The sequence below is a fragment of the Dermacentor albipictus genome, chromosome 3, assembly GCF_038994185.2.
Source record: "Dermacentor albipictus isolate Rhodes 1998 colony chromosome 3, USDA_Dalb.pri_finalv2, whole genome shotgun sequence".
Lineage (NCBI taxonomy): Eukaryota > Metazoa > Arthropoda > Arachnida > Ixodida > Ixodidae > Dermacentor > Dermacentor albipictus.
In genome coordinates this window covers 100,851,031-100,995,209 of record NC_091823.1, presented here as the reverse complement: position 1 = coordinate 100,995,209, position 144,179 = coordinate 100,851,031, and the positions used below count along the sequence as shown (strand labels likewise).

At 43.8% G+C, this 144,179-nt stretch overlaps 4 protein-coding genes across 7 annotated transcripts; 1 reads left to right on the top strand and 3 right to left on the bottom strand.

Annotated features, from left to right (window-relative positions):
• Positions 1–22,785: 22,785 nt before the first annotated feature.
• On the bottom strand, positions 22,786–46,202 carry NUCB1 (Nucleobindin 1). 4 transcript variants are annotated; one of them, XM_070535825.1, is made up of 13 exons: positions 46,034–46,202; positions 45,254–45,386; positions 45,016–45,117; positions 40,912–41,038; positions 39,351–39,448; positions 36,262–36,447; positions 35,808–35,898; positions 31,097–31,155; positions 30,929–31,021; positions 30,564–30,653; positions 28,723–28,897; positions 26,386–26,951; positions 22,786–24,241 (listed from the first exon to the last, which is right to left on the bottom strand). In XM_070535825.1, exons 2-13 carry the CDS (start codon positions 45,383–45,385, stop codon positions 24,152–24,154), a joined length of 1,809 nt encoding a protein of 602 aa, XP_070391926.1. In that variant the 5' UTR covers position 45,386; positions 46,034–46,202; the 3' UTR covers positions 22,786–24,151. The 4 variants fall into 4 exon arrangements, with proteins under 4 accessions (XP_070391926.1, XP_070391929.1, XP_070391928.1 ...); XM_070535828.1 differs by having other exon boundaries at positions 39,351–39,445; positions 46,034–46,201; XM_070535827.1 differs by lacking the exon at positions 46,034–46,202 and adding an exon at positions 45,827–45,958.
• A 2,394-nt stretch (positions 46,203–48,596) lies between these two features.
• On the bottom strand, positions 48,597–118,612 carry LOC139057489 (NPC intracellular cholesterol transporter 1-like). The gene is made up of 25 exons (XM_070535823.1): positions 118,356–118,612; positions 106,263–106,431; positions 103,593–103,756; positions 102,047–102,272; positions 100,658–100,948; positions 99,234–99,513; positions 96,902–97,034; positions 91,121–91,326; positions 88,801–89,001; positions 88,196–88,256; positions 84,465–84,593; positions 82,413–82,595; positions 76,598–76,712; positions 75,805–75,932; positions 73,985–74,128; positions 72,791–72,880; positions 70,481–70,671; positions 67,175–67,293; positions 66,203–66,326; positions 63,637–63,698; positions 57,862–58,009; positions 56,450–56,681; positions 55,197–55,310; positions 53,196–53,358; positions 48,597–49,190 (listed from the first exon to the last, which is right to left on the bottom strand). Exons 1-25 carry the CDS (start codon positions 118,398–118,400, stop codon positions 49,150–49,152), a joined length of 3,759 nt encoding a protein of 1,252 aa, XP_070391924.1. The 5' UTR covers positions 118,401–118,612; the 3' UTR covers positions 48,597–49,149.
• Positions 118,613–119,609: 997 nt separating this feature from the next.
• LOC139057487 (elongation factor 1-alpha 2) lies at positions 119,610–122,206 on the bottom strand. Its single transcript, XM_070535821.1, has 5 exons — positions 122,091–122,206; positions 121,405–121,573; positions 121,071–121,250; positions 120,138–120,978; positions 119,610–120,069 (listed from the first exon to the last, which is right to left on the bottom strand). The coding sequence occupies exons 2-5, from the start codon at positions 121,546–121,548 to the stop codon at positions 119,846–119,848; spliced, it is 1,389 nt and encodes a 462-aa protein (XP_070391922.1). The 5' UTR covers positions 121,549–121,573; positions 122,091–122,206; the 3' UTR covers positions 119,610–119,845.
• A 68-nt stretch (positions 122,207–122,274) lies between these two features.
• Positions 122,275–142,894, top strand: mRpS14 (mitochondrial ribosomal protein S14). The gene is made up of 3 exons (XM_070535822.1): positions 122,275–122,431; positions 122,741–122,902; positions 142,446–142,894. The coding sequence occupies exons 1-3, from the start codon at positions 122,369–122,371 to the stop codon at positions 142,626–142,628; spliced, it is 408 nt and encodes a 135-aa protein (XP_070391923.1). The 5' UTR covers positions 122,275–122,368; the 3' UTR covers positions 142,629–142,894.
• The last annotated feature ends 1,285 nt before the right edge of the window (positions 142,895–144,179 follow it).

Sequence of the window (144,179 nt, the reverse complement as noted above, 5' to 3'; positions counted from 1 at the left end):
CCATCAAAGTGGGTGAAGTCCGTCTATAATGCAATAAATAAATTAGTGGCCGATGGTGAGATGTAACCCCTGTCTTTTAGCGCAGCAGTCCAATGTGCTATTATTTCCACTAAGCCATGATCACATGCATTCTTTTCTCGTGAAAAAAACATTTAAACCTTGTGAAAAAAGTATCTTTTTTCACAAGGTTTCACAACATCTGGTGCCTGCATCACGCGCCATTTTCTCGCATTCTTCTTTTGTCAGAGCTAGCGTTCTAGTGCTAATAGCATTCTTTGCCTATTTCAAGCGTTTTGGGCCTATCGGTCTACCTGTCCATCCATCTAGCACTCTTACGCAGGCCCAGTGACCCGAGTTGTCTAGCAGTTTGGGTCACTATAGGTATGTGCTTGTCGTCAGGATGTCGTCGCGGCCGTTCCATTGTCCTAACGCCAACTTCATCATCCGACTCTCGTCTTGCCATCGTCGTCACACAGGCATTGTCACAGCGCTCTTTGGCCATAACTGGCCCTTGCGTCATTATAAAACCACATATCATCATCATCATCATCAACGCTGTCGTTTTATCATCGTGATCACTTCAGAAACGTCATCCCCTTGTCGTCATGCCGTCCTTCGTCACACTGCGTTCGTCGTTCTTACGGCGTAGTTCCTTCTTCTCCATTTTATCGTAATCATGCTTTGGTCACTCAGTCATAGTTATGTCGCCGTTGTCATGCCATCTTCCTCATTGCGTCCTCGTCAGACAGTCACTGTCATGCGTCTGTTGCCGACATGCCATTGTCTTCATTCCACCTTCGTCACCCGCTTCTCATACTGTCGTCGTCCCGCTGTTTTGCGATCGTCATCGCTTCAGAATCGTCATGTCATTGTCTTCACGCGGTCCTCATCGTACCGCTTTTATCTTTCTGTCGCCGTCATTCCTCTGCCATTTCATCGTCGTCACTGCGCCATAGCCATGCCATCGTGCTCATGGTCGACCTTTTCAAGCGAGGGACGTAGCAAAGTGGAGCCGGTACCGGAGACAGTGCGGGTCGCACGTAGCCGAAGTAGCGGAAGTCTCAGAACTGCCAATACATATTTTTTTATAAACGTAGCTTCATCAATTAACTGTGTCGCTACATTGCACGAATAATAATCGCATTACCATTGACAGTCATCGTGATATGGGTTCTGCCTTAATTTTTTAAGCCGTTGGTGTTAGACTGCACTACCTTCTGAACCTGCCCACATTTTTCGTCAGACTGTAGTCTGAAGTTTGTGAGATCTGCCAATAACGCTATTGATTTCAAACATTTCTTTGGTAAAACTTATTCGATTTCAGCCCCCCCATCCGAGGCTACTGGGTGTTGGGGAGATGGTAAGAGCAGGCGGGAAACGGGGCTGAGAGTGACGTTCATGGCGTCGACGCACGATTGGGCTTGATCCGTCAGCTCCTTCAGGTATGACAAGCATAAGGACTGCGGTACGGATTAAGCGATGTTTAACAGACTGGTAACGGGAGATATCAAAATAACAAAGGTCAACGATCAGTGACAATGACGTGACCGGAAACGTGAAAGTAGAGTCCTCAAAAGCTACAACAGAAATGCCCATACGCCAAAATGTCCATGTCACTTGTTAACGAAATTTTAAAATAAAGTCCAGGGACAGATGCCAGTGGCACACACAGAACTTTCAAGGACAATCAACAAAAAAAGACACTCGCGGACAATAAATAACGTTATTACTGCAGCATGGGCAACGACACGCTATTTTGCGTAACTACAACAAAGCGCATGGGCCCAACAAGCTATTCTTCCTCGAGAACCACAAGTTTGCTAGGAAAGTTTATGTTATTCTTGCAATGTATCCCAGAACGCACAAACACGAAATGCAAAATATGCAAACAGAACATTCATGGTCCTCACTTACATTGTTTGGTACAATAGTCATCGCTCAACCCAACTGCGAACATCTATTCGAGCAACAAACAAAATGAAACACGTACATTGGGTCATTCCGGACTTAAGGGGCATTATCACTCAATCAAGGAACACAATTCTTGCTGAACCCATCTCAGGGTGACTGTCGACATTAATCCTATTAGCATTAAAGCAATTTAGCGATACTCCATATTGCCACTGCGGAAATCCATCACGTATGAGCCGTGTACTGCAGCTGGCCTCCTCCCTCGTGCTTCCCTCTGGACACACTGCTTCATCTAGCGGCGCGCCCGCGAAGTCCGCGCATGGCCTCTGGAATGCATGGAGCGCCGGCGAGTGCTAACGCTGAGAATTATTACCTCGCTGCCCGCGGGCATTCGTGGTGCAGCGCTGAAGCGTCGGGCTGCTGTGCTTGAGGATCCCGTGTGACAAAGGATCCCGTGTGATTCCGCGCCCCTCCTCAAATGGCTATGGTCCGGCTTAACTTTGAAAACATCACTTCCACTCCAGACACATATCTTTTTCAAACCTCCTTGGCCACTAACCACCAGAAAGTTCGCGAGACGGTACATTCAAAGAGCGCGCTTGATCATTTCTTTAAGGCCCCACTGTAGGGATGAGAACAGCAGTTTACGGAGAGAACAGCAGTTTACGATAGGTAGCGATGCACTGGAAGTGTCAAGGGAATACATCTACTTAGGACAGGTAGTGACCGCGGATCCGGATCATGAGACTGAAATAATCAGAAGAATAAGAATGGGCTGGGGTGCGTTTGGCAGGCATTCTCAGATCATGAACAGCAAGTTGCCATTATCCCTCAAGAGAAAAGTGCATAACAGCTGTGTCTTACCAGTACTCACGTCCGGGGCAGAAACCTGGAGACTTACGAAAAGGGTTCTACTTAAATTGAGGACGACGCAACGAGCTATGGAAAGAAGAATGATGGGTGTAACGTTAAGCGATAAGAGCAGATTGCGTGAGGGAACAAACGCGAGTTAATGACATCTTAGTTGAAATCAAGAAAAATAAATGGGCATGGGCAGGACGTGTAATGAGGAGGGAAGACGACCGATGGTCATTAAGGGCTACGGACTGGATTCCAAGGGAAGGGAAGCGTAGCAGGGGGCGGCAGAAAGTTAGGGTGGGCGGATGACATTAAGAAGTTTGCAGGGACAACATGGCCACAATTAGTACATGACCAAGGTAGTTGGAGAAGTATGGGAGAGGCCTTTGCCCTGCAGTGGGTGTAACCAGGATGATTATGATGATGATGATGATGATGATGATGATGATGATTAGACTACGGTTGAGCAGACCGAGCAGCGTGGTGCTCCCTACAGTCGAAGTGCAAACTAACGAAAAGTAGGCTGAGGGTGTTGTGGACGAACTAGATATTAGGGAGGCGCACGCTGCAGCGGGTCCAGCGGGTGGGCGTCTCTGACCCCAGGGCTGGTGTAACACAAACTATTCCAACCTGTTTTTATGCACATATGGGCGCGGCCGGAGCCACTTTGACCTTTGACCGAAGGTCAGTTCGCTCGCTGCTGCGAGCGAACTGACCTTCGTGCTGTATATCGCTTCAACGCAAACTGAGGGGCGAGAACACAGCACACGCAAATATACGAGCCGTCGGTCCACCTAAACTCTGCCCCCAAAGCAGATCGCTTTCACGATTAAGCCCGTGCGACCGAGCGTTGCTGCTGAGTACAACGCCCCCCCATACATCCCCTGCCCCCTAATTCCGTGCGCGCGACGGAAGACGGCGCGCTTCCTTCCCGCTTTCCTCCCACCCTTGAGCGCGCGAGATTGAGCCGCAACCGTCGGCCCTTGCGCGTGGTCGCGAAATACGGAGCTGTTGCCAGAGGACAACCCCGCACCCGCTTTCGCCCTCCCTCCCATCCCCCACGGCCTTTCGCGCGCCGGGTTGAGCCGTGATCGCCGGCTCCCGTCGCGCGCTTTCACGGGCACATACAACATACTACGCGCGGCGACGATGTTATCGCCCTTGGGGTTTTGCACGTAACATCACGGCGACGGTGATGCCAACGGCAATTGAAAATGCACCTGAAGGGTCCATATAGTTGCTATCGCAATAAAATATCGAGATCATGAAAATAAGCGTTATAAAGTCAGTATTCTGTGGACGGTGAAGTGATGGCGATGACAGGCAGGAGCACGGAGAAGTTCACGTTCTCTGGTGACCTTGCGCGGAATGCAAAACATGATGCAACTGCGGAGTTCGGGGCCGGTGAGGATACTGTGAAGGAGTTTCGAAAAAAACAGAAGGTAAGCGCGATTACTTCAGCAGCGAAGTAAGGGAAATAACAAAAGTTGACAGTCACTTCAGCATACGTTAAAGATGATGAAGGTGAAAGCCTGCGCGCTCACGAGACATTAATTACATTACTTGACATTCTCATTAGAATGTGTTGTTGCTTTCTATTACTTATTTTCTCCCACCAAAGGTCGTGGGTTTGAGTGCCTTAATTAACTGTATGTTAATTAAGTGTAATTTAATTAACTTCGCCCTAATAACATCAAAGGTCGTGGGTTCGACTCCCACCAAAGATCGTGGATTCGAGCGAATTCATTAACTATGTATTAATTAACTGTACCTTAATTAATTTCGCCCTACTTTACACGAAAGGTCGTGGATTCGACCATCAATAGTAGCACCATCAGTTTTGGTGCCATCATAACGCCAGCTGTCGTAGGTCCGACTCCCATCAAGGCTCTTTGGTTAAAGTGCCCTAATTAACTTTATCTTAGCTAACTGTGATTTAATCAACTTTGCCTTAATTAACACCAAAGTTCGTGGGTTCGACCATCAATGGCGGCACCACCAATTTTAGTGCCATTGAATTTTGGCGCCATAACACCGGACGGTCAAATTTTCAAGCCATGAGCCACCTAAGGCTTTCGCCTTGATAATCCAATAGTGATTACAGACTCTTTTGTCGCGAGCCTGCTTTCACCAACGGGCACCAGGGACACGTAGAGACGGGCACGATTTCCCAGCACTCGAGCCTGTCCTGAGTAGGGAATGGCCGATTCCATTGCACTATAGGGGACGCTGGTCTGTCGGAACCAAAGTTTGCGACGCGAGAGTCTTATCTCACTTTCGCCTACGAGACGACTGTGTGATATCGTTCGTACGCTCTGTTCATCGCTGTCGGAACTCAGCTTCCCTACGCGACGCTGGTCATATCATATTCTACAAACCCTTCGTCGTGGTTTTCGCACACTGAGGGTTATTTGTCAAAGCACGTTCACCGAGTTCGCAAAGACCGAGGCGCACAAGGTATTACAACGCCGAATTTCGCTCGGAACGCGAGGCTGCTAACGTGGCAGCAATATCTTGGACGCCAAACATCTTAGAGCACAAGATTTACGTTGAAAATTACAAACTGCAACATGAATTTCGGCGACATTATTCCCATATGAGCAAAGGCCTTCTAGGCGCGGACATACAGATATTTACGTAGATAGATACAGACATACCATAAATTCGGAGAAGATCCAAATAATGTTGATAGTATTACGGAATAAAGCAAGATGAGCGAACGGCTTCTTTTGTATGTCGTTCTATATGTTGTGGCATCTCTTCACAAAAGTCCGAACCCTGTTAGACTCTTACTCACCCCACTGAGAAAAAAAAAGAGAGGAGATCTTGTGGCCCGAAAAGGGGCTGAAAAATTTCTCTAAAGCTTTCTTTCTTTCTTTGCTTTTCTTTCTTTCTGGATACAGGGACAGAAACTGGAGAAATAAAATTGCAATGGTCGACCAGTTACTCAATTTGACAGAAATGCGTTAACACTAACCCTTTGTTCGACACTTCAGCCGCCTTCTCTTACCGTTCTCTCACCGTAATGACCACCGATCAAAACAATAAATGTGCGTGCGTACCTTTAGTCACGATGACCACCCATCAAGGCAATTGATGTCAGTTGTTGCCCTTTTTGCATTAGAAATTATCTTGGTGAATTTTTTATACAATACTGAAAGTAAGCTAATAGGCCTGCAATTTGTCAATTCTCTAACGTCTCTCTTTTTGTGGATTAGTATAATGTTAGTATTCCAGTTCTCTGGAAGACTTGAAGTCGTGAGACAGCGTACAAAGGGCCGCGAGCTTTTCAAGCATGATATCTCCTCCATCTTTGAATAAATCGACTGTTATTCCATCTTCTCCTGCCGCTTTTCCCTAGACCATGCATTGCAAGGCCTTTCTAACTTCATCGTGAGTCATAGAAGGAACCTCTGCATCCCATTCATTACTACTTTGAATGAAGGTAGCGTGGCTGCTCTGGGTACTGTACAGGTCAGTACAGAATTCCTTCCGCTGCTTTTACTGTATCTTCTAAATTGCTGATCATGTTATTTTGCTTATCTTTCAGTGCATACATCTTGGCTTGTCCTATGCCAAGTTTTTTTCTCACTCATTTCATGCTGCGACCATTTTTTTACTGCTTCCTCAGTCTTTCTAGCGTTATAATTTCGGATATCCCTTACTTTCTCCTTGTTGGTCAGTTTAGACAGTTCTGCTAATTTTATCTGACCTCTTCAGTTGGACACTTTCATGCTTTGTCGTTTCTTTATCAGGTCCTTTGTTACTTGGGAGAGCTTACCTACTGTTTGCCTTGGTGCCGTACCGCCCACTTCAAATGCTGCTTCTGAGGCCAGCCTAGTTGCGGTTTCGTTCATTACCTCTATGTCATCTTCATCTCCCTGTTCTAAAGCTGCATATTTGTTTGCATGCGCCAGCCTGAATTGGTCTGCTTACTGCGTCTAGGTTTGCACGTTTCTTCTTGACCAATTTTGCTTTCTCCCTTCATATGGAGGGAAATCCTAGACCTCACTGGCCTATGATCACTGCATTCTTCTACATCCTGCACTATGTTGGTATCGGAAGGGAGTATGAAATCTATTTAATTTCTTGCTTCTCCATGAGGGATTTTCCAGGTCCACTTCCAGTACTACGCTTCCTGAAGAAGTTTTACATTATTCGGAGCTTATTCCTTGCCGCGAAATCTACCAACATCCCTCCTCGAGTGTTCCTAGAAGCGATGCCATAGTTGCCAATTGTTTGTTCACCAGCCTGCTTTTTCCGCAATTTTGCATTGAAGTCTCCCAGGACTACAGTACACTGAGTTTGCACTTTTCTCTTTGCTAATTCAACATCTTCATAAAGCTGTTCTATTTCTCCATCATCGTGACTGGAGGTTAGGGCGCAGGCTTGTACTACCTTTATTCTGCACCTGCTATTCAGCTTTATTACGACTACTACTACCTTCTCATTAATGCAGTAGAGTTCTTCAATGTATTTATGGATTAGGGGTCCTACCCCGTATTGTCTCATATCTGGAGGTCCTCTGTAGCAGAGGACGTGGCCGTTATTCAGCACTGTATAAGCCTCCCCAGTTCTTTAAACCTCAGTAAGGTCAATAATATCCCATGCCATGCCTGATAATTCCTCAAGGAGTTCTCCTAGGCCAGCTTCACTCGAGAGGGTTCGTGTGGTGAACGTTGCCAGGTTCAGGTTCCAGTGGCGGCCTGTCCGGATTCAGAGGTTCTTACCACCCTCTGCCGCGTCGCAGGTCTGACCGCCGCCTTGGTCAGGTGCTCCGCAGCCGCTGGGGTCTGAGTGCCATGGGTTAAATGTAGGAGTCATTACGGAGGTAGTGGCCGAATACTGCACCAGGGAGGCCAATTTCTGTTCTGGTGAGGGAGCGTCTTTTGTTGAAGCTTAGTGGACCTTGCTAATTTGGTTGCCCCTGGACTAGTATAGCCCCACTTGCACTCGCCATTTTCTTCACTCCAAGCCTGGAGATGTAGTGTACTGGAGGAGTATTCGAACTTACCACCTTCAGATTAGAGGGCCGATATTCTACCTCTGCTCCACGCTACCGCCTCAGTCAGATAGCTACAAATGAAACGCTTCCAGAATACATAGCTACAAAAAAAAGGGGGGATTTGAACTTCTGACCATAGCAACGGAGCATCCGAGATAGCTCACTCAGATAACTTTGTAGGTGGCGAGGCCACCTTAAGGCGCAGAGGACCAGCCCAGAGGATCCTACATGCCTAAAAACTTACTTTAATTATCCTCTAGCGGCCTGTCGCACACCAATTTTTTGTGTATTCGCGGGCTTCTTTCACGCTCGGAAAAACACTTTTATGTAGCACATGTTGAGCAACAGAAAGCAGTGTCGGGAATTTTTCATGTTGCTCTACAATTTTCTCATTGACAGTTTTAATCTAATTATCATAATTATAGAAGTCTGTACACTAATTAAGGCCAATTGTCTAATTAGGCGGAATGCAACAAATAATCTGAGTATCTCCAAGCGACGGCAAACGCTATTACCTTGGTTCGGTCCAGCTACGTGGCATTTGCATACATTTAATGTTTGGCTCTAGTTACGTGGAACACCCTGCATAGGGAGAGAGAGAGAGAGAAGTGGTTCTTTTGGGGGAAAAGGAGGAAAGGCTGGCATACACAGCAATCATATACGGAAATTCACATCGAAACGCGAGAGGGGAGAAGCCGGCCGTATGCGCGCTGCGTGTGCAGCTTTTCCAGTACGGCGAATAGCCTTGACGTCATGCCGATCCGCGAGCAATTAAAATGGCGGCTTCGCTTGAAAGCACGAGGGGGGAAGGCGGTGCGGGCCCCATCAAAAGGATCCCGCGCAAACAGCTGCACGGTGAACAGCCGTGGAGTGAGTTGCCCCGCAACAATAATAATAAAAAAAAACATAACTAACTAGCCCCGCGTTCCCATCCTTCTTGTTTTTACCTTGCCAACATCTATCACCGCATGCCCAAAGAGAAATAATAATAACAAATGTAAATAACTATAGCAGCCCACGTTCCCACTTTCTTGTTTTTACTTTACTAACATTTCTGGCGTTACCGAAAGATTCCTTCTACGACACCATAGTACGCGATAAACGGCTTCAATAGCAAGTAAGCTTCAATTTTAGGAATATAAACATGAAGTGCTAATTGGCAAATTTAATTGTTTGTAATGCGTAATCTTCGTCAGGTCTGGCCATTTCGAGCTGACAAGCGCCGTGTGTACAGTGCGCGCTAACAATCGTGTCTGCTAAGTATTGCGTCGCTAGCGTCGCGGGAAGAGCCGTTTGCCCTCCTCCTCGCGGGCGCCGCGCTCTCCGCCGGAGTCGACGCATATCGCACAAGTGCGCCTACGTACATGGCAGTGCTGTGACGTCGCTCTTATTGGCACGTGATTTGGATAATTATTCCAGGCAAGATCTGCTATTGATGTAATCTGTGGCTTCAATAGACGACTTAAAGTTTAGAGAAATAATAAAATCAATCAACGTTATTTCACGTTTGTTCCTCTTACACAAAAAAACAGGGGGGGGGGGGGGGGGGGAGGAGGGAATGTTTGGACAGGAACAAAAAGCTACAGCAAAGTAGCTTGACGAGGTTCCTGCCCATGTCTTGGCATAGAGGATAACAAGCAAATCGCCACAAAAGAAAACAAACACACACACACAAACCGACTGTTAGTATGTTTTCTGTTTTAATTCCCACCGCAGCAAAATAGATGTACTTCCGTTTTGCCTGCTTGTTTCCACGTCGTGCGGTCGCGCGCGCAGTCAACGAAACTATGTTCCTATGTTCCAACTATGTTCCAGTCAACGAAACCGTGTTCCAGCGCGCGACCATGTTCTGTGATCCGCTTGTGTCTGCCCCAGTGTTCGTATAGCAGTGACTCGTACCGCTAGTCAAGCGCTTCCGTGCACAGAGCGCAAAATCGTGCGCTGCGCGAAGCGAGAGGAACGCGACAGCTCGCGCGCGACACCGCGAGCGGAAGTGCGCTGCGCAGCAAAAAAGCGCGGGAAAGAAAACGAAGGCGGGGCCCGTGGCTTACGCGACACGCGACCCTCGGGTATGGGAGAACATACGGAAGGAATTATTCAGGCCAACACATTTCCAAACCTACACAGATACAGTAAAATGTTCCCACGTACATACCGCGGCGTCTGCCCCTGGTGCGGCGACACACGCCCTACACCCTTCACATCTCGTGGGGGTGCGGGGGCAAACCTCAACAATTCACTACGTCTACTACGTCTGGGAAATCAATCACTACGTCTGGGAAACACACGCAAATCATTTGAAAGGTTCAGTATCGTTCGGGTTGACAATATTTACTCATACCGCATGTTGAACACACTCTACTTTTCAAACAGAGAAGTCTCAGACTATATTACAGCCTTATCATGTCTAGAGCGTCGTGTTATTACAGTACCTACAAGAAACACCCATATATGGTCTATACCGCGATTTCGTACAACTTATAAATATCAAACTTTGGCATACAACGTCCCAACAACACTAAACACGTATGAAAACACAACCAGTTGCAGTAAAAAACAGTTACGTTCTTTCTTTTGTTCTATTGTTTGCTAGTAAAAGATTCAGTATCTTAAAATATCTTCTATATATAACATATATGCTGCTTGCAAATCGGTTATTAAAAACATTAATTTTTTGCAGCATTTTTAGAGTGTTTGTGTGAGTGTAAATATGCGGTACTATGTGTCGAAATTTGCATATGCATTTTCATGTGCATCGTATTTCAAATGTATTTGTGTGATTTATGAATGTTATATTATGCATTGTGATCTGCATTTTTTTTCATTTTTTGTAACAGTGTATCTTAGTACTTTTCCTCTGCACTTTGTATAGCCGCTGCCATGTAACGGTTACCTGGGCCCCGTCAAGCCGTTTTTACGGCTTTTAGCCCAGCGGACCTTCCAGCATATTGCCTGGTAAATAAACTTGAATTTGAATTTGAATTTGAATTAAAGACGCCTAGCACGTCATTTGAGCTGTGGGAGGTACAGCTGACCGGCAATACCCTGGCGGGACAAGAAGCTCTCGTCCAGCAAGTACGTCGAGCAGCCATGGCCAGTGGAGTCCTGGAATGAGGACCCACTCGACCTCAAGAGCAACCACCCCGATGGTCCGAATAAATGTTTTCTCTCTCTCTCTCTCTCTCTCTCTCTCTCTCTCTCTCTCTCTCTCTCTATCCCTATCTCTCTCTCTCGCTTGCGGAGGCAAGAAGGGGCAAGTGGAGAGGGCATCTCTCTTGGCAGTGGCGCTCGCCTCCTGAAATCATAACATAAGAGTTCGCAGCACTGAAATACGGCTATTGATCAACCAATTGGAACAATTCTTGCGGCAGGGCGCTCCCTACAGAGCACGTAACAACTTGCAGCGTATAACCGATATTTCCTATGTGGCCTAGTGAGGGGCCCTTTAATGCGTTAGCATTCTTAGGGTACTTCGCGCGCTTTCCGGAGGCTAGCTGTCTATGTCTATCTGAGTCACTGGGTAGTCCATGGTCGAATGGGTAACGCATCGAGTTGATTTGCTGAGGGAACTGGGTTCTAGGCCAACCATCGGACCAAATTGGATGGCTGAGTATGTGACAATGTGTACATATGCGCGGCTCTTCAACGAACCTCTTTCACACTGGCATGGGTCACTTTAGACGCGGGACTGGGTGGGTTCAAGGAAACTCGGACTCCAACTTGGACCCACTTGGTATGTGCGACTCGGTCTGTGCTGGTCTTCAACGAACCTGTTTGATGCCAACTTAGGTGACTAGGCATGTGCCACAAGGAAAGTGCCACTCCACATTGAAAAAAAAGATCACTTAAATTTCTCCGATACTTTGTGGAATTGAACCTACGTCACAAGGATTCCTAAAGGACAGCAACCCGACGCATTAGCAAGCTGTGCCACAAATGGAGAGCGTACGGGCCGATGATTTTCAATGGACGCCTTTCACGACAAAGCTTTAGCGAGCTGCGCCATAAAAGCATTGGGTATGTGCCACTCTTCAATGAACCTCTCGCCAACTTTGGTCACCGAGTATGCGTTACTGGGTGCTCGGTAAGCGAGGGAACATTCATCAGCGTTCTCAGGCACCGGCATCCTACGCCACTCGTCTCGAAGGCCACGCGCAGACTTCCCGGCAGCTCCACTAGATGGTGCAACGAGTCCAGAAATAAGCGCGAGAGAGGAGTCCGGTTGCCGCATTAACGCGCTTCTCAGCGTTCGCACACACCGGCTCACCGTGCAATTTGGAGGCCAAGCGCAGGCTTCGCAGCGGCAGCGCTAGATGGCGCCGAGTGTTCTTAGAGAAGCGCGAAAGAGGAGTCCCACTGCAGTACACACCTCATACATAACTCGTTTCGACGGTGGCAATACGTTGCGCTGCTATATTGATTCAGTGCTAAACGCATTATCGTCGGCAGTCATCTTGAGATGGATCCTGCCGAATTCTGTTTCGTAAAAAATTTGACATACACATTACATATACATAGTGTTACTAAGGCTATTTATGTATACTAGTTTTATGTCACTATGTAACGTTTATTAAGAACGGTACGCGAATGCGTTTGCATGTTTATATGATGTTTACATTTAGTGCTGTAATAACTTATGCTAGGAATCCAGCCAACGATATGCTAACGGATTGTTATATCGATGCTTGCTATGAAACAAAGAGAAATGTATGATGTCACTGATTTTTGTATGTGCATGTTCTCCTTTTAGCATTTTAGAAATGATAAATATGGAAAGTTGGGCGATTTGGTGAAACTGCCTAATGCATGACGTAGATAATTCAGCTGTGTAGTCTTCTTTTCAGTTACAGGGTATGTATAGTATATTCATATTTAAATGTAACACAATGTCTTGTCATGAGCAGCCATTGTTTTATGCAGTTGCAAATGTTATTCGTTATATTTTGTGTAGTGTCATATAACGATTTTATTTCTACTTATTTTGATCGCATGCTGCTTTATTAATCTACAGCCTGTAGATTATCAAGGAGTTGCGGCCTCGTCATGTATAGAAAGAAATTTAAAAAACCTTCATTCATTCGTTCATTCATTCATTTGCACCGAAATACCTATATTCAGTGAACTATCTATCCTTAGACGTATTTAGAGCATTCAATTTCATGCCTGGACTGCTCTGCAATGAACTGCAGAGCAGTCCAGGCAGCTGAAACACGCGGTCTGGAGTAAACGCCTCTTTTATCCTATGCAGTGACAACCGCTTCGTTCAGCCACAAACGTTGAAGGTACGAGGCCTTTTCGTCGCAGGTATATCTGCTGAACTATCGGCGCCATGGTCTACCCTGGAAACGCCCAATTCGGTGCCTGCGCAGGAGCTACTGACGTCACGATCCTCCAGCTGTAAAAGACAGCAGCTTCGGTTCACCGTCATTCATTGCAAAGCAGGCCAGGCAGCTGAAACACGGGGCTGGAGTAAACGTCTTTTTTAGCCTATGCAGATATGTGTGCGCAACCCTTAAATACTAAGTTTCTTAGGTTTTATGTAGCTCCTGGACTGCTCCGTACTGCAGTTGTACTAACCTTGCGCATACGTGTAAACAGTTGAAATGTGGGTGAAAAGGCACCGACGACCATAAAAGAGGTAGCTAAATTGCTTGCCGACCTTTCAGCTAAGGTTGATGCACACAACAACAACCTGAAGAATGAGATGCAAGAGATCAATCAAGCGGTTCAGCTCATGAATAGCCACTTTGAGGCACTAAAGAATACCCTTGAGACGCTAAGAAAAGATAATGCAACCCTAAAGAAAGGCAACGCAGCACTGCGTGAAGACCTTGAGGCAGCACGCAGTGAAATAATAGACTTCAACAGCTCAACAGACAGCAAAATCTTGAAATCAAGGCACTCCCACTAAAGAAAGATGAAGATCTGACTGACAGCATTATAAAATTTGCTCAAAAATTCGGAGTACCAATATCTCCGGATGAACTTGATGTCGTTCATGGAGTGCCTTCGAAAGAGAAAACAAAATCAAATATTGTTGTGAAATGTCGCTTGCGCTCAACCCGCAACCGTATTCTTCAAGTAGTGAAAAAGAAGAAAATAACCCCTGCAGATTTTGGATATGAGCGCGACGGAACTGTGTCTATAAACGAGCATATATGTCCAGAAAATAAAGTTTTGTTGGGAAAAGCAATCTCGAAGATGCGCGAAAAAAAATTTAAGATTTGTCTGGTTCTCCAATAGCAAAATTCTTGTCACAAAAGCTGAAAACTCCAGCGTCATTCCCATTCGCTGTGAAAACAACCTATCTCTCATTTGCTGAATCAAGAAAATTTGTCTCAAATGAATGCCCTCATACAGCCTGCAAGTCGCTTTATAGAAGCTAATTCTTGTCATAGCCTCATCCATTGTAATCTTCGCGGCATCCATAAAGATATGGACCGTTTCTGTGCTCTGCTATCCTCGCACCCTTTGGTGTTTAACTACATGGAAGTTTCAGAAACTTGGCTGAAAGAGGATGAAAATTATAGTACTCCCGGTTACAATTTCTTTTCCACTACAAGATACGCCACCAGTAGAAGTGGTGGTGCAGACTTATTTGTAAAATCTGGTGTGCCTTGTACCATTCTATCTGATTATTCAAAATCATGTTCGTCCGAGCTTGAGATTATTCTTGTCAAATGTCAACATGAAGTTATTGTAGTGGTTAATCGCGCCTCCAATCAAAACATAGCAGCCTTCATGCATCATTTTGAACGGTTATTAGAGCATGTAGACGCGCTCAACCAAAAAGCCGTGATTTGCGGGGACTTGAACGTAGATACCTTAACAGACTATCATTCAGACTACTATGGCATGATGTAATCACATGGCTTTCATAATGTTATTTCTGCACCTATGCGTGTTACATCAAAATCGTTTCCTTGTATCGATCATATTTTATGCAACTTTGACACTGAAGGCAGTTGGTGTGCTATTTACGACGCAGCCATAAGTGATCACTCCCCTACTGCAATTTTATTCCCAGTCACAGAGGTTCAACACATTAAGTCTCGGGGCACTCACATTATCTTTTCAGCTCTTCGGGAAGATCTACAATGCAATGAATTCATTCATACATTAGAGCCTTCACATTCCGATGAATTATCTGTCCCAGATGTGAATGTCATTTTATTCTAATCTGAACAACACCTTAAGCGAGGCAATAATGCTGTCCACAGCAATTCATTATCAAAATATTATAGAACACAATTTTCCCATGGACGAATAAACACATCTTAGAACAAATTAAGAAGAAAGACTTGGCATTCAAAAAGAAAAAAACACAAAAACAATTACTATTACCTGCAACAATTTAGATTGGCTCGTAATAAGGTAACAGCACTCATTCGAATAAGAAACAAAGAATACTGCACAAACTTAAATAAAAATTCGGGTAACTCACAAATAACATGACGTATTATAAACTCTTCTCTTAAACCCCCTGCAAACGTTTACACCAAACCAGACATCGAGGCTTTCGGAGTATCACTAAACACCCTCGTTTTTGACGTTTAAAACCTATTTTCAAACATAGGTTCTCGGCCAATGGCTACGGCTGTCAACGAACAATACATTACATACCCTCCCCGCAATCCTCGTATTTTTAAATTTACCAATATAACAACTAGTGAAATTGTAACTCTAGTTAGCGCTGTGCCAGTCAAATTTTCAGTCGATTGTGACAATATACCTTCTTTGGCGCTCAAGGAATGCATCGATAACTTATCATTTTACACATATAAGTATCCGGACCTTTTAAATTATCAAAGATAATTCCGATTCACAAGGCTGGTGATAAAAACAAATCAGAAAACTACCATCCTATCTCCATCCTAAGTAATATAAATATCGTATTCGAAAAACTAATAGTCTAACGAATTATGTCTTTCCTAGAACACCAAAATATTCTAACACCCTGTCAGCATCCGTTTAGAAAGGGTAGGTCAACTGACACAGCCGTCTTGTCCTTATCCGAACTTATTAACTACCACTTAAATGACAGTAGAACCGTTGTGGGCATATTTCTTGACATAAAAAAGCTTTCGATACTGTCAACCACAGCATACTATTAAACAGTACTGAGCCCGAAGGCGCTCAGTACTTCGACCAGTATTTTCGTTTTCTTTTGTTGTTGTTGTTGTTTTCTTCCTTTTCCTTTCTTTGTGCGTCTTTTTTTTTTCTTTGTGCATCTGATTGCTGGGTTCATCTGATCAGCTTCCTTAATGGGTAATGGTCAAAGTTCAAAGTTCGTGGGTAATTAAGGCTGTGGTAATAAATTACCAACGTAAGTGCTCTAGCGTTACGAGTATGTCTGAGGGGCAGAATTTAACCCGTTGCGCTGGCAGAACTAAATGCCACAGAGACCAAATTTAGCACAAGTGGGCGGAAGGCTATGAAAAATCTCTCTACAAAGTTAAATGAGTTGAATCAAAGACAGCTTTTGTAAAACAAAATGTCTTAATCAAGTTATATAGAACATGAGATATGGCCCCTATCAGCTACGCTTCTCATTGGCCTGACATAGGTGGAAGTTACAACATGTTCATATTTCGTGGAAATTAGTGGTGTGGTCATGATAAGTGTCATGTCTGACAAAATTTTTACGTTTCTGGTCCATTTGGAACCATCGCAAATAATTACTAAACATACGTGTTCTTTTTTTTTTTCCTATCTTCAAGTGACACAGTACGTTCGCAGTTGGTTTCTGCGAGGTCTTCGGTGAACTAATCGAGGTACCTTGGTTATAGTTGGCGAAAATAAGGGGCGCGGTATGGGTAATCTGTAGGCTAAGTTCGAAGTGAGGGGACAAATTACGAAATTTGCAGTAAATTACGGATGCAAGCTTTATCAATGTGTTTTACGAACAAAGCAAAATTTATCTCCCTGCTCTTGAACGTCTGGGAACTTAACCGAGATAAAAGTTAGAAAAAATGAAGGGCGGGGGGATGTATGCCATCGGCTATGGTTATTGTCCTGGTGAAGTGAAATATGTGTTGGTGGATTGCTGGCTTCCAATATTCCTAACAGTAAGTGCTTGAAAGGGTTACATGCGGGCGAGGTTTCAGACGGAAGCGAGAAACCTTTTAAAATGCAATTACAGCAAACTAAAACTTACATCAACAGCTCTAAAGAAACAGCTTCGCTGGAAATTAGTTAGTAGTTATGCAAGGTCGCAAGCACCTGCTGGCGTTTTCGTTTTCTTTTTTTAATGGATATTGCGAGTCTCATATGTTCACTACTTCGATATGTATAACCAGCAATACAATTGCCTTAACTAGCGATAAATTTGTACTGTAGACTTATACACCAAAATATGTAGTATCATTAGTTGAAATATTGAAATTGTAGCACACGTCTATTTCTATAAGTGCGGTACTGCTGCTACTATGTGTGGTGAGGGACTTCGGTCACGTACTGATTGGCTTTTGTCACTGCATCATCTGGAGATTTCACACAATTTCAGGGAATATACAAAATTTTTTGGCCCACCATGGTTCACCATGTGCGATCGATAATTGCGCATATTACTGGTAAATATAAAATTAACTGACAGACGCATTTACTGGCTTTATCTTAATGCAACTACATCAGAGAAATCATCTCGTCCCAAGCGCACCGCATTCTCACCTGCACACACCCATCCCGCCACCACAGCGTCCACTTGATCCCCACAGCGTCCCCGAGCCACGCAGGTCTTACCGGAAACGAAGCCGCGAACGACGGCGCCCGAGCTAAGCGTCCACCGGGTATGTCACTCCTCTTCAGGCCAGCGGTTTTCCGAACGGCCTCCCCATCCGCAAGCTCATCACGAAGCCGTAACCTCCTGGCGCAGCCACGCGTGCGAGCATATGATCACCTATGGGGGGATTCTCACGTACTACCGTAAAGCCCGCCTCAAATACCCCCCTCCCGACAAATCTCTCAACAGGCATCAATCGACCACATGGTGGCTCTTAGACACGCGCACCTGTCCTACACCATCCCTGTATCATCACATCTACCCCGATGCCTTCACGCCGAGCTGCAAAACATGCCCTGCGCCACGCACAGACCTCGACCACATTATCTGGACATGCCCCGCAGCACCTCAAACACAGTACCAATCCTACGTCGTAGTACTCGCAGCAGCTGCCTCTCGTTTCAACGTGAACTAAGCGGCGAGAATGCAGCACACACCGAGGCTTCAGCCCTAGGCACACCTATACTCAGTACCCACAGCAGATAGCTTTCAAGATTTGGCCCACGTGGCCTCCCCATACGCAGCCGCCGCGAGAGTAGAACAGCCCCTGCTGTCTCCCGCGATAGAAGACGGTGCGCTACGTCCCCGCCTTCCTCCCTTGCGCACGCGAGATCGAGCAAACTTCCTTTCCGGCTCACGCTCGCACGCTTTCACTCGCACCCACTGCACACGGCCGCGATGTTATCGCACTCGGACTTTATACAGAACATAGCGGCGACGGCAGAAATGCGCCTGGAGTGTCCATGGAATTGCTATAGCAACAAGGTGCTCCGATTGTATTCGATTGGGAGTTTCAGATGGCTGAAATCCAACTAGGAGCGCCCAGAAATGCTTTCACCAACGACGTCGGATCCGGCCGGTTTCCGTTCGCGCGAGCGCTAAGCAGCTTCCGTCAGCGCACTTTTGCCAGTATCGGCACGGCCGTTTAAAGGGACACTAAAGGTTAATATTAAGTCAACGTGGACTGTTGAAATAGCATCCCAGAAACCCCAAAACGCTTGTTTCATACGAAGAAGAGGCTTACTTTAAGGGAAAATGCGTTCTGAAGCGTCCGCGTACCTCTGGCGCAGTTCAAATCGCCCGCCCTCCGATCGAGGAGTGGTGACGTCATGGTCTCATAGTAACGTTGCGCCGTCGGTGAGTAAAAGTACACTGTAGTAAAACGGCGCCCGCAGACGGCGCTACAGCTTTTCTGCGCAAAACGCAAACGTGCGGCCAGAAACAGAGCCAAGACAGAGCCGACGGCAGCGCGAAAGCGGAACCGTGGTGGAACTATGGTGGCTAGCGGAAGGGAAAGCGCGCGACGATAAGCTGGTTATTTCATGACGCCAACTTTGACGCTCGCTGCAATGAGCGACCCTGACAACGACACATTGGCTCGCGATGCTGGGCTCGACTGCTGAGGGCTCGCACTGCCGGCGTGGTTGCGTACTACTACGACGGCAACTGTATGTCATGGCTGTACATATTCGCACATTTGTAGCTTTTCCTTCGTGAAAACCAAATGCCGCACTCACCGCCGACCTGCAGTTTTTGAGCTTCGGAGAATGCAGGCAGGACCGACGGAACAGCGCTACGGGAAAGCATTGCTTTGAAAGGTACTCCACATGACTTCAATAAGTCGGCGTTGAACTCGTAATCCTCTGGACGAAAGTGCAGCGAGCACTGGCAGAGGTACGTGCTCCAAGAATACGGTACGGCAGGAACGTGCTGTGGCAGAGGTACGGCACTTAACCACATCGAACGGAGAGGTTCACTCGTTGGCACACAGTGATAAGTAACGTTGGATTCGCCGCTGCAACTGCCCTTGGCCAAGTTCCGCGGACCGTTCGCGCAACACACGACATCACATGGACGTGGCATTCTCGCTGCTTGTTCCAAATGCAAGTTTCGCAAGCCACCACAACCAGCGCAGCACGACGCGATAACGAAACAACTGAAACTCCAAAGCGCACGCGGCGCAGAGTCGAGCGAAAACGAAACCTTTAGACCACCCATACTACTTAAGGGTAACGTCAAAATGTTTTTTCTTAGAATCGAACAGAAGTAGACAAGTAGCATTTTCTTCCGTCTGATAACCTAATGAAATGATCTTTTTAATACGAGTAGTTGAGTACTAGTGACATAAATTATGGTGACCAGTGCCTTCATCATGCTAGTACCGGAATGTCGCTGGGGGGGTCTCAAATCGTGTCACGCATTTACCTTAATTTCTTGGTTACTAAAGCTCTATTCGCGATTATATTGACGCCTTAGACGTTCTAGAGCATTGCTTTATCGCTTAAACTTGACTTCATAGTAACCTTTAGTGTCCCTTTAAGCAGTTCCGATGTCGGCAACGCTGCAACGTTTGCATTTGTAAGCAATTTCAGTTCTACTTTTGAGTGGTGAGGCAAACAGTGACAGCATCATAGTGCTCAAAACTTGTTGTGCTGACTGGCATGTGACCGTCTTGCAAGCGATGGTCACTGAAGCGGTCGCTTTCGTAGCCTACCGATTCCTACAGTTCCTGCGGCGGGCGTCGGCGTAACCGGGCAAACGAGCACATTGAAGGATGAAAGGGCGAACGCGGATCGCAGCGGGTGATGAAAGACGACGAGGAAAGCGGAGTAGGAGGGTTCAGCGGCACCGCGAGGCGGAAAGCGGAGCTAGGAGGAGGGTATGGAGAAAGCGTGAGAAGCATATGCTGCGGCTATGGCTACGAGATGGCGCCAGAGTAGCGCGTGTCTCTGAGAAGTGTCTGCGGCGGCTGCTGTGAATCGCGCCCACGCGTCACCCACGCGCTGCCTCTCGCAATCTCCAGATTAGCGATGCAGTTGCACCACACTTAGCTCCGTTTTCAACGTGTTGCACGAGACAACTTTTCCGCGCCAGTCAATATACCGCGCGAGAGAGAGAGTAAAAACTTTATATGAATATAAAAAAATCGCGAAATGTAAACCCGTATAGGCTGCACTCAAGTTTTGCATTTGGGAGTATCGTAATCGTTGCTGAATTTTCCGTATGACTTGCACTCTCGCTCGCCGTGATGCTATAAGGTTTCGTGATGCGGCAGCGTTCAGTCGAGCATCACCAAAAGTTTGCCTCAGCCCTCGCTTCGTCCTCTTTCACTGATCCAGAAAGTGACCTGATAGTGTAGTTCGGGTGGCGCAGGTTTTCTCCGACTCTTAACTGGAGTGTCTTGCAATCCGATTCAGAGAAACGGATTGACCACCAGAATTTAAACCGCAATGCAAGTTATTGTACCAAGTGTTACAAAATGACGTAGACCCTAAAATGCAATCTTTCTGCGAAATGTGAGCAGAAAGAGAGCATTCATAAGCACAAAATCCTTTTTCTGGAATTTTAAGCAAAATATGCATGTCCCTGAAGTAAAAGCACCCTCACAGCTACCAGGCGACTCACAACGCTGGCTTAATGAGGAGCATCGCCAGTAGCATTGCAGGTGTCGCACCTGGATGGAGTGTGATACGAGACCGACGGGAAACCGTTGGCGTTAGTCAGCACCAGGTGAAATATTAGGCAATGTTAGCTGCGCGTTTACTGCCCGTTCCACTCAAAGCACTGCATACACACAGCAGTAACGCTAATGTGCTTATTACAGTGACGTGCGCACAATGCTCATGCCACTGATCAGTGGCCCAGGCCAACAGTGGGAAGCAGAACCCAGGCGCTCAAACTTCCCATACTGCTTTGCGACCACCGCTGAAGGTGTGTGCGCATTTCTGGAAAGGTCCATTGCCGCGAGTCTACCAGCGAGCCGATTGGGCATAGCGTTGACGGTACATCGACTTTGCTTTGTCTTTGCAGCCAAACGCACTCCGTAGAAAGGCCACCTAGCATGCGAGCTTCGCCAATGGAAAAGCTGGCGCCACCGTCGGCGTGACATGCATGAGGGATCACGCGGACACAGCGGCCGCGTCGGCTGCTTCAGGAGCACTGAAGCGAGCTGAAAACGAAAGTTTGAAGTCCCACCTGCGCTGCGGTTCTGATTAAGTGGCGAGGCTTTCCCGCCTTTGGTGCCTGCTTGACATTTGAAAGCACTATAATAGGTAGTGGCTGCCTTTGGAGGCGTGCAGCATGGTAGGCTACTACTCGGCGCTGCAGTGCCGGACGTATACAACGGAGCCCGGTGTCAGCCTTATTCAATACACGTAGCCGCAGAGCAAGGAGCTGCATGAAGCTTGGCTGGCGAAACTTAGAACCGGCAGACAGCCATCGGCTACAATTCGGGTATGCAGCAACCACAGACGCGAGAAAGATTTCTGCTACAGTAGCAGAAAACGCGCACCGAGATGCTCGCCCGCGCCTGCTGCCCGGCTAATGTCAGGACGATTTGGTCTATGAACTTGTTTATGCTAGATACTGGCAAGTTCACTGGAACGGAAAGGGAACGGTAAGACGCACATTTTAAAAAAAGGCATGGCATTGGTCATGTTTGTGTCATGAATTAATGCATTTGATTACGAAAAAGAAGCAGAGGGAAATTGCACACCAAGGAGACCACTGAACATAAAGTGCGACGCAACTTTACAAATAATATTGAAATGTCCAAGAATTTAGAAGACAAAAAAAAAAAAGATTGAATCGTCGCGACGGCACATCACAGTCGCCGTAGGCGTCGAAGTCTATATTAACGAAGTTATTTTTGAACAGTTTTGATAGCGTCCATGCAACAATGGTTGCTAGTGTGCGGTCAGATGCTCATATGTTGCGGCCTAAAGCTCACGGCACAGTGCAAAAACGCGCTCACAGCGAAAGCAAAACATTGTGCGCGGACATGCATGCAGACGCGCAGTCGGTCGCCGCGAATTCCTGCGATTGCTGCATTGAGGCTTCATTCTGTTAGTCCTCATTTGGTTATACAGACAGCCCACTATAAGACCATATTTCACATAGCTCAGCGTTTGCCTACCTTTCACGCAAGAAGCCGCTTCGGGAGACTCCATCGCGGCGACCGCGCACAGTGGCGTTCACTGTACGTGTTCGGTAAAGAGATAGCATCTGTAAACGATTCTGTGCTTTCAGTTTGCCCAAGATTATTATATCGACAGTCAAAAACTTCCCTCATTCCCCCTTTCATTATTCGTGGGTTATGCAAACAAACATAAACCGGTCACTTTTTCGCTCTGAGTTAACAGGAAACTGAACCATTTTCGCTGAACCGTAACAAAAAAAATTTCAGTGTGACACTCTGCTCATAACAGAGACAAAGTAATGGAACCAGAGCTGTGAGAACACATTTATTAAAAATTTAGACTTTAAAACAAACTTGAGAATTGGCATACAAACTTCAGCAGCAATGTTTGACTGCACAGTTCTAATTTTGATCTTGCTGGCCTCATACCCTGCTGTGTTAGGAAGAACAAGAATGGGAATATTAAAATGCCTAACTAATGCTGCATTTCCAGCAAAGCTCGTTATGACCAGACAATAATGTAATTACACTATGGCAAAGTATTCGCCCCCTCGAACAAAGTGAAAAGATTTATTTTCGGCAATAAGTTACTATGGCATCTCGTCGCATATTCCTTTCAGCCACTTAAACAAATATGTTTCTTCTCGCTCACTAGAACTATCGGACAACACTGTGTGCATGACTATTGTGATCTTACAAATCAGCATACGAGGCTTTTACAGGTCGTGTGTAAAATTTAAGGAGGAGAGACATTGCTGTTGGCAGTGCCAAGTCAATTCGTCACAACACTAATGAAGTTTATCTTACACACCTAAAAAGTTGCACCACAGTCACAAGACTGAGGTTTACAATGCAAAAACCATTGTGAGCGTCATGCAAATGTGAAAAGAATACTTTCCCATTTCTATTTACAGTATCTCGCGCAATATGTGTGCATTAGGACTTCGCCCTCCTTAGATTAGCATCAAAGCCACTGCCATCACAACAGTCGTCGAAGTGCATTAATAACATGTCATAAGTAGAAATATATACAATCGGCGTCTCCTTTTATAATTAGAGGAAGCAGAAGAGTTGAAGCTATTGCATGAACTGTAATCACATTAGTACTGTAGCTAGGGGAAGTTCAGAGCCTTTATGCACATATCTGCGAGCTTGCATCGTAAGAGAGCCCCATAAAATCACTACGCGTTTGTTACTGTGACGCCACAGCAAAACAAATGTATACAACCCTGCCGCCAAGTAATAAAATGTGCAGCAGTGCCTCCCCTCCATTTCAGATGTAAAAAGAGTGCTGCAAGAACGTTACTTTTCGTTCACACCACATTTACCACATTGTGAAGACACCGGGCAGAACGCAGGCAAAAGCACACTCCTTGTGTCACAAGTTCAGACTCCCAAATCCATATGTGGCTGACTGAAGCACTCGCCAGCCCATGTCACAATTCATCTCCCCGACACGGATGCAGGAAGATATGCAGTGCGGTCCCAATGCTGCAGTGAAAACCTCACAACCCAATGCCAAGTTGTGTGTTGTTGTAATGACCCCATGTCACGGAAAGTAAAGCCCCGAAACACCCCCTACCTGCATACCGTGTCTGAGGGTGCCTGCACGCACAACAACAGCAACGAGTGATGTGTTCACAAGTTGGCAGTCCTTGAGTTTCTATCCACATGGAGCTCAGTGGTGAATCACAGTCGGAGCTGCAGCTGCTTGTGCAGAACCTGCTGGAGCGTGCACTTGCTGATGCTGCTGCTGCTGACTTGAGTCCTGTCGACAAAAACACAGTCAACCATGAGAGGTCTCGAAAGCAAAAATCTTGCCACTACAGAGCAGTTTTTCAAAGCATCAACAGTAAACTGCTAGGCATGTATAACACATGTCACCTGCAACAGATGTTAACCCTAACTGCTGATTGTTTAACCTACAACTTGTACAGTAGAACCTCACTGATACGTTCCCATTTAGTACGATTTCCCAGGGCCAACGTCTGCAATCGGAATGCTACAATTGACTCGCATCATTCTGCTTCGTTCTTACCAGTTATGTAATATGTTACCGAAGAATGTGACTTTTTAGCACTGATCAATACGTCGGCAGACTGCAATCGAACAATACGTTTTTCGTACCAAATACCATGTAAACAAGAAGAGGCACGAGACAAGGCACTTGCAACCAAGAGCAGTAGCCACACACCGTGGCAGCTTCCCCGCAGTGCTTGCTTGCCCATGTCAGGCAAAAATTCCAGTGCACACTCAGCGGTGTCAGCAAATCTTCTTGCGAGACGTCGCACATAACTTTCACTGCAGTTGCTATGCTTGTGTTTGTCTCTTCGACAGCTGTGGTGACAGCGTTGAGGAAGTGCAAGCCTCTGTACCTCAAGGAAACTGTAGCCAATATACTATCAGTTGTCAAGAAATTGAAAAGAAATCCCACAGACATAGTCAGTGAGTTTGGACAGCCAGCATCAATTGTCAACATGTGCAGCCCACATGCAGCATTGGTGGTCACGTGATCTCCTACGAGTGAGAGGCCAAGCACGCAACATCATGCTGGGAAGGGTGGTGGCTTGATGTGGGGCCATCTTTCTGTGTGCTAATTGTTGGACTTCATGCAATCAAGCCCGCACATCCAGGCATGCATGCAGCTTCCGTGGTGTATGCCGGATGTCAAGCTGCAAGTGTCAGGGCAGAAAGCTGCTAGAGAAAGCTGGCGGCTTCACGTGAGCATTGGACCTGCCGAGTTTAGTAAACACCTCACAGAAATGATGAAGTCAGCACGGTACATAATCTTTAGGACAGGTATGCACAGACTCTATCATTGTGATAGCAAGTGCTCGCAGTCATCGAGTGAACTCGGTTTATGTTATCCCTTGGCTTTGTAACACCATGCTTATTTAGTTAGTGAGTGAATGTTTACTGCAATTTATACTTGTCATAAAACTATAAGTCTTGCTTTGAGTGAAAGTCCAGTACTTTGCTATTGCTATCAATGCTCCGACTTTCAGGCAGAACTGCAACATTTCTTTAATGACTTTTGATTGTATCTTCTTTTTGTCACTTTTTTCCCCCAGAACATATGAACGAGGCTCTACTGTAATTTGTGGTATGTAATACCTCACAAACTATATTTTACAAGTAGAGGCACATGTAATAAACACAATGTTTAGCAAGATTTGGTGATGCACAAAAGATAGCAGACCATTACACACATTGCCCACACACACTTATGACACTTCTGTAAGTGAAGAAGAATCAATTTATGCAAGTGCAACTTGCAAAGAGAGACAAGCACCTTAAGGTCTCATTGGGGGAGTCAACAGTTCTCACTGATAAATATAAACACTAAGGACCCTTTGTGTTACCCAAAAAAAAAAAAAATTTGCAGCAATTTGTGAGGGGTGAGAAGGCTGGCAGAAAGGAATCTTTGAAGACTCATGTCCCATCAAAAACAAAACTTCGGACAGTTTTGATTTCTTTAACTGAACCTCTGTGTTGACAGTCTCAAGTTCATTTTATCCATCAGATGAAAGTGCCATGCAGTTAACAAGTTAAGATCCCTTCCAAGGGCTGTCCTCAGCTTCAGTGTGGTGACAGTGCATGCATGTAATGTTTTACCATGGTGACGTTCAAAAGCACAAAGTTGCTACAGGTTAACTCTTGCAAGGAGAGAGAGAGAGGGGGATATTATTGATAGAAAAGTGAATATTTTGGCATGAGTGATGTGGCTCTAGCCTGCTACTCCACGCTGGGAAAGGGCTTTGTGGGAATGAAAGACTAGGTAGGAAGATGATGGAGGGTGGCATGGCAAAGATGATGAGAGCCACACGGCCTACAGCAAGGAAGCTGCAACATGCTTCAGGAGCAGATGACTGCCTGTTGACTCCCCGGACTATATGAAACTGCTGGTCGTACCTGAGGAATAACAACGCCAGGAGCCACCTGGGCCGCTTGGTGCACACCAGCCGGCGGTACCACATGAGGCTGCACAACCTGCTGCTGAACCACCTGTGCATGCTGGCCTGTCGCAACGTGCTGAGGCTGTGCAGCCTGTGGCTGCGCCACATGCTGCTGAGTGCCAAGGTGCTGCTGCTGCTGCTGCTGGGCTAGGTGCTGTTGTTGGGCCAGGTGCTGTTGTTGGGCCAGGTGCTGTTGCTGGGCCAGATGCTGCTGCTGTTGCTGCTGTTGAGCCATCTGCTGCTGGGCTGCGTACTGCTGTGCTGCGGCATGGTCATTTAGGTGCGGAGAAGGCTGGGGCACACCACCACTGGCTGGATGCAGCTGCTGCTGCTGCTGCTGCTGCTGCTGCAGGTGTCCCTGTTGTGGCTGGAATTGACCCTGCTGAGGTTGGAACTGGACTTGGTGTGGTTGGAACTGGCCTTGGTGTGGTTGGAACTGACCCTGCTGATGCTGGAATTGGCCTTGCTGAGGCTGGAACTGTCCCTGGTGCTGCTGTGGCATTCCTTGGTGGTTAGGAACACCTGAAACAAGGAACAAAATCATCGGATTCAGGATGTCTTCAGAAAGCTCAGGTGCGAATGAGATGGTGTCAGGACCAACACAAACAGAACTGTTAGAACTTCAAACTAAAGTGCTGTAAGGCTATGTCTATATTTGTGGTGTGCATGCATAACATGTCGGTATGCTCAGGTTCAATACACAGACAATAAGAAATGCATGGCAACCACATGGTGCAAGCAGAGGCGAGTGCAGTGCAAGATACATAATGAGGATTGTCTGAGACACGCAAAGCAGCCAGAGCATGTGCACAGCAACTGCACTAGGTGCAGACAAGAACTAAAGCAGCCGTTAAAAGAAACTTACTGGCGAAACTCTGCCAATATTTTTTCCTCCTAATAAGTTGAAGTTTTCAGTGGTCAAAGAACACTAAGAGAGAATTTTAAACACGTGCCTGAAACTTTTCCTTCTCTACACCTTCGTGGCAGCCATTACAGTGGTTCCAGCCAATTATATCAACAAAGCACATGGGTCTACCTAAATTAACTGGAAGACAGAATTCTTGACATTCAGTACAGATTGCCCCCAAACCTATTTTTTTCCTCCAGGAAAATGCAATTGCAAAAAAAAAAAAACGGGAATGGTAGCTCATCACAAGGTGTTGTGTTAGTTTTAACCAACAAAGGAGTGTTCAAAGCCAATTTTATATCAACTGAGAGCATGGCAAATATTTAAATTAAGAACCCATAGTAACACCCAGGACAAATTCTTTAATTTTTTGAATATTTCTGTAGCATTATTTGCTTATATTATAGTCTTATTGCACTCTATAATTGTCTACTTTTTTCACAAAAAATATCATTATTGTGATAGGATAAGTAGAAGCAGAGATATCATCACTCTAGAACTGTGCCACCATCAAAAATGCCGTTTTGAGAAAATGAGAAAGAACATTTCACAATATGTTCATAGTGGTTGTGGCAAAGGCCAAATCAATCAAGGATGATACAGAAACCCAATCAAGCAAAAACAAATGCTCTACATCAGTCTGGAGAAGAGAAACACAGAAAGATATTTAGGCCAATTTCCGGCTCCAAAGAGCATTCTCCTCCCTTAATAGGGCCCTGAATTACTTTTTATCGAAGTCAAGAAATGCATTTGAAGCTAAATTGAACTAGAGTAAAACCTCATGATTTCAGATTTCACGGGACTGAAAGAAATGTTCAAATTAACCAAATGTAGAATTATCGAGGTTATCAAGAAAACAATAAACAAACGTCCACATGCTTCTGTTTACTGGATGAATAAGCCAATCATGCTTCTATTTTGCACAAAAGCAGTGCGGAAGCTGTAATTATCATCATCTCGTGGTTGATTAGTGCTCGCAGCAGCGAAGGCCTCGCTCCTTCCTTCACAGCACGGCTGCAGTGCGTAATCATCTGAGACAGGCTTTTCACTACCGCGCGCACATCTCGATTATTTGTTTGCCATTGAGCTGGTTGCTGTCCATCACAATGTAGCCGGTGCTCTTCATCTTCAAAAGCTTGTCAAAACGTAACTACTGTTTGCCACAACCGCTACGGACCAAGCTGCGGCCGCTGTCGACGCGACCTAGTAGTGCTGAAGGCGTGTGGCCGAAGCACGCACGAAACTACTCAACTTATACAAGGCATATTCGAGAAGGCTTTTTGCTGGATAAGATTCACATGCTGTTCCTCAATACCAGGCACACACCACACCTTTTGTAAAAGGCATTGCACGTCCGCTACAAGTGTCGCCTAAACTGTTCCTGACCTTGGTACTGGGCTCCCTGAGGCGGCATGTGTTGGTACTGGGGCTGTCCCTGGTACTGAGGGGGCATGGGACCGCCATGGTACTGCTGGTATGGATACTGTAGCTGAAGGTCTGGGTGCTGCTGCTGGAACCGGCGCAGGTCGTCCTCAGAGTAGACCTGCTGTTCATCCAGGCCCTGCAAGCAGGAGGAGAGAGCAATGCACCGGACCATTGCATGCCTCCTCAACAGTAGCGCTAGAGTGAGGAACAGCCACAGAAGCAGGAGGCCCGCGCAACTGCCCACAGTGGCAGCTTTTCCCTCGCTTGACTTTTCCAGTGACTTCGTTTCATGATTCATAGCCAGGACTAGTTGCTACAACTACCTTATTACTACGGTAACCTTATGTGCCGCTCAGGCCAGGCAGAGGAACAGTTTCTGCGTCTACACACAATTTCTTTTTTTCCAGAGTGGGCTCAAGTTATGCGTACAAGTAGTGTCCTTCTACTTCACTGTAGTACAGGTGCATTGCTTTCAAGATAGACATGCATCTTTGCTTCCATTACAACTGCTTTGAGTACCACTACCTTGGAGTCACTTGATAGTGCCACTCCTTGTGATAACTTTTACACTTTTACTACAGCACGGGGTTCTCACTACAATGGGTGGTGAGGAAAATGCCACCCACTATTCCAGTTCATCGCTGCCACTCATCTTGACCATCCACCCCTTTCGAGCTGCGACTGGACAATTAGAACGGTGTTTTTTTTTTCAGCAATCCACAGGTGGTCTCATCCACTGTGGTCATTCCTTTATCACTGGGCAAATATTAACAAAAAAATTAATATAGAAGTTGAAGATATAATCTTTAATGCACTGTTGACAAAAATTGGATAGAAAATTGAGCTTTGGGATGTGCCATTGCACTGTGGATCATGTGGCTTCCATTGACGCAATGCTGCCACCTTGGCACTGTCATAATGACGCCATCTTGATACCACCATAAAGACGACATCATGAAGAGAGAGATAGAAGCTTTAAATAGTCGCAGCATGGTATTTCACTGTGAAAAAATAAAAGCAAGTGAAAAAGCAAAACAAGCATGGCAGTTTATTACTGCTGGTACATATGCACAGGGTAGTGCTCCTACTGGTTTAAACGCTGACATGAAATACACGCCATTTTAACAATGACGCGCTGTGCATTTGCCCCAGCAACGTTTGGCAATCGCAGTAGGCTGCGTCACTGGCTCAACTTTCTTTCGTTCACATGTTCGACATGCAAAATTGTTGATTATGCCAGTAAACATAGCAGAATGGTCATACTGCAAAAAAGAAAAAGAGCTTAGCCGTCTGTGTGTGTGTGTAAACCTCTAGACAACTGTGTAAGTACTATAGGGCTGTTGCAAGCGTTGGAGAACTGCTCCAACAACTTAATTAAGGCGACTACATAGGTTGTGTACTACAATTGACTTTCTTCATTTTCACTTTGACAGGAATGCTGAAATTTATCGAATTATCCAGAAAGTCAAATTAAAGAACAGTAAAAAAAGAAAGAATGTCCAAACATGCTTCGTTTGCCAGAATTTGCCCAATTTTAACATATGTCTGAATCTAATGCATGCCTGGTTTAAGTGGGTTCAAAGCAGCAAATTAACACTAGGTAAGCAATTACAGTGATCACTTCAGAACTAATACAAATTTACCACAGAAAAAAAAGCTATCATGCTTCTTTTCACTAACAGGTATCGCCTCTTCACAATACTGCAACTTGCATCTATGTTCATTGCACTTTTCCATTCCCAATAATTATCAGAAAGTACTATTTAAAGGAAAGTTAAAGCCAGACGAGCAACTTTCTGTACCTTCCAGCCTTCGTCTTGTTCAAAATCACGACGGTGGGTCATGTCCAGGAACTCCTGGTGGCTTAGCAGGCCATCCTTGTTCGCGTCTCCCTGTACACAAAAGATAAGCAAACATGCAGCTCAACTCTATCCAGCTTGCTGAGATATTCAAAGCTAAGAAACACAGCAACACAACTGTAAGCAGTAAAATCATTTACGAACTTCGACGTGCAGTTGGTGGATATGCAGCTAAAGAAAAGAACACTTCAGTGCTAAAAGGCCAGTTGTAAAAAGGATGACCTGTTTGGCATTTCAGAAGTGTAAACTATCAATCTAAAGTAATGTGGCATTTCTCTATAGTGTTCCTTAACGAAAAAATATCTCACCTCTTTAAGAACATGCTCTCGCATGCGCTCTACTTCTTCATTTCTTTCCACCAGGTCGGTGTCATTGTCACCAGGCTTGTAGATTTTCTTCACCTGAAAGGCAATGCACGCCACATGTTACAGAGTGAAAGGCAGAGGCAGATGAGATTCAAGAAGAGCAGAGCCTACCTCCAAGTTCAGAACAGCAGCGATTTCATCCGGATCAAGGTATCCATCTCCATTAAGGTCTGCAATAAAATAACAATAAGATGCACAAAAGCCAACAATGACATAGCATCAAAAAGCATGTGTCAATGCTGATTTCTGCCACTGCTTTCTATCACTTTGCATCCATGAAGGAAGCGCTTCCTCCAGTGCTTCACCACAGATCGTGCAGTCAAGTGGAAGAGGTGCCCCATAACCTTCAATTAATGCAGATCCAATCCAGCAAATGCGAATGGATGTTCAATAATCGTCAAACGAAATGAATGAGAACAAAGTCACCGAGTATCGAGCCCACGTTTCAACATAGAAACACATCCTTGCTACGGTTTGTAAGTAAAAAAAGAAATATGCATATGCAGGAGCAGGACACAAGTACCAAGAAAATTGCTGAAGCCCAAAATAATTTCAACAAGGCGCACAGTGCATTACGCCTAGCACACGTAACTGACTTGCAAAGTATAAGCACAAGCGAATGCAAGCAATACTGTGAAAATTTCAATGTCACTTTCTATAGAATTTCCACATAGTACACAATAAATAACTTTTTTTTACCATTCTAGCTCACTTTTGCTGAGAATTACACTGTTCTTTATTTTTATTTTCTTTTTTTGCAATTCAGAGAAATCATTTAGAATAGAACTTTCAAATCAGAGGAGCATTTACAAACTGCAAACACACACTGCCAGCTTCCATAACGCACACGTAGGCTAGTCTGTCAGTTTGTCAGCCAGTAGGTTTATTGTGCTCAGTGGCCCAAAGCAACAACTGACCAACCAACAATTTTGACCACTCAGGATTCCTTGAGATTAAGTCAGACCTAACTGCACAGGCAATTTTTCATTTTGCCTTAAATGAAGTGCAGTCACTTTGTGCAGTAAAAGCTTGTTAATTCGAATTCCACAGGGATGCTACGAAAATTGGAATTATCCGAAATTCGAACTAACAAAAGTCAGAAAAAGAATCGATCGGTTAAGGTGTGTGTATAGTCCAACGTGGTGCGAGTACGTGTGCACACACGCTACGTCACGTCGGCGTGGACATCTACACTCCGAAGCACTGGCACAGCCAACGTAACCAAACGCAGCCAACGCGGTCTGACGTGCCCGACGTCGAGATGGCTCCTGCTCCATCCGCGCGTTCGTCGCGCTGACTGGCACGGAGAAAAAAAATGTTGCAGCTTCACCCGAAAAGCAAAGCATAAACTGCGAAAGCAAATTAGTAGATAGCTATACGAAGTAAGTATAAAAGTTTTATCGGCCGTATAAACTTGTAAACATTTGCTTACTAATGAAAGTAACAAACAGGGTGTCTCGCGCACACAGGTAAGCATGAACACATCTTACTCGATGAGCGAGGAAACTCACTGAAGAACGCTGGAGTGGAGCGAGGAAACGTGGCAGTATCAGCGAGCGAATTGACCTTCGTACAGCTCTCGCTTCAACGTGAACAAAACGTACCGTATTTGCACGATTGCAAGTCGACCTATTTTTTGCATTTGAAGATCTGAAGTGAGGGTAGGGGGGGGGTCGACTTACAGTCGAAACCAAAACATGGCACCGCCAAAAAAGCGAGACCAATGAAGTATCAGGGGAGCTACAACATAGATATTTATGTTTTCTCTATGGCCCTACCCATAGCTCTTCGCTATCCCGTGCGTTTATTAGCTTTTTGGAAGGGTTTTTCAACAGTTTTGAGAGTTTTACAGTGCACACAACACTCACTGGGGGGGGGGGGGGGGGCTCGATAGTTGATGGAAATGCGGCTGCTCCATTCGCGATGGCACCCTCAGAACGGCAGCACTTGCGGAGAGTACCGATAGCTCATGGAAGAGCAGACACTGCTCACGTGTTTCTCTTTCCCTGTAGCTAGTTTGATGTGTTTGACTTGATTGCCAGCTATGTGCTACCATGCTTCCTCAGTCGTCATGAGTGATCCAGGCCCACTAAACATTCGGCGCTCGTTCACAGCAGCATTCAAGAGGGCTGCCATCCTTTACGCCGAAGAAACTAATCACTGCGCAGCGGGCCGTAAGTTCGATGTTTTTGAACAGGTGTGAGAGTGGCAACTGCAGTAAAGTAAAATTTTCACCTGTGATAGCAAGCAAAGAATTTCCCACGGGCTGAAGTCGGGACACTTTTTAGAGCTGTAGGCCAAGCTTGCGGCTAACGTCGTTGAAATATGCAATAGGTCCCTGCCAGTGAAGTGTGACATGGCCATGAAACAAGCCCAGATCTTCGCCCTTGAAGGACCTGCTCCGCCGTGAGTACAACAAGTGGCTGGCGGCAGAAGACGGCGAACTTAGGCCAACCGGACTAATCAAAAGAGCCTTCCCGATGGCTGCGTGTGGTTGGGTGCATTCGGCATGGGCTGCTGTTCCACAAGACGCCGTGGTGTGGTCATTTGCCAAATGTGGAATTTCCCTGGACGACGACGCACTGCGGGACCGTAGCAGTGATGACAATGGCAGCACTCGTGAGGACGATGGCACAGGTGAAGATGAGTAGTCCAGCAACAATGTCAGCTACTAATAAATTTTCGTTATCAAATGCGCCCTCGGGTATGCTCTTCCTTTTTTTTTCCCCCTGTCACACGCGATATGGGGGGTCGACTTGCATTTGAGTCGACTTACAATCATGTAAATACGGTACAAAGCACATCGCATACGAAGCTACCGGCACTATGCACACTCTGCAAACATCGCAGATCACTTTGAAGATGAGGCCCATGCGGCTGCACACTATGGCCATGTTGCACATAGCTTTGAAGATAAGGCGCCTGCATGGCCGCGCTGTAAGCAGCAGCCCCTAGTGAGAGAGTCGCTAAATTAAGCAAGTTTTTTTGTCACTTTAATGACAATTTTGCCTTTGTGGAGTCTTAATAACTTTTTCTTAGCAACGTTTTTAGTAATGTAAACAGCCAGTGAATGGCCCAGGTAAAGTGCCTTAAAAGACTGGCTAAGTACAATGCCCTATCCCAATTTATTCTTTTTCCAAGTGGGGTACATATATATGTGCCTAAATTTGTCTCTGCTCTTAAAACACATACCGAATGTTTCTGGCATCTAACAAAGAACACAGAGCATGGAAGCAACAAGAAGAATGATGTTTATTCATGATGGCTTGACGATATATGTAGCCTTCAGGTAACTGCCTGAAAACAGCCACGTCATACAGAAATTGTGCTAGGCGAAGGGCCCATAAAAAGAGTGCATTTGCAACTGATATGATATACCAAAGAGCTTATTAGTGAGCCATCTTGGAAGCATCACAGCTGCTTTTCTAGACAAAGCACAGTCTTGACCTCTGACACCGTTTTAGAAAATACAGTAAAACCTTGTTAAACCGCACACGCTTAAACAGTAGTTTCGTTTTAAAAGTAGTAAAGTCAAATCCCCGACTCGGCAACCATTGAACATAATGTGTTTTGTATCCGCATAAACAGTACCAGCTTATTGCGTATGCATCGGTTAGCATGTAGTGTTTCCACTTTTCGTCGCGCAGCCTGGCAGAACAACAAGCCCCAAAGATCGGAACAACGGCCTCCAAGCGCCCTGAGCGATTGCGTGTGAAGCCACATCAACATTATTTTGGCGCCGTGCAATCAAGAACTCGCGTCATACCGAAGCTTGGATAAAAAAGACGCCGGATGCACAGCATAGAAGAAAAATTAGACATTGTTCGTGCTATTTAACATGACACGAAGAAGTCGGCACTGGCACGCGACAGGGATCTGCTGTTGACTACGGTGTGTGGCATTTGGAATGCAAAATTGCTCGGCAGCGCTGCTGCGACCACGAAGAAGATGTCAGCTATGAGGTTCAACTTTTCACCATCGTTGCCTCTGTTGTTGCCAAAGTGCCGACTACTGACAGTGATGAGAATGACACGGAAAGCGATAGCACGGGCGATTGAGGCCCAACAGTGGCAGAAGCTGCGCATTATGTCAGCCTCATGAATGCAATCGTCATGACAAGAAGAGCACCCCGCAATGAAAAAGGCGCTCCGCAACTTCTGCAATGCTACCGCGTGCGTGCACAGAGAATACGTAACACCATTGAGGAATCTGCCATGCGAGTGTTTGCCGTGAGGAGGGGGCTGGCTGATAAGCTGGCTCGCAGCTTCAGTAAGTTTGAGGCCACTGTCGTCATTGCTAGGCAGCCGCGGCATTGAACGAAAATAACACTTTTGTCGCGCGAAGTGAATAAATACTGCATTTTTTTCCCCTTTCATTATACTCTCTCCAAGTTTCGCTTTTGACAGGTAAGTGGGCGATCTCAGGCTATTTCAGTTGAGCAGTACCACCATTTAGTAAGTACTTTTTCCGAGCTGCGGCCAACTACGGTTTAACGAGGTTTCACTGTAGAGGGCTGTTATACCTTTTCACATTCTGACTGTTGACTCACCACCACTGGAGGCAATGAAACATTGAAATCTATAGTTTTAAAAAGAACAAGGAAGACGTCCAGGAGCAATTAAAACAAAGACAACATTCTTAGCAAGTCATTATTATCGCAACTTAGCGACTTTTCACTAAAAATGGAGTGCTTTAGGCAGCGACCTGGCAGAACTTCGTAAAAAAAAAAAATTATACCAGCACTGGCACGAGCAACAGTTGATTGGTATCAAAAGCTGGAGAGCCATACACAGTGCATTGCAGCAGAACATGTACCACTCACCGTGCATGGAAAAGAAAGTGTTGGGATTGAAATCCTCAGGGTCCATGTGATCCTGCTCTTGCCACACTTCCTCCAGTTGAGGCTTGCTGCCCTGCAAAGGAAACACTACATAAATTTACACTGATGAAGTACTCTTTCAAGACTCTACTTGCGTTATTCCCAGGGCAATAGGTTGATTATGAGAAGAAAAGATTTAAAGCCAAAGTTGCTTTTGTTTTTTAAGTCAGTCTGATGTAAAGGATTTTCAATTTATTTAGTCATATTTGGATCCTTGTGGCTCGATACAATTTTGTTAAAACTTGCCAAGTTCAGTGTTTCATTCTTTAGAATTAAGTGGGAAGATAAAGCCTTCCCCCAACCCTCATTTCTTTGTCCTCCCACTTCTGTCACTAGTGTCAGCAGGCAAAAAGAAGCAAATAAAAGTCTCAGTGCTGGCACCAAGCCCATAACGCACCGGCTCATGAACAGCAGGGTGCTCCTTGTGCTTCTTGATGGTCTCATTGTGGTGCTGCTCTATCTTGACCCGTTCCTCAGCCGTCGCATTCTCCAGGGCCTTACGGTACTCGAGTTCCTTGCGCATCTCGTACTCCTTGAATTCAGCCTTACGTTGCTCATCCAGTGCTTCCAAGTCCTTTGTCGCCTGCAGGCAAGAAGGACAGCATACTGTTCGCATCTGCCTTGCACTTCACAGCAAGAGCAGCAGGTTACCATTAGAGCTAAACCACTACAGGTAAATTTCTGTCGCATAACTTTTTTTACAAAAATCTAATTGTAAGGTTTCATTGTCCAAATGCAACATGCATCTGTGAGGGACGCTCGAGTTGGAAAGCACTGGATTAATATCAGTCACCTGGGAGTTTCTAATGTGGCTAGGTGGGCTAGTTAAACATGTTTTGGGAGCAAACAGTGCTAAAACATCACCCACAGAACAAGAAGACATAGTGCCGCATTCTGTGTCCACTTGTATTTTGTTCTGGGTTCTTTAACTTGCACCTAAATGCAGGTACATGAGTATTATTACATTCTGCCCTTACAGAAATGTGGCTGTGGCAGCTGGGAATCAAGCCTGCAACCTTGCGCTCAGTGGCTTAACATCGCAGCCATTGAGCCACCATGGCAGATTCAATAGCAGAATCAATCACAGACACCACAATTTTCCTAAAATTCCCTCTTCAGAACACATGTATGCAGTTGCTACATGTCCACCAACCTACCAATGCACAGTTATTTGTTCAATGTGGAAACTTTTCAGCAGCAGGGCGTGCTGCCAGTTCATGTAACTGCTGAACAATCCACTTGACTAATACCGCGCAGTGCGACATCTCAAAATGAATGTGCAAGTGTCGTAATATGTGTAAACCTGACCGCTCTGATGTGGGCAGTTTAGACAGCAGAACATGAGTCCCTGCAAAGAGAGCAAAAGCTCGACTTTTGATGTTCCCACTCTTTTAAACTACCGTATTTACTCGCATAATGATCGCACTTTTTTCGCCAGAAAAATTGACGCAAATTCAGGGGTGCGATCATTACGCGGGTTAAATTTCCCACGAAAAAAAAATTTTTTTTTTTCGTCCCGCGTTTGCTGCGGGATGCGGGTGCGGGACACCAAAACAAAAATGGCGGCCGGCGGAGCAAGCCGAACGCGCCAAACACGATTTTTTTTTCTTCTCGTGAGTACATTACGTGCATTGAAACAGTTTCTTCCGTATCAGTGATGAATAATATCGTTAATATCGGCAAGTTTGCGGCAATAACGTAGCCATGTCCACTTTGAGGGGACAGAAACAGATGGGCGCACTTAGCTGCCAGTGACAGAAATGCATGGCCGGTGTGCTGCGGAAACTGCGGAACTGGTTTCACTACTCTCCTAACACGGCACGTTTCCGCTAAGGGTGGGCGAATATCTTAGCCGTGTTACAAGCGTCGGCGTATGAATAGGGTACACTTTTAACGTATCCGTGTAAACGTGGCTACTATCATTGCCGCGCGCGATTTGTTGCGTGCTCACGAGTGCAGATGAAAAGAATCGAAAGGCGCATCTTTTGTTTTTGTTGACCACAACGATTATAAAGCCTACCCATAATAAAGGCAAGTTTGGTGGTACCTCTTTTTGTCATGGAAGTGCGTAAAGTGATGAAAGTAATGAAATGAGGCATCCACTTAAGAATGTTTGGTGCGTGCAGGCGAGTCGTTCGCGTAGCATTCGACAGATGGTAAGCGCGATCATTGTTAGCTAGACTTGGAACACCACATATCGCTGCGGCAAGTTCGGGGTGCGATCATTACACGGGAAATAAAAAAAATCGAATTTTGACGACAAAATTCAGGGGTGCGATCATTACGCGAGTGCGATCATTATGCGAGTAAATACGGTATTAACAATCAACCTGCCTGATCGATATATGCAGTTCTGTGGTGACTCCATTAGCCAAGAAAAAAAGCAATGCTCTGGACAGCCGCTACAGTGCATCCCCCTATGCAGCTACATTTGACCTAAGCTTGAGCGTGGGCCTACATGTTTGACCAATGCTCCACAACTGATGCCTGTTACACCTCAAAATGGCAATGGGAATTGTTTGGGTGTTTCCCAGGAAGCAACTACTTGACAAGCCCACCCATATCACGACTGGAGCTTGACGTTTGCTATTGACAGGTCAACAAAGAAGCTCCCTTGAGGCGATAGCAGCCATGGCATTCTGCAAAGTGGTAACAACAATCAAGGCCAGGCTTGTTAACTCACTACAACTTGACCATCACGGAGAGCCCACTAATTCATGCAAGGGGCCAACACCGACAACTTTCATGGGAACAGTGTCGAGTTCAGATTCCCAATTGCCACGAAGCTGAAACGTCATGGGTGGGATTTTGTGAACAGTTTGACCATTATGGTTGGCTGACACATGACCATCAAATTCCACCATCTAGTTACTTAGGGAAAACAAATGTTTTAAAAGCGGACATCTTTGTTTCAGTGAGGTGTGTGCTCAGACATGAGTGTGCTGGCATATGTGTTCTCATAAGTGCGGTGAAATCAGACATTTAAAAGTTCGCCAGTATGGAGTTAAATGCTATAAAAGTTTGTTTTGAGCTAGTGTCCTGCTACTGCATACCTTTTTAATGAGACACAATAAACAAAATACCGGTAAGAAAATCTACACAGGATCATTGCTTTTTGTCTAAACATTTTGGATGTTACAGCATTGAGCACCTTCGGGAGCTCACTTTGCCCACTGTAAGAACATTCTTACTTGTAGAAGCTGGCAACCCCACCACTCCTACTTTGCCATTCTTTTTCTTTCTGCAACTCACACAGCAAGTACATTCTATGGACAACATTTCATATAGACATTAGAACACAAGGCTTCTTTGAAAAACTGTCTTCATTAAAGGTTTCATACTGTAAAGAAAGCTCAAAACATTGCTTGCCTAAGCAATAAACAGTGCAGGAATAACCAGCTTACTTCATAGACATGTCTTTCAGCTTACTCTCATAATTCACAACATACAAGGCAAAAAGAGAAAAAGAAAAGAAAAACTACTTACAGTGACAATCAGCTTCTTCAGGTCTTCAATTTCAAAGGTGTGTGGATTCTGGGTATCAATATGGTGGGGCATCTTGACACTACCACGGTCCAGGCCTGCTAGGTAAAACAAAAGCATGTACATTCGAAACACGGAGAAAGTAAGGCAAGCAGGTGTGAGCCTGACACCACAGGTAGTCAAATGTAGCTTTGAAATATGGTTATGACAAAATTGTGCTAATATAACTTGTCTATCGTGTTCAAAACAATTATTTCTTTTATTTATTATTTCATTCTTTTGTCAGTTTTTGCTGTTAGCGTTCTGTATAGCCCACTCCTGCTTAAAGCCTGGCACTCAGCATAGCAGTACTTTTCAGATAGATACATTCAAACAAATACAAATATACAATACATACAATACATTAAAATAAATTAATAACAAGCTAAATGAGCCCAATGAGTAAATGACACAAAAACAATGTTTACCAAGAAAAAAAGTGCAACATTGTCATTTTACATTTTGAATCAAAAGTGTGACGCCAGTTAGAATCATGTGTTAAATGGCTTCAACTATTACCACAACTGTGAAACTACAATAAACAGCAACAGCACTGTGCTAAGAATGTTGTCACTCATTGACGCTGATGTGTCTGGTGCTGCTCACTTCTTGTGAAAGTTGAGCTATCCACAAAAGTCATCATCCGAGAATATTTCAAACTTTTTTCGACCAGTTTTGGAATCAGTCACTTTTTTGCTGCTGATATCGATATTCCAGAATTTTAGGCGGTCCTCTTCAAGTCCGGATCATCAGTCAGTGACTGTAAATCCTTTAGGAGCTAAATCGTGCATAGTGTCTTTGTTTTGTTATTTAACAGCGTGTTTGTGTAATAAGTTTCCTGGGCATGTTTTACTTTGTCACGAACCTGTGGCAAGCATATCAGAGGAGTTCTACTGTAGTATTAATCTAGCCTCGTCTAAAAAATAGAGCTGAGAGCCAATGAAAACAATTGACCCAATCATCCACCAGCATGTTGTCGCAGGCAGTCATCGTCATAACTGTTGATTTACAAGCAATATGTAAATGAACAAAACTGTGCCTTTTATATGGCTAGTTGCTCATTACATCTACATCACAAAATTTCAGCCCTTATATTACATCATGGTGCTAGCAAGCAATAACTACATTCTATATCCTGCTACAATAAAGAGCAGGCCACTTGCACATGGAAATGCCAAGAAACTGTATGCAGGGCTTTAAATATCACACAGTTGGCTGCCCTGACTCAGCCATGTTGAATTTATGAACTGGACAAAAAGATTAGGAGCATTAATTTATTATCTGAAAGGTTAAATGACCAAATGCTGAGCCCAAATAGTAACTTTTACAAGGAAACTAATTTTTCCTGCAGCTTATGTCTAGCCCAGACCACAGGACTAACGTTTGTTAATTAAAAGCACTGAGTGCAGCTGACACATCAGTTGGTGTCAACTGAAACAGGCTTCAAATTGAGCAAACAAACAAAGAAGAATTACGATCACAACCTGGAAGACCCCAAAACAGGAAAGCCTGTAGTGAAGCTCACCAAGTTCTTTCTCCTTGGCCTGCACAGTGAGCTTTCGCAACCGGTCCATCTCGATCCTTTTGAGCTCATCCAAGCGGTTTCGGACATCATGCTTCACAAACTCAAGTTCACGAGCCACGCTGCCAGACTGCAGGAAGAGAAACATATTTCTTGCTGCTACCATGATCGAGTACCCACATGCACCAACAGTCTATGCAACAGTCAGCAAAATATATTGGGAGGTATAGGTTGACCACATTGACCTGTAGTGCTAAAGACAGATCAGAAGGAAAGAAGGCAGTGATTGTATGCGCCTCCTTTCCTTATGCTTCGTCTTTTGCACTACAGTTAAATATGGTCAAAAGAATGCACAAGCTAAAGTGGTAAACCTACTTAAAGGGACAATAAAGGCAAATACTAACTAGACATGGACCGTTCCAGAAACCTCGCAACGCTTGTTTCGTGCCAAGAAAAGACTTCGTTTACAAGAAAATTGCATCTGAACGGTTCAAATACCACCATAGCCATTCAAATCTCCCGCCACCCAACCGCAGACTGGTGATGTTGCATATGCGGTCACCACCCTTTGCGGCCGTCAGTGAGTAAAATGGCACCCGACAGATGGTTGTACAGTGTTCTGCACAGAACGCAAATGCTCAGCCATGGAGAAACTGAGCCACGACAGAGCAGTGAATTCACCACTGCAGATGCTTCTGGTCAACTGGTGTGGACCATTCGGGCATCCCACAACATCACATGGAAGTGGAATTCTCTGCTACTTGCAGTTTGTACGAGTTTCGCGAACCAGCATAACCAGCACAGCACTACGCCATGACAAAACTACTGAAATGCGAAAGTGCGGGTGGTGCAGAGTCGAGCAAAACAAAACCCTTTGACCGCCTGCGTCATTGTGAAGGGTAATGCCAATGAGTTCCTTTTTCTAAAGATGAAAAAGAACTGGACAAGCAGCATTTTCTTTCATCCTATCATGAAATGCAATGATGTATTCAGAACAAGTGGTTAAGCACTACTAACAAAATCTAAATGAGGAGTGCCTTCATCATCAAACAAATACTTGAATGTCCCAGGGGATTCTGATCGTCTCCTGTATTTACCTAAATTTCTTGATAACTAAGGCTCTGTTTGCAATGACATTGACACCTTAGATATTCTCGAACACTAATCTATCACTTTAGCTTGACTTAATATTTGCCTTTAGTGACCCTTTTAAATTCTCTGATCAAGACAACCTACATTTTTAAATGTTGTTTTTCTCCACAAGACACCCCATACTTTCGCTAGTGTTCAGATAATAAAGGTCTGAATTTGTCTCTGAAAGTGCCCCAAATGCATCCCAGTTCAAGCACACTAGGAAGCAGACAGAATATTCTACACCACATCAGTTGCCTATCACTTAACTGTGAACTATTGCCAACTGGACCAGAATGACGAGAAGCATGCGATTGGGCTCCACCCCAACAGATAAATCCCAATTCAATTCAATTCTGGAGTTTCACATGCGAAAACCACAATCTGGTTAAGAGGCATGCCATAGTGGGGGACTCCAGATTAATTTTGACCACCTGGGGTTCCTTAAGGTGCACCTAAATCTAAACACACAAACGCTTTCACATTTCACCTGCATCAAACCTGCAATCTTTAGCTTAACAGCCCCAACACCATACCCACTGAGCTACTACATCAGGCTAGACAAATCCAGAGCAGAGCAAACATATGGCGCATTAGAGTATTCCGCTATAGCGTTACCATTCTATCGTTACACTTACCGATACTACCTGCTGTTGATTAAGCATTCAGGCAGTTTACCACGAATGCGCAGTTGGGAGGAAGAGGTGGGATGGTGTAAAGCTGTGCTAATATACTGTATATTGTGTCATGCAACATCTGCGACACCTCCCACACTGAGTACACTTTACGACATCTGTGGCTCCTGACAATGGAGTTTTACGTAAAGACCATGCATGGCAATCTGTTCTTGCTAACACTAACCTTTTTTTAAGCCACATTTTCTGCAGGTCTCAGAATGGCACATCCTCCACACAGAATTTGCAACACCTAAAATTGTTTGTAAATGAACATTTTGCACTTTTGCCACATAAATGTATGCCTTCTACTTAGCAGAATTTTATTAGCCCACTACTTCAGTTTAAACAGCACGTGTGAATTATGCAATGTGTAATTCATTCACATCTGTTTCTTTCTATTCTCAGGTCTCTCAAATGCATGAACTTAATCTTGTAGAATAATGATACTGAGTAAGTGACGCAGTCCTATGCAACATTAATAACATGAGCTACTCAGGCAAAAAATGTAAAATGCTTGTGCCACCCACTTTGTGCGACTTCAGAAGAGGTCAAGTCAGAACTTGAAGTGCCATTGTAGCATCGCTGATTCCACCGTACAATTGGGCTTATGTTACTTATTTTATTGAATTTATTTCATTCACTTTGTTTACTAATTAAAAATTAACAGAAGTTGCTTTTGTTACTTGGTTTCGGTGTACCTTCTGGGGTCTGCTTAAAAGTGAATTGTGAAAATGGTTCGCAAGGCCTCATAGCAATTACAGCAATCGTTTTAAAGAAGGTGGTTGTACTCACTTACAAAAAGAAGCCAATGTGGTGATGCTGGGCTTTCACACAGAGTGCAAAGAAATGTGCGACAAGAGCTTCAGGCACATGGCGCAACCTTTGCTTTATGAATTACCTCTCTCTTCCTTTGGCTGCTTCGAGCACATCAGAAAGTCCTCTATCACTGCTTCACAGTTCACTCAAATATGAGCCTGAGCAGCATGGACATATACATGCTAAGAAATTATCATCGGCAGAAGTGCACCAGATCACATCACAAATCAGTACCCTACACTTTGCAAATAATACCCTCAATTGTAATTCCTCTCACGTAGTACTTCCACTTTGAGTTGAAGGATGAGTCCAGCCACAGAGTTAATGCATACCCTCTTCCCATAATAAACTCAGCTGAGATTCCAGCAATGTCTTGCATCATTTCTTGATTCTGAGTTTGAATGTGTTTAGCTCGCTGCCTTTTGTTGTTGATATATCATGAGGAGTGAACATTTTCTAACAGTATGACATAACAATGATGAAATGTTCAGGCTTCAAAAGCAAGTCATATCCAGAAACAAAAATTTTCCTATAGTCATGCCATGCGACACCTGTTGACAACTTTCAGATGTTTTGATTGAGTGCAATGGCTATGAAGTCAATGACATTTTCCTTTTCTTTAATGTGATGAAACATGCAGGTACTGAATATTGTAAACACTGCTTAAAAAAGCACGGAATATTGATGAACAAGCAAATGAAAAACAAACAAGAAAAAGCACTGTGAATCAATCGTATGCCACTTGACATGCCTTTTCCTCTGTGGCAAGACCTTTTTCTAGTAAAAGGCAGCCTCACAAAAAACCCATAGATCACAATAAGTAATCAGTCACTGTCAATAGTGAACAAAGCACAATAGGTGAGTAAAATGAACTGAAGTTCTTTGTTAATGCAAACACCAAGATGAATCTACACTTCAGATGAACTTTATATGCCACAAGCAAGATACTGTGAGGCCACTTGTAAGTAAAAAACAAATGACATAACTGATCTTATAGGCATATTACATGCCACCAAAAATTAGATTAGAGCAGCTTCCTTACACTACTCTGCAGTGAGATGTCAGCTGATAAACAACTGCATCTGTGCACCTTGCATCAATTAAGTGGCAGTCTAGAAATCATATTGCATGCAAATGTGGACAGCCACAATTTATTTTCAAATGAATATGTTTGCAACCTTTGAGAACAGACAAGGCACAATTAAATTATTAGGTCAGATTAAAAACTAAAAGTAAAGGCCGTACTTTCAATGGCAGGACAAATGAAAACGGCAAGTTTTGTTAAAGCCTCTTGCGAAGCCATATTACTAACTCAAAAGAGAAAGGTCGAGGTAGCAAGTGGGTGATGTAATCTGAACAAAAAGGGTAAAAGAGAAACTAACTGAAGAGACAGCACTAAAAAAAAAAAAAAAACATGACACGATGTGCATGTTGGGCATGAATTTGGAACAATTAATGATATACAGAACATTAATGTACTTACCCTAATGTCATCTACGTTGACCGCTTTTAGCTTAGAAGAGAATTCTGGGTCCTCCTCAAGTGTTTGCACTACTTCCTGAAGGTAGCGGCTGTATTCCAGGCCCTGTTCAAATGATGACAGCAACTTTAGTGCAACTGGCAATTTGGCCAGGTAATTTACGGACACGTTACTATGCCAATTATGCATGCGTTGGCAAAGGTGGCACGACGGAAAAGCTGAAGGGTTGGCCGATACGTACGAAATCAGCAGGCTCTTCTATGGTGTTAGCCTTGGCTGGCTCTTCCTTTTTCCTCTTGTCTACTGGCGGGCCGACAACTCCTTGTAGAATAAGAAGCAAAAGGCAAGCTGCTTGGTACACTTTCACGGCCATTCTGAAAAGAAAAAAATGTGGAGTGGCATATAGGTCACAGGGTCAACAAACGCCAGCGAAATCTGGAGCCTCACAACAATCACACGTGTAACAGCGAGATTCGAAGCGCTAAGGCAGATGATATGCCGAGGCCACGATCTGACAACCGCTGACGAGGGTTTTTACGTGTAACCGACGGTGTACTGCCTAGGCGAGACACAAAACCATTGATCAACCGGCGTACACTCACAGGGAACTGCGCTGGCTTTCTAAACGAGAAGACTAGAACGGGGTGCCAACTACAAGAACAAAATGTCTGTACGAAAACCGTCGAGTGACAAGGAAAAATCGGTTCCGATGCCAGACGCCGATAACTGCCGGAGAAACTGGCCCGAAAGAGAAAACCAAACGGAAGTTTCATCACATTTAGAGCGACTGATCGCAAACAAACGCGTCACAGACCGGTTTTCTCCAACGAAGGGAATCTCCAATCAGGCCCAGACGCTGAAGACCGACGGCAATTGCGTTGATTAAATCAAACAGATGCTTAGAGCAACCTGGCTCAGCTGTGAAACTTGAAAGCGCAAATAAAAATCAATGCGCGATCCGTCATGCGCATATGCATGTCGCGTGCGTGAAGACAGCTGTCTAAAAGCACGAAGGACTCACGCTTTAGTTGAACTTTAACGAGGAGCGGGAACGGCGTGCTCTTTAAACAGCCGGCGGCGAGAAGAGTATTACGTCTCGCCTCATACGCGACGTGGAACTAGCGAGATTCGCCCTTCGCTACCCGCTGGTTTCATTGCAGGCTGACAGGTAACAAAGGTATCCGCCAGGTGTCGCCTATCTCGAAATTTGTAGCAATGGTTGGGGTGCTGCGGGCAGAGCACAGAGCCTTTCTGTACTTTCAGGCGCATAAAGCAAGGTATAATACCTAGTTAAAGGTAGAACTACGTGATTAAAAGTAAAAATTACGATAAATACAAAACATACTGATGGATTAATTGATTATATTATATATGTGCTCGTATGTTCATTCAAAAAGGCATCGGTTCAATCGATTGAACTGATAGAGTTTCTCACTGAGAAACTCTATGATTGAACTGATGTGTCCTTACCAATGCTCGATAGCAATCGTATTATTATAACAGCAGCGCAAAAAAGTGTATATATTTAAGGAATTCTAAACTGTCGCTCAATAACATTCTGGGCTCCAGTTTGGCAATACTTGTAGTCAGGGCTCACAGTTTTGGTTTCGATCATTTTCGCGCGCGCTCGTAACGCTGGGGGAAAAAAGAGTACACTGAAGAAAAAAGCTAGGCAACTTACTGCCAGCATATTATTGTTGAAACTCTAAGGACTGCCAGCAAATGCAGCCGTAAAACTACAAAACACACACGCACACAAATCGGAGGACGCCTAAGTACTTCTACGAAAGCGCGTTGAGACGCTTGGAGCGTTTTGATTTGACCTTAACGAAGCCGATGGCGAAGCGCAGTTAGAACGAAGGCGAGAGCTTTCGCGGACAAGGAAGGTGCGGATAGCACAGACTTCCGAGAGCGAGGCCGGGTAACGTGTCATTGCTGCGATGCCCTCCCCCCTCACGCAATACCGCGGCAGCAGGTGTTCCTAAAGCCCCTACACCAGCTTACGCTAGTGTGGAGGTGCTTTTAGAAGTTCGCTTTCGCCCGCTCTGTTCCTTCGAGGCTCGAGCCAGCAAGCGCGAGCCAGCATCACGAGCACGTGGCGTCGCAGCCAATGAGGATTTAGGCGTCGTTTCGCTGCTACAGACACCGGACGCCGGCTTTTTCGCTCAATGAGGCAGTTGACGCTTCCGCATCAATAAATTTTTCTGTCATTGCTCGTTGCATTCATAACTGTGTCACACCATGATGTGCTAATTTAGAATGACTGGTCAATGTGTCGCTCTAGGCTACAGGAGTCAACTGCCTGCGACCAAAACTGATTACGGCGGTCGTCCAAGGTTGCGTCGTTACAAACAACAGGACCAACTAGGTTTTCCTTCATAGGCGTAGGAAGGTAATTGCCTTAGAGGCGGAGCAAGGTACTTGATCATTTTCCAGCATGACCTGCCCGAAAGCCTTCCAATCAAAGCACAATGTCACCTACAAGAGCACTATCAGTCAGTAAGCCATCCACCAAATAAAAAACGATAGGGGAGAAGGTACCACATGGGGACTGTGACAGATGCAAATTTAAATCGCTGCTTCCTCTGTTTAAATAAGAGGAAAGAAAAAAAGGAACTCGCAATAGAACCAGGACATTCATTCGTTATGCAGGTAATTTTGTTGCCGAGGCATTCGTTGTAGAGGCACTTCACTGTACAGAGACATGCATATTTCGCTTGAAGTGTTCAAAAGATTTCAAGCTTACCACTGCACAATTGCATTCAAATTTTGCAGAAAGATCCCGTTTTGGAGTCTATATCGTTCAGTGCAATGCTTTGCACAGTTAATTGCCTGATTGTTAAGAAAAAGAAGTGCAAATTTGCCTTTTTTTATTGCAAGCTGCTGCCACAGCGGTGCAAGCATAAACATTTATTGCCACCTGCCGGCAGCTACAGAAAGCATCGTTTCAGGGAGGGCTGCCATGCATTCCAGAGGAGCGGGCAACATGCGTCAACCCTTCTCGACAGGATGCTTTATTCAGCTGCTGGCAGGCAGCAACACAAGTTTATGTTTGCGCCGTTGTGGCAGCAGCTTGCATCCACATAAATGAAGGTAGCTTAGCACTTTTCTTAAAAACCAGGCAATACTGCGTTACGCTGAATGGCGTAGACTCCAAAATACAATCTTTCTGCTAAATTTGAGCAAGAATAGTGCTGCAGTAAGCACAATATCCTTTCCTAGGTGTACTTTGTGGCGCAAAATCCAATATGTACAATATCCAGTATATGCAATATATATATATATATATATATATATACAATATCCTTATTCGAACACTTGAAGCGAAGTATGGGAGCCTCTGTATATTATGCATACTTCAACGTGCGTAAGCCTATTATGGCTAGTACAGCAATAAAATTGGGCAAAATTTGTTTCAGTTTTGTAGTTGGACATCTGCTTCTTGATTAACTTATGGCATGTTGCCAGAAAAGCTGGTTCAATCATGCATATTGAACCACAATGTACTGTCAGTGCTATAAGCTCAGAGCACCAGCTCGGACAGCAGGTCTGATGAACCTTGCATAGTAAGGAAGCCAACAGACAACAGTTCAACAATTTTATTGCATAAAACACCATTCGAGTCAGTAAGCAAACGAACTTGATATTACACAACCGAGGCACCTTAAATTTTATAAGAGGATGTTTCCATCAGTGAAAAATCCAGTGATGCCTAGAATAACACCTTGCCTCGGTATATAAGGCACATGCTGATTTTCACTCGGCTTTTACAGTGAACAAATGCAGATGAGTTACCTGCACTGTCTTAAGTATGTGTATACGAAATGTGTCGTCACACTTTATTTCACCTCAACAAGCAAGGATGTTTTAGACTGTTCTCCTATATCAAGTGAAGTAAAATGTGTCATAAGAGCTGAGATCTTTAAAACAAAATCGTTATATCATAAATCTGTTAAACTACCGCAACAGAACAAAATGGCAAAGCAGGCACTCGGATGACATTTGCTGCCATTTTCATGGTGATAGTAATTCAATCTATCACACACCCACACACACATATATATATATATATCCTTTGTACAATAAAAACTTAACTTCCGCGAGTAGTGGCAAGATAAGACTAAGACAAGTGGATCTTCAATGTGATCCCGATGCCACAGACTTGGCTTTGAAGGGCCCTGCAATGAAAAACAGCCGAGCATTCAGCAGACAACATGCGAAAAAGATTAAACAAACATTTAAAATGCTAATCAGGCTCATGAATTTCGGACAAGTACAAGACCGTCGTACGAGACCACACAAATGTAGGTGCAATAAGTGGAAATGAAGCCTTCCAGAAGAACTCTCTTGAGTTGTCCCACCTCCACACTGAAGCGGCCTTAAAGGACACTAAAGAAAAATGTTAAAGGGACTGCTTATAAGGCTTTCTAAGTATCACCAATGTTATTATTTACTTATTTATTTATTTATCTATCTATTTATTTATTTATTTACTTACTTATTTCATGTATTGTCAATCCCTCATGGGATTATAACAGGAAGGCCAAGTACAAATGCTAGTATTTGCAAACAAAGAATATAAATACATTATACAATCACGAGTGTGTTACTGCAAAGGTTCTTGTTTCGCTGAACAAAAGAATTTAGTACTTCATCACAAACGCAATATATGGGTACAATATACTGTAACCAAGAAGATTCTGAGAAAAGAAACCAAATAAGAAAGAAGAACAATTGAAAACACATGTGACATAAAACATCTAATGAAATGATAAACAGGATGCAGTCACACGTATAATGCATCACACAAAAAGAACACTTAAAGATTAAAGCGTTAGACTATGAACATCAGTAACTAACCGGAGTAAGTAAAGCAGAGCTGTAAGACGAGGAGATGTTTTTCCATTGAATTAGCAAATGTATCTCATGAGGTGCTGTTACTAATGGATTCACTGAGTTTGTTACACTCTCTTATTGCTAAAGGAAAGAATGAATTCTTGAAGCAATCGGTATAAAAAGAATACTCATTGAGTGTTTGTGTGTGTTTATGTTGCATTGGCCGTGTTTCATTTCTGGAGATGTATCTAGAGGCATCAATATTAAGCTTGTTGTGTAGGAGCTGGTACATAAGTTTAGAATAGGCTAGTACTGCTCAGTTTTGTACTGTTAAGATTCCGGTTTTGTTAAGCAGCTTGGTGGGCGAGTCTGTTAGTTTGTTTATTGTATATACACCGTAGAGCGTTCCTTTGTACACGTAGTTTTTTAATTGTTTAGTGTATGGAAACCAGATAACATTTGCATACTCAAAGACTGACCTGATGAAAATTTTGTAAGCCGGAAGTTTTGTATCGGGTGGTGCTAGTCGCAGGTGTCTTCCAAGAAAGAAAAGGCATTTCATTGCAGTCGCTGTAACATTGTTTATACGGGAGTTCCATCTGAAGTCGTGTGTCATTCCGAGGTACTTAATCCGAGCTACTTGTGTTCATGAACTCGTATTAGTGTCACGTCGTTAATGGCTTGAGTTACTTTTTTTTCTAGCGATTGAAAGAACAGCAGATTTCCTAGTATTGACGGTCATTTGCCAGTCGGCACACCAGTTAGACACAGCTTTCAAGTCGTTTAATGTTATGTGGTCCTCATGCGAGTTAATATTTCGATAAAGAATGCAGTCATCTACAAATTGCCTAACGTTTCTTGTGATTTTTTGCTGGTAGGTCATTAATAAAAATGAGAAATGAAAGGGGAGCCAGAATGCTTTCTTGGGGGCTCCTGATGTTACTCGGGCTGTCTGGGAAATCTGTCGATTCACTTCCACAAATTTGGTTAGTAAGATAGTTGCAAATGCAGTCAATTATGGGGCCTGTACCTAACGTAGTCTCAAGTTTCCTTATGAGCTATTTGTATGATACCTGATAAAATGCCTTTGAGAAATATGAGGTCTGCTTGTCTGTGTTGATCGACATTAAATGGTATGTCGTGGGTTACTTCCAGTAGTTGACTAATTGTACAAAGGCCTCTGCAAAAGCCATGTTAATATGGTGATATGATTTATGATATATGATATGGTGATATGACTTTCCTACAATAATGGTTATATGTTTTAGTATGATGTGTTCAAGAAGTTTGTGCACGGTACCCGTAAGCAAAATTGGCCAAAAGTTGGACGGGTCATCTTTGTTACGATCATAAGCTTAGCATTGAAAGCTTATCCAAGGTTCATACAGGATTCAGAGACAAAAATTCAAGGGTATTCAAGGACTTTCAAAACCCTGTCAAAGCTTTTTCAACATTGCAGAGCAACAGCCCATGCATAAATTTTTACTGTAACATTTCCAGGACACTATAGATAACTTTATTGCACTAGAGACACAAAAATTATACAGGAAATGTTCAGCTTTGATCATAGGTTCCCAACGAGACGTGAAGAAAGCAGTGTAAACATGTGAGGGGAACCACCACCAAGCACCAGTGTGTCTTGCTCTCACCCACTGCTGGGCTTTCCAGTTAGGCACAAGACGTTGTACGAAACAGAACTTGTGCACTCAGTCCATGGATTTTTATATATAACATCGTTTCTATAATTGGAATTTTGCCGGCTCCACATTGACCTTCATAGTGGGCGTATCATATAATTGATCTTGGGTTGTATAACTCAAGAAATTCAAGGGTTTTCAAGGGGAAAAAACAATTCGAGAACCTTTCAAGGGCCTTGAAAACATACTCTGCAATTTCAATGGTTTCGAGAACCTGTGCACACCCCGTTATTTTTTTATTTCCTTGCATACAATAATATTCAAGAAAGTGTTACATGTGCTTCAGCTAGCTCACATTTTGTATACAAAAAGCAAAAGTCGTGCATTTTGCATTGGTGCTTGCACTTGTTTATTTATTTGTGTTTGTTTGTTTGTTTGTTTGTTTGTTTGTTTGTTTGTTTGTTTGTTTGTTTATTGAAAATACCTCAAGGACCCTGTACATAGGGTTTTAGATGAGGGGTGGGCGGAGTTGATGTTTATAAAGTTAGTTGATGTTTCCAAAGATAGACTCAACGGCGGCTTTGAACTGAACAGGGTGGACGTGAAAGACAATGTTGGAGGGAAGATTGTTCCAGTCGATGGCTGTTTTGATACACGACTGTATTTACCCGATTCTAATGCACTTTCTTTTTTTTTTTTCAGAAAATGTATGTCCTGAAATCGCTTGGGGAGTGCAATCTTAAAACCAGAAGTGCGTTCACAACAGCCTAATGTCAGAGCCAGTCTCGTCAACGTCATCACCATTGCCATCACAAGGTAGTGACTACGGATTGCAACAGAATGAGTTCTTGCATAGCATGAAGACGACAATGACACGTCGCTTTCAGTCAGATTACGGAAGCGCATTCATACAACCAAGTTATTTAACTTATTTTACATGTTTAGCCGGCAGCAACAAGTCTCGTCACGTGTTCTTGGCATTCTGGAGAATTGGTGACTTTGCAGGACGAACTAGACAAGTGGGTAGCTGAGGCATGGGCCACCATCCTGTTTACGATTGATGGACGGTTGTTTGATAAATGTATATAATATCTAACACGCTATGGACCGTACGGAGGACAACGCATTGTGGTTCTTCAGAGACAGTGACAAAGTGCTGCCTGACAGTAATAACAATTGATGTAAATAAGCTTCAATTCTGTAAAGTTAAGGTATGCTTGTTTCGTCTTTTTCTTTTCACCAGAATCAGGGGCATTTGATGTTTGCGTACCTGAAAAATCGGGTGCGCGTTCAATTTATACATGTGTTTCGGAGCTCTAATGTCATTTTTACATAGGTTTTCACTTCGAACCCACAAAAAGGGGGTGCACATTCGATTCACGGATGTGCTCAATCTGGGGGCAAATACTGCCAAATGAATCAGCGGTGTGTACTGGTGTTTCTTCTGCCTCTTGTTTAATTCGACTCACCCGATAATACGACCAATTTCCTCAGTCCTGTTAAGGGTCAATTAATAGAAGTCCACCGTGTCAATGAGTGGGGCATGTGTCATATCTCCATATGGATGTATAGGAATCCTGCATTACCTAAAACCTGCAACCTGCATGTTCCCATATTTCATATGGGGTGCTCCTACGTGATGTAGGGCAACATATGGGTTTTCTCGAGACAACCTTAAGCCACTGCGGTGGGTAGTACACCGATACCTACCTATGTAGCTGAGCAGGACGGGAAGGAAGATGAGCCCGTGTGCGGCGCCCACCAGCACAATGGACAGGTACATGCGGAAGTAGAAAACCCGGAACAGCTGAGACTTCGAGAAGGCCAGCACTACGACACCACCAAACTTTGTCAGCGTGATGCCAGACAGCACCTGCAAATACCACATGCAAGCACAGTCATTCACTGCCAGCAGCAAGCATCAGCAACTTACGAGAACCGCAACTTGCACTATGCCACACACAGTGGTAAAGAGCTGTCATGTTCAAAGAGCTGTCGTGTTAGTGGTGAATCCACCTGCTATCTTGAAAAGGCTTCGCAATATCTACAAAATATTTTTGTCAGGGCTTTAAGCATTTAACACTGTTCAACATTTTGCACTGCTTTAACTTTAGTAAAATTTCGCTAATTAGCTGCTTTAATTACTTTAGCAAACATATTGTAACTGCACGAGTGAAGATGGTCAATGCTCAAGGAACACATGCACAGTGGCAAACACTGGGATTACCACCAATCTCATCCACAACATCTACCAAAAGATACATCGATATTCCACACACTGATGCCATGCAGGGTACATGGGAGGCTAAGCGGAAAACAGTGAAGGAAATACCAATGCATTCTGCTGCAGGTGTCAGCTGGAATCCTTGGCACACTGACTTGTCAACGCATGAATTACCTTACAGTTCACATCCAGTGCAATTCAAAGTTTACAAGAAAATTAACAAAAGCCAGTGAAATAGGGCAAGCTGGTGCCAGTTCAGGATTGTAGACAGCATATAAAAAGAAAAAGAAAACACACAAGAACATACAAGAATTCAAACAAGACAAATGCTTGCCCTGTTCAATTTCTTGCAGGCTCTTGTTTTATGGTACCCACAAGCATGAATCACTGAAACTCTTTGTCAAAGCAAAAGTGCACTGCAATGTGTTATTGGCATAGCCTGTTTCACAATACCGTAACATCCCAAATATAACACGAGTGGGAATTTTAGGATTGCAAATGGGAAAGAAGATTTATCTGCATGTAACATGGCTCTTAACAATTAACATGCTTCGATAACCTTTTTTTTTTTTTAATCAAAGCTGCACTACCTGCTCATTCACCATAATTTTCCTCTGACGACATATTGTCAGGGAGGAATAATTAGAGGTACTAATCTGCGCCGTCAAGAGCATTCAATATTCTGCACTCCTTAGAGATATGCAACATAGAAGCGAGTGCAGCTCGTAAAAAAGGTAGTCCAGTGCCTACTAGCCTTAGGCATCCATCACAGTGCAGTGACGTTGTAAACGAACTTGCATACACAGGCACTGTAAAATACACGATCATGCATTAAGGTGCAAGTTAGGAGGCGTGGTGCCGACCATACTCCAACACAGAACACAAGGTACAACGATATGGGACAATCACGAAGACAACTGCAGCACAAAAGGAAAAGATATGAACATACAATGGGAAACAAAGCAGGAACAAAATTACACCTAAGTATGTGATACGAAGCAAAATTACTAAAAGTGCGGCATACACTTTTCCAGTCACTCTGCCTCAACATCAATCTGATGTTAGAGAAGGCATAATATTTGCCTTATTCCATTTACCATAGCAAAATAATATAAATTACCCACCTTGGTTACTAAATGGAAAGCTATGCCACAGTTACACTTCATGGAAGGAGAGTTAGAATTCATGCATTCTTTTAGTCAGCGCAGAGAATGATGGCACCACAGGAAAGAAGGGACACAGGACGAGCGCTGCTAAAGCGATAAATCTAAGACGTCAAATGATGCCTGGTATACTAGTCAGCTGTTACTATGCGGTTAACTACAGCATTTGTGTTGTAAGCTAGAAGTTCAACACGTTGTGGATTGCCTTTCTCTTCCTTTTCTGTACATATTATTTACACCTGTTCTCCAAACCCTGAAGCATATGTAACACCGAATTTGTTTACTCGGTAGGCAAAACATAACTTAGCATCGACATCTACTCACAGAGCTTCCCATGGTTGCAAGAGATTCTTCAGACCGTGCAACACGAGAGGGCTGTCCACTCATGAGGAAAGCCCGGACAATGTGAGAGCAGAACTCCACAGATATGCCGACAGCCTGGGTAGTTATAAGACAAAAAATGTGAAGTGTGTGAGCATTCCAACAAGCTGCAACAAGCAACAAATTACTGGTCAGGAATGGGTAGCATCACTGAATGCCAAATCAAGTTCAGGATAAGCTTCTTAGAAAAAATGCTTGAACTAGTGAGAAACTCAACCTCCTCGCTTCCCATTTTGTGTCGTAGTGCAGTCTACCACAAAAGGCAGTTGTGACACAGAGGTTTGGCATGCTTCAACATTGTCCATTCATGGCATGTGATGTCATGCAATGCCAAAGCCAGCATTGTGGGCAGTGCTAAAGCATGTCCGTTGTCATCTTCTACAGTAAACCGAAATAATTATAGGATTAAGCACAAAAGAATAAGTCGAAATAATACTCATTATTTGATATGCTACATTTTAGGCACTCTTGAAATGTACACTTGCAAAGCTATTCTGGTACTTGTAAACTAGCCATAACCAAAGCATTAGGGCAGTAACTACACTGCTACCGTCTTGACAATTGATCGATGCAGCAGCATTTTATTGCTAGTGCTAAACCATTCTCACACAGACACAGAAAGGGTGAATGAGTTGCACTTTACAGTAGTGCAGCACGGAGTGGTACCATATCTGCATGAATATATATGGAACTGCAAACTCGAGAAAGCATTTTGTCTTATATCCTACTAACACAATATTTATTTATTTTTCATTTCTCTTCAATGTGTTGCTAGCTCAGGTAGCAAACGCCCTAGCTGTCTTAAAAAGCAGGTCTGGCACTACGTAAGGACAAATGCACCAAAAAGGTGCACATGTACAAGGATGCAAAAGCATAATGAAACGAAAAGGGGCATGACGACGAAGACACAGGCCTGTATACAGCTACAAGGATCAATGCATCATGACCCTTTTGGGATGTCTTTAGCATAGCACGATGGCAATGTATTACGGCAATGCATGCTGGTTTCCATCTCTTTAGCAGAGTACTCATCATGCTAAACAAAAAAAAAAAAACTTTCTACTCCGAGTCTATGGCTACTGTTAACGTTAACCGCAATAATTTTTTATTACCGGGTTCATCTAAATGAGCTTTGGGCATCGTATCTGTGAAAGTACGCTAAGTGGGTGTTCCTCACCAGAAAATGGAGTGCTCACCATGACGAGGTTGACTAAAGAGACAGCATTGAGGGCAATGTCCCATAAGTACATGATGCCCAGTATGTCCACAATGATCATGACGATGGTGAAGCAGACAATCGCAGCCGCCTTCAGGTTCAGGTCGAGCAGCAGAAAGGTGATGCCAAAGATTCCCACCAGCGAGATGCTCAGGTGGACCGCGGACTCGGCCTCGATTGTCAGGTACTGCTCGTAGAACACGTGGAAGATGCTGCATGCACAGGAACAGGAGGCGGAGACACAAGTCATGAGTGACACGCACACTGGCACGAAAGAAGTGGACCACAAACTGACGGAGATCTGCAACAATCCTTGAAACTGAGCCAGTTGGTGAACATGTAAAGAATAACTTCACAATGTTTGTTCCATGCCAAGAGAAAATTAGGCTGCAAATTAGACGCTTTGCCAGATTTGCAGGTATGCTTATCTGCATCAGACATTTTCCCTACTAATGGCAGCACCAGTTATGGTTCACATGAAGCTGAAGTGCTAGCTGCACATTCGTGGTTTCACTACAACAGTCGCATCTACATTTTTCATGTCAGAAGACAAGCAAACTGCGCTCATACATGCTAGCTACAAAAATGCCTATGCCGCCATTAGCTTAGAAAAATGCCAAAGCGTGCATAAAAATGCCAAAACACAACGCCAGTTCATTTGGCAGTATTTGGCAGAATTTTAACACGCCCCCGAATCAAATGTGCACCCGCTTTATATGTGTTAATTACACTGAAAGCAGTGGCCTAGCACTTTCTGTTTTTATATAGTGGATGACTGTCCAGTCTATCAAGCACTGCACGCCCCACTTGTCTCTCAGCACTATAGTGCAAGCAGACCCAAAGGGGGTGTGTGAACGTCTCATCACAACTGTATCACATGCATAGCTGTTGGCCATTCCAATTAGGAAGGCACAGAAGTTAGTAAATGTGACACCACGCCACAAACGGTAAAACATGGTCTGTTTGCATCGTGGTAATCCAGCTGGTACACCAAGTTGTAGGTCAGGGGTCACCGAACTTGGGCGAGAGATATTGCAACCATTCGAGCCCCGCAGGAGCAATGCATGTTCACCTTGCAACATAGCAAACATGACTGTCCTCACAGGTAGCAATCAGCTAGCTCAATATCAGCATCCTGCACCCCTGCTCCAGGAATGTCAAAGCACAACAATGCACCAGTACATGCACACAGGTACACCGACCGATGTGTCCATACCTTATACACATCCCACTCAGAATGAAGCACATTTTGCGAAAAACCTTTTCAGTCAGCAATACAGGCTCCCAGCTGCTGCCCAGCTATATACAGGCAGCAGCACACACAGTTTTAGCTCTTCCTTAACACTCGAGTGTCACAAAATTGCACACACACAAAAAAAAAATGATACAGACCTGTATGGAAACACTGTGGCATTATGAGCAGAAGAGGAAGTTTGGAGTTCATGCGTGACATTGTCAGCCACAAATCGTGCCATCCTAAGCGCACGTGTGAAGTCGTCGGAGTCTGCCAATGCTGTGTGGTAAGTCATGAACTGTGTCGCTGGGAAAAGGAGAAAAGGTAGAAAGAAGTCAGGTGCTGAACCCAGACAATATGAGAACATGACAGCTAACTTCCTTCAATTTCATTCACACTAGTGTCTGTCTCTCACATATACAGCCGTCAACTTTCATTGCTTTTACATTGGTTATACTAACCTTCCATTTAGGCTGACAATAAGTCCCAAAACGTGTCCATGCTATTTTAATGTGCCCTTGTATATTTGTTCAATTTTTAACATCAGATAGTTTCAAACCTCCTGCCAGGAGCTAATTAGCCAAAGTTAACTGCCATATAAATTGAAATATAGGTCAAAATTGTTTCCTGAAAAAAAGAGGGGAGGGGGGGAGGCTAAAGTCGCCCCTTCTCTTATATAGCGATCTTAGCACATTGTGAGTCATATGGCCAAGTTGAGGTCAGGGGTCGAAATAATTCCACATCCTGCCCAATTCTCACTGATTGTGCTAAACTTGAAGGAATCCTGACAGGCAGCTATGTTAAATCAAAGCTACATAACTGACAACTAAATCAAAAATACTAAAACAGAATGACATATTTCGGGTATACAGTAAACCTGTTCCACTCGAACTTGGATATCTCGAAATATCAAATAAGTCCACATTTTTTTCCAGCCATGGTATCAACCCACGTGTTTTTCATCTTGTATCTCGAAAAGTTTTTGTGTCAAACTGCGGGCAACTAAATATCTCGACTTCCAACATACAGGGTAAAAGGCAATAGGGCAGCATTGCTTGCACTCGCTTTACACCTGACAGCAACTCGCTATCCAAATCAGGCACCGCATCGGGCCGCGCTCCCCGCTCATCTTTCCCCCTTCTTTAATCTATCACCGCTCATGCACACTTGATTGGCTGTTCGCTGCCACTTTGTTGTGGCTTCATGCAGCAGCAGAGAGCTGGAAGCCTGTCATTTTTTCTCCCTTCTCATTTCGGACACTGTCAGTCACGCATCAACGTCATGACAGGGTATTACTCATTACCTTGAGCTAGATGATTGGCACTTTTGATCAGGCGCGATCAGCCTATGCATGAGCTGCACCCACAAGAAGCCAATGCGAGCCCACAGCATTTCAGTGAGGTAGTGGCTTCGTAAGGATGCTCACACAAGGATATAAATGCTGCGTCACTAGTGGGCATCTGCCAAAGGCATGATAATTGCGTTCTTATGCAGTTGAGGTTTTTCATGACGATGCAGAAAGTAGCAGCTTTTGAAATGTCTGAAAGAGGTTATACTGGGATGTCTGGCTTCAAATGATGCAGTAGAATCAATAGTCTTGATTCCACAACTGCACCAAGCATGCACGAAGCATGCTGCACGACTGCACGAAGTATGCTGTATTGGCAGAGTGGCAGTAACGCCGCTGCCTGTAGACGCTGACACCTCTAGTGCTGATGCACGTGAAACTAGTCGAAAATATCCCTAGTGGTACTATGGAAAGCCTCCATATGGTCTATGCGCAGCCAACCGTATTTTGCTTTTGTGATTTCACACATCTCAAAACTCTGCTTATCTCGAAGTTTCTTCAGACTTTTACAGCTTCGAGTTAAAGGTCGTTTACTGTACACAGCAAAGAAAAAGCAATATTACAGAAGAAGTACGGCAGTAGAATACATATACAGTAAGACCTTGTTAAACCGCACCCACTTAAACAGTAGTTTCATTTTAAATGTAGTAAAGTCAAATCCCCGGCTCAGCGACTAATGAACATAATGCATTTTGTGTACACATAAACTGCACAAGCTTATTGCATACGTATCGGTTAACATGTACGTTTCCACTTTCCGTCGCAACATCACGGAGGTACGGCGGCCAGGAAGAACAACGAGCCTCATAGATCGGAACGGCCTCCAAGCAGAAAGCACTTGGAAAGGTGAAGCCACATCAACATCAGAATCATTTTGGTACCGTGCCAGTGTGCAAGCGTTGTGGTCCTTGTTGTGGTTGTGGTGTCATGCAAGCTAAGACAAAAATTGGGTGCTCAGCATAGAAGAAAAATTGGACATCATTCGTGCTGTCCAACGTGGCACAAGGAAGTCAGCGCTGGAACACGAGAGGGGTCTACCGTTGACTACGGTGTGTGGCATTTGAAATGCGAAGGAGAACTTGGTCGGCAATAATGCTGCGACCATGAAAATATGTCAGTTACAAGGTTCGACTTTTCGAGGTTAGACTTTTCGCCATCATTGCCTCTGTTATTGCCGAAGTGTCGCCTAACGACAGTGATGAGGACAACACGGAAAGCGACAGCCCGGGCGATTCAGGCCCGACAGTGGCAGATGCTGCACATTACGTCAGCCTCATGCAGGTGTTTGCCGAGCAGAGGGGGCGGGCGGAAAAGCTGGCTCGTAGCTCGAGCCAGTTTGAGGGTGCCATCGTCGCTGCTAACCCGCTGCAACATCAAACAAAAATAACATACTTTTGTCGCACAAAGTGAGGAAATACTGCATGTTTTCTTACCTTTCATCGCACTCTCTCATACTTTCGTTTTTGAAAGGTAAGTGGGTGACCTCATGCTATTTCGGCTAAGCAGTACTACCGTTTAGTACATAGTTTCTCCAAGCTCCAGTCAATTACAGTTTAACGAAGTTTCGCTATATCCTGTTAGATTGCTGAAACTGTGTCTCCATGACTTTAGCTGCATGTTTACACACTACATTCTACTAAATTGTCACAACAACAAATTATATTGGTTTTACTGCATCTAACTGCACTAAATTTACAGTGGAACAATGCAATTTTCATCTGATGTGAAATTAAATACAATACTGTAAACCCTTAATAATTTTTGAGGAACCCTGCTCTTCCAAGGCCTCACATCTCCAAAGTGGTTAAGAAGACCGCTGCTTGTGCTTGCAGTATTTGTTCTCTCCTTGAGCGTTTTGAACAAAAAACTCTTGCGCGCAGCTTAATTGATGTCTTGGTCGACAGGTGGCGGTATGTCCCTGTTGATTTCTTCCTTTCTTATACATCTGGAGCACGTTTTTCTATGTGACAACCGGTGTTTTGAAAATGGCATCTGATGGAGGCAATGTGAGTATGGCTGGCCCGTCTTTCGAAAAAGAGAGATTTCATCACCTTCTTCCAGCTATGATTGTTCATACACTGAGGTGTACATCGTTTCACAAAGAGAAGACAAAAGAGATGATGACTGAGGTCGGCAGTTCCCCTGATGAAGACAAAGAGAAAACCTCGCAGAATTACATCACAAGTGCGCATCTGTGGAATAAAATTGATGTGAACAGCGTTTCGCCGAAACCTACCCTGCTTCCTTTTGTCTGTCCCCATAAGAAGTTGACTGCAAGCTCACCAGCTGAATATTTACAATATATGTATTGTTTTGTGGAGGATGAGCTGGTTTTGACAATGGTCAACGGAACTAATCGGAAAGAAACTATGTGTAATTTCATGTTTTGAGCTGTACTACACCCTCCCAAAGTACTGTTAGTCTAGTCACGGAGTGTCAACATGCACTGTCAATGTGACAAAGACAAAACATTTCTGTATACCGTATTTCCTCGCATAATGATTACACGTTTTTGTAAAAAAAATTGACGTAAATTCAGGGGTGCGATCATTACGCAGGTTAAATTTCCTGCAAAAAGATTTTTTTTTTCCATCTCGCTTGCTGCGGGATGACAAGTCAACAAGCAGGCGGCTGCCACTGTGACCAGTATAGTAACCTTATGGCTGTGACAGTGCGGGACACCAAGACAAAAATGGCAGCCAGCAGAGCAAGCCGAACGTGATATTTTTTTCTTCTCGTGAGTACATACGCGCATAGAAACAGTTTCTTCCGTATCAGTAATGAATAATATCGTTAATATCGGCAAGTTTGCGATAATAACGTAGCCATGTCCACTTTGAGAGGACAGAAACAGAGATGGGTGTGCTTAGCTGCTAGTGACATACAAACACATGGTGGGCATGCTGCAGAAACTGCGGCATTTGTATTCACTACTATCCTAATATGACACGTTTACACTAAGGTTGGGCGAATATCTTAGCCATGTTACAAGCATCGGCATATGAATAGGGTACACTTCAAATGTATCAGTGTAAACGTGGCCACTATCGTTGCTGCTCGCGATTTGTTGCGTACCCACAAGTGCAGATGAGATCAGAAGAATCGAAAGGCGCCTTTTTTGTTGTTGTTGGCCAAAACCATTATGAAGCCAAGGCAAGTTTGGTTGTAGCTTTTTTTTTTTTTCATGGAAGTGCAGAAAGTGATGAAGATAATGAAATGGGGCATCTGCTTAAGAATGTTGGGTTCGTGCAGACCGCTTGGAGTGCCTTCAAGAGTCGTTCGTGTAGGATTTTACAGATGGTAAGCGCGATCATCATTAGCTAGACTTGGCACATGACATATCGCTGCGACAAGTTCGGGGTGCGACCATTACGCGAGTGCAATCATTATGCGAGCAAATACGATATTTCTTGACACATATTTTGCTGATTGCTAGCATGCGGTTGGTGCATATGTACTATAGCATATAATAAACTTCAGTAACCAACTTTTATTTATTCTATGAGTTGGTTATTTCTTTCTTCCTCAAAAACCTGCTTTTTGTAACGACGATACTCACAATCAGCAATATAAAAATAAGCATTAGGGGGCAGAGATTTCTTGATAAAACAGAATGGCTAAGGGTTTAAAGTGTCATAAAGAATCCGCACTCAGTACAATGTGCAATGTAACAAACTAAACAGCAGCACGTGCTTAGGTGGCTTTGTCCTTAACTTCTGCCCAAAAATGAGGTGACACAGTAAAACAAATGAAACACACACACGCACGCACGCACACACGCACGCACGCACACGCGCACACACACACACACACACCAGCTGTTCCAACTAATGTCACCAAGAATAAAAAATAACAGAGGGTTTTACATGAATGGCACCCACCATATTTTGATAGGCATTGGTGCTAGTCAAGAGCTTTTTCGTCTTGTTTCTTTTTCCCTTAGCAAATTAATCATTCAAATCATTTTAATTACCTAACTTATAACTAACTCATCAATACATAAGCTCTCAATGTAAAAGCTGCTGAGGATATTAATAAATGTCCAATAATGGTGTTAAATCAAACCAACACCTTAAGTTCTTTTTTTTCCCACAGAAAAGAAAACCTACAAAGTTTCTACACATGACAATGCATCCACAAGCCAGCAAAAGCAGTGGTTTGAAACGTAAATCTTGTCATATAGTACCTCGCACACAGTGGCGTAGCTAGGTCGTCTGGCACCCGGGGCCCTTAACTCTCCTGTCACCCCCCCCCCCCTTGGGTGTAGTCGAGGAAGGCGGGGATATCGTCAATTTTCGGGTGTCTTCAGCCGTATATGACACCCCCCCTCCCCCCTAGTGGCCCCGTGCACCCAGGGCCCACGGCCCCCCGGCCTCCCCCCCTGTTGCTACGCCACTGCTCGAACACCTTACACATGTTCAAAGCTAGGACTTCACATCTGATAAGGACTGAAGATGTTTGCCAGAAGCTGCTGACGCTTTGGGAAAACAGCACGGTCACTTGTTCCCAGTGCAAAAAGGTAGGCCCAAGATTGACAAGTTTTACATTTCAAAGTGCTGCGAAAGTGGCAAGAAAGAAGACTTACCTCCAATACGAGAACTGTTTTTGTTATAGATCTGCACTGCATTGGCATAGGCAGCATGACCCCTAGACAAATGCAAAAAAAAAAGGTTTTATTACTGAATTTATCCTTTGCAGTTCGCACTACATGTAGTCCGTACCAAGGAAAAGATTGTGAAACGATAAAAATCTAACTGCATCATAATAATAATAATAATTATGTGGTTTTACGTGCCAAAACCACTTTCTGATTATGAGGCACGCCGTAGTGGAGGACTCCGGAAATTTGGACCACCTGGGGTTCTTTAACATGCACCTAAATCTAAGTACACGGGTGTTTTTTCGCATTTCGCCCCCATCGAAATGCGGCCGCCGTGGCCGGGATTCGATCCCGCGACCTCGTGCTCAGCAGCCCAACACCATAGCCACTAAGCAACCACGGCGGGTTAACTGCATCAAACTTCAATATGAGAGGGTTCTGTTAACAACCAACACTACTCCACTAAGGCTAACGCATTTCTGCAGCACCACTCCACACTTAAAAAAAATGATTCCCACTATACCCAAGCATTCCCTAAACAAAAAACAAAAAAGAAAGTCGGTAGGCATTTGAGTGATAGTAGTCAATTTGCTGGAGTAACTCCGGCTGTCAATTGGATGCCTAAAAAAAAAAAAGAAAGAGCAATGGCTCACAAAGTACGGGTGCACGCTGTCATCTTAGTGACGTAACAACGAAGCCCCAACGCAGCCCGTAAGGATGTGGTAAATTTTTCACTCAATGCGGTTCCCTTTGTCACGCACTTGAATACCTTGCAATTTTTTAATAAATTCCTTAGCATCAGGAGAAAGAAAATCGCATTCAAGATGACAGTGAGTGATCAACAGGAAAAGAACAAGAAAATGCACTACACATGATTTGCGAAGGCCAGCACATGTGTCCTGTCTGTATCACTCGTCCCATCGTCTACATTTTTCGTCACATTTAACGGGAAGCCACAGGCTTCAGCCTGTGGCTTTTTCGTTTACCCGCTCTCGATCGCTTCCAAGTCCAACCCAACACGGTGGCTCAATGGCTAGGGTGTTTCACTGCTAAGCTCGAGCTCGCGAGTTCAATCCTGGCTGCTGCGGCAGCATTCCAATATAGGCAACATGCAAGAATGCTTGGCTCCAAAATAATTTTGGCCACCTGGGGTTCTTTAAAGCGCACCTAAATCTAAGTACACAAGCATTTCTGCCTATTGCCCCCATTGGAGTGAGACCGCCGTGGCCTGGATCAGACCCGCAACCGGTCAAGCAGTTCAGAACGATCTTAGCTGTAATGACAATGCATACTTTAGCAGGTTCAGGGGATGGACATCTCAAAACTTTGTTAGTGTTGGGACATCTGCCAAGCAGACAAGGCTTCCCAACTGCTTGGCTTCAATTTTGCAATGTGCCCTAAATTTTATGATTAATAAAGGTTAACTGTTGCATCTTTTTAATTAGTCTCCCTCACATATCAATTTGCCATGTAAGTAATATCTGCCACTTCAGGTAATTCCCTTCAACAGGCTAAATTGCACTACGTGCTTTATATGATTTCTAAAAAATTTGTTCATAAAAAAAAGGGGGGGGGGGTGCAATATACAGGATGTCTGCAAAGATGGGAGGCTCAGGTGGCAATGAGACAGCCATGTCATCAAAGAGCATTACGAAACTAACAATAGCACTGTCAGCTCACGGAGGCTCTTGTCTGTCAGCAGTGACGTATCGAACTTTCTTTGCAGGATTGCTTACATACATCTTCACAGGATTTACCACGGGATCCCTCACAGCATTCTCTCCAAGGCTTGTCAAAAGCAGCTGGCCTGACAAGGCGGCAAGACAGGAAGTGCCAATTCTTACTTATTGATCTATTGCCACATTGTCCATTATATAAATAGTTCCCTTCATCCTAGCCTATCCTCTCTTCCAATCCTCAGTCTATACCCTTTACCCCCAACCCCATGCATCCTCACTGCTGACCACCGTTTAGGCGTCAACAGACTTGGCTCGACCGTTACAGTGCAGTCGGTAGCAATTTCCCTCACCTTCCTTTTCATGTTGTCATGATAAACAACCAATTACTACTAATGAACGATATCAGAGCCTCAGTAGCATCTTTTACGTTAACAGGCAAATTGTAAAAGGCCACTCAAAGGGAAGTTGTAGAAGAGCTTGGTCAGACAGCTTGGCAAGTGAATATTCATTGTTTAGAGGAGAAAAGGATGCCTGTTGCTTGCCTTTCAATTACGCAATGCCAGGTTCCACACTGTCATTTTGAGATTTGTAAGCCAGAAATTATATGTGGCCAATTTCATGAAAGAGAACACCATGAAACTGTTATCCGGTTCTACTCCAACAAAGGTTCAAACAAGGTTTTCCCTAGCAGAGGTAAAGCTGCAAAGGCGTTTGCAAAGGTTTCTCGTATGATTCATGCAGAAATGAAAAGAGAAAGTCCTTTTTTTTTTTTAAATAAAGGTGGTACTAAAGCAAGGATATTCAATAAAATAAAGTGCAGCAACAAGTAAAAAAAGAAAAGAACACTTGTCACATGTGGCTCTGAAACATACCCTTTGGGGCACGTGGCATCCGGGTTGTCATTCAGGAACTCCAAGAGGAACCTCTGGAATGTGTCACCAACAGGGCGTTCCTGCTGCTTTTGCTTTGACAAGCAGGGCACGCAAGTCTTTGGCCCTAAATAAAGGAAATGAAGGCCTTTACTCTTGCTAGAATTTGAAAGAAAAACTAATTTCCCAAACAAATCTATTTCGATAAAGAAAAACAAAGCAAAACCAAATTTACAGATTCTGAACCAGTCAGAAAGCAGGGCTGAAGCAAATCAAACTGCATTGCCACAGAACTTGCCAATTCGCAGGAAGAATACAGAGTTTAGATGAATAATGCTGATGAAACAATAAAGAAGCCAGGTCAAGCACAACTACAATGCCTCCACATGCAGCGTATGAAGCCAGTTGTATATACTATGTACAGTGAGTTGCATTTTCCTTGTAACAACTTTCTTTTTTTAATTTCACGCTTACTTCTTTGATTTTGCTCAAATTTTGTGAGATTTCATTTTATGGTCCAGATTGTTTAACATAACATTTGACACAGTTACATGCTTCGTCTGTCAAGAAAACAATGTGAATTTGTCTTTTCAGTACCTCTCTTGACGATCAGATCGCACTTCCCACGGATACAGGGGAAAGAAAGGCCATGCCTTGCCATACTGCAGATACCAGAAGTCGCAAGGTAATGTCATAAACACCGTGCTTCGATCATCACCAATTGGGAGAGGCATAGACAACGACAAGTTTGACTTTTTTTCTTAGCAAACCAGGCAAGTAAGAGTGCCAAGTGTTATACTGAAAATGAGGACCACAATATGTGATATTGCTGCAAAATTTGTGTAAGAAAGCAGAGGTAAGGTCTCGGCACTGTTAGCATTGTAGAAATAAATTCGGTGTTCACAGCTGGTAAAATGCGGGGATCACAGCGCATAAAATACCATGGTCAGTCTGTGCATATTGCAACGAACTTACTTGTGTGGTTGCGAGGACAAAAGGCCATTGTAGAGTTGTCCATTGCACAGCACGATTGTGTCTTGGTCCATGTGACGTAGTCATCCAGCCAAGACATCGGGGGCTGAGAAATGGTTGTCCTGTTGATAAAAACGGAAGACATGCCAAAATCAGGTTCATTTTAAGCAGCACAAAGCAAACAAACAGGACAAAACGAAATAGTTAAACAGAAACAGCATTAGTTAGCATGAATGTGTTAATTTTCTCTTTCTTTGTCCAGCCAGCACACCCATGCTAATGGTCTGGCAACTCAACGCACTGCCTCAAAGCTCAAGCATATTGGCCAGAAACTCCAACAAAATTTTTTTGACAATCATTTAGCCGAAGGTCTGCTACTGGTGTGTGTTACGAAAACATAAAACATCCTTTTCCTTTTCATGTTTTCCTTTATCCTGGATGCATTTCAGGGAAAAAGCTCATTCTCCAGTAAAAACTTTTAGAAGAGCAAACACAAAACCAAGACACTGAATATTCGTAAACTCTTAACATAATAGAAAGCACAATGTTTTGCATTTCACAGTATCCCCACAGTATCACATGCTTAAATGTAACTAACTTTCTTTTCTCTGTATCATTTGAATGCGGACGTCCACAGCCTGCCTGCACAATAGCACTAGGTTACTGTTTGCTTTTACTTTAATGTACAAAATTTGTCAAAAGCACAAAAGTGTCATTTGAAAAACATATTTAAACATAAAAGTGAGTTTCGGATGCCACACACTGCTCGCAAGGTTTTTTGATCAAAACAATGAAACAACTAACTGCTCATTTTAATGCTACGGAGTCGTAGACATTTATAGCATTTATATCAAGTACCCTATACCTGTTAACTGCCTTCAAAGTGGATTTATATTCAAATGATGCCTAGATGCAACAGCTGTCAAATGAAATCATTATTATGCTAGTAAGTAATACCCTTCAACAGATAAGATGTGTCTAGCTGAAACAACCTGTAAACCACAACGGAAGAAAAGCTAGAAAAGAAAGAGAAGCAGGTTAACTTATATAGAGGTTTTCACAATAATCAAATAAGGTGTGCATTAACTTATATTTTTCTCTTTTGTCAATTTGCCAATAACATAGGTAACTAATGATTACTGAAAAAAAATGCAACAGTTTTGTTTTATTTCTAAGGCCAACTCTGCATACATTGGCACGTCATCGACGCAACATGAAAGAATGTACAGGCGTGTACAATTACCATGTTTGAAGAAGTGACGTGCATATTTTTTTTCCCCTTGAGATGTTCCTCATTCTCATTTATTAGACCTACACAATAAGTACAGGATGCCCATTTTCTACGGTGCGATATGTGGCTAAAAGAGCATTACATATGATTGCAGCAACATTGTATTGCAATATTACAGCTACAGTACATAGTTCAATATGGCAGTTCAATATATTAGAAGGTCACAATTAAACAGCAGCACAACAGATAGGTGCATAGCAGTCAGCCCCCTGCAGTTGGCTTTCTCTGCATTGCATGATATGATGATAGACCTTTGCATAGAAAAGGAGTGGCCCTATGTTAGGAAGTGGGGTACATAGGAGAGAAAGACAAAGATTACAAATGATGGTCGTATATGACTGAAGTTTGAGCTTATTCATAAAGAAATTAGCATCAATCCATAGTGCATTTGCATAATCAATCAGCACAAAGATGCACCAGTAGCTGAGGCAGTATGATCAAAGAAACGGCTGAACAGAGAGTCACTGTGAAGATCGGCCACATAAAGAAACTGCAAGAGCCTATAAACTTTTTTGAGGCATGAATAGCAGTTGCGGAGGCATAAAAAAGAAAAGCATGAAGTAAAAAAAAAACAGTCTGGTCGGTTGATTGGTGCTCTACCCCTTTTCGGAATATTTTATGAAGGTCCACTAATCTATTCCCTAGCCACAAAATTACCGATTACATTAAAGGGTCTCAGTTGAACTCGCCTCATACCACACCACTCGTTCATGCTCCAGGTTTGACAATGGTCGTAGCTTGTACCAAAATATGCAATTAAGAGACCAGTTTATTCTACCAACCACTGTTTTGTGTGAAGAATTAGCCGATGTTTGTGTCACCTGCAGCTGCAACATGTTCTGGCCGGGGCAGCTAGCGCAACGGGAAGCTGGCTGGCCCGCTTCATGCCATAGTGCTGGTCATTGATCTTGCACTTATGTGGGCGTATACTCTAGTGCAGGGAAAGCTGCCACTAATTGGTGACATGGGTCCAGGAAACAGTGGACAGTAAGGCCCTGTGCTGTGTGGTTGAACAATTAAATTACTCTGTAAACCGTTTTATCTATTATTTAGTTATCTTAATTTATATGTTTTCGTTGTTTGTACGATTACCTTTAGACAGCAGCATATGCGATAATCCACCATCTTACAACATACCGCATCCATAATTTTGGAGAGAAGGGACTTCGGGTATAATGAACCTTTCTCGCTGCGTTACGTATTACAATCCATTGTAACAAGTGTCGACCATACCACAAACCAAAAACCCTTCCTAACAATGCTCTCCCGTGAAACTGCCAGGGGCCACAGAGCAGACACTCTGCAATACTAATAATGTACAATGAAGAAGGAGGTCATAATTCAGAATGAGTGGCAGAATTGGGAACGAGTAGCAGCCTTGTTCACGATGAGCAAGACACGCCCTCAACACCTGAAGCTTTAAAGGAGTACCTGTATTTATTTTCAGAGTTGTAAAACTTTAACTACATGCTTCTCACACGTGAAAGAATGACATTTAGCCAGTATGGAGGCAGAGAGACACTTAAAACAGCCTTTAAGTTGATACTAAAAGCTCGTCTCAAAATTCCAGACCAGGCATCATCAACATTATTCTCATGTCATGAGACAGCAAAATTTGCTTTGTGTAGCAATAAGGCTAGGTATGATGGCATTGCTCATTAAAGAACTAACAAGGGCGCTGTGAACGTTTCTCCCAACTTTGCTCAAGTGTGGCGGCTGCATTGTTCATGGGAACGGAGCCAAGCCAGAATATAGTGACCCCACGACACATGCTCCTGAGTACCGGCAGTGAAACACGCTTGTAGAAACAAGCTTAGTAGCAAATTACTTGGGGTGCTCCAGCACTTGTCAGCATTGTTTCTAGGACTTAGAGGGCGTGAACGTTTGTTTAACAAAAAATATTATTCAAATAAAGTTTCAAACTATCACATCAGTACTCACTTAATGCTTTGCCTTCCTTGCATAAACCTACACAAACCTATGAAACAATATGATGAAACAGGGAGATGTGTGCTCACAAGTTGTGGTAGAAAGCAGCCAAGCTGATCTGCGAGTACAGCGACTGCGAGCTGCATCCAGGTAAGCCGCAAATGAGATGCTGGTCCTCGTAGCGCGTATAGTTGTAGCCAGGCTGGACTACAAAATACAGTGGTGGCCCAACGGCCAGCGCAGTCTTCTGCATGTGGAAGTACTCTTGAAGGTAGGAATCCTGCACAAGAGAAATTAACACAAAGGAAACGGAAAGCGTAAAATGCATAAGTAAACAAGGAAATCCTTGCATTACTAAAGCTAAACTTTTTTTTTTTTTTCTGGCCCTCATACACAGCCTGAAACTAAAGTTCAGCATGGAGAGCCAAAGGCAAGTGAAGAGGACTTGTCTACTCAGGGCTACTTGCACAAAACTGCTCTTTTAAGCGCCAAAGGTCTGTACCAGACCTAAGAGTATATGACAAGTCACCAGAGATGTCTTAAGGATTCCTGAATGAAATGAAAATATGTATAAAATTATCTGTGGTTAGAGCTGGTGGAGGCAACCTTACATGATTAAAGCTATAAGCACAGCTCATTGCATCAAACAGCTGTGCACAGATATTGCGGACAGTAAATGCACAAAATTACATCCCCCATTTGTTACATCAGAACCATACTTTCATGTTAAAGACATCACTGAAGAAAACAGCAGTAAGGAGAAGTGGTGGAGTGCTGAAAAAATGATGAACTCCTGTCACAACAGAGGAGTGCTTTACAGTTTAGCAGTGCATCAAATCCACCACACGTGCACATCAGCCTCAACAAATCTAGAGCCCTGTTAGAAGAAATGCATGACTAGCGAGCCACTCACAATAGCAAGTGGCACGGTGCATAACTTCATCATGGTTTACATATACATGACACCACTGAGAAAGCTGCTCCGTAAAATTTACCCCCATGCATTTCTTAACAGACATAAAAGTGCTATGAGTTATAGGTCATAATGGCATCCTGCTCTTATCAGAACACAGCCATTGTACAGTCAAGACAAAAAGACCGTGGGAAAAAAATGCATACATGCGAGTCAAGGCATGGACAATATGACTGCTCGACTAGCAACTCGTTATTTTACTAGTAAAATGGCTCATAGCAGCTACTGCATAAAAGATTCTGATGTTTTCAAGGACTTTCAAGGCATTTTTCAAGAATTGGTCAAGCCTTCAAGTGCACTGGTTCTTGTCATGGTATACCTAGTAACACGCGGAGGTGATGCATTGTTGCTATTAGTGGAGGAAGTACGGGTTGTTTTTTTTACGTGCCATCTTCTCAACTACAGCCTTAACACGTAACACAGGAAACTCGCAGCCACCACCGAGGATAAAACTTGCAGCCAGATGCACTAAATACTATTCAGCTATCACTCAACTTAAATGCTTTGCAGTTTGTGCAGGGGTTCGTAGTATGCTCAGTGCGGACTCAAAAGGATGGTAGTGTCCTCACATGCATTTTTAAGGAAGCAGCAGGCAATTCGCTTACACAGCCTCGTAAACTCACAGCTGGTGCATGCCGCAACAGCAATTCGCACTGCAGCTTTCAAATGAAACGTGTACTTATTTATCCTTTTTACAGGGACTGCCTCAAGCCCACCAACAACTTCAGGTTATCGCTCAGCGCAAGATGCACCTGCATGATTTCGAACTTACTCGAAGATTACCTTTGATTATCGACGTTATCTGCTGTGTCTGTTGCCAGTGAACATCGTTTAATCTGACTGTATGCGCAACACAAACTGTGTAGTATTTTCTGGAAGATGCGCTGGCACCAGCGATTACGCTGGAACCTTCTACAAATCACGTATAAAAGTCGACGTGCTTGACACACAGATCAGATTTCGACAATCACCGACTGTGCTCGCCGCTATCGTTATGCTTCGAGTGCCACTTGCTTTTGTGGGCACAGGGTCGCCCAATGAAGAAGTTAGTTTCGCGATTCACAGTTTTGCTATATCATGTTCTTCACTGTCACTACAACGTGACACAACGTAGCAGTCATCGTCAGCATTTCTCTTGCAAAGACAGCTCTTTGCTACAGCTGACATGCCCGCAGCTGTCATAGGTACAATTATGTCACGTATGTAAGGAGCCCCATACATGTTACTGCTTGCCTTACGTGCAGGGCCAGCACCAAGCACCGTAGTAGTTCTACAAACACCATGTGCCCCAAGCTTCATTACTGAAAAGCTGAATTTCAGAATCACGACTCCAAATATGTACACTTCTCTACTGTAATGCCATTGGACTAAAGCTGAAAAACAAAGCCTATTTGAATTATGACTCCACCAACAAGATGCAACTCACAAGAGGCATGGATATCTCTTGGTCCAAACCTATCTTAGTGTTTCCCAGAAATGCAAATGACAAGCACATCCATCCAACAAACACGAACATCTGCAAAGTACAGTGAAAAGAGAGAAAGAAAAAAAAGAAACATTAAACAACTGAAAGAGTAACTGCACCTACGTTTTGAAGTCTGCTACAGCCTCGAAAAGTATTCTATTGTGCCAGGCCACCAGCAAAAGAAAAACACTTATTAAACAAAATAGAATCTATCAATCACTGGTTCTACCAGAACACAAATAAAAACAGAAAAGCCAGAAATTAATTTTTCCTACCAACACTATGGCAATTTTCTACTTTAGCACTGATTGTGTAAGTAAAGATATGACATATCTTGCTCAGCATTCAGCATTCTCATATAAATTTAAGTAAATTTTTTTTTGCGAAAAGAGATACGCAAGACTGAAAACAGGCATCCATCTGAAAGCAGCACAAAGCTAAGTGAGACCCAAACAGGTTCTTCAGGTGTAGCGTCGCAGCTGAAAAATTTATCCTGGGGCTGTATTTTGTAATGAACCTAATGAATGTAAGAATTTACATTTCTTTTGCTTTTTGCCACTGGCTCACGTGAAGCTAATTTAGCCAAGTAAATGTGAGAACTGCCAATCTATCCAAGTACACAAGAAGCCATTTAATAAAGTAAGTACTACTGTTAGATCATTACGTCACTGTATGGCAAGTTTAATTCCACATGAACTTACTGAATGACTGACAGAGGTTTGGCATCCCTAAGACCTACAGGGGCTACAGGGACTGCCGTAATGAAAGGTTCTAGGTAAATTTGAATTGCCCGGGGTTCTATAGTGCTCTCTCGGTGCTCTGTACACAAGCATTTTTGCATTCCAAACCCACCAGAACATGGCTGCCATGACTGAACCGAATCCATAACCTTGTGCTTTGCAGAAGGATGTCATGCCATTGACCTACTGTGATGGATAATGTCATATGTGCAATGACATTTTAAAATTCAATGGATCTCTTGATTTTAAGGAAAAAGGTCAATATTCTGAGACAGCTAACAAATATAGAAAAATTAAGAAATTTTGGCATGTTTTTAGAATTCCTGCAGACATTTCCATTAACAATTGTGTAATGAACTACACACACAAACACAATATGCTATATATGGGATAAAGCAGCCTGGCCAACACTAACCACGGTGAGACGAATTGGTTCCTTCATCAAGGCAGGGGCATAGTGGTTTTCAAAAAGCCTGTACAAAAATCCTTGCGATGACTCATCCTCGATAAGGACTGTTTTTGATCCAGAAATACAGCAGCATACATCCATGCGTTGCATCTGGGAAAAGAAGAAAGTCGCAGCGTGAGAAAAATGGTGTGCCAACGCCCCAATTCTCACAGCAAAAACTATCACAGATCTATGCGTGTCTACATGATAACGAATGTCAAGGTGGAATGATAGAACTCAAAGGGCAGACAGTGAAGTGCTTCGTTCTCTGGGGTCTAGAGTGACCTTGGTGACAGCACAGCAAGTCCGCATCTGATGAATTCCCACAGCCGAAAAGGAGGAAGCAGGTTCCTCTTACGCATGAGTATCGATACCGTCAGGTGACCCAAGCATTAGAACACTCACTCCATTTCTCATATTGCAAAGTTACAGCACAGACTTCCTCCAAGCACACATGCATATGCATGCAGGGAAACTGGATTCCAGGAGACAGAGCCATGTGGGGAAAACAACATCAGGGGATGCGAAAAAGTCGAGCATCCCCACACCTGTGCCTGTCTTACTCTGCCATATCGAAAGAAGACGCAGCCACACTGTGTGTGTTTATTATGTTTCAGACAAATTCAGGATGTTCCACTGTAGAAGTTAACTAGCAAAATACTGTTCTGTGCAAGACCACATGCCTGCATGTGCCCACACACAAGAATGTGTACATGTGCCGTGATGTGCATTCCACATCGAAATGAGTCAAGAATAATGCGCTACTGGCATCAATTACCTGGCTGTTAGTAGTGCGAAAGGACCCAAAAAACTTCACAGCACATGTTAAGTTAGCAATCCAAGCAAGGTAAACCCACCAAACAAGATTTAACACAAAGTTACATGCCAGACCTGAAGGCAACCTGGAAAATTAGGCTTCATCTAGACAATGCAAGTTAAAGCAACTATAAAGTTGGTCAGCAATGCTATTTAGTCGCATAATTGTACTGCAGACATCTGGTATGTTGACAACTCAGTTCCCTTCGGTCGCTTCTTTTTTCACAGGATTTTTCTCTATGTATGTGGCCATTTTTATTTTGATCTCATTTGCATAAATGACAGACTCTAGAATGGGTTTGAAAAAGTGTTCACAATTACAATGATGCAGCTTTTGTGTGCCAAACAGAATGATCACAAGTGTAGCAACAGTTATGCTAAAGCAGCAAAAAGCAATATCATACAGATGCAACCCTATAACGCTTGCATTCAATGGCTTGCTGTCACTGGTATGTGAAATCCTGTGCTAAGTGTTAATGTCTAGATGAACGTTTCCACTGAGCAATGTGCAAATGACCTTAAAGGAATAATTAGCTCATTTACAATGTTACCTGCTAGTTAAAGTGCATGAATGACAGCAAGATTAATGCTTAGAGCAAAAGTTTGCAACAAAGACTATAATATTGTTCAATGCAGCTGAAGGTGTCACAGTGCCCTCTATGGTTGCGTAACTGCATGTAGAATATTTCAGCAGTAAGTGTCATCCATGCACCTCTAAACCATAGCAGTACAATAGGTACAGGCAGCAACAAGTTATACCAAACAACAATGCCTAACAACAATACCCAACAACAATACACCAAGTTATTGCAGCCTGTGGGTATGCTCACTTGCTGCGTATGGACCCACACAGATATATCAAGAGGTCTGCATGCACTGCTGTCACACGTCAACTTGCCACAGCCAAGCCAAGTCACATTCGAGATTGCTTCAGCCATTTCTAGATTGTAATAAAGCAGATGAAATCTTACCCTCTGTCTCTTTGCGTCGAGCGTGAGCAGAGCAATGAAGCAGGTCATCTGAAGCACAAAGTCAAGGAGAAGCGCGACACCAGCATAGAGGGCAAACATCCTCACAGCTGGCATAGTGCTCAGGCCCCCTGCAATGAACAGAAAAATGCTTTGTATGCAACAGTACAAAAAGAATACCACATATTTACTCGTCGGCACACAACTACAGCCTTGTTCACAGCACAAGTTGATATTTAGCATGTGAAACCTCATCTGCTATAGTAACTTGTCGCCGCACAACGCTATGGATTTGTTTTCAGTGTGAAGAGAAAACAGCAGAAAACCAACATTCACATATGCCATGAAATCTGACTTTTCAGTTTCTGCCAATTTCACCAGTAAATGAAGCTTTCCCTGTAATGATTTTGACAGCATACTATTACCATGTGACATTTATATGAGTACTAATACCAGAGGTGTCATGCTGCAGATGAATGAGGGCAATGACAATGTGCCTCGAGTGGGTGGTCTTCCATATTGCCTGCTACATCCCAGCAATAGATTTCACCTGATTTTTTACAAGTTACAATACGAGACTAATTTTTTATGATGAGACTCAATTACAATGTAACGAACGGTTAGCGACGAAGCTAAAGCCATATTAAGGACCCACGAATTCCCAGAATCCATGCTCTCCAGTGCTTGGCAAGCCCACACATGAGATTAGTGATGCTGCTTTTTTGACTGTGATAGCAAACCGGAAAAGAAAAAGGAAATACAAAAATTATGACGAGCAAGTGTTGCAAGTTCTTACCTAGGAAAAAGCAGGTAGCCTCTGAGAAACTAGCCAGGAGCAAAGATGGCCCAAGGTTTCCGACCACACGTGCTACCTTGTCTTCAATAGGCTCTTCTTCTGAGCCATCATCTCTCTGCACAAAGCAAGAAGACTCGCATAAAACGGCTTGTTGTTGCAATGGCAGAGCCATTAAAGGGACACTAAAGAGAAACAAATCAGTTTAGACTGACACAATACAGTCAACGACCGATTTTTTGCATGCCGGGCTTTTGAGGCATGTCCAATACAAACACCTTCACGGCACCCCAACAATCCCCATAGAGCCAGTGTATAAGGATGTCTGAAATTTAGGACGCTGAAACCCTTCGCCATCCGATTTCATGCACTTTTTGCTGCAAATGCAGGTTCAAGATGGCATGAGTTGAAGCTACCACCATTGCTATTTTGATGAACTCGCAGCCACAAACCACAGCTGCCACATGCCGATATGCTGGCAGCCATACCCACTGTGGCCTAGCTGCTTCGACGTTCACTAACAAGGTTCCTGCTGTTTGGTACCATGCTTTTCATCGCAAGAATTCGCTTCTGTCAGCAATAACGCTGATTCCCCCTTTGTCATCTTCACCGATGACTTCAAAGCGCAGGAAGCACTACATTGCATAATGTCGATTCCCAAATGTCAGTTTTGCTGCAATGGAGCGGTGTTACACGGTCAAGCATAGGTAGCATATTGTGGTGAAGCATACCAAGAGTGGAAAGGGGCCACTGTCACGGGACACAGTATGTGTTCCTTAATTATGCACGCATGCACCCATCTCTTGTCACAGCCGAAGCACTGATATGCCTGATAAGTGTACTGACAGGCCCTTAGAGATATTTCAGATGTGCCTGTGGTGAATTGAGCCCTTGGGGGCCGTAAAAGGCATGGATTCATTTTTTCCGGCCTGCCCAATTTTTCAGACATTTTCACGGTCCCTAGGGAGCTCGAAAAATCAAACATTGACTGTATTCTTCCAAAACTATTTGTCAGTGTTACAGTAATAACTCGATTATTATAAGGAAAAATTAAGGTCAAAGTTCCATTTTATGAATTTCGCACTGAAATTTGCCACCAGTACGACAATGTGACATCACGTCACAGGCCAGTGTAGCTTAGTAAAACTTCTTGAAACTTGCCAAGTTTAATCTTTTACTCATTTAGAATAGAATGCAGTCCATCTTTATCGATGAAAAATGTATTGGGCTCGAGAGCAGATAGTGTCAAGATCCATTGTAAGTTGGTGTTGCCACTTGTATCATTTCTGCATGCTTGCCAAGCCTCTTCTCAAAGCAAGAGTGACTTTTTTAGGGTATTGTAGAAAGATAATTTAGTAATATGCATCAAATTCTTTTCTATTTAGTGTTCCTTAAAGATCGGACTAAGAGAATACACCCTGTGCAGGGCTTTGCTTCATATACAGGGTTTGTCCGTAATGTAATGAGACTGCCTGCCACACAGTGCTGCAGTCACCAGTAGCGTACTCCCCGAAGGCGGGATTTGTGGTGGGAGTTCTTAGCTTAGTAACGCACAGGGTGGCAGTCACGTCCGAGCTCTGATGCAGTGAGATTCTGAAGTGGCGCAAAAGCTGTTTTTGAGTTTTTGTCACGGCAGAAAACGTCAAAAATGGAACATTCGCTGGAGCAGCGATACACGATTAAATTTTGCTTTCACCTGGGCAAAACTGCTTCCAAGGCACTTGCCGTGGTTAAAAAGGCTTACAATGACGACGCCCTGTCAAGGACCCAGGTTTTCCGGTGGTTCAGCAAGTTCAAGAACGGACGGGAGACCGTCAATGACATGGAGCGATCTCGACGCCCTTCAACAAGTGGATTGGAAGGAAGTGTGGCAAAAATTAAAAATCTCCTGGACTCCAACCATTCTTTCAGTATCAGATTAATCGCCAAAGACTTCAACATGTGCAAAACAATGGTTCACAAAATTATTTCTGAAAATTTGATTATCCAGCAGGTTTGTTCGAAATTGCTGTCAAAAGTGTTGAGTGACGAACAAAACCAACGATGAATTGACATTTTCCGTGAAACGCTGGTGCAGTTAGAGAGGGAATAGGAGTCTTTAGACAGCATAATAACAAGCAATGAATCATGGGTGTTCCAGTAGCACCCTGAAACCAAGCGCCAAAGTTTGGAGTGGCACAACATTGCGAAGTCCCCGCACTCTAGAAAAGTGTGAATGTGGAAGTCCAAGGTAAAAACAATGTTTATTGTCTTCTTTTTTTACAATTGTGGGGTGGTCCACAAAGAATGTATACTTCCGAGACGAACCGTCAACGCTGCATTCTACATTGAAGTCCTTGAGTGCCTTTACAGAGCTGTAAAATGGAAACGACCACAGACTGCCAATCACTGAAAGCTCCAGCACGACAGCACTCCAGCCCACAACGCCTTCACTGCGACGGCCTATCTGGCACGGATAGGGGGTTGCAATCTCGCAGCAGCCATCATACAGCCCTGATGTTACCCTGGCAGACTTTTTCCTGTTCCCAAAGCTCAAGGGAAGCCTGAAAGGTCACAATTTCAACGATGTTCCCACCATCCAACGGACTATCACAACTGAAAGAGGTTACAGCAGCTGACTTCCAGGGAGCATACAGAGCATGGGAATCACGTTGGCATTCGTGTATTGACGCCCAAGAAGTCGATTTTGAAGAATATTAATAATACAGTCAAACCCACTCATAACGATGCCAGTTTTAACAATATATTGGCTATAACAATCGGAAGCTGTTGCACCGTCAACTTTTGTACGTTTTCCATGGTGAGATAACTTGCTTACTACAATGCCCTGATGCCGCATTATCAGTTATAGTGATGAAGTTTGGCTGCTTGATGTCCAAGCTGAAAGGTAGTCAAATGCAAAATCCTTGAAAATAAAAAAGAAAATGAGAAATTCAAGCTGCTGCACAATAGCCCACTGCTCTAACAGCCACTGTGCGTGCATTTTCCAGCCTTCTCGGCATGCCTCCTTCGGTCACCCTTCCACCCCTCTGAACCAAATGGGCTGCACCCATAGCTCTATGCCGCGCCACCCTCCGAATCACGAATGAGCTGTGCCAACTGCACTGCTCACATGTTGCTTGCTGGTTTCTCATTCAGTGCAGTTCTGCAAACAGCTTAATCGCTTGCATTCATCTTTGTTGGTTGCGCTGAAATTGTTCCTGGCCACAGTTTCTCAGCCTTGTTTCACTCGCCGCCAAAGCGGAAGACAGCTGATCTGCCCGTTGATCATCGGCAATGCACAACGTTGCAGGTGAAAAGAAAGCGCACGGCTATGGATTTGGAAACTAAGTGCTTCTAACCGATAAGGTGATCGTTGCAAATGTGCTTGCATCGGATAGTAACGGTGACGATGGCAGCGATGATGCTTTGGAGGCCCAGCAAATGATTCAGTCCCTCTAGGTCTTCATTTTCACAAGGAACCTTCCGCTGCACTACATGGAGCACCTGGATGTGTTGGAGAAGGATGTCGGCAAGCTACGCGTTAAGCATGCAAGGCTGACGGACATAGGGTTTTCTCGTGCAAGCCAGTTAGAAATACATGGCGAGAAGCTTGTGGCGATTTTGCCTCAGCATGTCTCAGTGTGATTTCTAAATCTGACAGGCTGCCACAGCAACCTTCTCCCATTTCTTAAAAAGCCCCTTTCGGGGCACCAAAGCGATGTCCCAGCGATGCTTGCATACTACTTGCCACCTGTGACCCTTCTTTGCAGTTGTTATTGCACTGGCATTCTTTAACGCCGACAGCCGCAGCTTGTTACACGTTATTGGAGTGCCCAGGAAACACTTAAAACGAGCGAACACAATCAGCAGCTGGATGAAAAAAGGTGGTGGGGAGGGGCACTGGCCTCCCTGCCATTATAGTTTTTTCACATCAGCTCTGCCATCCCCCTATTTTTATTTTCATGAAACCCAGTTATGACAATAATCGGTTATAACAATGGAATTCTCGTGGCACTTGAATATTGTGATAAGTGAATACTGTTATAAGACTGTATGTACCATCGGATCAGTAAATTCTTCTAACCAGACCCAGTCTTATTACTTTACGGACGAACCCTGTGCATACTGTAAACAGAACATACATTTTGTAGTGACTAAACTGCAGTTTTCTATCACATAGGAAAAAAAAAGAACGTCAACAAATTTGATCTTTACAAGTTTGAATACAATCACCAAGAGAGAAAATATAACCCAAATTATTTTATAAGAACAAATTGTTTATTAAAGGTGAAAACACAGCGCAAGTCCTAAGCCTCTTCAACAACCTCACAAATATTTTCCACACATTTGGACTTCAGCCACTTCAAGGGATACATAGTAAAGGCAAATGTTAACTCAAGCTAAATTGGTAAATTACATGCAAGAAAATTATGCATACGTAGGACAGAATCGGCACCACAAATGTGGAAAAATAAAACAGAAGCATGATGTCCGGCGGCACTCACACGAGGCGGACACATGCCAAAACTAGAGGACGCTTAAGCTTCGCCTTCAAGAGTGGAACGCGACAGCGTTCCCGTCGACCCGCCAAGGGATGTAAGACAATGGGCTACGGCGCAGCGACTACGCACCCCGCATCGGACGCGGTGAACGTCGAGCAACACAGCGTTCGGCGCGGCAACGAAATGTGCGCCTGAGCAAGCGATGCACGCCTGAGCCTTAGAAACAGCTCGTTTCTAAGGCAACACCGCATTCACTAGAGGCGCGTTTGTACCGCTTTGAAGCATCGAACTCGTGGCTCAGTGGTAGCGCCTACGTCTCACACTCCGGAGACCCTGGTTCGATTCCCACCCAGCCCATCTTGCAAGTTGTTTTTTATTCATGAAGTGCCTGCTGGGATTTATCGCTCACGGCCAACGTCGCCGACGCCGACACCGACGACACCAGCTTTTGTGCGACACAAGCTCCTTAACGCTGTCGCGTTAAAATGCTACTGCCTCTCATAATGTAGTACTTCTGCACCCCTACCATTGGCTCTATATACAGCAAAACCACATTAACATGAACCCGCTTAAAACGCACTGGCTAAAATGCAGTTGTGCCGAATCCTCAACCCCATCTCCATAGAGACTAATGTATCGGCTCATGACATTCCTACCAGTTAGTGCTCACCATAAAATTTTTGTCAAGTAGAGGCTAATTGTGGCACCTCAACTTGCAGTGTGGCGTGCTGTGCTGCAAAATATCTGCTCTTTTCGTGAAAACTCTCCACAGTGCAAGGAGCCTCCAAATTTCTTAAAGGATTTTGCCAATTCGTTTTTATATGCATAACAAAATTTGTTGCCAAAATTGTGAAATTTTATGTCTGTGAGTAAGTACAACTGTCATTTTTCAATGTTCTTTTGCATGCATTCTTAGTAAATGGCACGTCATTTGTACATGCTTTTATGTCATGTGTACAGACCTTGCTTTTCAGTCACAAATATATCTGCAGCTAAGCCACCTTTTGATATAAAACAAATGCTGAGAAAAACTTAGAACAGCAATCTAGCAATCTAATAGCCTACATTCATTCAATACATTTAGTGACCCTTTTCAAGCGTTCTTTTTCTTAATAATCTAACCTCTAGTGCGGCATGATCACTATACACCCTGAGAAGCAAAACCACACTGACCCTCATAAAATGTATCCTCATGCTCAAACTATGCTCAAAAACATGATGTGGCCATGTTCTTCATCGTAACTCATCAAGAGGCAGCAAGGGCAAGCCTTGTTTCAAAGGTAGCCTTACTGAATTACACAATCTCTGCACTCGCAATATCAACACGATCGTACCTGAAATCCCTGGACAAGAATGAAGATGTTGTCCACACCGACAGCAAGCACAAGGAAAGGAATGACTTCGATGATGATAAGAGTGGTTGGCGTTCCAAAGTAGCTGAACAGCCCTAGTGACGAGGCCACTGAGGCAAGGACTATGACAACCCCTGCCAGGCCCAGCGTCACCTGAGAATCCACCTGGAGTTGCAGCAAGAGACACAATGTTGCCTCAACTTAGCCTGGGTTACACATTTAGCATAATAAAGGCAGGCTTCTCAAAACATAGATATCGTGTATCTTCAATTTATCATCCCGGAATGCCCTGGACAACCCAAGGCACTGCTTTCAGCCAATAAACGTTGCCACATGTAGCTTCTCAGACAGTCCTGGGCAGCCCAGGACGACAAATTGTAGAGACCCACTGTGCGTAGGGCTATTATTTCCATGCTAAAAGTTTGACACTGTAAGGCGCAGAGTACATTCTGCATTTGAAATAATCTCACAAACTATCGATCACCAAGACACATTCCTTTTTTCTCTTTCTCTCAATTGGCTGGCGATGCATTTAGTTCCTAGTTGCACATTCAGCTGGTAATTTTAGAGCGCTCCAAGTGCTCTGGCAGCATGGTATGCCTTACATTCGGCTTGTCAAAAGCAAGGGCTCTGAACACGTTCAGCTGTGTTCACATTCAGCTGTCTTTCATAACACCATGCCCCAGCTCAGAGCACTCGGAGGAGCAGTCACCTTCGACTTGAGAGTGCGACCGAGATCTGGCAGAGTTCCAGTCACATGGCTCCAGTAGCAGTTGATGTGCAAACCTGCCAACCTTAACGATTGAGAAACACTGCAGTCGAAGTACAAAAGATGCTCAATTTGGGTGGAAAATACTAAAATTGTTTTAATAGTCAAAATGCTGAACATGCACTAAAATAAATGCCAGAGCCTTTGTTCTCAAGGAACACTTTAAACAAGCCAACTGGTATGTATAGTAAAAAAAAAGAATGGTGCGTGCCACAAACAAACGAAAATATCCACGAACTATATTTCATGAAATATTCAGAAAACAGATGCTGAAATTTCAGTTGCCATTACACATTGATTTTATTAGAAAGAATGGCACTGTTCTGTTACGTAGGTAAGAATAAATGAGTAGATCTAAAAATTAACCATTGAGAAATCGGTAGGCTCCTGTATTTGCATTCCTTTAAGAATGGGTTTCACCCTAAAGTGGGCATGAACAGAAAACTAAAATTACCGGTGTCAATATGACAACAGTAAAGAAGCTCTCTAAATTGGGTATTTTATGACAAAATCGTGAAGGTTGGCAAGTATGGCCGTGTATCTGCATCTGCCGTGGTTGAACAGGTCAGTGCCTCAGCATCTGTGCATGGTTGTTTGCAACAGAAGCACTGATGTGTTTCCTCTTCCGGCCTCAGATTGCTCCAGTTAGCGGCTGCCCATACGCCTCACACTTCCTCTAGCTCCAATCTAGAACGAGCTCCGCATCATGGCAACCTCGAGTTTGAGTGCAGTAGGAACCAGCCAAATGTATGCTAAGTCATGGCCATAGGCCATCTTCAGAAATGTGGAACCTACTTTCCCTCCACATGGCTTGCCAACACGGTAGTGACACCACTAAGTGCTCTTATTTGTTGTTTTGAGTTTTAACCCCCGCAAGGTGTGTGCGGCTCATCCGCTGCAAGACAACAAAGACAGTGATGGTGATTGCATGATGTCATTATGTGCAAATCTCAAGTGTTTGGACGGCGAGTTAGGCGAGGGACAACCAATGCTGTCATTGGCTGGGCAAAAGTGCAATGTGAAATAGCAGCAGCCACTGTTTGTTGATGTGAACGCCAGAAAACATTACATAACTTGACCAAAAGGACTAAACTGCTTGTCAAGGTAAGCTACAATATCCCAAGCTCTCTCATATTCCACATGGCAGGATATCTGCCCAAACTATTTCACAGATGCATGGAAGCATAAAAGATGCATTCAGTCGGCTAAGTGTGCCAATGATAGAAAGAATAAATGTGCAAAATAAAGAAAGAGGCTCTGCTCACCAGTGCAGTTTTAATAGAGCGGTACTGGCCCAAGGCAAGAGACACGTACACAAACATGACAAAGTAGCTGAGTAGGACAGTAAACACATCAGACTGGCTCTCTCTCTCCAGCTCATCTTCTACGGAATTCTGCCAAAAAAGAAAAAGGACAACGAAAACACACAATTTACCTTGAGACGATGCTTAGTAATACAGGAAAGAAAAAAATGTGAGTGGTGACGTCATGACATGGATTTCAACAGCGTCTGCTCGAGTGTAGTCAATTCTTTACTGGTAAAGATTGACCCCATTGTATTCTAAGCAAGCCAGCGATTGAACTTAGCAAACTGAGAGAACCTTTGCTGCATCAGAGCAACCGAAATGCAAGAAAATACTTTTATATTCATGACATCACACTGGTGTGCCAGCCCTTGGGCTTTGTCATGGAATTTGAAACTGAAGTATTACCCTAATTTTCTCCTAAATTGATAAAGCTCTTCCTGCTAAACTAACAAACCAAAATGAATTCTTCAAACACTACTTTACCAGTCAGGAATGATTTAGCGTCTCTTTTACGTATGAAAAATTGTAAAATAAAAAATATCATTAATGAACCACAATATTACTGAAACAATGTTTCATGTCTGTACCGACACCTTGTACACAATGACTAGCAATCACCAATGAAACAGTTTATTCCTGCTGGGGTAAAGGGCAAACAAGCTGCACAAGTAGCGCAGTCATAGATGTCACACTCCGTGCATTTCAAATTGAAGCAGCATTTTATCTGCGACGCTTTCTAAAAAATAACCACTTCATTTATTACAACTAGAATGTGTGGACTCAAGGTAGAGCTTGAGCTCGGGCCCAGCTCTGATCCCCCTATTCAATAACACGTAAACGCAGAGATGTTTTTACAATACAACTGCTGCACCCATCTGAACGAAATCTGTTGCATTTGAGAGAGAATGCAAAAATTCTAGTGGCTCTAGGAAAAAGAATTCCAATTTAGAGCTTGGAATTTTATACTTAAATTTGTTGTTTTTTAATACTTTATGCAAAAGGTCCAGAAATCCATACACTGCACCAAAAACATATCACAGTTGTGTAAAGTGCGTCCGTTGAAGCATCTAAAGTGGACAAATTTGATAAACAAAGGTTTTGCAATAGTCCTACTCACAAATTAGTGGTACACTATATCAATTGTGTCTGCTTACATGTATTATTACGTGCAATTTAAAGAATTGTGATGATATTTCTTATTGCTAATTTACAGAGTTCTTCTTTAGTTCTACTTATGTTTGGTGACAGCACAAATGCATCAGGACACTGCACACGTAGACTGCTGGCCACCGAGCTAACAAGGCAAGATGCGCCATCACACACTTCAACTAAGCTAGCAACTCTGACTGGATGGAATATTGTTGTTTATTGCTTCGCTGCCATTATTCTGGCACTTCTTGCCAAAAGTCCAACAGGAATTTGGCTTTCAGCCATATCACAAAGCGCTTCGTGGGGACCAAAGGAGCACCACTGGAATGAACGACACCTCAGCATGCAATATGCCACCCGCCAGCTCAAATGGCAATTTGCTTCGTCGTGTAAGTACACCTTTAAAGTTACACCAAATTACCTGCACACCTTTGTGCTGCCTGTATGCAACATACTATGTTCTGGTCGCAAGCACATGTGCTGTGCTGTGGCCTCTGGTCGCATAAATGTGTCATTTCGCTCGTTCGGTAGCGAATCGGTTCAGATCTGCAATGCCTTCTATGTAATAATGGTGCTGCATCCTGAGACGTAAAAGTATGATACTTAATGTTAAATCGAATCAGGTGGTACATGTCTGTCTTTCTTGTATTTACGATGCAATATTTTTTCGTTGCAAACGCGAGCGAAATCTCTCTGTAGGCTTGGTAGTGTTGCCTGCTCTGTATGAAACACAGTACAGCACCCCTGTCTATCCTCTTCCCTTTTCTATTGTGCTTGGCGCCTACGATACTGTGACGCCTACATATACCAACTAGCCCAAATTTCAATTGTCAAAGGAGCACTATGTGCTGTGGTGTACCCTTCTTTTCTTGCTTATTGCTTCAAGTGTCACTGTTGCAGCCCCAAATGCATACAAACTTGACCAATTTTGATGGCCTTCAGGGAACCTCTGTCACGCTAAACTTCTGATAAAATTAATGAGATAAAGAATAAAAATTATGTATACTGTGTTAAGTTCTTAAACGTGTTGTGGTTTCCTAAGTGCCAATTTCAGTGTGTGAGCATAATTGTTATCAGGTACGCCAACGAAATACAGACAACTTCTGCTAATTTGACCTTGACAGGACCAACGAAACTTTCAGCAGGTTGAACTAAAGAGGCACCATTCAAATTTGGCACCATTTATCTGGTTTTAGCACACCCCTAAATCTAATGTGCACCCAGTTTTTATGGGTTCAAATTAGAATCCTAAAGTAAAAATGACATTAGAACTCCCAAACAAAGCAAAAATCTAATGCAAGCCTGATTTTCTTTTTAAAGAATATATTGCACCTTCAATACTGAAAAACAGGAAAAGGTGAAAGCAGCCAAGTTTACTTTTACCGAACGAAATGTATTAATAATTAATGTAACCAGACAGCACTCTATCGTTGTGTGCAGACCCCAACACATTGCCTCTGATACAGTCTACTACGCATCTGACACTCGGCGTTTACCAAATGACTCTGCAGAAATCATAAATGGGAAGGTGACCCATGCCTGGGCCATGATTTTGTAGTAATGCCTCTTTATATTGTAAATGCAAAGCCGGCCCACACCTAGGCCATGAATTTGTAGGGATGCTTTTTTTTTTTTTGTGCGAGTTCTTTTCGTGCTTTTTGTTCTTTTGCAGTGGCTCCACCTGCATTCTCAATGAGATCAGCTGGCCAGTATAGTCAATGATAAGAGTGCCATAGGATCGAGCGCAAGGCATCGCTACAAAATCGCCATCCAGGACTAACCATTTCGCTAGTTGTCCTGTGACACATGCAATTCTCAGAAACTCTAAAAACATGTTACGCTATTTTGTTACTGCCAGCTTGGCATTTATATATAACATATCCTTTAAGTGACGTTTTGTAACCAAACACTGAAAGTGGCGTGAGCACTTGTTCTGTCACCATTTTATGATGACAATGAAGATGATACTGACTACAATTGTAGGCTGGTGCAAACGCAGGTTTGTATCAAACTGCCCTGTGTAGCCAATTTTCGAACCAATGTTCATGGAAAAAATTGTGTGCATTAGAAATGTATAAATATGGCATTCATTATAGGCTGCTGTTTTAACTAGAAAATCTTCCTACGGCAGGGCACAAATAGGCAATTTTGGCGAGAGATAGTGTGTGATGCATCAATTGTCCCCTAGCGCTGCCAAAACAGACACTGCAGCCATTGGGGTCAACATTCAGGCCAGGTGTATTCATGCTGACCAGTCAAATTTGCCTATCCAATGAGGGTCAGTTTAAGGATTGAAATAATTAATGTTTTGGCCCATAGAAATGTATGGGTGCCAGCCGGGACCTTCAGTCATAGACGAATGAACACAAAAATAGAATGGACCAGAGTCGAATTAACGAAAGTCTACTGTATTAAACATGGGTGCAAGATGCCAAAGGAGAATATCAGCCATAAAGTTAGAACACTAACAAAACATATTGTATGCACATCTTTCATGTTCAACACAAACAGGCGCAGCATAATTTGAGAGCAACTCTCACCTCTGAAATGAAGGCAATGCTCATGTTTGCATTCGAGAAGTTCTTCAGAGTTTCAATGAACCTGCATGAAAAAAAATTGATCACACATGCTTCTACACTGCACCGGTGAGTTACGCGACCAAATGCCTTACTAAACATTTGCCTTAAATTATTTCACTGTGCAATGAAAAGTTTTCTGATGTTGGAAATACCATGAAATGCACCTTAATATACATGTATTTTGATCATCCCATATCCTCCCAGAGAAACAACAGCTTACCGTCTTTTTTCTAATGCCAATGCACTTGTGTATTTATTGTTAGACTTCTCTCAATTTATCTTCCAGGGTGATATGATCATAACATTTTTTCACATAATATTCAAGCTTTGTGTAAACTTGAAGATAACGGATTGTTATAGTGATGGTTATATTATTTTTCTGTCACTGTTGTGTGACTCACACGAGCAAAATTAGCTAACGGGATAAATAAACGGATAAATGGTTATTCAGTTCATTTGTCCATTTACTTTCGAGCCATCGTCTCGATTGTAAGGCTTCCTTTTCCCTAAATTTAACAAAATCCCTAAATCTTGGCAAAACAGAGTATGGCTGAAGAGAGACTCACTTCCGCTCCCAGGCTATGGCAGGTCCAAGAAGCGATGGGTTCACATTGTTGTTCACAAGAATCGTGATGACAAGGGCAGATGCCGAATAGTACTGGTCACCAACGATGCCACCAAGACCAACATAAGGGAACACAGGCCCTCCGTACTGACCCAAGCAAGGCATACCACCAAAAGCTTCATCACTAGGCGACAGTGGTGAGCTGGGAAAAGCAGAAGGCTAACTTGAGCATTTCACAACAGCACACCCAAACAATCAAAAGTGCAATCCTTTCTTTAAGGAACTATCCAGAAGTTTCATGAACAACACACTTTTACTGCGAATTGCATTCTTGGCATTGTCAGACCAGTTTTCTTTCCGGCTATCTAGCTATATCCCCTTATGCCTTAGCAGTTTTAGTTACGAACTGATGTTGACAATCTTGGGTCTTTTGACTCTGCATGAAAGACTTCTTTATTGTGACAATAGTTCTGTGCCAAGTTGTGCAAGGTGACATTGACTGTCCCACACTGTTCACAACCTTGCACTTTCACATATCACCTGGTGAAACTACCAAGTGTCTGTGTACATTTTATCCTGACATTTTACCGTGCCCACTGTCATGACTGCAGGAAACATGTGATCGTATGTTTTTGAACAGTGACATTTTTCTTTGACTTTACGTGGAAGTTTGCTGCATGTATTCTGGTTTGATTTTGTAGTCGTATTATTCATGGTCAGCTTTGTCATCACACTTGTACTTGTCTGCTGTACCAGTACTCACTTGACAAATATTTTTCTTTTTTTGCATTATTCTTTTCCCACTGCGCAAAAAGTGTTATGTATATGGCGCAGTGAGCTGTCACCAAGGCCACAAGGCTAGCCACTAGAAATAAATAACTCCAATCCAAATAAAAAAAGTGTAGGCTGACCTCAAAGACAGTACAGTCTACAAATGCCTGCTGATCTTTCAGGTAGTGCAGTCTTAAAAATGTGGGCAGTTTGCATGGATAATGCACTAATTGGTATGTTCTGCTCTTCGATGAACCTCTTTGCCACCAATTTGGATCACTGTATATGTGCCAGTGGGTATGTGTGGACATCACGGCAATGCCGTCAGATGGTGCAGCGTGTCCAAAGGGAAGCACGAGAAAGGAGCCCAACACAGCTCATACATGATATATTTTGGCTATTCACGTACTTTGACAGTCATTGTAGACCCATTCTGCCCGTATTTTTTTCTTCAAGCATCAAGCGACTTAACAAAACTGTGTTAAGGTGTTTTTTTTGTTTGTTTGTTTGTTCTCCTGAATATGAAGCGGGACACCACATGGCTCAGCTGACACAATATGAAATCATAGGTGGCTCATTGCCTTTTGTGTGCCTATAGGTGGTGACTGCCACAGGAATGAAGACAAATGGCACATGGCAATTCACTGTGTTTTAAATTTGCAACACAGATAGGACACATGAAAAATAGGGAAGCTACAGACAAGCATAGCTATGCTAATGTGTGGCACAACATCAAACATGGTAGCTCTAATCTCCATTCTACTGAGGTGCGGAATACTATATTAACAGACCTAATATACTTAAAATGAAGAGATAGATTTACTGCGAGGCATGAAAGGTCAAGGAATTTAGTTTATGGGCATCTGTGACATTATATGCCACTCTGCATGGAAATTTCAGAAATGCCTAAGCCATCCCTATTAGTTGTGTTTAATGCTATTACACTGTGCTCCTACTGTCAGTCTACATCTACCAAAAACAAGACTTCATATAAGGTTACATTTTTTCCATGTGACCAGCCAATCTCACTTGACACCAGGCATGACAAAGTGACCTCCCTGCATTTGTTTAAACTGAGACGGCTCGCCAAATGCATAACTAATGCATAACTCAAGTTAGCAAGCACTGGCGTGGGCCTAGTACTTCCCGAATTATCATCGTCCGTTGCAGTAAGAAGGACCTCTCCAAGTGATAGCCCTTGTCTCGGATCAGCCAACTCCATCCCTACACTTGCCTACTGATAGCCTACACTGATATTTTTGAAGAGCTTTAAGTCAGGGAATATTTTGTGAATTCAAGATGAAAAATTAACTTGTCACCACTTAACACGTATGCCTTAACACAAAAGAAATAGATGTCTATGCTACCCTGGACAGCCCTTTCTTGTGGAAGAATTGCACCAGGGGTTTGTGGCACAGTTTTCTGCACCTTTCAAGGATCAGCAGCTTGCAAAAGAAATAGGCAACCTAGAAGAAGCGCTGTTAAGAGAAGAGCCCCACACCCCCAGACAAATATAGAAAGAAAAAAAATGCTGTTGCGCTGCTTTTCACCTGAAGCAGAAGTAGAGGTGTTCCAGGTAGGTCCTGTTATTGTACTGCTCGTCCAGACGTGAGGCATTGTTTTGGAACCAGTTGAGAGGTGACTGCACCATGCACTTTCCATTACTGAGCGGCGAAAAGCAAATGTCTTCCAAGGTAACATTTCGCCCTTCGTACTGTGCGCTGAGCCCCAGAAGCTTCTCTTGCAGTGTAGCCACCTACACATCAGCAGGAAGGACAGATAATCTTGAATTCTATGAAATGCCTTGCTGGACAAAAGATTAACTACACGATTGATTCTAGCCATCCAAAGCATTACTGTTGCAACAGTGTGTTATCTACACTGTAACCCTCCCATCGGACGGTTTCAGAATAAATTCAATCACCACATATACCTGTTTGACCACCTGTATCTAAGAATACAGCCACTGTAACCATAAATTAAACTTGCACCCTCACGACCCTCATCAGCACTTGACCATAACGGCTAGCAGGTGGAAAACATCTGATAGGAGACGATCCATATTCAAAACCATACCAAGGATATTAGCTTTTCTCAGCAAAAAACAAAATGATTCACTGTAGTTGTAACCTCTGTGCTCTGTCAAGTTGTATGCAGCATGCCTTTCAGCAGACAGTAAAGCACACATGCTAGTTTCCAGCACAACTCCACGGCAAAACCTAACTAAATACGCTAGGACTGTGGTAGAATGTACTCCGACTCTGAGGCTTTACGCACCAGAAACCGCAATCTGATAAGGAAAACCAGAGGGTTTGGGGTTAGACTTCAAATTATTTTGACCACCTGGAATTCTTTAACAACTAAATCTAACTACACGAGTGTTTTTCATCGAAATGTGGCTGCTATGGTAGAGATCATATAATGTATTCTCATATGCCAAGATGCAATATCATGCTTTTGTCTCCAGTAGAACAGACAGAACTGAATACCAGCTAAAAAACTGTTTACAAAGCAAATCTGTCTTCAGAAATAAAGAGCAACCCAGTCACACCAAAAATACGAACCAAGCTGAAATAAAATCTATGAACCCGAGCTTCCTCTAGATGGCACAGAGCTCCATTGTGGCAATTATGATAACTATCAATAGGCATTCATTCAACCTGCAATTAAGACATCAAGCCAGCTTTTATTTAATGACTATACAATAATCTAAATCTTGCTAATCTAGTTCTTGCTAAGCTCAAACATCACATCTGCTAGGAAGTGCTCCACAGCACACAAATGCTGCACAAGTTTCTGCACAATTCAACAAGGCAGTTCCACATTGAAAGTTTATTCAAAGCAGGAACTATGGCCTGCTTACATTGAACCAACAATAACTACACAAAGGACACAACTTTGCCATGTGTTTTCTTTCAGCAGTGTTAGTTGTCAGGAGCTCACCCACCCTTTACGCCATCCATACCCCATTCGTCCCCATAAATCACCCAGTCATACTCATCAACACTCCCTTGTGTTCATTCACATTTACCAACACTCATTCACATCAAGCCACACTCACCAATAGTTGCACTTGTTCACACTCCTGTCTGCTTAAAATCACCATCACTGAATTTATTTCTATTCACGTGAACTGGCACTCCCATATGGTCGCACCTTTCGACACTCACTAGTGCACTCGTGAGTGAGTGTATTTAACGTGTACTTAAATGTGCCTTTAATGTGTATTTAAATCTTCATGCACGAGGGTTTCCACTTTTTGCCTCCATCAGAATACAGATGCAAAACAAACCCGTTTTCTGTTTAGCAAGCCAAGTGGCAAAAAAAAAAAAAACACGAAAAATAGGAAACCTGTCATGCAATATTAAAACAGGAATTACGATTCATCTGTAACTCAATTTGCATGCCTACAGAGGGGTCCACTGTTAAACGGAACAGTGCAGAGCATGTCCCCATTTTTCTCTCTCGCAAGAGCATAATCGCATATATTTGTAGCAGATTACTTGAAGTTGGTAGCTCCAACCCCTTTCAACAAACCTGAGCAGTGCACTGACATTGCTTCCAAAGCCACTTGCTGCTAGAGCGCCAGCAAAGTTAGAGCTGAGCATTTGCTTTCCCACATTAGGTAGCTAGCAAGACACTGTTGGGCTTGTGCTGTGGTCTTCCTTGTTTGTGCCCTATTTTGCGCTCTTTTTGTCTAAGGAGTTTATTAGCTACTTTTAATGCGATAATGTTAAGGGGAGACACGGGTCTGGGAGGCCAAAAAAATTCTAAAAAATCGATTTTTCGAAGTATTTTTTTTCATAATTAATAAGGCCTAAAGAAACTGTTCCTAAAATACTGTAGCAATGTAATGCGCATTAGTCGAGTTATTCGGTCTCAAAGTCAGTTTCATGGCCGTTTTCGCTCGCGAAACCACCTCAAAAACGGTCATATTCAACGCCGCAACGCCTGAGAACCACGCCAAGTAGCGCGGCCATTTTGGTCTCATTTGAAAGACGCATTCTTCTATTGTCTGTTCCTAGCGGAAGAGCGCTTTCCGTCTGGCAACGGCACAGCTATCACGCATAAAAAAAAAACTCATACTCGCACATTATTGGTGCGTTTCTATCACGTGGGGCAGTTCCTGATTCCCTATTGGATGCCAATGGATTCGTCTGCTAGACAGCGGCGCGCAGTCCGCCATCTTGCCAAGAGGCCTAAGCGACGGCTGTGCGATCGGTGCGATGGCAGGCGGTCATCGGAAGTTCCGGACGGTTCATGCGTTCGGGAAGAAGCGAAAACGGCGTCCGAGGGCACGCAGCATATCACCAGTGAGACCTTCTGCCGCCGAGAACACGGAAGAAGCGGGCTGTGCCGGCGCTATCACGAACGCGACACCCGCGATCGCGGACGCGATAGCGGCGACCCAAGATCACACGCGAGCTGTGCGCGTCGACACTCCCTTGGTTTCTGCCGCTGAAAAGTGGCCATCGAGTGTCGTGCGAGTGATATACGGCAAGACCTTTCGTCGACGTCAGCCACACGACGCAAGCGGTCTTTTATTCGAGACTCTGAAGGAGCCGCGACGACTGGAACGCCGTTCACCGTCGTAAGCTTAGCGTTGGTGAATGAACTGCTTCAGTGCATGAATTGCCGTGTGTGTGGCGGGCCTGGCAGCATCTCCAAAGAAGACCGAGAATATGGCATCGCCGCGAAACTTGTGCTGACCTGTGATGAGTGCGGAGAACTGAAGACTGTATGGAGCTCGCCAAGAGCAGGGGGGGACGCGGCGCGCGGCCCTTTCGAAGTCAACGTGCTCGCGGTTCGCGCGGCAATGAGCACAGGGAACGGACAAACTGCGCTAAACGATATATTTTCCACTCTGAATATTTCGCGGAGAGGCATGCATACGAAGACCTACCAAGATTATGTTAAATTGAAGATGAACCCTGCCTCGCAGAAGGCTGCCGCGTTCGTTATTGACGACTGCGCGAGCACGGTGAAAACACTGTATGCCGATCTGGACTACGGAAATCCTGGAAACATCGCTGTTTGCTTTGATGGGACTTGGTTGACCAGGGGCCACTCATCTCATATTTGTGTTGGGACAGTGATCGAGCTATTTACGGGATACGTGCTTGACTTCGTCGTCCTATCGAACTTCTGTTTGGGGTGCCAGCTAGGGCCGAAGGAGGACGATCCAAGGTATGCCGAGTGGCTAGCTGACCACAGATGCCAAAAGAACACCTCCAGTAAGCCAGGCCAAATGGAGGTGGAAGCGGCACAAATTTTATTTGGCCGCTCATTAGAAAGGCATGGGCTCCGCTACACAACCATGTTATGTGATGGAGACAGCCGGGCCTTCAATAGCCTGCAAGAGGCACAGGTATATGGCTTTGTGCCAATAGAAAAAGAGGACTGTGTCAACCATGTGCATAAGCGCATGGGCACAGCTCTTCGAAACCTCCTGCAGAAACAAAGAGCTGACGGAAAGCCAAGCCTTGGCGGTAAAGGAAAACTCACGGGCGAGCTGGTCACGAAGCTCACTACGTATTATGGATGGGCTTTGAAAACTCAAGGAAACATCGAAGCCATGCATAATGCTGTTTGGGCAACTCTTTATCACGTAGCATCTACTGATGCAAGCCCAAATCACTCGCATTGCCCAAGTGGTGAAGAATCTTGGTGCAAGTACAACAGGGCTGTCGCCAAGGAGACTCCTCCAAAGCACCGCTACAACCTGCCGGAGCATGTTGTTGATGCCTTGCGGCCTGTGTATACGCGACTCTCTGACAAGAAATTGCTGAAGCGTTGTCAGCGAGGCAAAACCCAAAACCCGAACGAGAGCCTGCACTCTGTCATTTGGTCGCTCGTGTCAAAGAGCAAACATGCCTCCCTTTTCACTGTGGAAGCTGCTGTGGCCGAAGCAGTCGCAAGGTTTAATGCAGGCAAAGGGAGAGCAGATGCAGCGATACTAAATGAACTGCACCTGCAGCAGAATGCCGTAGCCTCTGAAAGATGTTCAGAAAAGGACAGTCGCCGACTAGTGGCATCCGATAAGAAGCATGCACATGCTGAAAACTTCAGGCGTGCAATGAAAAGAAAGCGAACCAAGGAAAATGATCATGACTACGTTCCTGGTGGCTTCTAGCATCGTCACCACACTGATTAATACCTTCTCCTATTGAATAAAAATGCTCACCATGTTCCTAAACTTCTTTTCTCGTTTTCTCAAAACAACATTTTTTATCACATCCTAGGCTATTGCCCACAGTATCTTTTGATGTAGCGGTTGGATTTTGATAATTCTTGCAGCATTTGAAAGCTTATACATTCATTAGTGCAATAAAACCAAGAAATTTTGATACTTTTATTTAGAACAATGATTTAATCAACAGTAAAATTACGCAACAGTTTCAGATTTCTGATGAGTATACTTGATAAGGCCATAACTTTTGAACCAATGAAGCTAAAAATAAAATTATGGTTTCCCTGCACTCCCTGGTCTCTATAGAGCGCTGTCATACCAAATTAATAGCAATCTTTTATGGGAAAGCTGTCAAAAGACTGGGCAGAATGTAAGTTTATGAAACAGTCAATATTTTGAAATGTGGGAGTGATAGCCCAAATCTAATTGCATATTTGTTTTCAGCTGTGAAAAATACATATTCTATAAAAATTTCAGCTGGAAATACTGAAAATTAAAAAAAAATATTTTCAAACCAGTGTCTCCCCTTAAGGGCCCCGTGTCACAAAATATGCGATGTTGATGTCAGACGTCGAGTGGTGAAAAATCATTCCGAACCACAACCACGCAGGCCCTCTGAGTGGCGCAGAAGTGTTACTGAACCAACTGAATTCCTCAATGTAACACGCATCAGAAAAATTGTAAAGTACAAGTCAAGCACTATCTACAGACAGGATAGCGTCATATTGTCATTTGAGTATACAAAAAAACATAATTATCTTACAAGGAAACTCAAACACAAACCCCTTTTCCAGCATTTTCTACCACTCATAGGGCAGCCATAGGCTCCAAGATTTGCGCGCGCCGGCCAGTGCACAAGCGTACGCCAATCTCTGAAGCCCTGGAGCGACGTGCCCATTTCCTTGCAGCAACTCCAGATGGCACTTGCCTCTGCCACATCGGGTGCCATTTCTACCAGTGACCTTTTGTGTTAATGATGCCTTTACCCGACCAGGCCGTGTTCCATCAAACTCTTGATTACACCATTACATTATCCATTCTGATAACTGGCTGCTGAACTTCAATGTATAAATAGCACTTAACATCTATATTCTCTACATACACAGAAGAAACAACAGAATAAGTTGGGGCAGGTTCTCACCTGATGGAGGAACTCCTTGTCAAAAACTGCTCCAAAATTGATGGTCAAGTTGTACCGCTTCAGGTGAAGTGTGTATGGGAATGGCTGGCCACCTTTACGTGTAATGACCACCTGTTGAACTCTGTAGAAGGGCCTGCGCAGCCAACACACAGCCCAACATCCAGTCAGAACACGCTTCCACAGAGCCCTCAGAGTGTGTTCAAATTTTATTGAACGGGGACATGCAACACATTTATTTCAAACATAATACAACTCACTCATTATTATTGAAGTTAATTATCAAAGAGCATAATGACTGATCTCTGATGCTTTACGAATAGAGAAAACCTTTCTCTAAAGGAAGCTTTGCATTTGTGATTGAATGTACACACTATGCTGTGCCCATGTGTGTTGTTTATGTAATGAAGTTACTAATGAGCAACTCCAGTGACTTAATTATTCGAGAAGATAACTATACTATAATTCACTGTTCCTGATCAGTTCTTTCTACTACAGGCTCAATGGTCGGAATTCCTCCCAAAGCCATATTCATTTAATGTCAACCAAATACACCTGGTCGCTTACAAACTGTTTTGCTGCATATTTCACGAGAGCTGTTACAGTTCACATTCGAATTTGCGTGAGACAACAGGAAGGTAAGTGCAGGCAATAAATCAATGGAAAAAAATGTTAGAAGTAACTACCGCATGATCAAATTAAATATTTGCAGCGCAAAAACAAAGGACAGCATATTTTTATTTATCTTTATTTTATTTATTGCATACTGCAGACCACAACAGGGTCCAAGCAGGACAGGCACAACGTAGTAAATGTGCAACAAGAATAATAATGTGGAACACAATACAGTACAGATGGCGAAAAAAACGTGTTCTTAAAATTACGACAAAGTTGTAAGATGGTTCTATTAAGATATGGTACATGGGAAGAAAGAAAATTTACAGCAGTTAGTTTTCGCAAAATATGGCGTTATTGACTGCGTCTGATGGTGTCGGGTATGTTGGGTAGATAGAGGAGATAAGTATAAGAAGGAGTCTTGCGAGTTTACGATTCAGTAGCAACTGAAGGAAGTAAAGGTGCGATTGACTTCTTCGATCTTCAAGTGTCAATATTGTTAGTCACCATAAGATCGGTAGGAGAACTCGTTATCTGAAATTTTGAATAAATAAACATTACAGCCTTTCCTTGAATTCTTTTAAGCTTATTAATGTTTTCTTTAGTAAAAGGGTCCTACGCTATAGATGCATATTCTAGTTTCGGTCTGATGTAGGTGTAATATGTTCGGAGTTTAATATTTGGGGGGCATTTTCAAGCTTATGCTTTAGAAAACGTAGTTTATGGAATGCAGACGAGCATATGTTTTTTATTTGCAAGTTCCAGGTAAGATCGTTAGTTATCGTTACGCATAAATACTTGTAACTATGAACCTGTTTGAGTGTTCATGACCCTAGCTGATAAGTATGGTTTACAGATTCTTTTTATGGGTTATCTGAATAAAAATAGTTTTTTTTTTTTTTTAACAGTCAGAAAATGCACTGCACCAATCAGGCACATTGTCTAGACTCGCGTTAAGTTCGTTTGGTCTTCCGTGCAAGTCATTTGACGAAATGACAATGACATGGACAGAACACAACGTATGAATTTTCTTATGACCATTTACATAATCTTTACTTAAATTAACAAGGTTATTTGTAACCATATTCTCCACACATTCAGCAGTCGACTGCACCAGTAAGCTGTCGGTTGGTAATCGGCATTATGTCGTGTCCTGCTCAATGTCTTCGTCACAAACACTGAAATGCTTCAAATTTAGCAGCATTCCTTAATCATTAGACGAGTCAGATGAAAGGCAATATTTGAAGCATGTTAAAAAAACATTGCAAGACTTCAATTCTGGTAACAGAGGTTTCGGGGAATGAGGTGCACCCCAGCGCCTCAGTAGGTGTGGAGGCATCCACCTATATTGCCATACCTGCGTCACTCCCTTCCCACTGTGACGGTTGTCAAGGGTGACTGTTCCCACAGACCAGTTTGCGGCAGTAGCACTGAGGAAGCCTTCTCCAGGACAGCACCAAGCACATAAACGTTTTTCCTCTCGTCTGCCATCCCCTTTGTTTTGGGCACCTTTTGGACCTGAGCTCGTCTACAGTGCCTCCACCCACAGCAAGTGCACACCTCATGTTACTCCTTTTCTAAATGCTAAGCCGAGGAGTGGTGCCTAGCACTTGTGGTGCGTGGTCATACTACACCGAGGTTCAAGTGTAGCACTATATTTTTCACCCTGGTAAGCTGATAAACAAAGTCAGCACTGTGGCAGCCACATAAGTACACCCACCCGAATTCTTGGTTGAACTGTTCCCGCTCCAGGCGTGCCCGGCTCTTTGGTGCAGACCACAGCTCAACAGGATTGGAGCGAATGGTGAAGAAGGTAAGGCCAGCACAGCAGATGGCCACGGCAAGCACAGACACCACAATAGCCGTCAGCGGCCAACGAGCGCACAGTCGTCCCCACTTAGCAAACTGGGCCACCAGCTCTCGCTGCAGGCGCCCACCCTTCAACGCGGATCCATCCTTTACATACAGGGGTGCATCATCAGCACACTCAGACGAAGTGCCTGGCGACAAAACAGAAGGAATGACCGGATGTTGTAATGGCAAAATAATAAAGGAGCAGTAGCAGCTTGCTTACTTTTACAGCAATAAAACCCAGCATTTCACCGTGGGATAAAATTGAGAAAACTGTCTTTTGCGAAATTTCTCAGTTAAATTCTGAACAGAATACACGTGAAACTAAATGATTCAAAGGGCTTTTGCCAAATGCACAGGCATGCATCTACTGAGCCTAGCACATTAACTATTAAAGCAAGAGTTTCCCAATGACCACTGAAGCAGGCCATGTCGTGGAAGCACGCACAAATGGCCCTTTAAATTTTGGTAGCCACTGGCTAAAAACTCATCTTAATATGTGTATGCAAGGTGTAGCCTTCTTGTACTCAACATCATGGCTGTGCTGCAACTGCAATACAAATAAAGGGTAACCAAGCTCCAGCAAGTTACCAGAGGGAGGCATAAGCCAGTGAAATCAAGAAGCATAGGAGAGCAGAAACAATTTTAGCAGGATGTTCATATTATGCTTTTTGGCTCCGATGTAGTTAAAGCTACAGCACGGTAGAAAAAAAAATGGAAAAAGAAATAAGGAAAGCAATGTTGGAGATTGAACCCATAATGCTGCATGTCACATGTGGTGTCTCACCAATTGAGTTATCGCCAGTGGCAGCCATCCATTTCACTACTGTAGATATTTACATTTACATGTTACATTAGTTTTAATTGGTGGGCACAGCCATTACGAGAACACTAGACTGCTGATATGCATATTTCATGGCTCTGTGCATGTGATGAGCTAACTGCTGGCTAAACAGCCCGCACTTCCGCACAATTACTTTGTGGTATGCACCTTGACTGCCCCACCAACCTCCTCGCAGCATAAGTAGCAGGAAATCTTACACGAGTCGCGAGCCCTACATGGCAGCCCCCAAAATGTTCCAATAGGAATTACCCTTACGCAGCAGCCTAGCCTCAAGAGTGCTGGCCAAGCACCACTCTTATGGCAAACCCGGCAAGTTGCAACAGTGCGCACCGGGGCCCCAAAGCACGGTTCATTCAATCATCATCGCCCCAGGGTGCCCAGGAATGATTTTCCGAATTCACCATTAGCCAGAGCAAGCAATGCTGAAAGAAAGCAAGCAGGCTACTCACTCGCATTCACGCAGCCACCCAGTGCGCGAGAATTCCTGCAACGTGCAATGAGGTAGAGTGTCATGACGACCACAAAGAAGACTGCGTAGATGACGACTGCCAGCAAATAGAAGCCATTCATTCCAAGTATCTTCCAGGGCTTATGCATTTCTGGATAGTTTGAATGGGCACATGACTCCCAGCAGGTGGAGCAGCTGCAAGGAGCAGCACCAGGTGCCCCTGGCTCGGAGCATTTTTTGTAGGTGGCATTCATAGGTGTGTATGTGTGTCTGTGCGAGACGACAGGAGCATCTGCACAAAATGAACGGCACGCTCTGGCACAAGGCTGCAAGGAAACCAGCTGGCACATCATTGTACAGCACTTTTAAACACAGCACACAATGCACGCAAGCTACAGGAGGGGTTGCGACAATGTGGTTGGTTTAACACGTCTGGTTCCGGTATGCGAGCACACATGCACACACAAAATAATTACATAATATAACCCTGTTCTTAGGCTAGTTGGTTGATACTTGAAGCCACTGTAGTGCAAATAAAACAGACAGAAAGAGCACAAGACCAGTGCCCATGTTGTCTGGTCTTGTGTTCTTTTGTGTCCATTTTTGCTTGCACTACAGCGGTTTCACGAAAAACTACATGCGTGAAGTAAACAAAGCCTGAATGCTTTAAGTAGACGTTACAAAGGAAGGACCAAGAGCCCAGTGAAAATTATACAAAGCACATACACACAAACATACAAGATACAAATGCAATGGCACACACAAGAGCAGAGATGTGTGCTCGACGATGGTTGCTCTGAAAAGTTTTCAGAACACGTAAGCTATGCAAAGCTGAAAACTAATAGTAATTTTGTTGTACGCATCTTTCTTTAGTCGTTTGTTAAACAGAAGACACATAAAAGATATTCAAACATTAAGTGCTAAGCGAGCCTAATGGGCAGATAAATATAGAAAGGAGCAATATGAAACCTTCAAACTGGTTGGTATTTTGACCATACAAAGAGCAGATCGTTTTAACTATGTACTGTCAAGTGTTGGGACACACAGACAAAATATGTTGCAACCGATGGGCCATAATACGATGTGTTGGAGGATGGGAAAGGACAGATTTCCCTAAAGCTTAAGGCAGTTCAGGAAAGAGCCCAATATTCCTGAGAACACAGCATGAGCCCCACTCAAAAGCTTCACAGGCCATATGTTTGAGATCCCCAATACACAAGGCTACTAGTCAAGACAGAATTTGCACGCACACAAAAAAATAATAAAATGCAATGCACAGTTTACCTGAGTACAGACAGCATGATCTATTTGATCCTGCACACCTTTCAAAATGCTACTTTCAAAAGGACACTGTGAAATGCATAATATAGTGTGGAATTAGGGTCCTCACCACTAAACACAAAGTCCATCTGGAATGGCGAATGCAATGGGTCATGCATCCCAAGACCCATCATGAGCGTCTCAGGACCACAGTCGTCACTAAAGCTGCCACAAAGTGCACCCAAGATTCCAGAATCTAGCCCCGAACACGATGAGAATGCACCCACAGCATAATGCCGCGTCATATAATAGTTGACCTCTGAAATTCCTTTGGTAGACTTGTTGAATTGCGTAACCTGCCAGAAAAGAGCAGACATTTGCATTTACAGACACAAAACACATTCACTTCCACTGTAGAAACAAAACTCTCACTGGAAGTAAACACTAGCAGCTTAAGGCATAAAGCTTTGATTGGTAAAACTGCTTTTTTTTTTGCTCAATAATAATCCAATGCTGCCACAGGTAGCACAGTTGAACTGACGACTCACATAAATTTGTTTACTAAATGCAATTTATGAACATGTTCGGCAGATGCTGTTGCATTCGGTTCGGTCTACGGGGGGGCTTCCAGGCCTGACAGATGTCAACTCAAGGAGGCTTTTACAAGGGTTTATTACAGACTTCTTTTGAGGCGAGTCAGGGGCACAGCTAGAAAACGAATCTCAAGGCACCCATGCAAAACATTTGAAGCTTTCTTCGCGAGCATCAACTGTAGCTGCATGCTGCGACTCCACACAACGTCCAATGCTCAATAGTCATGTTTCCAAGGCACCTACCCATGCCACTGTAAACAGATACCACTAGAGGCATGCCACTACAACACCCTGGTGAGGGTCCTTTTAAAAGTGTTTTCAGGGGCTCATCCAGAAAAAAAAATTTTAATGGGGCTCGCTGTCTTTCGGGAGCCCAAGGTTGCAGCCACTTTATTTCATAGGTTAATCTAGCTCTGTTTACAACATATATGAAAATTCTCAAAGAAATAAGGATTAATTTTTCATACAATGAAAAAAGAAAGAAGGAAAGTGCCTTGACAATTCAACAGGTGGAACACTGCAATCAATGCTCTGTGCCAGCAATTACTTGAACTGTCCAGCATAGGGAAAGGCTCAGAGGAAGCAAACATTTCTTTTGCTTGGGCCTCCACTGAAAGTAGAAGTTTTCAAAATTCCTTGCAGCAACAAATTCATCAGCTTGTCTTCTTTTGTGGCCAAGACATTTTAAATTTGTTAAATGTTTTGAGGGCCCCTGTGCGATAGATATGTACCACATAAGTTTCTCTAGTACAAGTAAATTATTTAGGCCTTCCAAGGTACACGATTAACACCTACACGTTTGTATGTGAATTAATTTTAAGGCCTCAACTTAATGAGCGACACCTCCATCACTCAATGAGTGCCACCTTGTTTGAGTGTGAGTGTAAAAACTTGATCTTCAAAGAAGGAGCTGAGTACCAGTTAGTTCCTGCCTCTAACCTGCTTCAGTGCTTTTCAAAGCTGGCACGAGAAGTAAGTAGTGCAAAAAAAATAATAACACCAAGAACAATATTAAAGAAATTAAATCTTCAGAGGGTATTAGTGCATAAGGTTATAAGGACTTGAGCACAGAAAACATCATACCTCAAGAAAATTGTCCTGGTGAGGGGAGCATGTCACCATGCAAAATACACGTGCCAGGTTGAAGAAACAAGATGGGCAATTCTGGATGAGTCCACGCATAAGTTCAAGATTTGTGGCAAGAGCAGTGACCTGGTCATCGTCACAACACAATGCTTTCTCTTGACCTGCAAACAGAGCATGAATGCTTTTATTTTATTTTTTACCTTACGAGTCTCAAAATTCTAGAGACTTTAGCAATTATTCCCACTCTGAATTCCTTTATGTCAACAGAAGTTGCTCTCCCCAACTTCTCATATGCCCCCAACTTTATGCACTACTATACTACAATCCTGTGAAGACCACACAAACTGTGTGCAACAATAGAAAGCTTTGGCGTGTTCATAAACATATTACAGTTTACAGAATACCCTGTTATCGGAGCCATGAAACGGCAGTAACAATGTTGGTAGCGACACCTTGAGATAATTTATCCAACAACAATGCCTTCAAAATGTTTTTGTCAAATAGGCTATCATTCAGGAATACAAAAAGGAGGAGTGCATGTTAAAATCTTGGTCGCTGCCGAATCTTTAAATCAGTACTGACAAATAATGTTTGTTTAGTTTTTATTACATAATTGGATAGCCCTCGGCCCAATAATAATGATATAGAGCCTAATTCCACAAGAGTGCAACAAATAATTATGTTATCTTTTAATGCGACTAGTTCAAAAGCCTTGGCAAGAGCAGTGCAGCTTCGGCCATGAAAAAGGAGACTCATCACATCACCAAAACCTGTTGCGGTGGTCTCGTGGTGCCAGATACCACTGACGCAAACATGCACAATGTGCCACGAGGCCGAAAGCTGCGTCCATTCCGCACTCAACAGCAGAAGCGACGAGAGAATGTGTCCCACTGCATCTCCAAGAGAAGCGCACAATTGGAAGGGCCAATTCGGTAGCTTGGGGCAACACGGTCATCACTGTATGACCTTCAACCATCTCACTCCGCCATCTCCGCTTTCACTGAGGTGATGGGTCTTCCATTTCACACCTGAAGCCACACTGCACTTCACACGTGTTTTGGATGGTTCGTACAAAAAGTGCGGCGACTAAGCACTTGTGCTGCTATTGAGGAATGACGCATCGTACCACAATTATGGAGTCGACAGCTACCCAAAAAGAAAAAAGCAGGACACAAAATTTCCGAGTCAGTACGCCTTTAAGCCACCAGCTGAGTATAAGATGGTTGGTCAGCACAGTAACAGTGCTGTGTCCTCCATGGTTAAACTCGCCACCAAAAGATGGCGCTACTAACGTGGCTGCTCAAGCAAACATCTATAGCAAACTGGCATTCCGTAAACTGCGATTTGCTTATGGACAGGCGAAAAATTTCTTATGACAACACGATAATGATTACAGCATGACATTGATGACATACACTACAGCATAATATTATGGATGGACAGAGCCAATCCTGTTTCAAGCTTTTCATTGCTGCTAGAGTAAAATAACTTCTGGGAAAAATTTTGAGGACAAGAAGCATGACACTGACTGCTACTTACCAGAGTGACAATATGCAGCAAAATCTGGCATAACGCCCCGCTCAACCATTACAGTGCTCTAAGTACACAACACTGCTGCTTTGTTTTACTAGGTTGCAGAATATAAGTAGTGTCCACAAAGTAGATTCCGATTAATTTTTGATTGAGGCATAAAAATTTTAAAATTGTTTTTACATTTCTAGCTAGAGTGATGCATAGGCTGTTTTTCCATATGTGAACCAAATTTCCTTAAAAACACCATATCAAAGCACCAACTTTCAACAGCACAACTTAAGGGGGCCTTGCAATGCTTTTTTAAGGACACCAATTTTGCCCTAGCCCTTTTCTTAGCTTGTCAAGGAACTAAGAGCAATAATAATTATGATAATGCATGAAAACCAACATCATCAGTAACAAAGAAGTTCAAAATATAAACAGAATCAGAATAACCCTCAACTCAACTTTCAGCCGCTCTGGATGCCACATTTCACTCTTCCATGACATGGTAAGGTGGCGCCCAGTGGCCGCAGAACGTTGATGTTAAGCAGAGGAAGTTGGTGTGCCACGATTGCCAAGCCTACTCAGCTTGTTGACAGCGTTTGCGATCGGGCAGCACATGGTGTGATCTCAAGGGCAATGGCATCACTTCTATGGTTAAAACAGCTTCCACACATTGACATTTTGCCATGGTTGCAACATTTTGCCGATAGCTGTATGAAAATTAAGCGATACTGGAAACAGCTGTAAAATGCAATGCCACAGATTTTTTGTTCTTTTTTTTTTCAGTACCCACAATATATTGTACATGTAAATCGCTCACTACATTTTTAACCTATCACCACAGTGCCACTCACTGATGCCACGTCCATTACACAAAGCGCACAACATCACCGCATCGTGATGCTGCTACCCCAACAACCTTTCTTGGGCATGTTGCGGGGACCTTTTAATGCACCAAGCCATCACTTGTGCTACCCAGCCAACTTCCTCACTCACTACGATGCTGCACCATGGCACACTCAAAATTACAGCACAGCATCCCACTTTTTTTCCCCTGTCTCGGAAGGTAACACAATTCTTTCAGCAATGATTTGAAAGATGCTCTTTTCAATGTGTTGCAGCGAGTTCATGCTAAGAACATTCATTCACCTGATACCAGGTCCGGACAGATTCCCTGGAGCAATTCCCAGGACTTGGCACTGACAGTTTTGGGGGGACCTGGGTCAACACAGGGCATGGGCTTTTCCGTCACTGGGTCTATTCCACAGGCCCCCCTCATGACACATTGAAGGCCAGAACCTGCTGCATCTGCAGACATCTGTGAGAGAAAAAAGAAAGAGTGGGATATGCAACGAGTTCGTTTGGTATGACATGTCCTATAATGCTCTTGGGTAGAAGTCAAAGCTTTTTCCTTGTTTAACTCTTTCCGTACCACTGACAAGCACAGTTGTGACAGGATTTTGGACCAAGTTAGCAAATGACAAGTATAGTCGTGACGAAGACATATACTTCACAATGTGAACGGATGACGAGTATATATGTCAGCTTGCTTCGAATTGCAGTTGTCAATACTAGATGGAAGTGCTTGTCAATGATAGTGGTATTGTGTGGTCTTGTTCTTTATTATGGGCCACTTGAATTCTACACATTACATTTCTGAGAAATTTCATGCCATTGCCTGTGGTATTGAAAGGGTTAAATCTGCCTTGTGCTGCATAATCAATAATTGCTATAGCGAAGCATTCTATGTTTTTTTTTATTTTTATGTGCACTTTCTTTTCTTTTATATGCTGAAAATCAGAAGCCTAACAAGTAAATTACATGCAAAGCTTTAGCTTGGGCCCAACTCCGATGCTGCCTATTCAAATACATGTAAAATGCAGATATGCTTTTCTGAAATAACTCCCGAGCTGATCTGAATGAAACTTATGGCATTTGAAAGAGAAATTTAAATTCTAGCGATTGTTGAAAGTGGAATTTCGATTTAGGCCTGAATTTTTTTGTTTAATAAGTCACAGGCCTGCATGGAGCTCCACTTTCAGCACCATGCACTCCAGCATCTTTGCGGGGAAGTCTCTTCACGTCCTTTTTAACAAGAACGATCTGAACTATCTGTCTGGTGTCGATGGCGAGCGCAGGCTCATGATGCAGCTTGTCGTGCTCTCTGCACATCATCATCATCATCAGCCTGGTTACGCCCACTGCAGGGCAAAGGCCTCTCCCATATTTCTCCAACAACCCCGGTCATGTACTAATTGTGGCCATGCCGTCCCTGCAAACTTCTTAATTTCATCCGCCCACCTAACTTTCTGCCGCCCCCTGCTACGCTTCCCTTCCCTTGGAATCCAGTCCGTAACCCTTAATGACCATCGGTTATCTTCCCTCCTCATTACATGTCCTGCCCATGCCCATTTCTTTTTCTTGATTTCAACTAAGATGTCATTAACTCCCGTTTGTTCCCTCACCCAATCTGCTCTTTTCTTATCCCTTAATGTTACACCTATCATTCTTCTTTCCATAGCTCGTTGCATCGTCCTCAATTTGAGTAGAACCCTTTTCGTAAGCCTCCAGGTTTCTGCCCCATAGGTGAGTACTGGTAAGACACAGACAGCTATTATAGACTTTTCTCTTGAGGGATAATGGCAACATGCTGTTCATGATCTGAGAATGCCTGCCAAACGCACCCCAGCTCTCTGCACAGTGGTCTGCTAAGCCCAATGTTGCCTGGTTGCAACCACACGCATAGCTCTACGATTTGCTTCTTCAGCAGCGGTTCATGCTTTGAGAGGAGGCACCGTAACATGTGCCGAAGAGTAAACACAGGTATCCAGACTACGCTGCACACACGTCACATTCCTTGACCCGTGGCACGGTACGTTGCTCTTGATAATTCTGGTTTATTGGCATCCCCTTCGAAACGAGGTGGTGAAAAATAGTTACCTAGCCTGCTCGAGTTAACCAGGTCCAGCTACATACAGCATGAAACTGCTATTTGCAACTGCTACATGTCAGGACACTTGGTGAAGTATAACCGAACTGCAATGCAAAGTTTGTATCTATCGACGCTAAGCAGCATGCATGTCCCATCGCATGTCAAATGGCACAATACGATGCTAATGATGATTTTATGTCGTTCCCTTTGAAATAGGATGGAGACAGTCACCTAGCCTGCTTGGATTAATCAGGTATCCAATAGATTCTTTTCATTACACCAATATATCTCCACATCTCTTTAATTTTCTTTTTCTTCCTCAAGACTTCTCCATGTTGTACCGCTACCTATGCAACTGCTACATGGTGTGCCACCTGGTGTAATAATGTTCAACCGCAATGCAAAGGGCAGACATTATAGATGTTACCCGGCACACATCTCACATTGCAAGGCAAGTGGCACGATACACTGCTAATGATGATGATTTATCTGCACCCGCTTTGAAACGTGGTGGAGACAGTCATCTAGCCAGCTTTAACTGACAAGTCGCATGGCATTAATGTTTATGATTTATTGGAGTCCCCTTTGAATGTGGCGGTGACATAGTCACCTGGCCAGCTTGATCTAATCAGATGCATAACATTTTTTCTAGCATTCTTGTATGCATTTTCTTAAACTTCTTTTTCTTCCTGAAACCTTCTTTAAATGCATTGGACTGCAACCTGTGGAACATGCAACTGCAATGCAAAATGTGCACGTATCGAGGCTAGACAGTGCGCATGTCACATCAAGAGTCTCTTCGCGTGCTAGGATGGATTTATAGGGCACTTTTCCGCTGCGTGCTAGCAAGCGCTGGTGTGGCTCCACAGTGGTTCAGCGTGCCTGTCACACATTTTACTCCCACAAAGGCTATGAGGCCAAGTACCATGAAAATTTCATATGGTTTGTCACAGGGATCCTTAAAAGGGAGGAAATGGATTGTGGGTAGTGCGATATCTAAATCTTTTTTAAGCGTTCTTTGGAGAATGTCTCAGAAGAACACAGCGTCCCTATAATCTACAAAACAGTAGTGAATCATTTCCGCATGAGGCCACAAACGGCAATTTGTCAACCATGGCACGAAACAGCCTTTTTTTTTTCTAACCAGGTTTTGACAGGAAGGGTTGCTGAATGAAAGCCCTCGGTTGTTTATTCCGGAATCTGCAGCTGTGTGTATGCTACTCAAACGGCGCCGGACTGGATGCCTTCATTGGATGCTTGCATATGCTTGCCCAACTTTTGAATGTGTTTTCAGTCACCTTAAATTTCTGTAGCACTTTGTTTTTCTTGTTTTGCTGAAGGTTCTGCTCCAATGTATTAATGACAAAAAAAAAAAATCGCTGGCATGACTAAATGGTAGAGTAGCTGACTCCCATGCAGCGGGCCCAGGTTCGATCTTGGTGGAAATTGAGTTTTCTTTCTCTCTCTCTCTCTCATTCCCAGCAAAAGCTGCTATGAACACTGACGGCGAACACCACCGCCAACCAAAATGGCCATTGGGATAAGCCGATACCAGCATTTTTGCAGCATGAAGCTAGATGTCTGGAGCATACCAAATAGGGCGTAGATTTTTTAAAAATATGTCTTGTGTGACATTCAAAACACTGGAGAACAGTGTGCTGTAAATTAAGAAATAATGACCCAATCATAAAAGTGCTTCCATCATTGTGTGTTATGCTTTCTAGTAATGATCCACACGTCATTCGCTTAATTTGTACAGTAGTTATTGATCTACCGTCCAAAAACAATGGTGATATTAAAAATATTTTATGAAATAGTGAACCTAGAGAAAAAATAATTGCATTTTTAGAATTGGAAGAATAAACTGAACATGCCAATTTTTATCGAATTTGGTTCAAAAATACATAAAGATAGCTTTAAAACCCATGCTCCCACTTTAAACAAAACAGCTCGGTAGCTTACTAACAAATAAAATGTATCATCCATGTCCTAGAAAAAATGTGCTTGGTGTGACATGCCTGATAGGCTTACACTGAAAAAAAAAAAAAAAGATTATTGCCAATGCCTCTGTGTCAAAACAGAGCTGTAACGAGTCCTCAAATTCCAATTTGGTGTTCCCTTTAAAAGTGGGCCACTGTGTACATCAGCCGGAATCCTCTAAAATGCCGTATTTAAATGCATGAGAAATATATTGATGGTACATAATTTTATATACTGCAAGATAGGGCAGGGCTAACTTTGCTGTTTCAGCCAGAACTGCTGAAAATGAACTTTTGTGCCTTTACACAAAGCACATAGAAATAATTGGTTTGTCCTAATCCTAAACACTTGCGTCAATTATGGACTTGTGTCCATAATTCATGGGCACGATGGTAGTGAGGAGCTGTACAGTCAAGAAATAGGAATGTATAGGTAAGAGCAGCATACATTAGTGTATAGTAATAAAACAAGAGGCAGGAAAGATAAATGATAAATAGGGAGCAGATGCAACTTAAAATTGAAAGCCAAGTAACCGCCTGCATTATTAAATTATAGAGTTTAGCCTCCCAAAACTACACAGTGGGTTATATTAGACGTCATATGGAGGGCTCTGGATTAAATTCGGTCACCTGGAAAGAATGGCACACGAGCATTTTGGCTAGAAAGTGATCCAAGAACATGATATTCGATTGACAGCCCAATGCCAATCACTTAGCCACTGTGGTGGGTCACTAGTCCCATAACTGATCAGTTAATTATATAACTGGTCACATTAATTACATGATCATCAGATGGAAATCACAAAACGATTTCATTACTTAGGTAGTCAACCTAAAATGTAGTTCACAGCTCAAAATGAAGCCTATGGAGCGAATGACATTCACAAATGAGCTACTGTCTTTGTTTCTCAGTGCCAGCATTCCCATGTATGATCTAGTTGCATGTCCATGGGCAGCAATTACAATTTTTCATTCTACATCTTCTACGTAACATGTGCCAATCCCATGCTACACAAAAGAAATGGAAGTGCACAAAGAACAACAACTTGACAAATATGAGAACCTCGAAGACAAGCCACTGTGGGCCTGCTTGACAGGTGAGAACGTCGCACTGAACATGGGCGTATAGAGCTTTAAGTTAACACTCTATTCTAACCTACTGTATTGAACAAATTAACCTGGTGTAAAATATTTGTGGTTAAAGCATTATTCACTGGTCAGTTGCTTAGGAGGGAACAAAAACTCAAAAACAGAATGCCCTGTAAAAACTGTTCATAGCTCTATGCAAAAACATTGCCATGCAATGGACCAAATTGTAGCTTGCAAAACCAAGAGTGATGCTATGTTGCATTTGTACACCATAAGCAGCTCTTCTGACAGATTATACCAGCAGATAAGAGTAGGAATCCTTGCCTTAACCGTTCTTCCCCTAAACACACTATTACAGAATGGCAAACCCAAACAAAAAATGCTATTGCCACAGCAGCAAGAACATTCCGTCAAATGTAAAGGCCCTTGAAGTAATACAAAAATGCACTTTAGCTTGAGCTTATTTAGGCCATGCATCTCAAATTTTTGACGATAGACTTCTTATCAAGTTCAATAACATGGCTGTTTGGGCATGTTGGTACGACATGACAAAAACTTTCAAGCGCACAACCAGACAAGGATGGCGTGTCTCAGCCTTCTTTCACCTTCCTCGTTTGTCTGTGCATTTGAAGTTTTTGTCCTTAGCAAGGAAAAAGTCAGTAAATGATCATACTCCCCACAGCTGTGACGTTAGCTCTGAAACCTTGCTATTCAAATTCTCAACAATTTTTACACATAATAAAAATATAAATGAACATTTGCAGCTATGAAGCTGTGCAAGGAAAAAATTAGAACAGCTGGGAAGTCACATATCCAGCTGTGGAAGTCACATATTGAGGCGAAAAGTTTCATCCAATTCATTCCAGCAGGCACGCATTCCAGAGCCCTTCACTGTTACAGCATCCCCCAGTGCCCATAAGACACAAAGACATATATATAGGATGTCTTTTTTAGACCATACAGATTTTTTTATAAACAAAGTAATGAGCGCAGTGAACATGGTGTTCTTGCAGGTGAGTTTCTAGATAAGGTGGGCATACTTTTCTGCTAATAATGTGAGCTTAAGAAGACTAACAAAAATTCATTAATTAACGTTTTTATTAGCGTCTTGGGGGCAGTTGTCTAGATGGCAAATTTGACATAATAAATATCTCAAATTCAGAGAGACTTTCAACATTTTTAAAAGTGGTGGTGCATTAAAAAGTGACTGTCTTCAAATTTGCAATTTAAGTAACTGTCCCTAAGACTAATAAAAAGGTTGATTACATTTTTGTTAATTAGTTTACTGAAGCTCATGTTATTTGCGGTGGAGTATGTCCACCTTACCTAGGAATTCTCCTGCAAGAATGCCAGGTTCACTGCACTTATAGCCTTTTTATAAAAAATCTGTATTGTCTAAAGAAACATTGTATAAAGCAAAGGCCAGTTTGGCCTTCTCAAAATGTGTAAGCCCTTCATTTATTCCCCCAATTCCACCATGCTCATAAAGAGCCTGTCCAAAGGTCCAACAAATGGAACCTTCTTGAAGTCCCTTTTCCTTTCAAGTGGCTAAGGAATGTCCTTGAAGTGCTTCTTCCCTCCAAGTGGCTCAGGCCGCCCCCAGCTGCTTATCTCAGTAAATTATGTTCGCTTGTTAGAGCTTGTCCAATGACCTGTTTGCTCACACATGAACTTTACACCGACTCAGACGCCAACAAAACTACATTTGCCAGGCTAAGCTAATCTTTCTTGTACTCCATCTTTCTTTTTATACATGATAACAAAGACTATGGTTGTCAAGGGAGAAAACAAGGCAATGTAACCTCTGCACAGGCTTTCCTTATGTTTGAAGCAACTCGCGAGTGGACAAAACAGCAATCACAGAACAATCAGATGTGATAATCTTGTACTTGCAGTGATCACTGTGACTGGCTCTAATGAAGTGCCTAGATATTAAGGCACCTATGTGTGGCAACTACATACTGGGCAACAACTTCGAAATTCACAGAAAACAAAGCTAATGCTTTACTTTATTACCACAGCAATTTCGATATGATCCCCATGTATAAGCAACATTCATGGTAATAGAAATTCAAGGTAATATAAATGCCGATATTCCAGTTGGTATGAAATGTTTTAAAAACTAATTAAACAAATGTCTTTACAGATATTATTTTAAGCTTTTTCACAGTTCCCAAATAAGTCGACTGAAGAAAACTCATAAAACATCAATAATCAATACATACACACTGAAGCTACTTTGTATGTTGACAGGTGCACCAACCCTAGGAGCTGCCATAAATGCGACTGGGTATAGGTATTAAGATCTGTTCTTCAATCAGAATTGGGCTCGCATATCTTTTTAATAAGCCACAATTTTGAACTGGACCATACCGTATGCAACTTCAGTTAATTAAAAAACAAACCTATGGTCTCTAGGCGTTTGAATCAATACGGTAGACCACTTGTCATACAACCATATTTCCAGAATAAGTTTCATGAAACATGCCACAAAGACAAAGCGATATGTTAGGAAGAGTTGCGTGTATGAAAGGACAAACGCAGGAATAAAACGAGGTAGACAGAAAGAAAGTAAACTATCAACTCGTTTCATTCGTTTCAAAGCTGCATATATGTGCAGTGTTTTCACACTTGACAAAAAAAGAATGGGGGCGGGAAGATGGCAAATGAAGCCTGCCTCATGTCAACAAAAGCTGCGCAGAAAATTGTTTTCCTCATGAAATAAGCTAACAGAAGTGTCACTTACGCAGTCATCACCCTTTTCCTTGATGTGAAAAGCTTCTAAAAGTTCACGGGCTATGCTGTTCTTGTTTCTAACTAGAATCTTAATTTTGTTGAAGAGTGGTCTACATCCTTTATATGCAATACAATGAGCGGGCAAGCATGCTCCTCTTTTCCGAATTGGCGATGCATGCTACCCTGCGTGTTCATTCATGCAGAGCACTGTTTGGCCCACATACACTTGTCCATATTTGAGCGGGATTTGATATACCACACCCGTGGCACATTGCACGAAAGTTTCGGCATGCTTTATTGCGCAACCGCCTCAACGGGTACCTTCTCCATTGTTCCTCAGGCATAACCCAGTGAGCTTTATTTGGAGCAGAAAAAACCCCAGTGACACCATGCCTTTTTGCCACTTTTTTTTTTATGTTGTGGGCGACTTTCTTTCTTTCTTTATTGATTTATTTAAGACAATGAACACATTGTCTTAGGGGACACGGCTAAAGGCAAAACATTTGCCTGACTAGGCCGTGCATATGTGGCCCAACCGTGGTTTTCGTTCTGAGCAAGCACTCAGTGCTGCTGCCCCGTTTCTTTTTTTTACCTTCTTGAGAAGGTTCTCGGCCACTGCTGTGATGACCTCACAGGTGAAGTTTACTGAAAGCAGCCTATTAATTTGATTATGGAAGCTGTCGTGCATTGCATAATAATAATAATATTCGGGGTTTTACGTGCCAAAACCACTTTCTGATTATGAGGCACGCCGTAGTGGAGGACTCCGGAAATTTTGACCAACTGGGGTTCTTTAACGTGCACCTAAATCTAAGCACACGGGTGTTTTCGCATTTCGCCCCCATCGAAAGTCGTGCATTGCATGCGGGCATGATTTTGTAAGAGCAGATTACAGGCATAAACTTGCAATTTCCCTCTTAACTATCTTCGAATGCGCAGAATCGTAAGGTAAATGTTCTTTCTGTGCTCATGGTGCATAATGCCAGCAGATATGATGCAAGCCAAACTGCAATTTAAGATCTAAAAACTGCAACAAACCTTTAGTAGGAAGTTTGCGTGAAGGCCAAACCCTTGCCATATTGTCTAAAACGGGTTAAAATACTGCTCACTGAATCAGTGCAGGTCAAGGTACTTTGTTAGGATACAATAATTAAAATGTTGTCAACATATCTAAAAGCCTTAAGTACCCCCTGATTAGAAAGCTCATGATTCAGGGAGCGGTCAATGTCAGCCAAAAATATATCACACAGGATTGGGGCGACATATGAACGAATACAAATGCCTTGCCGTCGAATGTAAAAGTCGTTAAAAGATATAAGAGATGTCTTGCAAATAAAATTTGAGCAAAGACATGGAGCTGTCTACTGGTGCCCCTATTTCACAATTCCTTTCAATGCCTTCTGATGGCTACAAACAATTAATTGTGAGGCACCAAATAAAACAAATCCTCTACATCAAAAGAAAAAATGTAGCCAGCATGTATATTGGTAGCACCAGCTCACCCAGCAAGTTCCTCTAAAGACAGAGAGACATAGGAACATCGAACACTTTCAAGTTTACCACACCACATAAAGTTCTAACAAGATACAGCTCACGAAAACATTAAAAAGCACACATATCTGTGGCTACTAACCATGATCGACACTCAATAGTATATTGTCATTTTTTAATGTTAGTGTTTCCATTATGTTATAACTCTTCCTCAATGAAAAAGTGCTCTTTGCACCAAGTAAGCACAAAGATTCAAAAAGAGCCTGTATGATTATTTGTTTTCCCACTTTAACTCTGGGCACTGCACCAAAAGCTACAGTTCATGTCAGCAGAGCAGAACCAAGTTAGTGATAGGTGTTTTCTGCTTGAGCCAGCTGCATGCCTCAAAGGATAGTAGCTTGCTAGCTGTGCAATTACGAGCATTTTTTCAATCCATCTTGTATAGCAAAACAAGACGAGGGTTCAGAGGAGCATTGAAATTTCAAGTGGCCAACAGCGGTTGAACAAGGGAAGCCACAGCTTGTAGCTTCTAGAAAAGGCACTGTCCTGGAATCCTCGCCCGCAGACTCCCAGCAAAGGCTGAAGCGTTTCTCAGCTTCCTCTTCTGCCACGACATCGCTACTTCTCCCACATTGCACCTCTCTCTGTGAAGGCAATGCCACTGGCCCACATTGACATGGATCTGAGTCCAGCAAGCAAGGCGCTAGCTGGTGGGACACCGTATCATCACTACAGTTGTTCACAGGCCAGCACCATCAACTTTACAGAGGGAGGGGTAGTGATTCGGTGCTATGTGTAGCAAGAATGCACAACTCCAGTGCCACAGAACAGGACAATGCTGGCCAGGTCTTCGGATCCACAATTTCTCCACAGGCTTCCTGTGGAGGCCTCATAATAAGGTTCGTTACAGCGCAACACAAGACAAAAGAAGGTATAAAACGACAACACGGCGCTGACTCTCAACTGATATTTTACTGAAGATATGTCTAACACTTATATAGGTGCCAGTTGATAACCATGACATGCACGAGACACAGGGATGCATCGAGGCAACTGTGACAAACTGATGCATAATATAAATTGACATAGAAAAAATGTTGAGAGTCAGCGCAGTGTCGTCATTTTATACCATTCTTTTGTCCTGTCTTGTGCTGTAATGCACCTTACTACGAATCCCAACCAACACGCCCAACTTGCCGTCTTGATGTGGAGGCTTCCCTTGTTCACCCACTGGTGATCATTTCTATGTGACAGTGCTACGAACAGGAGGTTCAGGCACAGAGGACAATATTGAACAAGCCCTTATCCTGGGTATGCATTATATGTAACATTCCATTTCACTTTGTATCCTTTCCTATCATGTCACATGAAGTGGACAATCTCATAGAGATAGGGGCAGCACCTAAGCTATGTTCGAGCGATTGACAAAGGGTCAAAGCAATGGAAAATTATATGGATTGTTAGAAAATTAAGACCATAGCTCTCATTCCTCATGGCTAATACAACACATGCCCTCTGCTATGCTGAAACAAGTTCGTGAGACTGAGTACAGATGTCATGTGTTCAGACCTTCAGCTTTTTCGTCCTGTCCCTTTGACCAAGTTACGCAGTTCTCCTACATGCAAAGTTAAGAAAGCTCCACATATGGTGACTACAAACACTTGTTTATTCTTAGATGTTACCTAGGAAGAGGATACCACCAAAAGTGACAGTACAACAGCATCCTCAGGTGGCGCACAAAGTCAGCAATTGTTTGGCATCCTTGCATTAGTGTGCATGGTTGCATGAAGCAAAGGCTGATTAGTGCAAGTGTTTCAACAAGGCCTATAAAAGGCACAGAAAAATCCTAAGTGCATTACTAGGGGTCATACCAAGTGGTTGTATCCTTGTAGAGCTTTCAACCTGCTAATTTTTTTTCTAAACTACGCTGCGCTCATTCGAATGTAGAGGATGCGGCAAGGCTGCTTACAGATTTAACTGAATACCCAATAAATATTACAGGACGTGAAAAAAATGGCAATTAGCGGCCGTCCATTGATAAAGATAACGTCTCCGCACTTATTAACCAGTCCTCTCCCAGGGCCAGATCAAGGCTCTGACGCGACTTTTCTCGTATTAGAAATATGAAGTCGCAGCTGCTACGAACAATCAAGAGCCCTTGTTTACGATGCATTTTAACAATAGCAGAGGAGCTATCTCAACACGGCATTGAAAAAGCTTCAGAGTCTGAGTATGCAATAGAGGCTTCGCTGATAGCAGCTGCTGAAAACGTGCACTGCCGTACAAATAGGCCATACTGCGGAGAACAAATTACTCATTTTCTAGTGACAGGTGATGTGCGCCGAGTTTGATGGCGTCATTCTTATCCATCGTGTCATCGGCAAGTGACTTGCTGCTTACAGGAGCTTGAACGTTTGAGTCTACCAACGACAATGTCCAGATCTGATTATTTAATTGCATCCATTGTTCGTTGAAGGCTGCATACATCCGATTGCAAGCGCCGGGAATGAAGTGCGCGTGATAAGGATCGAGCCAACTTTACGTACCTTCCAGGCTCAAGCAGCACGCTGCTACCTGAATCTCCGAATGAAAGTTAGCTTTCTCTGATTTTTTTTTTTCATTTGCTTTCTAGAAGGAAAATACCGATACGGGCGGTAAATAAAAGCTGTCTGCTACTCGGCAGGTGGACGCATTTTGTTGTCGATCATGACAATATTTCACGCTGGTGTTGCAAAGGCAAGGAGGGGCATGAATTACGACGCAATCGACGAGCTCGAAAGCAGTGCGATGAAGGAAAATGAATGGCCGTCAAAAAAGCGGAGGCGGTAATTTTCTCTAAAAGCACTCTGCGACGGAGCAATATACACGCCCCCAAGACAGGAGTCTCCTGCGATTACAGAAGCTTAGATATCCTGTCTGTAAATACGTAACGCCACACTGTGAGGGAACGACACCGGTTGCGTCGCTAGTTTAGCGGCTGTGGGATTGAATGGAAATCCGAAACGGTCAACTTACGCGGCAGGTAAACATTGCCAGAGTGAAGGCCACGAGCAGACGCATTTTCCCAGTGCGCACCAGCACAGCCGCCAAACTCGATGAACTCCGTGCGAGAAATCAACGCCTGCTGGACGACCGACGTCCAAACAGCACAGCAGTGCTACAAAACGACCATCGCTGAAGCACTAATATTATCAAGTTCACGCAGCTACCGATGACACAGCGCATGCCGAGTCCCCCATCACTTGTAGACTGCAGCGACGTGCGCCGTCCGAGTAGCTCACGTGACAGATCCGTGTCACATGACTCACCGATGGATGGATGGATGTTATGAGCGTCCCCTTTGGAACGGGGCGGTGGCTTGCGCCACCAAGCTCTTGCTACTATGCTGCCTAATATCCTACCTAGGTTAACCCATGAGAAAAAAAAAAACACACACTATGAACTACCACGTCCACATTTTCTGATACCCTATTGCGAACTGTGCTTTTGTACGTCTCCGTCCTTTGTCGTTTCCCTACTTTTCTTCCACCAATCCTCCAATCGCCTCTTACTGATGTCTATTGCAGACCTGTTTGCTTTACCACTGCTCCCGCTGAACCCAAGGGCTTCAAGGAGGCCAGTGGTGCCTAAATCGACCGCTGGATAGATGTCTTCATATTCTAATAAAATATGCTCCGTCGTTTCCCTAGCTTTACCGCAGCAAGCACATGCTTCTTCTTCCTTCTTATATCTCGCTTTATACGTGCGTGTTCTAAGGCATCCCGATCTCGCTTCTTCACCCTCTCCTGACTGTTCTGCCACCATACGGTGACTGTAGCAACCACGAGGGTGGGAGTGTTTTGAAGGCTTTGGAGCTAGAGAATAAGCGTGCACCAAGCGCTGTCGCCGCTCTCACCCCCCCCCCCCCCCCACCGAAATAAAGGCATAAGACAAGAGACTGATGCAGGATCCAGCTATTCCTGAAAATAACTTCCCGATTTACGGAGATTCGAAGCTTTTGCTGTATAACTTAAGCGTACCAATCGCAGCAGCTTTCTCTGTGGTAGCAGCCTATGTATGTACTAGTACTATCTAGCAGGGTTCGAACTAGTCTTTCTGGAGCAACATGCACCTTGACATTTCGCAATACCCAATATCCGCTTTCCCGGCATGTAGGCTGAACCTGCTACGAGTTGTCTACACGAGCCTTTAACTGGCAAATACCAGTGCTTCAGTGAAATTCCATGCATGCAGCGAGATAAGCTTGAATGATTCTGCACAAGAAACAACTTCAGGGTGGTACAGCTTGGCTTTATTTGCGTCACTTTAAAATAGAAACACCCAATGACAACATCTCAACAGGTAGGGGCACAGACGTTTTTCCTCCTGAACTCTTTGCGGTGACATTGACACAGCAACCAAATGTTGAGAAACAGGGTAACCAAAAACTGAGCCAGGAGCTTTTTCCCAGCTGGGGGCCAGCATGCGTGCTGCTGCTCTTCAGAGGCCCTGCCAAGCAGCCATAGTTATTTCTTCTTCTGGGCCTTCTCAGCAGCCTTGGTGACCTTGCCACCTGATGCCTCCTTAGGTTTGACAGACTTGATGACTCCGACAGCAACCGTTTGCCTCATGTCACGGACAGCAAAGCGACCCAGGGGTGGGAAGTCGGTGAAGGTCTCCACGCACATGGGCTTGGAAGGTACCAGGTCGATGATGGCAGCATCGCCTGACTTGATGAACTTGGGGTTGTCTGTAAAGACGAAAGAAGAAAACGCGTGAGAACCCCCTGCACAATAATCAAACCACAACACTCCATACCTTCGAGCTTCTTGCCAGAACGACGGTCGCACTTTTCCTTGATCTCCCTGAACTTGCAGGCAATGTGAGCTGTGTGGCAGTCCAACACAGGCGTGTAGCCATTGGCGATCTGGCCGGGATGGTTCAGCACAATAACCTGGGCGGTGAACTCCTCCGTGGACTTGGGCGGGGTGTCCTTTGAGTCTCCGCACACATAGCCTCGGCGCAGCTCTTTCACTGACACGTTCTTCACGTTGAAGCCGACGTTGTCGCCGGGCACGGCTTCGACGAGGGCCTCGTGGTGCATCTCCACGGACTTGACCTCAGTGGTCAGGTTGGCAGGGGCAAAGGTGACGACCATGCCGGGCTTGAGAACGCCGGTCTCCACACGGCCGACGGGCACCGTGCCAATGCCACCAATCTTGTAGACGTCCTGCAGGGGAAGTCGGAGGGGCTTGTCCGTGGGCCGGGTCGGGGGCTCCATCGCGTCGAGAGCCTGAAGAAGGGTCTTGCCCTCAGACTTGCCAGACTTGCGCTCAATAGACCACCCCTTGTACCAGGGCATGTTCTGGCTAGGCTCGAGCATGTTGTCACCGTTCCAGCCAGAGATGGGCACAAACGGAACAGTAGCAGGGTTGTAGCCAATCTTCTTGATGTAGGCTGACACTTCCTTCTGGATTTCCTCGAAACGGCTCTGAGAGAAGGGAGGCTCGGTGGTATCCATCTTGTTCACGCCGACAATCATCTGCTTCACGCCAAGGGTGTAAGCCAGCAGGGCGTGCTCTCGGGTTTGGCCGTTCTTGGAGATACCAGCCTCGAACTCGCCGGTACCGGCAGCAACAATCAGCACAGCACAGTCGGCCTGCACGAACACGCGCGTGCGTCAAACTCCCGAAAACAACTTCAGGGGCCGCTAAATTGACAAATATATGCGTGAGGCATGCGTGAACGAACCTGCGACGTTCCAGTGATCATGTTTTTGATGAAATCACGATGTCCGGGGGCATCAATGACAGTCACGTAGTACTTCGGCGTCTCGAACTTCCAGAGAGTGATATCGATGGTGATACCACGCTCACGCTCGGCCTTCAGCTTGTCCAACACCCACGCATACTTGAAGGAACCCTTGCCCATCTGCACAGAGGGAAAAAGAAACCGGCGGACATGTTAACGACCCGAGTAGACCACGCCGGCCGGCGCGCCGGGCAATATGGCGAACACGCGACGCCCGCCGCAGCACTTGTGCAAGGGTTAGAAACCGCGGAAGAGAAGTCGGCAAGGCACTGACCTCCTGGGCTTCCTTCTCGAACTTCTCAATGGTACGCTTGTCGATGCCACCGCATTTGTAGATCAAGTGTCCGGTAGTCGTTGACTTTCCGGAATCGACGTGGCCAATGACGACGATGTTAATGTGGGTCTTTTCCTTTCCCATGGTCGCGGTTTTTGCGTGTCCCTGTCTGCAAATCAAACGGAACAGCCGCACAACGGCAAACACAGGTGTTAGCGAGAAGCCGCGCAATGACCGTCGAACTGATCCACCAACCCACGCCCCGGAATACAGCCGGCGCCAGACAAAAGCACGTCAGAATGGCGTGAGGCCAAAATGGCGACCGAATATTCATTACCACGAGGCGTCAAACACTAATTACCAATATTACGCTTTACGTGAACGACAGAAGCAGTACAACTGAAAGAAGGCAAAATTAAGGGGCAGGTCACTGAGAACTCGGAGCACTTAAGAAAAGAATCAACCGCCACGAACGCGAAGGGCCTATCAGAGCGCCATGATTGACCCGTTTCACCGGCTACCCCGTGAACTGTGAAGTCTCTAGACGCTATAAAATACACCACATAGGTTAAAATAATGCTAAGGAACGTAATAGAAGCCATCAGAGTACAAAATCTCCACAATATTTCTTACGGATGACACTTGCGAACGCAAAATCATGCGGATGAAAACCAGCGGCAACTCACCAACACAACCGACGGAGAATGAAGAGGAATGATGGCGAAGGGTCACGTGCTATATATTGACTTGCATATGACGTCACTAAGACCTCTTAAAACTTTTTGTTTCGTTATAAACTTTATATTTTTATAACAATAAAATTCTAAAACGTTTTATTATTTGTTTAATAAAAATTATGTTTGTGTTTAGTTTGTATTATTTGTCTGCGGACTTAGGGTTTGCACATGTGATGGCGGCGTACATGTCGTTCATTTATTGATCCGGCGCCCAGTTTCTTCTCAATATGGCAATGAATAAAGTCGTCAATACCGTTAAATTTATGTTAGGCGCGAAGTTTCCAAGCCAGGCAAGTGCCACATTTGTTCAGCTTGGCGTTCACTCTTTGCTTGACACCTCTCCCGAATCGTACACGCCATGTGGCTCAGCCCTATCGCCGCTTATGAGCGCATCGGAAGATGCGTCTTGAGAGTTCGACTTGCTTCTCACGATTAAATTTTCTTTCAAAATGTGTCGCAAGTGTTTTATTGCGCTCCCGTCATGGGACATGCACGATCTAACAGCTCTTATTCTCGTTTAAACTGCGTGCAACGCACTTGTACGCTTTTTCTTGCAGCCACGCACGTGAAGTTAATGATACGCTTGCTACGCTTTGCAGAATGCCACGCCACTGGGGACCTTAATGCCCTCTCGGAACATGTACACCGACTGGCGAATGGCTCGAGACGCCAAGAGGAGAAGAACGGTCAAAGAATACGCGCGTCTGAGGTTAAATATCAACTCCATGAGAAAGAATGACATCCTGCCGAAAAGTTTGCAGGTACTGTGGCACTTCGATTAAACTTATTTATGTAGGTTGGTCACGCCCGCATTGTGTTCTAAGCGTCGCGTTCGTGGAAACAAAAGATGTAGAAGTAGCCCATAGTTGTCTGTAGCAGTGCTGTATTTTATTTCTCTCCTGCTAGTGTCGTTTCGGCGTTTGTTCAGGTAAGGCTCTTCTGAGAGCAGTACATTCTCAATAATACTGCCGTCTTTAGGCCTTATTCCCGTGCGAGTAACGAAGTTTGGCGTGTAGTAAAGTGGGGCAGACGGTATTATTGACTTTTGGAAAGGCCGCCGCCCCCTCGCTTTCTTTTTCTTTTTTGTCTCCGCGGCAGAGGCTTCTCTCGTGGCGGACTGTCGGCTGACGCGTCTCGCCACGTGAGACACGGATGTGCAAGCGTACGCCGTCGTTTCGCGAGAATCTTATTCGGTTTGACAAATCAAGCGGCACCGGTGTTACCGCGACGTTGTTCAATCGCTGTGAGGCGCCGCACAACTAATGTATATTGAAGCTAGCGTGCTGGCAGAAAAGAACAGTGACATTGCCTATCATTCATTGCCTATCGCTGTGGGTGGCCACGTGTGAACCTAGGGACGTATTCCCGGACGGTCACTTTCAATGCGCGCTGATTGGCTGGCTGAGCAATGGGGAAAGTATCGCCGATAGTGATCGGCCTAAAATGCGTTTCTTGAAGAAAACGAATATGCGCTCCCATCATCGTACCGTGTTCATTTCTAGGGCCGCCTGAGTGACCGGTGCGGAACGGTGTCAACGGCCGTTTCCTAGCCGCTCATTTTATCTGAATGAAATGGCCACATGAACACATCTATAGAACCATGTTGTGGTCGCGTGTGAACATTGAGAAGTCATTGACTAAAGAGGCAAATGAACTATGGCAGTCATAAGTTCATCCGACAACTGAGACAACATAATGCAGCACATCGCTCTCGCAAATGAAGGAAGCACAAGCTAGCATATTTATTTCTTGGCGGAAAAAATAAAACAATGACTTCTTAAATGGGTGGAGACAGAGTAGCCGAACAGCAGTGCTGACTCTGTAAATGTAAAAGTTGCACTGTTCCTTTCTTTTGTTTTGTTTTTAATGCATCAGCATTAAGAGTGTCAAAGCGGAAAGAAGTGTATGTGTGTGGAGCATAGGAAGCCGGTCACGTAGTAGAAGTAGAGAGGGGATGGGAAAGCTTGGAAGAGCATGTGTGTGTCAATTGCACTATATGTATGTGTGTGTGTGTGTGTGTGTGTGTGTATATATATATATATATATATATATATATAGTGGAACTAATGGTGGTCTGCTTCAGAACACCGACAGTTGCACTTTGCTCCTCAATGACGCTAGTGTCCAGTGAGCTCCTGAACAACACTTTGCAATGTGGTGAATTCGGTTTAAATAATGTATTCGGGACTTCAGAGAGGTGTGACGCAGTACCGCCTAACACATTTTTCTCGCATTTACCACTGAATCTTTTGTTATGTCTATCTGTACCAACTTTCCCAACTGTCACTCTCATGAACATATTTATTTTTCAGCCAAATATAGTGTCCTGCACATACAAGCAGTAGTTTTGAAATAGACTTCCAAAAGGCAAAGAAACTGTTTGCTTTTGAAAAGGGATGCAAGCCTACACTGATACAGTTCGCAATGAATGAAATTCAGTTATGCAAGCTCCTGACCCTCATCCCATAGTTCATGGCATAGTCACAACTGTGAAAATAACATACGGACACTCAAAAAATTTTCCTGAAACAGGCCATGAGTGAAAACATTATTCAGGACATCTTCACTCAACCAAGAATGTCCTCAAGCATTTGCACTTGCTTAATCCTATTTCGCTTTTTTTTTCTGCTGTTCTATTACAGAACAGGTATTAATAAAAGGCGCAGTAAGGAATCCAGGCCAGATTGGTCTGAATTTAGCTACTAATAAACTGTGTTGCACAAACCATTATATCCACATCACATTTACCGGCACCAGCTGTGTCGATGTGACATTCTGTCCAAATAAGTTTTAGTTACTAGTGCAAGGTTACTCATGGCTAGGTTAATGAAATAGAATGTTTTTGAGTGCCTGCATGTTTAGGGCCATTTTCTGAAGCACTTGATGACTGCCAGGATTGCGTATAACTGCATTTCTTTCTTTGCCAACTGTACCAAACTACCCATGTATGATGTCTGCTTCGCAGTTCCAGCCAGCAGCATGATATTATTCTGTATTGGGTCTGAATTCTATTGGCACTAGAACTGGGCATCAACAAAAAACTTTAGGCCAATTAATTGGATCATTTTAATTGCTTAATCAGATTTGGGCATTTACATCCAAGAGCTAACCACTAAACTGGGCACATTTACGTGTAAGCACAAACACAGTTGCTTTTAACGTATTACCACACAGGGACAGATCCAGAGCAGCCTCCATGAAAGGCCATGATCAATATACACGGAAAAAGAGGGGGAGGGGGATTGCTGCATGCTTACTATTAGTGCTAAAGTGCCAGCATTGTTAGGGGTGACCCAGCCTCCTCTCCTTCTGGATTTGCCAATGTTAGCACCCAGTGCAATATTTAAAGTAAATCAACACAACATTATGCAAAAAAAGAGGTGAGGCATGCAGACAGGACACAAGAGTAGACAAGTGGACAACACGACACAACAACACAACATATTGTTTTTCCTTGGTACCATTTTGCTAAGGAAAGCCTTGTCAAGGCTACCACATTGTAGTTTTTTCGTCAGCTCTTTGATGTCTTTGATCTGTTCATCACCAAATTTAGAGAAGTGCTGAACATTGCAGCTACTGCTGTACGTGTAGCCTTTTCATTTTTCATGAAGCTTAGTGCTTGCTTCAGGAACCTAACTTTCGTGTGAAAGTTTTAGAAAAGAATGCCGTAGATGATGAATGTATGATGTTGCATATACTAGGCATCTTTATAGCATTCCAAGAAAATGAATGCACGCATACTTTATAGAGTACGCTGGCCTCGGGTGTATGCTGGAACAGCTTGCTTGTTTTCAAAGCACATATGACATTTTTCTATGTATATGTCCCCAAGTATTCTTTTGCTGGCTACTGAGACTTCAAGATGGTGCAAGTACAATGAGAGAACAAGGATCTCATCAACTTTGTTATTATTCCTATCAATCTCTTTTTTTGCTGCCTACAAAGATGTCAATGCTCTTGTCTTCACAGTGAATAAAATTGCAACCATTGTTGCAGTAAATTTAGATAAATAAAAAAATACAGATATGAATATTTTCTACAAATAGAGAGAACTTATGCAAGACTTTATTAAAAATTGGGAAATACGTGGAAGGAAAGAGAAAATGACGAAGACAAGGCATATTCCTCTGCCAAGCAAGATGTGCTATGCACTGAAACGAAGGTAACCCTTAATTTGGACACAGATGCAGGCCCCATCTCATAAGTCAGTAAATACTAATGGACATGTTACCAAGCAAAGCATGCAATAGGTTTATAATGCAAGAAATCGAATGTCATCGCAAGGGATACCACCAGTTAAGTTGTATATTTCAAACACCATTGTACGTAATGCTGAATGCTTCAGTCTTGTATGCCTGCATCCATCATGAACTTTAATGTCTTCATTTGCCCAAATAAAATCTAACTGTGTCAGTCTAGAAAAGCAACATGGCTCGGTCTATAATTAGATAATAGCTGAAATAGCTGATCGGTCTATAATTTTTCAAGTCTTTAGCGTCACCTTTCTTATGGATTAGGATTATGTTAGCGTTCTTCCAAGATTCCGGTACGCTCGAGGTTATGAGGCATTGCGTATACAGGGTGGCCAGTTTCTCTAGAACAATCTGACCACCATCCTTCAACAAATCTGCTGTTACCTGATCCTCCCCAGCTGCCTTCCCCCTTTGCATAGCTCCTAAGGCTGTCTTTACTTCTTCTGGCGTTACCTGTGGGATTTCGAATTCCTCTAGGCTATTCTCTCTTCCACTATCGTCGTGGGTGCCACTGGTACTGTATAAATCTTTATAGAACTCCTCAGCCACTTGAACTATCTCATCCATATTAGTAACGATATTGCCGGCTTTGTCTCTTAACGCACACATCTGATTCTTGCCTATTCCTAGTTTCTTCTTCACTGTTTTTAGGCTTCCTCCGTTCCTGAGAGCCTGTTCAATTCTATCCATATTATAGTTCCTGATGTCCGCTGTCTTACGCTTGTTGATTAACTTAGAAAGTTCTGCCAGTTCTATTCTAGCTGTAGGGTTAGAGGCTTTCATACATTGGCGTTTCTTGATCAAATCTTTCGTCCCCTGTGATAGCTTACTGGTATCCTGTCTAACGGCGTTACCACCGACTTCTATTGCGCACTCCTTAATGATGCCCATGAGATTGTCGTTCATTGCTTCAACACTGAGTTGCTTCCTGAGTTAAAGCCGAATACCTGTTCTGCAGCTTGATCCGGAATTCCTCTAGTTTCCCTCTTACCGCTAACTCATTGATTGGCTTCTTGTGTACCAGTTTCTTCCGTTCCCTCCTCAAGTCTAGACTAATTCGAGTTCTTACCATCCTATGGTCACTGCAGCGTACCTTGCCGAGCACGTCTACATCTTGTATGATGCCAGGGTTCGCGCAGAGTATGAAGTCGATTTCATTTCTAGTCTCACCATTCGGGCTCCTCCACGTCCACTTTCGGCTAACCCGCTTGCGCAAAAAGGGATTCATTATCCGCATATTATTCTGTTCTGCAAACTCTACTAATAACTCTCCTCTGCTATTCCTAGAGCCTATGCCATATTCCCCCACTGACTTGTCTCCAGCCTGCTTCTTGCCTACCCTGGCATTGAAGTCGCCCATCAGTATAGTGTATTTTGTTTTGACTTTGCCTATCGCCGATTCCACGTCTTCATAAAAGCTTTCGACTTCCTGGTCATCATGACTGCATGTAGGGGCATAGACTTGTACCACCTTCAATTTGTACCTCTTATTAAGTTTCACAACAAGACCTGCCACCCTCTCGTTAATGCTATAGAATTCCTGTATGTTACCAGCTATTTCCTTATTAATCAGGAATCCGACTCCTAGTTCTCGTCTCTCCGCTAAGCCCCGGTAACACAGTACATAGGCGCTTTTTATCACTGTATATGCTTCTTTCGTCCTCCTAACCTCACTGAGCCCTATTATATCGCATTTACTACTCTCTAATTCCTCCAATAACACTGCTAGACTCCCCTCACTTAGATAGCGTTCTAACGTTAAACGTTGCCAGGTTCAGATTCCAATGGCGGCCTGTCCGGAGCCAGGTATTCTTAGCACCCTCTGCAGCGTCACAGATCTGACCGCCGCCGTGGTCAGTTGCTTCGCGGCTGCTGGGGACTGAGGGCCGGGGTTTGATTGTTGTATTCATATGGGAGGTTGTGGCCAAGTACTGCACCAGGGTGGCCAATCCTGCTCTGGTGAGAGAGTGCGTTACCGGTTCTGGTCACCGGGATCAGGCCGCACTCCAGGCCTGTTTGTGCAATTTTCTCAACACACGTTTTTTTTTTTTTTTGTATTTTCCGGTGGAGAATTGCGCGGCACCGGGATTTGAATCACGGTCCTCTTGCACGGGAGACGGATACTCTAACGTCCCCGCAGGAGTTAAATTAAAAATTAAATTATGGGGTTTTACATGACAAAACCACTTTCTGATTATGAGGCACACCGTAGTGGAGGACTCCGAAAATTTCGACCACCTGGGGTTCTTTAACGTGCACTTAATTCTAAGTACACGGGTGTTTTCGCATTTCGCCCCCATCGAAATGCGGCCGCCGTGGCCGGGATTCGATCCCGCGACCTTGTGCTCAGCAGCCTAACACCATAGCTACTGAGCAACCACGGCGGATCCCGCAGGAGTTGTACGCCTCATTTAACCTACAGTGGTGACCTATTTGATCAGTCAAGGTGTACCACTCTGAGCTCGGTTATACCGCACGGATGGCACTCGGCTAGAGAACCTGGTATTTATGACCTGCACATGTGTGGCCATACATAATTGAGGATATATATAATTTTTTTTTTTAAGAGGGTTTCCGTACAGTGATAAAATGAAGGAAAAGACATTAAAAAGAAAGAAAGAAAAAAAGGAACATAACATGTGATTTGAACTCGTGACCCTTGAATGTTGCCCAGAAATATAGCTCAGTCGGTTGGTTCGTCAAGCCACAGGTTACTTTCAAGCGCCAAAGCTCCTGCTCCGAGCCTCATGCACACTTAAATAGCAAAACTTCATAACAGTGAATAATTGCCACTAAAATGCTAATTGTGCCATCAGCAGAATAACCGGGCCTGTATGAAGTTTGGCTTGACTCTTCATTCTATGCGTTTCTGTTATATGAAGTTTCAAAATATAACAAAACTTCCAGGAGCTGTATCAGGTTTTGCTCCCATAAAGCCCCAGCATACTTGATAAAGTACACCGTTGTAGCATGTAACAAATAAAGCACAATGATTAAGACTTTCAGAATGTTTTAACAGTGGCAAAAAATTTTTCAGTGCAAAAAATATCAATGAAATCTGGCTGGTAGATTAGGAATAGGAATGGTATGTGGGAATAATGTAACAGTGAAGCACCAGCATGCACATTTCACACTTCATCTTGATTTGACTGGTCACCTTAGCCACCAGCTGATGGTCACATGTACAGTTTGAGTGAGTGCACTTGCAAATTTAGAAAATGGTCTGTCAAGGAGTGCAGGCCTAACTTTACAGTGTTCACCAGCTTGAGGCTGCAACTGCAAAATCACAAAATAATTTATTAAATAACATTTCTTTTTACATCATTGATGTTAAAAACTTTCACTACAGCTGGCATATGTAGAATGCGACCGATTCTTAAAGGAAACACGTAAAATGCTTGATGTGCCGTGTTAGATAAACCAAAGTCTTTAACAGAAAACTTAGCTGTGATCAATGCCAAAATGCTAAGACGGTTTTCTTTTTAACAGTAACGCATACTATGCACGCATGCAACCTCAAAGATTCTAATGCTGATTCCACCTGGAACAACAATTAGGGCACTGTTTATTATTCAGATTCACACATTTGTAAATGACAGGATTTTCCAGCTCGATGTCCAGCATTGACCCGTTTAGCAAAACCCTTTTTTTTTCCTTTCTGGCAGAGCTAAATAAGCTAAGCCTGCACTGGGTTGTCAAACATGCAGGCGACAGAGCCCTTGTGTGAGGCCCACATGGCCTAGCTGAAGTTTCAGCCTCTCCCTCCTTTTACAAGTTCTCAAAGCCCTATATCAGCTTGCCTTCTCTTACAAAATGGCATAAAGGTGCACTGAAGCACTTTTTGAACATGATAAGAGAATGTTTCTGATGTATTAACAATCCTCCTGTGGACATGGGAGCGAAATATTGCATTGTATGCAGCAGTGAATTCACAATCTCATCTCAAAAGCAAGAAAAAATCACTTGCTCTCGCTTCCGGATTGTTGTCATACAGCATTATTGCAAGCAGCTGGACTCGCAACAGCTGCTGGCTGATTTTGCGATCGTCAGAACATTATCAGTTATACAAGTATAGGTTGCTTGAGTTAAATAAGTGAAAGATTTGTGTCTGCAATCTCAAAAAGACAAAAACCATTTCATCTTTGCACTGCCGGTCTACACACGACAGTTGCGCATTGCTGCGTCTGCTTCGCGGGGGCCTCCGTGATGAAAAGCGTTGTATGGATACTGGAGCCGCCACGAACCGTCTTGCCCAGCCATTCAACCTTACGCACCCTCGCCGTCTCCTCTGTGTAGCTTCCAGCGCTAGTGGAAATGAAAGGAGAGAGAAAGCCTTTGATCAGTGTGATAATTGTCTAACTTCGCTTGTGCTTGTGAGTTTTTAAATATGTTTAAGGCAGGAGATTCGTGAGGCAACATAATTAAAATGTTCCAGGGCCCCTTGAATGCTGCTTACTGGAAGCCATGTCGTCTTCTTCTCTCTCTCTCTCTCTCTCTCTCTCTCTCTCTCTCTCTCTCTCTCTCTCTCTCTCTCTCTCTCTCTCTCTCTCTCTCTCTCTCTCTCTCTCTCTCTCTTTTTTTTTCCGGCACGTATCTTGAGTTTGAAATACCTAAGCTACACAGTGTCCTTATTTAGCTGCTCCAAATTTTTAATAATTGCCTGCGGCAGATAGCACAGTTCTAACCGTTGATCTAAATTATTCGATGAGGTGGCCATTACTTCTACTAGAAATTAAAATACCTAATTGAATAATTTAGCTAGTTATGCTAATTAACTTAATTAGTTACATTACAGCACATATGTCAATCTACACGTTTGAGCTAGTGAGTATGCAAGGCATGTGAACTTGGCATGAATTCTCAGGACTACACCAGTTTCGAGATATCAATTTTCAACGTGTCCGATGAAATGCCAGTTGCTTTTGTGCTTCAATGTATAAAACAGCGTCTTCTTTAAAAGTAGGTGGAACAACAGCACATTTTTACCGCAAGTTTGACGGCACATATCTAAAAACTGGTGCCATCCTCAGAATTTGTTCTGTCTATATGTCTTGCATACTCGCTAGCTATAATTAGTAGTTTGGAATAAGGGCCATAAAGTAATTAATTAAAAGGATAGTTAGTGTAATTATGCTATTTCTTCAGTTAAGTATATTTATTTCTCGTAGAAGTAATGGCCACCTCATTGAGTATATTGGATCAACGATTAGAATTGTACTAACACAGGCATTTTTTAAACATTTGGTGCAGGTTAAAAAAAAACACCCTATACACTACGATGGATACAGGCATGATACACCCTTAGGTTTGCTTTCGCACTGTGGACTTTCACCATGGCCTTTGTCGAGCTAGTCCTACATTGCAATGCTAAACTTCCTTGCAGGAACAATGTTCACAACACGTGCTGCAGTGATTTGTAGACCGTGTGGAGGCTTATAACGAATGAATAAATCTGAACAATGTCCCTTGCAGTCTGTTATGGTACATTGTCACTTATCTATACGGTTAGCCTCTCATGAGAAGTCTACGAAGCAAGTGTTTAATGTTTAGTCTTGATGGCCAGGTACTCGGATGAACCACTGAAATCTATTCTGGAGTCATTTTTGGTGTAATTAACAGCTGGATATATTTATTCTAATAATAAGTTAATAAAGTCATTAATAATTGTATTTTCTTTGTGTAGAAGTATTGCCTGTCAGATGCCAAGTTGCACAGCATGTGAGACATTGCTGTAGAGAAATATTACTTATGCTGTTAGTTTTAAAACAGTAAAACACTTGATGGATGCAATCAATTGGTGTATTGATTAGGTGAGAATTTCTGTTTTCTGCACCTCTTATATAACTCGACACCATGTTTGAGCTGTATGTGAAATAGAAAAAGGTTCACAGGGGGATCACTTTAGAAATCCAGTATATTTTGCTTAGATTGAAGAAAAGAGCACAAGGTTGGTGGGACAGTGCACCAAAGAAGACATAGCCAAGCTTGTTTCGGTAGTGTATGCACTGTTCATATGCGATACCTCTAACATATTGCTTGATCACATGGGCTGGTAAGCAGCAACACAACAGTACATAGTAAATGTACTTATTTCGCAAAATAAACACTACTTGCTAGCACCATTGCCACACTCATGTCGGTCAAAACAGATGGGAAAGAGAGATAGCATTGTCCTAGCTAAACCTCGCATGCCTCTCCTCATACCGCACTGTTTAGTCATTAAAATTACTTCATTGTGTTAGTATCGATTCTTATTGTCTACCTAACATGAAATACTTAACACCTGCCAGGCCCTCTGGGACAAGGAATTTTCGTGAGCTTAATTTCATGCCTTTCTTTGTGCATACTAGTATCTTCAAGTAGCTTTTTTTGGAGAATCATTGATCGTTGGAATTCATGATCAGCTGACGTACAAGCCTTACCAATGGACTGCCTTTTAGACACAATTGACCACGTTTAATTTCCTGCATTGTTATTTTTAATTTGTTTGTGTCCATGTTGATTACATGCCTGTACAATTGTGATTATTTTTTTTACTTGCTGTACGTATTCATTCCACTACTGCTGGAACTCTTAAGATGGGCTGCAGTAAGCAAGTTATGAACATGGCAGCCGAGTCTACATATTCCAGCTTATCGTTTGTATATTCAAGATCTCTTTATAAGCCACTTCTAGAAGTTAACAGCCGAGCCTACATATTCCAGCTTATTGTTTGTATTCAAGATCTCTTTATAAGCTGCTTCTGGAAGTTAACAACCGAGCCTACATATTCCATCTTATCGTTTGTATATTCAAGATCTCTTTATAAGCCACTTCTGGAAGTAAACAGCCGAGCCTACATATTCCAGCTTATTGTTTGTATTCAAGATCTCTTTATAAGCTGCTTCTGGAAGTTAACAGCCGAGCCTACGTATTCCAGCTTATCGTTTGTATATTCAAGATCTCTTTATAAGCCACTTCTGGAAGTTAACTATTAAAATAATACGTCTTTCCTGTCCTTTCTCAATAGTTTTTCCACTACTTTTCATCACTCTGTATAGGTAAAGAGAAAACGTGGGGAAGGTGTGAGATGAAAATTCTAGACGATAAGCAAAACAAGAACTAAGTGATAGCAGGAGCCAACGTTTCGGCAAGTGGACTTGTCTTCTTCAAGGCCACATATGCTTTCCTCGCCACAGTATATATACTGATGTATACTGCGGACCATGCAGACGCAGGCGAAAAGGTTGATAATGTCCACTCTTTCTCTTCTTTTCCGATTCCCTTACGCCAGAACCGCGGATAAAGTGTCTATCTGCATCTGAGACTGTTAATTACCGCAGCTTTCTTCTTTTCATAGCCACTTCCTCATCCTGCCAAGGGCAGGCAATGGCCCATTCTGTTTACTTCTGCTCAGCAGTACGGAAAGATGGTGCGAGTTTTAAAAGGTTGAAGGAGGCAGTCCTTAGAGCAATGTTGTGGGCACTGAAGTGCATTTACAAGAATTTGGGCATATTTTTTTTAATTAATGCATTACCTAAGCAACTAAGTAGGTTCTTTTTGTCGTGTTGAAGAAAGTTTGCAGCGCCATTTCAAGTTGCATGGCAAGAAATCACTCAAGTTTGAGCACAGTGAACATAGTGCATTACACAGTAATATTGGCTTAACTATTTCCTTACCACGCCCATAGAGCATGAGTCATATATGTGCTATACGCGTCATGCAAAAATTTTAAACTACTGACGCTGCTGAAAACATGCTGTGCCATCTATGGTTTATTGTATAAGAATTAAAGTTGCTTCCTAAGTAGCTTTTTTTTTCTTCTTATTTCGTTCCCCCCTTTTTTTTTTTTTTTTTTCAAATGGCAGTACAAAGAGCATGGTTCTCACCTGATCGCGAAGATGGCAGTCCTCTCAGTCGCCGGACCTTTGCGCGAAGGACGTCTTGCGATTCTTTCTTTATTATTATTTTATTTTATTTATGACATATTGCAGACCACAATTTGGTCCTTGCAGGACGCGCACTCATACAGTTCATTCTGTGCAGTCTGTTGCATCCTCAGGTGACTCTTTGGACGCATGTAACATCAGGGACTTCAAGGATGAATGGATGTCACCAAATTTTTGTACAGGCAACGGTGGAGACCCTCAGAACCCCACTATAGGCAGTTTTCACTTAGTAGAAAACAGCTTTATTTTTGGTATCTCATGTTCCTTATGACCTAGAACGTTGAAACTTTCACACGTTAATATAGGCAATTGGTGGGGAAAGCATTTTTTTTTATATTTGTGTTTTTTTTTCTTTATTACTTCTTTTTATGTTATGAACACACTGATGCAAATGCTTTATCCATTTCTCAATAAGTTTATTTTTTCACAAATAACTTGGATATTCGCCCTAGCATATGTTTCTAAAATTAAAATCTTTAGAAAGTAAAATTATTTGGGTTTCGATTGATACATAGCATGACATTGTAACCGTGATAATAGTGCTAAAAATCTCATTGCTAAAACCTTCACAAAGTGGCCAGTTTTCCCATGGTAAGGAAAGAGTTAACCCCGACAGACATTCAAAGTATTTTCTGTCATGCACATTTTAAGAACAAAGTATTGAATAAATTACACGTCCTCCTGTACTCTGAGTGCAGCACATGCTTTCATACAAAAGATGCATGAAATGGGGGCTATGGTTGCCCATCTAACCACCTGACCTTGTTCCTGTACACTAACTTTACCACTAACTTTATCATTCACTGTCTCTTTATTGTCATCGCAGTGTGATGCCTTCAAGCTTTCTCTTAAGAACGCAATGGGTTACCGCACCTCAGAAAATATTTTTTCTAACCGAAAAAGCAATTTCTCTAGCCCACATACGTTAAGATGCGAGAGGTACAGCCACTAACCTTGAACATATCGCATACGGAGGTGCATTGTGGAATAACGTGCTGGCGTCTGAATTATGTGGGTTCGAATCTCACGGGTACCACGAATAATTTTTCTCCGGTCCTTTTCCTTTTACTTTTTTTTCGTATCACGTGAACATTGATGACTAACAAGACGCAGGCTATACAGAACGGACACAGGCAGACGCTGCCGCGGGCCTAAATCTATTCCCGACGAACGCAGCGATTTCGCTCATGAGCTGCGCGCACTGTGTTGTCGGAGCCCAGACGGCGGAAGGCTGGCATTCGCATCACTCATTCTTCCGATGCGCCGCTTGGTATGCGGTAAGTGACGCGCTTGATCGAGACTGGGCCAACGCGCGGTGCATTATAGGCCGCAGAGTGCGTCGCCGGCGTTTCCTTTATTTTTTTATGCGCCATCTTTTTTTTTTTTTTCTTTAAGTCCGGCGAAACAGGTTCAAGTTCGCCGCCGTCCGAAGTAGGGCGTGTCAGTGCCGTGTCCACCGGCGAGTTTTTCTCTTGCTGTGCGTGTTTGTGGAAGGTCAGGAACGGATTAGAAAGCCGGCACGCTCAAATATACTACGTATAGAAGCAGCGTTCGTAGCGGCCGCTGTACTGCTCGAAGTATTGCACGGTGTGCGTTGCGTTTGGGCCCCACGTTGCGCAGCTGCTTGAATGATAAGCTACCGTTCAAATACCACTGTTGTCCCGATTGCTGAAAAGGCGGGTACAACTTGGACAGCGTGAGGCAACAAAACAAAAAGAAGGCACGGATTGAAAAAAAATATATATGGGCAGGATTTAATTCATTCGTGTGTCTTTTTTTGACTGATCCACTCGAGTATAAGCTGTTACAGTCGAACGCCTTTATAACGAAGAGCTTGTCGGCTCCAGAATAATTCGTTGTACAGGTCACTTCGTTGTAAAGGTCGCGCACAGCCCAGCTCACGGTTCGGACAGAATTATTCCTTCATTATACAGGTCACTTTGTTGTAGAGGAGCGCTCGACTGTACACATTCGTGCAGACATGCGAATGTCTTCCCATCCGTTCTGCCTTGAAATGCTAAGTCCAAGAAAACGGTCATCGTGCCATAGAGGCACGTTTTCCCCGTCTCTGCTCTCTTCCCAAGATGAGCTGTTATGGTTAGGCGACGCATTTGTTCCTTATTGCACATCACCTCATTTACACCAGAGCATCAGGGCGGGTCGAAATTTTCTACTATGGCCTCGTATATACTGCAGGTAGTTCAACATGCCATTGTTTTGATTTGGGGGTCACAAATATAGGATAACGTGCGTGTTTCACTTAAAATCTTGGGGAAAAAAATTTTGTTCTTACTGCGTTGCGTTGCTCCTGTTCAAATTTCGCAGAAAGATCAAATTTTGGAGTGTATGTCGTTTACTGTAACACTTGGCGGAGTTTTTTTAAGAAAGAAAAATGCGAGTTTGCCTTCGTTTACGGGGATGCAAGCTGTCGCTGTTGAGGAAGAACTGCCGTGTGTTCCAGAGGAGCGGACAGCGCGCAGGCAACCCTCCCTGAGCGGGTGCTTTCTACAGCTGCCAGTACGCGGCGACACAAGTTTACGTTAGCACCGTCTCGGCAGCAGCTTGCATCCTTATACACGGAGGCAAATTTCCTTCGACGACAACACCCATGCAAAATACTTTCTGCCGCGTCGTGGCTGAACAAAGCGTCTCACTATGTCATGACCTTCCAGTGCTACTGTGCTGCCATCACTGGAGAGAGACTTCCGTGCACGTATCCCATATCTATAATCATGTTCGACGAGGTCTACTATTCAACATTACTAATACTTGGTATATTTACACCGCTCACGTTCTAACTCGCCGTAGGGAGCAATTATTGGTTTTGTGTTAACTTTCCACTCCCTTTGATATGGAGTGGAACACTGAACATGACGTTTTTCCCTGTAATGTGAGAACAGTTGGCAATTTTCATTTTTCCCCATTAGCTGTTTATTGTAATTATCAATGTGTGTCGACCACGCATGTGCAACGTGTAGCCATATGCGGTTATGCGCGCATTTTACGCGGATATCTTGTATTCACGTACAGTTCAACTTCTGTACGTCTTGACGCTGTTTGGCCACACAATGGGCCCCCTTTGCCAGTAAAACTCGTATATCATCTCTGAAAGGCTAACCTCACTCACTCGCTCGGCTTCTTAAGAGAAATGGACGGCCGCTGACACTTTGCCCACCTGGCGATACGTATAGGGAGAATGCAAAACGCGATAAAGATACAAAGAGCGGGAGTTCGGTACGAGCGGCACTATAGCAACGACACGTGCGATGAGTGCAGCTCAGCGTAAAAACAACGCGGGCTTGCGCGGAAGGGTTCCGGTATAAACAGTGAGCTTTTCTGTCTGTACATTTCTTCGCTGCCTTTTCCAACGCGTGCCTTATACTTTCTCGTGCCTCCGCGCCGCGCAAAGGTTATTGCTATCGCTGACACGTGGCCGTGAGGTGCCCCTACTACTTGTCTTTGTAAATGTGATCCGACAGATAGGACTCGTGGTGCGCTGTCGGGTGATGTATACCAAAGTCAAGCATTGCGAGCGCGTAAACATGCTAGCTCATATATGTGTGTCGCTCTTTCTTTCGTCCACGTCTGTTACGTGGGTTTACACTCCGGCCGTGCTCTACCAACTAAGCCCCACTGGCTGTGTTGGCGGTATAAAAGTACTGTAATTCCTTTGGCTAGCCTGCAAGAACATAACAGTATTGGAGACCCCGAATATAAAGAGCCATGGGTGATTCCTACTTGTTGAGCAAATTACTGCAAGCAGTTGCTACGCGCTACGTTCTCTGTTAAACGACATATGGAAGTTGTAACTTCATAGCCATTTCTAGTTTATCAGAATGGTTTGTTCGCAGCATTACGCCCTAAATAAATTTCCGGCATTTACCGCAGTTATTTTGTGTTCAGCCACATTCTCGACACGGAATCGCGCGGCGTTCAAGGCACCCTGAAACGAGTTTGGACAAGCGTGCTGAGGTGCTAGGATAGGTCCCGCTGGTCATTAACTGACACACTTAAGCGCTCCGCGTAAAGCTTGTAATTTATTGTAAGGTTTTAAAAATGTTCATCGCTACCGATCACAGCGGGGCCGCTCCGCTGAGTTTTCAGCCGCCCCTTTACAATCTATAGTTCGCGCACGTGACGTCAGCTGGGCGAGCTATCCGATTGGCCATCCAGGTAGCATCATCGATAATTTTTCCAACATTAAAGTGAACGAATGTTGTCCGTAATAGTTGAAATGTCGGGTACCTTGTTTCTATAAAAAAAAGTGACAGAAGGAGAATACACAATGACAATTTATCCTCAAGCACTTCCGGCACACGGTAAGTGTCGTCTGCTTGTGTTACAACGTGCTCCGCGTTGAGGCGAGCTGCGAGGTCAGTGTTGTTGTGCCATAGTACGAGCACCACGTGGCGACCACGTGGCTAGCACGAGGCGCCGAGAGCTCCCACTTCTCCGCGACTAATCAAGAATTCGACACGGGGGGCGACTTCAAGGAATGCCAGTCATCTCCGCGTCGAATCAGGAATTTGACGCGGGCGAGGTCATCACCCTTCCTGCTGACGACAGGTCGCCCAAACGAGGAGTCGCCGAAGGGGTTTAAGGGAGAATCGGCCTGAGGGCGGAGAGGTTCGCTTGTAGCCGCCCCGCCGGTCTGATGCGCTCTTGCTACCTGTACGCTATCGTCCACTATCTGTAAATATTGTATGAAGCTTTTCGTTTCTTCTTCGTCTGCGGAAAGAGTCCGTCTTTCGTCCTCCACCCCGAAGTCAGAACAGTGTTCGGCTTGAGCTTTATTTTCCCTTGTTGGGCTGCAAAGTCGCATCATGACACAGAGCCAGTGAAGGCGCAGCTTAGTCCCGACCACTCGGCGAACGAGTTGGGGAGATAAAACATGGCTAGGGAAGAGTAATTTGTAATCGTCCGTAGCTCTCTTAATGTAAGACGCTTTACTTAAATTGTGACGCTAATGTTTTACTGTAGCTGAACCCTACGCGTCTACAAAATTCGTCTAAACCGTTTCAGGGACCTAAAGGGTACTGACAACCAATTTTAATAGTAGCCATTTTATTAGTGTAACGCAAGGCAGATTTCATGATACGAATGTACCATACTCTTTCTATTAATTTTGCAACATTCGAGGTTAGTGCGATTGGCCTTATATTTTCTATATTCGTTCCTGCTCCTTGCTTTTTAAGCGATGGGATTATTTTGGCGAGTTTCCAGTCAGAAGGTATCCGTGCGTTCATGAGGGAGAGTAATTACTTATGTTGGAGAGGTCTAGCGGGGAGAGGACAAACAGCATTTTTAACAAGCCTGATGTAATGCCATGTGGGCCCGGAGCTGTGCCAGGGAGCAGTTGAACAACGTGCTGAAGCTCTTCCATTGTTACCTCTAAGAAATCATCCCCCGACAGAGCCCCAACGAAGTTTACCTGCAGCTGAGTTGTAAGCACTGTTCTAAACTTTTAGCAATTTTAGCTGATGATTCTAACCATTATTTTGGTGGCCGAACAACTGAGTCAGTATTTGTGGGCACTGGAACGGCCTTGCGAGAGCGGAGCCAGCTGTGGACCAAGACGAACTCGCGAGCTGTGGCACGAGCGCGTTCGCGCTGATTTACGTTCGAGCCGCCCAACGCCGCAAGCCGCACCGCACGCGTGCGGTCGCGCGAAAGATTGCACGTATCAAACACTTGTGCACAAATTTCGGTTTACAATGTGTAGGGTATACACTGTGCACACAGTGTAAATGGTCATTTGTGCACAAGTGCTGGATACGTGTAATTTTTCGCGCGACCGCAAGCGTGCGGTGCGGCTTGCGGCGTTGGGCGGCTCGAGCGTAAATCGGCCCTTACGCCGACGCCCAACCTAGGAACGGGCGCCCATGAGCAGCGCTCTAAGATAAGCATTGAAGAAAAATAAACGCGACACTTAAACACATTCAAAGCATTTTTAAAACATTCTACGTTCAATGCAGAGAAAGGGAATAGCACCGGTATACGCTTGCGCGTAACCCGCGGTCACGGTGTGGACCGTCATTGCAACTTTTTTTTTTTTTTCGCCACTGCAAGCAAGGCTGTGTCAACAGTGTTGTTCTTGCTGTTTTGCGCACCCCTTGTCGGCACGATTAATCGATGGCGTTTTGAATCTCAGGAAGGGACCACAGAACTCGGAGTACTCGCTCGCTAAATCGCGCGCGTACAATAAAGCACTCATGTGCGCCACCATGTCACACTGTGTCTCTGCCGCTTCGCTCGTCGGCGTGAAGGCAGAGCCGCTCGTTAGAGTGAAGTTTTTTTTTTATGGTTCGTAATACACATAAATGAAAGCGCAAACGCCTCTGTAACATAATTACTGCGATTTTAAGCGATAAGTATGCGGCACTTAGTAACAGACGGCTTACGTACAGTAATTTCATTGACTGCATCTGAAGTACCAAGGTTTCACTGCCAGTTCACGCCTCTTTCTGCTTTCTTGCGACTTCCTGCGCCAATTTAAAATTATAATTCTACTTAGATTGTAAACGGAATGCTCGATTTTATCACTCTAAACTGTGGTTTTTTCATTTCGACCAACATGACAAATTCTCACAGTTGTCAAGCTGTTGCTGAGCCGGAAACACGTCACAGGCGCCATGTTTTTACTAGTCCGAGGGCCGCCATCTTGGTTAGGTCCAACGAGGCGTGTGGAGAAGTGCACTTGCAGGTTTTGTATATCGGCCGGGAAGAGGTTGCCGAAGCAAACTACTGTATAGTTGATTGTCGTTGTATTTTCTGTTATGGAAGGTGATTTAAGGCGTTAGTTAACCGACTTCTTTCCCCACATTCTTTAATCGTTTTTAAATCGAAGCTTTATTTCCTCTTCCTTCCATTTTTGAACTGCTGCCGTTGCTGTCTTGCTCGCCTTGTCGGGTAGTGGTTTGGTTGAGAGCTTGTATAATGTACATGGCAGGGGCGCGGGACAAGTGTCTTGAGGCCTTTCCACGGGCATTCCCTGGGTGTCGGCACAATGCCCTCTGGATGGCTGCGAGTCCCAGGCCCCCGCGAAAGCATTGCAGGAGCTGCAGCGCTTACCTTTGTACTCAAGCGCGACAGCCCAAAGGGGAGATAGAATGTTAGAAAGAGGAGACAGAGAATGCGTAAAGCCAACGCCGTGACGAAACAAGCGAGTAACAGCCTCTCCACTCTTCGTTCGTGACAGCTTATACATAAATGAGAGGATCGCGACGAAGGGACATGCGCCGTCAGAAAGTGCTTGTGCTTCTCTGGTCCCCTTCCCGCCGTGTGTGCTTGTCCGAAAAGCTTGTTTCCCGGTACACGGGACCATACAGTGTGCTGAGCCAGGTGACACTTGTTATCTATAGATTGCCCCTGTCAGTCCCAGCTCGTCGTCTAGACTTCCGTCCTGTGACGTCGTTCACGTATCGAGGCTCGAGATCTACCCACTGTTCCGACGACTCCCTTTAGAGCTCCGGTACGGAGCTTCTCCCACCGTGGGTAATGCCATGGAACAGTTGTCATTTGCCAATTGAAGCAGGCCTATCATGATTGAAGGGACGATGAGGACGACGACGTTATAACCTGGAACGGACTGTTCGTTCTTGGCAGTGCTACATGCATATATGCCCTTATAAATATACTTGCACATAGTCATTCCCGTGCATCTTTATACGTAACAACTGATTCGTTGGGGGTCTCTTCAACAACAACAAAAAGCGCAACTACTATAGACGTGGCAACATTTTGCCGCATTAAAGCACCGCAGCGTGAAAATGACAATAAGCAAGCGGCCGTCCAGCGTATCAACACTTCAGACCCCGATGCGATGCGCCGTGCGAGGGAATGACAGTGCAAACGTTCTCGCAACCTATACGTAGTACAATGGCGCAACAGCAACGCCTCGAGAAAACACGTCTCGCTGACTGTTCTGCGCACTGTACGTAGACAAACACAAGTGGTGCACGCAAGGTAGCATTTAACATCGCACCACGAACCGTCGTATGCCGTCGACGTCGCCGGCAGTATCGTCAATGAACGCAAACAGAACAGATAGCTTCGCATGCATCGATTCCCCACAGTGCGTAGGATCTGCATAATCCTTTCTTCCTCTTTCTTCTATTTTGCAGGAAATTGCTGACAAGGAGATCGCAGCCCTGCCGTTGAACAGCTGCTACACGCGCTTCCATGGTCGCTGCGTGATCACGTCTCGGGCGAGGGGCTTCGTGCGGCCCTGGCGGGTGTCGCGCATGATGTTCCGGCACCTGGCCGACTACAACTACCTGTCCGGGGTGCAGAGGGCCATGTGGTAGCGGGGGTGACCCGCGATACGCTGCAGACCGGACCTTGTTGAGACTGTTACGTAGTTGAGGCACGCGTTGTACAAAGTGCACGGTTGCTATAACGCGAGCATATGTGGCCGTTTTACGCCCCTTGTGTAGTCCTGGCACCGCGGACTGTCCGCAAGTAGTGCCTTCGTGCATGTACATGTCACGCACCGCGCTGCCTCAAAAAAAGTATGCGGAGAAGTATGTGTCGTGTGGACGTGCCAGGAATAAAGTTTAGAATTCCACGAGTATTACTTTCTATGTTTTCTTGGTGACTGTAGTGCGTGTAAATCGCTGAACGGAAAGCGTGGAGGTCATTTCCATGACGTGAATCGAGGTAGTCACGTGACCGTCAATCTCCAAGTGCTTCGGAGCGCCACCGGAACGGGACGTCACGCTGGCCTCCATATCCTCGGCAATCGAAACTGATACCGAGAGCTGTGGATATTGTCGTAATTAAATATATGTTATGCTTTTTCATTATGTATCAAACCTTGCGAAAACTTTTTTTTTTTGCATATGTGATAAATGTGTCCCCGTCTATGTGCATGTCAGAGACGGGACCCAGAGTCTGCAGTACCCGTATCGCCCACCCTAAATAGACACTAGAGAGAACAACTTGATCAGTTTAGATTGAAAAAAAAAACTATTCTTTTCAAGACTATATATTCGTTAATTTCGCGGTAAGAGATCGTTTATCAGAAAATAAAGGTCAAATTTAATTTTTTTTCTCGCCGAAAGCCCAGCTATGGTACATCAGTGTGACGTCACAAATTTCTGAATTATTTTTCGCTTTTTTTGTCGTTGTGGCACAGTAAAAGTTGTCAAAACTTGCCAAGTTCATTCTTTACGCCCTTCAAAATACAGTAGTTCATCTGTACCGGTAAAAAAATTAATATGCCCGCGAGCAGACGCCGTAAAGATTCATGACGTCAAAGCAAGGTGGTGCGGGAACTTCAAGGCGGCGTCGCCCGTTTTTTCATTTTTGCATCTCTGCACAACCATGCGAGCTGCTCTCACGCACTGGCTTCTTTCTTTTTTTCTTTTTTTTCTTTTTTTTTTGCGGAGGGGGCGAGAGGGTCATTCTGGGATGGTAATGGCAAATCGGAAAGACGCAAGGAAACCATATTGAGCTTGCTTTGTAGCATAGAGTTTCCTAGAATAATTACTATAGGGAGCTGTAGCGCTGCAATCGTTCACTCACTATGGAAATGATGGTATAGTTAAAGTACAGAGTGCTAGAATATAAGGGTAGTGTGCTCACTGCACACTAGTGGCAGCGGGGAGAGGCGAATCCGCCGATGTCAACTTGGAAACATAGCTCTACATTGAAATCGACAGTGCGATGCCTGGTGTGCCACAGGAAAAGCGCATATTGCTACACATGCAAAGAAGAGACGCCGCGAATTTGCACAGCGAGCACCCGGCGCCGCTGAGCCCACTAGCCTTATATTCTAGTACACTGTAGTTATAGTATTGTGCATGGATTTGTCTTTACCTCCGTGCTTGTGGATTCAGGCATTCTTGTTGCTTTGT

Coding starts and splice junctions, on each gene's coding strand:
- NUCB1 (XM_070535825.1), bottom strand. CDS start 45,385: ATGGCCGTGAAAGTGTACCAAGCAGCTTGCCTTTTGCTTCTTATTCTA. Junction 31,022..31,096: donor CTGCTGTTCTGAACTTGGAG/GTAGGCTCTGCT, acceptor ATTGCCTTTCAG/GTGAAGAAAATCTACAAGCC. Junction 30,654..30,928: donor GAGAGCATGTTCTTAAAGAG/GTGAGATATTTT, acceptor TTTTGTGTACAG/GGAGACGCGAACAAGGATGG.
- LOC139057489 (XM_070535823.1), bottom strand. CDS start 118,400: ATGCGTCTGCTCGTGGCCTTCACTCTGGCAATGTTTACCTGCCGC. Junction 88,257..88,800: donor GCCATAGCCTGGGAGCGGAA/GTGAGTCTCTCT, acceptor TTTTTCATGCAG/GTTCATTGAAACTCTGAAGA. Junction 76,713..82,412: donor TTCTTGTCCAGGGATTTCAG/GTACGATCGTGT, acceptor TGCTTTGTGCAG/AGAGATGATGGCTCAGAAGA.
- LOC139057487 (XM_070535821.1), bottom strand. CDS start 121,548: ATGGGAAAGGAAAAGACCCACATTAACATCGTCGTCATTGGCCACGTC. Junction 121,251..121,404: donor TCGAGAAGGAAGCCCAGGAG/GTCAGTGCCTTG, acceptor CCCTCTGTGCAG/ATGGGCAAGGGTTCCTTCAA. Junction 120,979..121,070: donor TGATCACTGGAACGTCGCAG/GTTCGTTCACGC, acceptor GTGTTCGTGCAG/GCCGACTGTGCTGTGCTGAT.
- mRpS14 (XM_070535822.1), top strand. CDS start 122,369: ATGGCAATGAATAAAGTCGTCAATACCGTTAAATTTATGTTAGGCGCG. Junction 122,432..122,740: donor GCGCGAAGTTTCCAAGCCAG/GCAAGTGCCACA, acceptor TACGCTTTGCAG/AATGCCACGCCACTGGGGAC. Junction 122,903..142,445: donor TCCTGCCGAAAAGTTTGCAG/GTACTGTGGCAC, acceptor TCTATTTTGCAG/GAAATTGCTGACAAGGAGAT.